A 144,179-nucleotide genomic window follows, 5' to 3' on the forward strand; every position below is an offset into this window, starting at 1 on the left:
CCACAGCATCACAGGCAATAGAGGCTGCTCCTTTGTACTGTCTCGAGACCACTGTCATGTGAATCCGTCACTGGCCACGATGTTATCTGTTGTGTGGCATAGACATGGCTGAGTCAAATTGTTCTCGGGAAGTTGGAAGAGAGAATAGTGTCACCTTTTGGGAGCCTGCCAAGTCTACCTGTGGGCTGATGCAGCCGACCCATAGAAGCCTTCAAGGGGGTCTGGAGATCTTCTAACATTAGCACAATGGAGAAGGTCACACTGCACATAGCCTGGACCGGTCTCTGGGACAGCCCTCCTCTTGGATTAAGCAGAGCAACTGATTGCTCAGACTAGGACCCTACAGGATGGTCACCCAAGCAACTGATTCAAGGTCAGTCCCCACAAGAAACGGGCAAGGTCACAATGGGAAAGCTCTTTCCAGACATAAGACCTTGCTGAAGCTCAAAGTAGCATGGCGCCAATGTTACTTTATTTTAAAAGCCAATTGTGTTATTGAAGAAGAGGCTGTGTTCTCTACCCATTTTGGCGATGGTTGGGGACTGCTTAGGGAACTGTCTTGAAGCTGTGTATGCTCCCGGGCCCGGTGTTTTCTGAAACAAGACAAAAAAGAGGGGAGGGGCTGGTGAGATCGGACAGTCTTAGCTCCTGTGTCCAGCTGCTGGATGAGCTGTGGCTGAATCATTCCCTGCAGGTGGAGATAAAGAGTGTGTCTTGAGACCTGGAGGGGCTTCTGTTGGATTTGCTGGGAGGCTGGGAGGTGCCAAGACAAAGGCAGGAAAGCCACGGACCACGGACACCTGCTGGGGGTGAGGGCAGGCTACCCTCTCCAGATACCTCCAAGTGTGATTTCTCCCAGTGGCACTGGCCCAGGCAGTTCCTGTCACAGAGGATGCCATCTTCCTCCTGACTACTGTCCCTGGTCTAGTGGCAAGTGGCTGGAGAGACTGGATTCTGCAACTACATGTTTAAGCCAAAAGCCCCAATTGGTTCTCGTGTTCCCATCACTGGCAGTATGACAGACTGAGGTGTATCTTAGCCCCATTTGTGGACTCCGTGACTCTCATTGTTTCTTTTAATTGTGTGTATGCTTGTGGGCATTTGCACATGGGCATGGTTGTGAGCCTCCTTCACGAGTCCTCTGCTAGGCTCTTAGCCTGAGTCATCTCTCCAGCCTGAGTGCTCAGTTTTAGACATCATGTGTTCATTTTGTTGACTTTTTTTTCTTATTTGCTTCTTCCTTTTCAGGACAAGGTTTCTCTGTGTAACATTCTTGGCTGTTCTGGAACTCACTTTGTAGACCAGCTGGCCTCGAACTCACAGAGATCCGCCTGCCTCTGCCTCCCAAGTGCTGGGATCAAAGGTGTGCGCCACCACCCCGCTTTCTTTGTTTTTTCAAGACAAAGTTTCTCTGTGTAGCCCTGGCTGTCCTAGATAGAACTTGCTCTGTAAACCTGACTGGCCTCAAACTCACAGAGATCTGCCTGCCTTTGCCTCCTGAGTGCTAGGATTAAAGGCGTGGATCACCACCAACTGGCTGTTGAAATTCTTAAACAAAACATTTTGCCAAAGTATTCAGTCAAAGTCTCTCTTTAGAGCAGAAATGAATGCCCTTTCCTCAGCCCGAGACCAGTTCTTGGTCACTGATGGCCATGTTGAAGATGTACACATTCTCGAAAGCCAAGTTGTCTTCATCTCAGGCCCCTTGGAAGAACACCAGTGTAGTGGTCAGGGGCAGGGTTTTCCAGGCATGGTGATTTGCACTTAGGTGGAGGCAGAAAGATCATGAGTTCAAGACCCAACTGGACTATACAGTAAGACTGTGTCTAAGAGAGAGAGAGAGAGGGACTTCAGAGGACTGAGTTGAGGCCCCAGCACCCAGAGAACAAGGCAAGCGTGATCTTGAATGTGCTGTGACCCCTGAGACAGAACAACTTCTGGGGCTTGCTGGCTGCCTTCTTAGCTGAAATATGTGCGTTCTGCATTCAGGGAGAGACTCTGCTTCAAAAGAATAAGGCAGGGGTGCCTCTTCTGGTCCACACACATGCTGTCTCTCTCTCTCTCTCTCTCTCTCTCTCTCTCTCTCTCTCTCTCTCACACACACACACACACACACACACACACACACACACACTTCACAGCCACATACACACACAAACAAAAAGGAGGAAAAGAACATCAATGATAAAGGCTTCCAAATCCAGCAAACCTGGGTTTGAGTCCTGGCGCCAGTACCCAGTATGGCCCCAAGCCACCAATTTGTACAGTGTTTTTGCCTGGCAGGGGGAAACAAGGCTCACTGGGGCCCTGCCAAATCAGACAGTGCTCTGCCCAGCCAGCCCCTGGCGTCTTGGCTCCATCACTGCCATCCAGCATTCTCACTCCTGGTCATGCCTGCCCTTCCTTGCTCAGTCTGTCTCTTTGAGAGGCAGCGGGTGGAAAGAGCATCACCCCTGAGCATGGAACCGAGCAGTCAGCCTGGCAGATGACATCAGCTGCCTACAAAAGCTGCCTTTTAAAGGCAGGATGTTTGCTTGGCCAAGAGCAAAGGAGCAGCCTGGAAATCTAATCAAGTCCTGGCCACACGTCAAGGGAAGCGGAAGCCTTTATTAGCGCTATTAATGGGGACGCAGCAGGAGCGTGCAGTACTGGAAGGCCGAAGGGGACGCGCGCACAAAGCCGCCCCCTCGGAAGGCTGCCGGCTGTGGCCCTGTCATCCTACTGTAGAACATCCAGTACAACTCTCCAGTCCTAATTTTCCTGTCACCAGGTGATCTTGAAGTTTTTTCTCTAAGAGAAAGGAACAACTCCAGACACCAGCCCCTACTTAGTGGACACTGTCCTTTCTAGCAATCTACTCGGTTTTCTCGGGAGTTTGGTTATCGTGAGGAAGGCCTGACCTATAGACCCAGTCGGATGTCTGTTTTGAATACTGCTGATGCCACCAAAGTATGGAAGTTCTCCAGCCACTTGTCCGTCTGTCTGTAATCACACTGACTCCGCGTCTGCATCACATCTCCAAACAATGGTCCCTACAGCCCAGCCACTCTACAGTGGACATTTTGAAGGCGCCAGCCCTTGTCTTAGGGTTACCTCCTCAGCCCAAATTTCACGTGTCCGTAACTGAGAGACAGGGCACAGCTTTGGGTGTGATTGCCCATCTCGAGGCCCCTATCCTCAGCCTGTAGGATACAGAAATAAATTAGGTGGGGTGGCAAAGGGCTAACCTGGGTACCTGTGGGCAGCTGCTGCCACTCAACTCCTAATCCTTGAGCCCAAAAGTCTACTCTTGGCTCTCCCTGTAAGGTCCATAAACCTTCGAAAAACAGTGGAAACCTCTGACTGGCTAGTAACAGACTTCTCATCTCCCAGGAGAGGAAGGGGAGCCTGCCCACTTTGGTGAGGAGTCCTCCTGGATAGGTATGCAGCTCATCCCAATCTCCCAGGAGAGGAAGGGGAGCCTGCCCACTTTGGTGAGGAGGTCCTCCTGGATAGGTATGCAGCTCATCCCAATCTCTCAGGAGAGGAAGGGGAGCCTCACTTTGGTGAGGAGTCCTCCTGGATAGGTATGCAGTTCATCCCAATCTCTCAGGAGAGGAAGGGGAGCCTCACTTTGGTGAGGAGTCCTCCTGGATAGGTATGCAGCTCATCCCAATTTCCCAGGAGAGGAAGGGGAGCCTGCCCACTTTGGTGAGGAGTCCTCCTGGATAGGTGTGCAGCTCATCCCAATCTCTCAGATCAACCACTGGCAATACTTGGTCCTCTACACAGAGGAAGATCTTGAAAAAGAGGGAATTCAGGATGCAGAATATGCAATAGTCATTGGCTTCAAGGTACCTGAATCAGGACCAATACCTAGAAACTAAAGGGCTCAGTTAGCAGAGCTGATGGTTCTCACTCGGGCTCTAGAATGGTCCCGAAGAAACAGAGTTAATATTTACACGGACTCCAAAGATGCTTTCCTTGTCCTCCATGCCTAAGACACCCTTTGGAAGCAAAGATGGCTTCCAAGAATGTCTGGGACCTGAACCCTGTGAAACATTCCCAAGAAATGCTCAAGCTTCTAAGAGTGGTCCCTTTACCCACCCAAGTGGCTGTGATCCACTGTCCTGAGCAGTCAGAAAGGGGACAACCCAATACCAGAGGAAATAGGATGACAGATTCTGAGGTCACAAGAGCTACATGGGACACCTAGAAAGCCCTGTCCTCCAGCGAGGGTTCCTGCTGCCTCTCGAGAGACCCGAGGATCCTTCAGAGGAAATGGCAGGGTGGCATTTAGTCCCTGCAGGGTGGCGGTGGTTAGTGTCGAGAGGACCAACTGTTGTTGCCAATGGCTCTGCAGTGGAAAGTCTTGGAGATCCTGCATCAACTCTGTCACCCAGGACAGGAAAACATACTTACTTTGAGGGGAAAAAAAAGCTGTTTCTAGGATGAGGTTTACATGAGGCAGTCCAGCACGTGAAATGTGTCTCCCTTGAACGACCACCTGCAGCCTCTGGTACCCAGGGACAGAGCATTCACCGTGGGAAAGGCTAGCAAGCAGACTCCTCCAAACATCTCCCAGCCTTGGCAGACACTTCTCAGGGAGGATGGAGGCTTCCGTGTAAAACAGAAAAGGCCTCTGAGATGATTACAATGTTATTTTCTGAAATCATTCCTGGACATGGCCTACCTTGGCCTTCAGTGGCCTGCCTTTAAGACAGAAGCAGCTCGGGGTCTAGCCAAAGTCTTGGGACTTCAATACAACCTCCATCGTGGTCGTGCGTGACAATCCCCATCTGAGCACGTGGAATCCTAAGACCCCCGCCCCCGCCCCCCTACACACACATAGGTATCTGGCTTAGCATACTTACTGAACTAACAGGCAAGAATCGGGGAACCTTGGATCGAAAACAAGAGGTGACGGAGCCTACTGGGGGTGCTTTCAAGTCGTATTCACCTGGTCCCGGACCTTCGTGCTGAAAAATATTTTTAAAAAGAGAGCAGGGTGGGGGGAGAAATTTCATTTTCACCAATGTTTGGTGTATTTTAAGGCACTGTTTGCCTTCTACAGATAAACACATAACCAATGCTGTGATAGAAAGTTCCCGGATGGGGCTTGCAGGGTCTTACATGGGTGTGATCTAAAGGCAGAAGGAACTGGAGTCGTCTGTGTGCTGTTTGCCTCAGCTGCCCCAGGTATAACCACGAGAGGAGGAGAGACTGGGTGGCCTAGGAGTATGTCTTAGGGTTTCTGTTGCTGCGGTGAAACACCGTGAGATAGAAAGGGTTTGTTTGGCTTACACTTCCATACCGCTGTTCTTTACTGACAGAAGTCAGGACAGGAGCTCGAGCAGGGCAGGACCCTGCAAGCAGGAGCTGATGCAGAGGCCATGGAGGGGAGCTGCTTGCTGGCTTGCTCTTCATGACTTGCTCAACCTGCTTTCTTTTATTTTAATTTTATTGATTTTTATTGAGCTCTACATTTTGCTCTGCTCCCCTCCCTGCCTCTCCCCTATCCTTCAGCCTTCTCCCACGATCCCCATGCTCCCAATTTATTTAGAAAATCTTGTCTTTTTCTACTTCCCATGTATATTAGATCTATGTATGTCCCTCTTAGGGTCCTCATTGTTGTCTAAGTTCTCTGGGATTGTGAATTGTAGGCTGGTTTTCTTTGCTTTATGCTTAAAAACCACTTATGAGTGAGTACATGTGATAATTGTCTTTCTGGGTCTGAGTTACCTTACTCAATATGATGTTTTCTAGCTCCACCCATTTGCCTGTAAATTTCAAGACGTCATATTTTTTTTCTGCTGTGTAGTACACCACTGTGTAAATATAACCACATTTTCCTTATCCATTCTTCAGTCAAGGGGCATTTAGGCTGTTTCCAGGTTCTGGCTATGACAAACAAAGTTGCTATGAACATAGTTGAGCACATGTCCTTGTAGCACAATTGAGCATCTTTTGGGTATATACCCAATAGTGGTATTACTGGGTCTTGAGGAAGGTTGTTTCCTAATTTTCTGAGAAATCGCCACAGTGACATCCAAAGGTCAGCCTGCTTTCTTCTAGAACACAGGACCACCAGCCCAGGGATGACACCACCCAATAGGCTGGGCCCTCCTCCATCAATCTTTAATTAAGAAAATGCACTATAGCCAGATTTTACGTTGGCATTTTCTCAACTGAGGCTCCCTCCTTTCAGATAACTCTAGTCGCTGTCAAGTTGACATAAACTAGTCAGCACAGGGTATGTCTTCTTGCCTCGCTCCTGCAGGCTCCTGTCCCATGTTCCGTACCCCGTTTGCATCCACACGTCTCCAGTCAGCCAGCCTGCTTGTTGATCTGAGCATGAGCTGTGAATTTGATCTGATATTGGTTTTAGAAAACACACTGACTTTGTATGAGAGCAATCATCTGTTATTTTTGGCTGAAAAGTTCTCCCAGCAATTTGCTGGAGCAAGCACGATGCTATTGGATAAACAGAAATGGCGATTTAAAAAACAGCACACAGGAAAATTAAGAAAAGATAATTCACAAAGACAGAAATGCAAATATTCAACGAGAAAACTTCATTCACAACCAGGTAACTTCCAACTAAAACTGCTAACAGTGGTATTCTTCCCAAATGAAAAAGAGGACTGTCAGTGGTTGTCTTAGTTAGGGCTCTGTTGCTGTGAAGAGACACCTTGACCACAGCAACTCTTCTAAAGGAAACATTTAATTGGGGTGGCTCACTTACAGTTTCAGAGGCTCAGTCCATTATGATCATGAAGGGAGGATGGAGGCATGCAGGCAGATGTGGTGTGGGAACTGAGAGTCCGTACATCTTGACTCAGAGGCAACAGGAAGTTGACTGACTGTCACACTTAGTGAAGCTTGAGAAACAAGACCTCAAAGTCCGCCCCACAGTGACACACTTCCTCCAACAAGGCCACACCTTTGAACAGCGCCACTCCCTTTGAGCACCATTTTCTTTCAAGGACAGAGAACACTTACATAGCTTGTGTTCCACAAAAAAGAATTGAAAAAGGAGAAAGGATGGGTGAGCCTGAGCAGAGGTGGTGCACATCTTTAATCCCAGGACTCAGGAGGCAGAGGCAGGTGGATCATTATGAGTCCAAAGCCAGCCTGCTCTACAGAGTTAGTTCCAGGACAGTCAAGGCTACACATAGTAACCCTGCCTAAAAAATCCAGATAGATAGATAGATAGATAGATAGATAGATAGATAGATAGATGATAGATAGACAGATATAGATAGATATAGATAGATAGATATAGATAGATAGATGATAGATAGATAGATAGATAGATAGATAGATAGATAGATAGATAGGTAGATAGATAGAGATAGATAGATGATAGATAGATAGATAGATAGATAGATAGATAGATAGATAGATAGATAGATAGATAGATACAGATAGATGATAGATAAAAAGAGAAGCAAGAAGCCGGGCGGTGGTGGCGCACGCCTTTAATCCCAGCACTCGGGAGGCAGAGGCAGGCGGATCTCTGTGAGTTCGAGACCAGCCTGGTCTACAAGAGCTAGTTCCAGGGCAGGCTCTAAAAACCACAGAGAAACCCTGTCTCAAAAAAAAAAAAAAAAAAAGAGAAGCAAGGAGGGAGAAAGAAAATGACCTGAAGATTAGCAAGCATGAACACTCCTCAGTATAATTTGATAAAACTTTCTGCAGTAGGCTGTCAAGATCTGAAATGACTTTAAAATGCACAGGCCAGTTCCGAGGTGGGGAGAAAGAGATCCAAAGAGGTATTTGGGTGGGACTGCAGGAATCTCTCTCCCATTTTCAAGTTGCCAGTGTTTGTTGCCTCAAGGGTGGAGTAGGTTAAAACCCAGAGAAGAGTCTTTCTGGCAGAATGTCTTGGCTGTACCCCTAAAACAAGTGGAGGAATGGGTTGAAAATGGGAGAGAAAGCAGGGAAATGTCCAGAAGCTAATCACTGCTGAGTAGGCAGAGGAGGATTCTCTGTAATAGTCTCCCTTGCATGTCCAGGTATGGATGCTGTTTTTGTTTTTTGTTTTTTGTTTTTTTTGTGGTGCTGGGGATCAAACCCAGGGCCTTGTGATGCTAGGTGAGCATCTGCCATAGACCTACATACCAAACCATAAGCCCTATGTTCACAGTATGAAATTAAAACCAGTACCAAGGGGCTGGAAGGATGGCTCAGTGTTTAAGGGTGGGTACTGTAAAGAGAAGAGGGAGGAGGAGGAAGGAAAAGGAAAAAAAATAAAACAACACTAAAAAAGAGAAGTTTCTATTGCTCTTGCAGAAGACTGAGGTTGGGTTCCCAGCATCTCCACAGAGGCTAAGAATGGCCTGTAATTCCAGTTCTAGAAGCTCTGACGCCCTCTTCTGGTCTCTGAGGGCACCTGCACTCACGAGTGCACACACACACACACACACACACACACACACACACACACATAACTTTTAAAAGATGAAAATATTTTTTTTAGAAAATGTGTACTCCTTTGACCTAACCATTCTACTCTTAGGCATTCATCCTAAGAAAGGACGTGAATGTGTGTATGTGAAGATGGAGCCACAGATGTCCACAGTGACGCTGCTTCCAAATGCAAAGAGTTGGAAATAAACTAAGTGACCGGTAATGTTTTCCTGATTGAATAATTTAACTCAGTGTTGTTATGACTATAAAATAACTTTGTATTTGTTGTGTTTTTCAAGACAGGATCTCAATATGTAGACCATACTTGCTTCGAACTCCCAGTCCTCGGCTGGCCTCTGAGTGCCGGACGTGGGCTACCAGGTCCAACATGTAAGTTTTCAAGCCCCAGGTAGGAGAGCACCACTCTCGGAATCACTGATAGGACAGCCAAACTGTGGAGTGGGCCAAACTGGCTTCTGTTACTTTCCCCAGATGTGTCAGATAGTAAGCTGATGTGAACAGATGTTAGACTTGATCTTAGCTGCAGGTTTTTCTTTTTTCTTTTTTGTTGTTTTTTCGAGTCTGGGTTTCTCTGTAGCTTTGGAGCCTATCCTGGAACTAGCTCTTGTAGACCAGGCTGGCCCCAAACTCACAGAGATCCTCCTGTCTCTGTCTTCCAAGTGCTGGGATTAAAGGTGCGCGCCACCATTACCCGGCTTAGCTACAAGGTTTTCCTAGACAGGATTTCACTGTGTAACCCTGGCTATTCTGGAACTCACTCTGTAGACATGGCTGGCCTCGAACTCAGAGAGATCCACCTGCCTCAGCCTCCTGAGTCCTTGGATTAAAGGTGTGCACCACCACCACCACCTGGCAATAATCTATATTTTCTAATTTCTCTACAATGAACAAACACTCTCAAAATATGAAAAAAAAAACATAACTAGAATATATATAAGTGAATATGGAAATTAGATAAAGGGAAGGAGGAACAGGAGAGCTAAGTCAGCACAAAGCCAGAACACAGATATGCCTGGGTAAGGACTCTGTCAAGTGGGCCCCAGGGACTTGGCAAAACAAGTGCCTGGACCACAGATCCTCAAGGAACTTCTGAGCAAGGCCCCTGTGCAGCTGGTGGGTGCAACAGCAGTGCAATTAGGGCTGCCACTCTCAATTATTCTGCCCTGAGAGCAAGCAGTCTGCCACTAATAGCCAGGGACAAGTGTGAGCACCGAGGGACTGGTGATGAAAGCGGTCATTTTAATAAATCACAGCCGAGGTGAAAGCCCTAATGTCTCAAACTGATGCACACAGGCCACAGAGGTCATCTTTAGGGAGAAGGTCTCTCATGGTGTCACCTCTACCTGAGCCTGCATTGAAGGACCAGGGACAAAGAAGTAACAGCCTTGAGAATTGGGCAGAGACCATTTCTTCGGTCTTTTCTTTTTCTAGCTGTGACCATTGAGACTTTCAAGCCGGGTGAGTGGCCGGCCAAAGATGATGCTGAGTGTGGCATCCTTTCTGCACCTGGGATAATGGAAGAGCTGCCTCCTGCCCTCTTTTCCCTAAGCCTAACTGCTTTTTTTTTTTAATCCCCTGGGAATCTGAGAGTCAACCCTGATGAAGCAATGACTTCATTGTTCCTGTTGCCACCCTGCAGCTGCCCTGAATGGGGGGTCATCTGAATCACAGGGGCTAAGGCAGGAAACAGGAAGAAATTAATGCCACATGTGACAGATGGAATCCTCCTGTGTAACATTAGGGAAGTGGATATAGTTCCCAAAGCATATTCCAAAGCCACGGGAATGCCATGGAAAGCCGGAACTGTACCAGGTGAGACTGGTCAGAAAGTGGCTCCAGCAGACCCCTGTCCAGCCCTCCCCAAGGACAGCAGGGGTGAGGAGTGCAGGAGGTATGCATTTCTCGACCCATTTCAAAGAGGCTTTTAAAGTAATCGTTTACAGTGTGTCCTACCTTTCTGAAGTTGACACCTCCTACACGGAGGGCCACCAGATCACTGCCTCCTAGAAGGTGACCTGGAACTTTGGCTTCCCTGGTGCGCCCTGTGGTCAAGAAGGCAAGTACGTGGCTGAGCCACAGCAGTCAGCCCCTCTCGAATAAGCAGAAGCAATGGTCCCTAAGCCTTGCTTTTGTTAGAGCCGTGTTTTGATATCTCTTGAGTTTCCCCGAAGCCGACCGTTGTAGAGATGCCATAGTCAGGGTCACTACTGCTGTGACAAATCACCATGACCAAAGCAAGTTGGGGAGGAAAGGGTTTATTTGGCTTATGCTTCCAGGTCACCGTTCATCATCAAAGGAAGTCAGGACAGGAACTCAAACAGGGCAGGAACCTGGAGTCAGGAGCTGATACAGAGGCCATGGAGGGGTGCTGCTTACTTACTGACTTGCTCCTCATAGCTTTCTTGACCTGCTTTTTTATAGAACCCAGGACCATCAGCCCAGGGATGGCACCACCCACAATGCTATGGGCCCTGCCCCATTAGTCACTAATTAAGAAAATGCCGTATAGCTGACTCTTACGGAGGCCTTTTCTCAGCTGAGGTTCCCTCCTTTCAGATAACTCTAGCTTCTGTCAAGTTGATATAAAACTAGCCAGCACAATAGACTATTGACACTTGGCCCCAGGGGAGGACAGAATTGCCACCTGGCTTGGCATCCTAGAACTTGGGGCCAGCAGAAAGCACAGGAAACTTTGTGATGCACTTCCCTCTGCTTGGGTGGGGGAGGCCTCCATCCCCTCCTGATGATAACAGTATCCACCCTCCCCTTTGCTTTCTAATGAGGGCAACTTTTGCCAGCTGCAGCTGTGGGAGTTACACAGATGAATGCAGTATGATCTGGACTGAGCTCAGAGGAACTTATACATGGGAGAAGGTCACAGACGGAACTGGGCACATCAGGAAAGAATGGATGAAGCTCCTGGCAGGGCTGGTGCTGAGGGAGGGCCCATCTAGGAGCTAGGCCCTGGTGGCCCTGGGCTGTGCTGTCAAGACGGCCATAATATAAAACCAAAGGCAGGAGCAAAAGACTCAGAATGCAGGGGCTCTATGGATTTTTTTTGGAGTGCTGACCCTGAAGCTTGGCTGACTGATTCTGGCTTGCAATGGCCGATGGCACTGTAGAAATGGTAGACCTTTAGTAACCCCTAGCCTCCCAGATAGTACTGTTCCTCTGGGCTAAGAGCATAGGACAGCTGTATCTGCCTGCAGAGGCCTCTCAGGGGCAGTAAGAGCAGCCATGTCCAGTGCCTGGAGCCTGTGCTGCGGCAGACCACACTGTCCCGACTTACACAGCCAGTGAATTCTTGCTGTGCTTGACTGTGCTGAATGGTGCATGCTGTCTCTACCTATACCTCGGGCATTTTTAAGTTCTATGAATTCTGAATTCTCAGGACCTCAGAATATGACTTTATTTGAACATAGGGTCTATGTCATTGAGATCTCATCCTCACGGGGAACACATGCCCAGTGTGACTGGTGGCCCTTTGTTAAAAATGGGACACTTGTTTGTATGTCTTTATTGCCAACTAGGACTCAGTTCTCAACAAGAACAGAGTGTTTTGGGTTTTTGTTTGTTTTTTGTTTGGGTTTTTTGTTTTTTTGCTTGTTTGTTTTCAAAACAGGATTTCTATGTGTGACCCTAGGTGTCCTAGAGACCAGGCTGGCTTTGAACTCAGACATACATTTCTTATTTTCATAGCTTATATTTTAGTGAGCAACATCCACCTCACTAGAAAAAAATGAATATTATATATAATGTGTATGTCACCCAAAGGGCTGGATGTGATGTAAGAAGGTGCACTGATTGGTCCCGGGGTCCCCAAGAAGCCCCTTGAAGAGCTATATCTGACCTGGGATGGACGGAAGAAGAGGAGGCGTTTGCAAGGCAACACAGCTGAAGGAAGGGTTGGCACAGGAAACCGCGGCCAGGAAGGTCAAGGCAGGGCAAAAGGGCAAATAGAGAGGGTGTACTGATCATTTCAACCCCAGTATAAGAGTGAACGGGAATAGAAACTGGTCTGTGCTACTCTAAGTCAGGTTAGCAGGCCTGGGAGAGCTCGCTCTGCGCACGTAAACAGAAGGGCTCTGTTTACCTTTCAGATTCATGTATCAGCCCCAGGAGTTGGAGCTGATGCGCCTATCAAATCTCCGCCAAACAAAGCTCACTGTAGCCTGCTGTGCACAAGGTATTATTACTGTGAGAGATTCTGGGAGCTATCGGAAACATTAGTGTATGAACACTGACCACAGGATGCTGCGATCTAAATGCAAGGAGACTGATTCCCTCTAAATAATAGAAGGAAGATTCAAGAGTAACAATAAAGCAAGCTGTGGTGGAAAAGGAATATGCGGACTAGCGAGCGGGCTCAGCAGTAAGGGGCAGAGTTCAGATTCCCAAATCCCGAATAAATGCTGGTGGCTGTGGCAGCCTGCCTGTCACTTCAGCTTTCAAGGACAGAGACAGGGGATCCCTAGCAGACACTGGCTGGTGAGACCAGCTGTACTGGAGAGCTCTGGGTTTGCTTGAGAGACCCTGCCTCAATAGATAAGATGGAAGAAAGATCAAGGGAGATTCTTGTCATCAATCCCAGACTTCCACACTTGCAGACACACCCAAAATGTGCACTCACACACATGCACACACACATACACACATGCACACTCACATACACACATGCACACACACATACACACATGCACACACATATACACACATGCACACACACATACACACATGCACACACATATACACACATGCACACTCACATACACACATGCACCCTCACATACACACATGCACACTCACATACACACATGCACACTCACATACACACATGCACACTCACACACATGCACACTCACATACACACATGCACACACACATACACACATGCACACACACATACACATATGCACACTCACATACACACATGCACACTCACATACACACATGCACACACACATACACACATGCACACTCGCATACACACATGCACACTCACATACACACATGCACACACATACACACATGCACACTCACACACATGCACACACACATACACACATGCACACTCACATACACACATGCACACTCACATACACACATGCACACACACATACACACATGCACACTCACATACACACATGCACACACACATACACACATGCACACTCACATACACACATGCACACTCACATACACACATGCACACACACATACACACATGCACACTCACATACACACATGCACACTCACATACACACATGCACACACATACACACATGCACACACATACACACATGCACACACATACACACATGCACACACATACACACATGCACACTCACACACATGCACACACACATACACACATGCACACTCACACACACACATGTCAAAACGGGGGGAGGGAGACATAATTTAGAAAAGAACTGAGAAGTGTGTAGGGAGAGGCCACTGAGATGGGTGGGGCCTGTGGCAAACTCAATGAGACAGGGCCCTGGGGCTGTGCTCTGAAGAAGCAGAATATAGACAGACAGGAGAGACAGCTACGAGTCAATCAAACAGGGGCGAGTGTTAGAGGCTGGACAGGGCACACCCATGCTAGCGTGCAAGAAGGGTTTGGAGTCGTTTTCTTCTCCTGAGAGCATCTGTCTCCACAGGCTGCCCATACCATAGAGTCAGCAAACGGAGCATCAAAAGGATTGCCCAAATGTGTCTGTGCTGAACACATAGGCTTTGTTCACTGTATCCTAGGCGACACGGCATCTTTGTGCGTCACTGTTTGGGTAGCGTTGCCACTGTATTAGCAGTCAAGAGAATCTGGAGATGATTCTCAGCACATGGGAGATTGTTTGCAGAGGGATGCAGACACTGCCATTTTACAGCAGGGCTTAGGCAGCCATGGAATTTCAAGTCTGAGGTGCTCCTGGAACTAGTGCCCAATGGACAGCAAGAAATAACTGTATTATAAATTACAAAATTCGGTATTTTACTTAAAATTTTAAGATAAATGAGAATATATAAGTACATAAGAAAAATAAGCAATATAACAAAGTACTTTTATTTTATTTTGTTTTTTTGTGACAGGTTTCTCTGTCTTCCTGTCCTGGAACTTGCTCTGTAGACCAGGCTGGTCTCGAACTTAGATATCTGCCTATTTCTGCCTCCTGAGTGCTGGGATTAAAAACTTGTGATATCACTGGCCAGCTACAAAACTTCTGATATGAGATAAATAGCTAAATCTTACGCTATAGTAATCAATCTGACTTTGCCAAGCCCCCTTTCATGACATCATCTTTTCCCAGAAAGTATACACATGTCACATCTCAGGTGAGAAGTCTCTACCACGACACAGAAGGTGCCCGTTAACAGACACTCGGCGAATGCTCCGGTCAGGAACGAGAGAGAGCAAGTAGGCAGCTCTCAGGAGTTGCTCTGCGTGCCTATGAACACTGAGAAAGGTATTCACCATTGGATGGCGATGTAAATACTTAGCTTAGCGTCACCGTGGATTGCCTGTCTCTGCCAGTCTGTCACTGCGAAGTCTTCTCTTCTGCAGGCAGCTGGGGTTTCTCTCCAGCCTGCTCAGCAGACCCCACTGCCCACCATAGGTGCCCCAGGAGTGCTGCCCCATCCCTGCTGCCATTCCTAGCTGGCAGAGTCTCCTCACATATCTGCCCCCATCTGACCCTCACAATAGCCCGGTGCAGGTGGTACTGTTCCCTCCACTGACCGTGAGAAAGAGAGGCTCGGAAAGGCTAGACTGAGTGACTCAGCACCCAGACATAGGAGCACAGCACTGGAAATACAAACGCTTAAATCTAAGCTCTTTCTCTCTAAAACGAAAAGAGCTCAGCAGCCGGGCAGTGCTGGCTCATGTCTTTAATCCCAGCACTCAGAGGCCGAGAGACAGGCGGATCTCTGAGTTTGAGGCCAGCCTGGTTTACAGAGAGTTCCAGGACAGCCAGGACTACACAGAGAAACCCTATCTCAAAAAAAAAAAAAAAAAAAAAAACCAAACCACCACCACCAAAAACCCAAATACATAAATAAAATAAAATAAAAAATAAGAAGAGCTCAAACCAAGCACGGTGGTGAGCGCCTGTAATCCCAGCACGCAGGAAGCTAACAGGATTTACCAAGCGTGAGGCCAGGATAGGCTACATACGTGATGCGTACCAGGTCTGCGAGAGTGGTGCGGGAGAAGAGTCTTCGTAAAAAGCCCACGGCTGTCCTAGTTAGCACTCACTATCACCTGACAGTCAGAAGTCTCAGTGAGTAACTGTCTCGATCTGGTTAGTCTGTGGACTTGTCTGTGAAGGACTGTCTTGTCTTCGTTGACATGGGCCAGCCCAGCAGGCAGTGCTGCTTCCTGGGCAGGTGGTCCTGGGTTATCTAAGAAAACTAGGTAGGCACGAGCCTGAGAGGGAGCCAGGGATAGAACGAGCCAGCAAGCAGGACCCTCGGTGGAAGTTGTCAACCAACAAATGCTTTTCTCACCAAAGTTGCTTCCGGTCTGCGTGTTTTATCATAGCAGAAAGGAATCGAACACGTATCGGTGCCCTGTCTTTTTCTGGGCACAACTTTCAGATGACCACACTGAAGTAAGAAAGGGTCAGAAATAGATATGTGGTCCCAATAAAATAAAGTGTCTATTTTAAAATCATACTTTATTCATTTAATGTGTGTGTGCACACACGTGCATGTCTGAGTCTGCCTGTCATCTGTGTGTCTAATGAGCACGGAAGCCAGAGGACACTTTGCAGGAGTTGGTTCTTTGGGGGATTGAACTCAGGCTCTCAGGGTTGGCAGTGGGTGCCTTTACCTGCTGAGCCATCTCCCGGCCCCTGCCCCAATATCAATTTATACATGCAGAAACCTAGTAAAAGCTGGAACTGTTACCTGGGATGTATGTCGGGCAGTGTGTGCCCTAAAAGGAACACTGTGTTCCCAGTGAAGAGACTCCTAGGTGGAGGCGGTATAGAAGGCTGGAGGCCTTGGTGAATTCAGGAGGCCTGTGACTGGCCTGATCCAAGTCGGGGGAAGTGATGGGATTCTATAAATTCTGGCTAGAGGAGGAGACATGCCTGCTGGTGTGGGGGGAGGTGTGGAGTGGGGGGGGGGACTGAAGCAAACCTGCCAGGGGCCAAACACATTTTTTAAAAATAGAATCTGACCACAGTTCTGAGGTCCACCTGGGTGATACTGCTTTCTGAACAAGACAGGAAGTGAGGAGGCCTGAGCTTCTGGTTAGGCAGGTAAGCTGGGCTATGCCAAGGGATCACACACCTGGGCAGGCTTACCAGAGACTGTGAGCTCCGGGCAGTCAGGGTACGTCCAGGAAACAGTCCATATGAAGAATACACATAAAAAAACAAAAAAGCAGGAGCTGTAGTGTCTGCAGAAGGGCAGCTTCTACTTCGTTCTCCGTTGCTATAGCTGAATAACACAGACAGGGTCATTTCAGGAAAGAGGTTTCTTCAGCACAGCCCTTCCTTGTTTCTAGGGGAACAGGATACCAGGAGGGGTCTCACTGGTACCTAGGATCTGAACTGGTACTTCTTCTGGTCTGGAACTTGGGCTGCTGGGGCTGGCTGCTGGCAGAAACCATCTCCCCTGCTTATACCATGATCACAGCCAAGACTAACTGCACGGGCTGGCTCCCCCATCAGCAGCAGTGGCATTGGGGGCCCACACGTCTCTCCCTGCTGCTGAACTAGAAAACGACTTCACCGAAGTAAAACGGAAAGGAGCCAAAGGCCCCAAAGGGGACGAAGCCTGGAAAACCCCCTCCCGGTTTTCCTGCTTCCGGCACATGTTGAGTCTTTTCTCTAAGACAGCAAAAGCTATCTGTGTTCTTTCAGCGGTGTGGCAGGAGGACCGGTGCCCGTGGCCCATTCTAAACACATTCCCATGTCTTGGGCAGATGAAGCCTCTCTCTCCAACCCCGATTCTGAGAGAGAACCCCCTGTTCCTTGTTGGTCATGGTAATTGGCCCTAGGGCAGTCACATGCTCTAATCTGACCAATCAGAAGAGCCTGCCTTTTCACACCCCCCTGGTGAGGAGGCAAAAAAAAAAAACACACAAACGTAGATGTCGGTCTCCTGTGGCTGTCTTAGCTCAGGAAGGAAAGAAGTCAGAAGGATGGGGAAGAAGTTAAAGCTGCACCCAGATACTCTTCCAGGTAAGTGCACCAATAAATGCCACCATGGTGCGTCTCCTTCTAAGTTCATGTCAGGATCTCATTACCACTGTGAGATATTAATCTATGATATCTGGGGCCTTTGGGGTGATTAGGGTTTAAATGAGGCCATAAGCATTGAGTCCTCATCCAATGTGACTTTCATTTCCTGAGTGAAAGAGGCCCCTTAGCAAGAATGTTCTTACCACATGATGCCTGAGCTACCTAATGACAGCAGAGCCCACGTCGGTGACAAGTGCCCCCCAGATCTGCCCCCCTGACCGTGAACCTCCAAGCCTAAAGAGCCACAATTGGAGGAGGGGACAACAACAATCAAACCTGCTGTGCTGGCTAGTTTCATGTCAACTTGACACAACAAAGTCATCTGAGAGGACGGAGCCTCAATGAAGCTGGTACGGGATAGTAAGGTGACAGATCTGACCATGTTTGGAGATTTGTGGAAGGACTTTGGAACGCTGAGCCAGAAGAGTCACTGAGCGTTGAGAGCTCAGTGGGCTTCTCCGTCAGAGCTTTGAGGGCAAGAATGTTTGGTGTGGGAGGTCCTTCTGTCTGTGTGTTGCTTTCATTGGTTAATGAATAAAGAACTGCTTTGAGCCTATGGCAGGGAAGAACAGAACTAGGCGGGGTAAACTAGGCTCTAAGCTGGGAGGAAGAAGGGTGGAGTCAGAGAGATGCCATGGATCCGCCAATGGAAATAGACGTGCTAAAACTTTGCTGGTAGGCCACAACCTCATGGTGATACACAGATTAATGGAGATGGGTTAAATTGAGATGTAAGAGTTAGCCAGTAAGAAGCTAGAGCTAATGGGCCAAGCAGTGATTTAATTAATACAGTTTCTATGTGATTATTTCAGGTCTAAGGTAGCCGGGTGGCCAGGAACCAAACAAACAACCTCCTTGCAACAAATGCTGAGAGCAGTGCCGATGATGGAGGCCTGGCTTGTAAAGTCTCAGAGGGACGCAAGGCCTCTGCTGGGTCATTTGTATGAAGAATCTGCGGTTCTGGACAGTTGGAATTGAAAAATCAACTGTGATTAACAAGAGACCAGACACACTAATGTAAAACCTTTATACACTGGGACAATTGAAACTGGTCGGCTGGAGCTGAGAAATTAGTGGTGATTAAGAAGGGACAAGCGTCACCGAATGAAATCTTCTGGGATGTTAGCACACAGAAGCCATGCTCCAGGGGTAGTCAAGGTTGTACTTCATACTGGTAGCCGAACTTGGTAGGGTAAGAGTCACCCAGGTGGAACTGGTCTTGAAAGCATGAAGGGGTCATGGAGAGCAGCTGAGGCTTGGCGCTGTGAGAGGCCAGGGGAGGCCATTGGTGAAGGTGCAGCCCCAATAGCAGTTGAAGGCCCAGGATTGAGGGGCCGTGCAGAGAAGTTGAGACTTGGCACCATGAAGAGAGCCCGGGGGGGGGGGGGGGAGCTATTGGCAGAAGTGCAGCCCAGTAGCAGCAGAAGACCCCAGTGTTTTGGAGATGCCGGTAACACGGGATAACCACCAAGAACAGCAGCTGCAGTGGGCAGAGCTGTGACCCAAGCCCTTGGAGGAGCCCAGAAGATGGTGAGTCCCAGATAATCAGACATTGAGCTGTTTATTCTGTTGGGAGTTTGGTTTTGCTTTGTTAGGATTGTGACTGTGCCCTGGTTGTTCCCGTTTGAAAAAAGTATTTGACTTAATTTTTGATTTTTACAAGAGCCCACAAAAAAAAAAAAAAAAGAGCCCACAGCTGAAAGGCTTTGAATTTTTAAGAGAGATTTTGGATTTTTAAAGAAATTGTATATCTTAGAGAGACTAAACCTTTCATGCATTTGAATTTGTAAAAACTTGGGACTTCTAAAATTATGTTTTTTAGAGTGAGATCTTGGGGATAAATGAGAAAGGAAAGGTTTTGGCTTAATGGTGATATGTTTATGTGTCAGTCAATTGTGCAGGATAGTTTTATAGCAACTTGACACAAGCTAAAGTCATCTAAGAGAAGGGAGCCTCAATTAAGAAGCTGGCCTGGGTCTGAAAAAGCCTGGGATAAAACCGGACTTGCTGAACATAGCGGACAATGAGGACTACTGAGAACTCAAGAACAATGGCAATGGGTTTTTGATCCTACTGCACGTACTGGCTTTGTGGGAGCCTAGGCAGTTTGGATGCTCACCTTACTAGACCTGAATGGAGGCGGGTGGTCCTTGGACTTCCCACAGGGCAGGGAACCCTGATTGCTCTTTGGGCTGACGAGGGAGGGGGACTTGGTTGGGGGAGGGGGAGGGAAATGGGAGGCGGTGGCGGGGAAGAGACAGAAATCTTTAATAAATAAATAGATAAATAAAAAAAAGAAAAGACCTCCACAACAAGAATGCCTCTAACCTGTGAGCCCCACTTTCCCAAGGAGAGATGCTTCCCAGAATGTAGGGGGGGGGCTGCTCACGTAAGACGACAAACTGAATGTTTTCACTTCTCTAGACAAGCTTGACTGACCCAGCTCACAGGCTGTGTGCTTGATCACACGGTAGGAAGTACTAAGCAGGAAGTACCTCAGGACGCATGCTTGCCCTGACTGAACGAAGGCAGGAAGTACATACCCTGTGCATCTTTATAAGTCCCTGACTAATGTAGTTCAGCACCAAAGTCTGGGAATTCTGGAGATGGACCTGGCTAATATCCAGGGTCCCGGCCAGTATTTAGTAAAGATTGCCTCAAGTTTGGCTACAAACAAACAAACAAACAATAAACAAACGCCTCTATACAATAGGAACCTGTAGGGCATTTCCTAGTGATTGATGGAGGAGGGCCCGGCCCACTGGGGGTGCCATCCCTGGGCTGGTGGTCCTGGGTTCTAAAAGAAAGCAGGCTGAGCAAACCAGTAAGCGGCATCCTCTATGGCCTCCGCATCAGCTCCTGTCTCCGCCTTCACTTCCCTGCCCTCGCTGCTTTCGATGATGAACTGTATACGGAACTGTGAATGAAATATGCTTTTGGTCATGTGTTTCGTCGCAGCAATAGTACGCTTAAGACCTGTTTCTACAAGACCAATCCTGGCTGTGGTGTTTAGCTGTAGCACTGGCAAACCGACCAAGACACCACTGACCTTTACATTTGATTTTATGTTTTGCTCAGGCTAACTTGGGATGGGTTTTTGTCACTCGCAACAGAAAAAGAAAGTCCTTTTTCATTCTCCATCTTTTCTCCCCTTTTCTGGCCAGGTGATATTATAAGAAAGTGGCTCTGGAACGGCTTCCCACTCCCCGCTAGACAGGAAACCACCCTGCTGAGGCTGGCACCACTGGAAGACTTGCACAGACCACGTTTCAAGAAGAAAAGAACCTGCCAGGATAGACATTTTATTTTTAAATCATAGTAGATCTGTGGCTATATTTGAAAAGTGTTTTTCAAAATCCGTTATCCACAGTGCAGCTCCTCCATGGAGCCTGAACTGGGAATCTGCCTCAATCACCCTAATTTCCAAGTTCCATCCAAGCAGAAATCAATTTTCTACTTTATTCAATCTGACCATGTTTATTAATTACCTTCTGTTCCCCGTGGAATCTCAAGCTGCCAGCTCAGTTTTTAATTGAACTCATTCCTTAAATCCAGGAACACCTGGGATGAGCCAGCTTCCTTTAATATGGAGGATGCCACACTCAGGTACTCACATCCAGGACATTTTCTCAACACATAAAACTATCACTTGTCTATGCTCTTCCCTGTTCTCCAATCCCTTCCTTTCTCCTCATGGGGCTGTCAAGTTAAAGAACTACAGGAAGGACTGGAAATATGATCAACATCAATAGAGAAATCATGGTCATTTGACATCAAATGTGTTTCCACTAACAAGATATTATTTATTTTCTGTCCTCAAAAATTGTATTTTTTAAAATCATAAGGTATTAGAAAAGAAATAACCACCTCCTTGAGTTACAGAATCACAATGGCAGCGAAATAATGGAAAACCTTACCAAGTCATAGACTTCCGCAATGCCAGCAAAATAACCAACCATTTTACCAAGTTATAGACTTTCCCAATGACGGAGAAAGCAATTTGGCTCATATTTCCTGGCTTTTCATATCTCTTCCACATTAATCCCATAATTTGTATATTATTTGTACGCTGCATTTTTCTTTTTAAAAAAGATTTACTTATATGTATGTATGTGTGCTTGAGGTATGTGTGTGCACCAGGTGCATGTGGTACTTGTGAAGGCCAGAAGAGGGGGCGCCAGAGCTTCTGGAACCAGAGTTGACAGACAGTTGTGGGTGCTGGGAATCAGTCTTTGGTTCTCTAGAAGATCAGCCACTGCTCTTAACTGCTAAGTCATTATTTCTCGAGGACTGTCCACTGCATTTATCTATCTATCTATCTATCTATCTATCTATCTATCTATCTATCTATTTATTTATAGGCAGAGTCACACTACAAAATCCTGGGTGCCTGGTACTCATGATGTAGACAAGGCTGGTCCTGAATTCACAGAGGTCTGTGTGCCTCTGACTCCTGAATGCTGGCGTTTTAAACTGTACGTTAATACATCAAAGTTTGGGATGCCATTTTATAATGTTCACAGTAATCACTAAAATGACTTCAAGCAATCATTTGGGGATACATAAAATTATTTAAAGATCGATTCCTTTCTTCTGGCAACTGACTTATTATTATAAACAATTCCTTGACGGTGTATTTGGGTTTTAGTTTCCTTTTCATTTTTGTTTTCTTTTAAGATAGGGTCTTGCCAGGCAGTGGTGCACACCTTTAATCCCAGCATTTGGGAGGCAGAGACAGGTGGATCTCTGTAATTTCAAGACCTACCTGGTCTACAGAGTGAGTTCTAGGACAGGCTCCAGAGCTACACAGAGAAACCCTGTCTTGGGGAGAAAAAAAAAAGATAGGGTCTTATTTAGCTTAGGATGGTCTGGGACTTTGATGTACCCAGTACTGGTATCTTATCTTATCTTATCTCTTGGTAGTCCTCCTTCCAACTCCCAGGTGCTGGGATTCCAGGCATGAGCCACCAGGCCCGGCTCCTTTGATAATATACTTGTATGATTGGCTATTTCTGTATCTGAGAGAAGGACTATCTAAGTGGGATTAGTGAGGTTGTTTTGGTACGGCTTTTGGTCCTGGGGATCAAACCTAAGCCCTCCCACATGCAATTGAGCTCAACTGGAGGTTCTCAACCTGTGGGAGACCCCTTTGGACTGTTAAATGACTCTTTCACAGGGGTTACAGATTACATATCCTACATAACAGATATTTACATTATGGTTCATAACAGTAGCAAAATTACAGTTGTGAAACAGTAATGAAATATTTCATGGTTGGGGTCACCACAACGTGAGGAACTGTAATAAAGGGTTGCAGCATTAGGAAGGTTGAGAACCACTGAACTAAACCCATGCTCTCACAGGTTGGTTGGTTTGTGTGTGGTTAGGTATGGGTGTCTGCACTTATGTACATGAACCACATGCATGCCTGGTGCCAGGGGGGGGGGGCTGGAAAACTGTGTAGACACCCTGGAACTGGATACAGTTCTGAGCCTCTGGGTGGGTGTTAGCACAGAACCTGTGTCCTTCTAACCACTGAGCTGTCTCTCTAGCGCTGGTCACAGTTTGCTGTTGCTTTTTGTTTGGTTGGTTGCTTGTTTTCAAGACAGGGTTTCTCTATATAGCCCTGGAACTTCCTCTGTAGACCAGGCTGGCCTCAAACTCACAGAAATGTGCCTACCTCTGCCTCCTGGGTGCTGGGATTAAAGGTGCATGCCACTACCACCGGCTCAGTCACTAAGTTTTACAAAGGGTTGCACTGATATTGCACCCTACAGTGGCAGACAAAAGAAACTCTGGGTTGCTGCAGCCTGTATGCCAAGCGGGCAGTAAGGATTTTTTTTTTTTTAAGAAAAATGGAAGTTTCCTTACCCCCAATTTCCCTAACAGGAATACTAAATAAAGCTATCAGCAGCTCCACACATCCAAAACAGTTGTCAGAATATCTGATATGTGTGCCCACATTCTGAAACAGTCAGGATGGGATATAATTATGAATATTTTTAGATCAATAGTTTTCTTTAGGTCATTTGTAAAGCCAATGAGATGGTTAAAGAGAAGACGCTCCCACGGAAACCAACAGTGGCCTCCTTCAGGTCCCTGACTGGGATGACATGGTCTCAGTGCTGTGTCTCTCTAGACATCTTGGTCTAAGGAACTGCTCCTCTAGTCCTGGGTGTGTAGTGCTTGGTCTTTATCACAGTGCCAACAGCAAAACACGATCATCTCTCCGAGGGTGAAAAAAGGCCCTTTGCTCATGTCCCCTGGCATCTACCCAAAAACATACTTCAAGACCCTCTTTACCTGGGGCAAAAGAACCACACCGATCTATTAGGGGTCATTATTTTAACAACTAAACCATCAATAGGTGCACAATCTTATATCTGTGATTTGAGGTTAAAAAACATTTTCCAACCAAACTCCCAAATACTACTTCTGAGCAACTCCCACACTTCGGGAATGAAATATAAGCATTTACTTATTGAATCCCCTGACACAGAATAAGAAACCTGCAACGTGTGTGTGTGTGTGCGTGTGTGCATGTGTGTGTGCATGTGTGCATGTGTGTGTGCATGCATGTGAGCACAGTGAGAATGACTTCTCCATGCTGGATGCCTTTGGTTTTCAAGTTCAAAGTCAATTTACTTTGTTTTCTTTTCAGTTTCTTCCCTCCCTCCCTCCCTCCCTTCCTCCCTCCCTCTCTTCCTTCCTCCCTCCTCCCTCTTGCTTCACTTCTTTCCTTGCTTCTACACTTTTTCTCTTCTGCTGCTAAAGATTGAACCCAGGGCCCCAACTCCACTGAACTACAAAACAAACCTCATTAACATGGTTTTTCTTATATAAAAAAAGACAAGTGGAAGGTGGGGCTAGTGGGTAGGGGAAGGCAGTCAGGAGGAGTTGGAGTGGACACAGAGGACAAGGGGACAAATGGATAAGAATGTCATCGTGAAATCCATTGTTATGTGTCATTAACATATGCTAATTAAACTTTCTTTTTCAGCGGCTGGAGGGATGGCTCCATAGTTAAGAGTACTGGCTGCTCTTTCAAAGGACCTGGGTTCAATTCCCAGCACCTACATGGACGCAAATCCAGTCCTACAATGATCCAGTGTCCTTCACAGGTATTGCACACACATGGAAAAGGACTTATGTTCAGGCAAAATATCAATACAGATCAAATTAAAAAATGAAAAAAAAGTAAAGCATTTAAAAATATTTTATCAAATGTAGGATTTTGGCTAGCCTTTGAAGGGCATAGGATGCCCACTGAAAGCATTCTCTGGTCCTGGTTTTGAGTTTAAAGCTGTGGACTCATATTCTTTACTGGCAGACAGCATTCTGAGCCTGTGACACGGGCTTCATGGCACCAAGGCACATGGTGTTTTAGTTTTCGCAAACCTTTTCCTAGCAATTGTACAACTTGACTTGAAAGTTGAGTTCCTGAATGGCCAGGGCTACACAGAGAAACCCTGTCTCAAAACAAACAAAAGAGGCGGGCAGTGCCACAGCAGCAAGGCCTGGCAGTGTGGGCAGGAAGAGAAAAAATCAGTAATCGGGATAAAACTTGTCTATCAATTTTACAGAAGCATAATCAAATATGCTGTGAATTCACGATGGTAACAGGATAAGTTCACCCATTATATATTTTAAAAAATAAAATCATGTAAAATAATCTACTCTGCTTTCCTGTGGCTCCAGTTAGCTTTACTAGGGGCTGAATATAATCCACAGTCAGTGAACAAGCCGCGTCGAGAGGAGAAACAGCCACGCAAGCGTATTTTACGCCTAACTTTGTTCTAAAAAGGAGAAGATGACCCGGCTGAGGTCTGCAGGTCGTATTTCTGGTGACTGCAGGCTTCACACACAAGGCGGTAACTTGTGCTGAGTCAACAGGGCTCAGGCGGCACTGTGACCTTACCATGTAACCAGACCCAAACACATCTGAGAAGAATTAGAGAGTTAAATGTTTTATTAACTGGGTGTGGAAGGACATGTCTTTAATCCCAGCACTCAGGGGGCAGAGGGATCACTGAGTTTGAGGCCAGCCTGGTCCACATAGAAAGTTCTGAGCCAACCCCAAGACTACATAAGATTCTGTCTTTTAAAAAAAAAAATTAAAATTTAGAAGGAAATTAAAAAACATTTAAATCAAAATTTAAATCTAAATCTGTAGTTTTAAAAAGGGAAAGGAATATAGATTTTATCCCTCTGTTTGATACATCTAAACACTGTCTGAAGAGTCAGGTGTGGGGAACAAAGCCAGTCCTCTTATTCCCTGAGGCCTCTGGGCCAGTAGGAGGTAACAGTAATTTGCTGACATAAAAATTTTGTGTTTTGATCTTTTGTACAAATAAACCTAAAGAGTAAAGCAAAATCCCCAAAACCTTCAGAAAATATACATGTTAATATCCTTTTGCCCTAGAGCTAATACAAATCAATGACAGCAAAAAAATACTAATAAAACTCACCTGGTGACTGATCATGGAAGGATGGTGGCATTAAAAAACAGTAAGAAATGTTCCCTGAAGTCTGCACATCCTAACATCCTTCCCAAAAGGAAACTGTGATGGTTTAAATAAGAATGGCTCCCAAAGGGTTGAACATTTGAATGCTAGATGCCAGGGAGCAGCCAATGCTACTTCAGAGGATTAAAAGGATTAGAAGATACAGCCTTACTGGAGGAAGTGTGTCACTGGGGGCGGGCTTTAAGTTTCAAAAGCCTATGCCTCAAGTCCTTCCTCCTGCCTCCCACCTCTCCTCTCCTCTCCTCTCCTCTCCTCTCCTCTCCTCTCCTCTCCTCTCCTCTCCTCTCCTCCCCTCCCCTCCTCTCTCCCCTCTCCCCTCTCCCCTCTCCCCTCTCCCCTCTCCCCTCTCCCCTCTCCCCTCTCCCCTCTCCCCTCTCCCCTCTCCCCTCTCCCCTCTCCCCTCTCCCCTCTCCCTCTCCCTCTCTCTCTCTCTCTCTCTCTCTCTCTCTCTCTCTCTCCCTACTCAGCTACTCCAGCACCTGCCATGATGATAATGAACTAAACCTCTGAAACTGTAGGCCAGTCCCAGTTAAATATTTTTCTTTATAAGAGCTGTCGTGGTCACGGTGTCTCTTCACAGTGATAGAACTAAGACAGAAGACAAGAGTGAAGAGCAGGGTGAGGCAGCACACAGGTGTAACCCATCCCTTGGGAGATGGAAGCAGGAGGTCAGGGATCATCATCAGCTACATCAAAGTTGGAGGCCAACCTGGGCGGCATGAAAATTTGTCTCAAAAATAAACATCTCCCCAGCACCCATGAGCTCGGGCAGGCTGGCATGTCAGTCAGCTTTTCTCCCTTGTGCTGGAAGGATCATCAAGCACTCACTGAAAACAAAATGCAAACCCACTTCGAAGTGAAACATGGCTTTCCCATGAAATACAGAACCCCTGAAGGGAGGCAATGGTGAAGCCCCAGATCGCAGGCGCGCAGGGAAAGCCTTTGGTGGACCCCTGAGAACTGGCAGACAGACTGGCCAACGAATGCTAAAGATGGGGAGAGACTAGATTACTGGCACTATTAGGATTTCAAAAAAGAAGGACTTGAACTGCCAGATTACTGAGAGAGCCTTTAGGAAAATGTAACTTCAAGTGGGTTTTTTATTGGGTGTTTTGTTTTTCCTAAGGTCAAATACAAAATGTGCGTGGGGAAGGAGGGACACAACACACACCTGTAATCCTGGAACCAGAACGCTCAGATAGGAGGATCAAGAGTTCAAGGCCAACCTGGGCTACAAAGTAAAACCCTTCTCAGAAATAAAATCGAATTACAAAACACAGAGACATGGGATGACTGGGGGAATGGGGTGGGGGGAGCACTCACCACATAATCCTGGAGAGCCGATTTAATCCCCGGGACCCATGAAGGCAAGAACTGATTCTCAGAACTTGTCCTCTGGCCCCCACAGGTGGCCCCCACAGGTGGCCCCCACAGGTGGCCCCCACAGGTGCGCCCAGACTCACACAAAGACATCATCATGCTATCACAAACATCAGAAAGGCTGGACGCCCACTCATTTCTCTTTGTTCTCACACCTTCACTAAGTTTTCAATTTGGGTCTGACCACATGACTTTGCGGGCAGGCGGGGGAGGACTTGCTACCATCCTGTCAATCTCAGTACAGTCCCCAGGGTCCTCATGGTGGAAGGAGAGAACCAATTCCTACAAATTGGGTCTGATCTCAGACCTTTAAACATGGATGCACAAGTGCACGTGCACACACACAAGTGAACGTAATTTTAAACATTTTTTTTGAGAATGTGAATTTAATAAAAACAGTTTGGAAAAAGTTTGGTAGCAAAAGCCTTATAATGAAAACCAAAAGTCTAGCCCAGTGCCTCTCCAATTTCATTGCCTGAGGCGTGTTTTTGTTTTTCTTTTCTAAGAGCATCTGACACGGAGCCCAGAAAGGTGAGTGCAGAATTTCATTGACGCCACACTTAGCCGCCCCATCTCATGACTAACTCTCAGAAACAGCTTCCCACGTGTCCTTTAAAGAACCTCAAACCAGCTTGCTTAGGTCTCAGCTGTCCTCCGGGCAGTGGTGCGGTTCTGCTGTTATTTCCTGACTTCTGTTGTAGAAGTTACCTACTGACTGCTTCTTGGAATGCATGGGAGTGTGGCTCTCACCCCTCCGCCCACGGAACACAGAAGTGGTCACCTGTTTACTAGATGCACGTTGCCCCTGGCAGGGCTAAGTAACACTGTGATTTCTCTCTCTTCTCTTTTTCTTCCCAGCCGTTTGTTTTACTTGGAGTTATTGGGGTCCTTGTTGTTTTGTTACTTGTTTTCTTCACTTGTGCAAGTTGCTGGGCATGTTTTCTTATCCCTCTCCAGCTCCCTTTTCCTTAGCAGCAGTCCCCTGGGTGTGCTCCGCGATGAGTCTCCATAGAAATTGTTCAGCTTGCTGCGGAGTGGTCCAGCTGCACATCTGCTCACTGTTCTTCTGGGTCCCACGCCTTCTTCCAGGATATGCCCCTTGTTTTGCTGATTTTACCACTTGGAGCATCTTTTTTAAAGGTGTTTGGGAGGTCTTGTGTTTTTTATGTTTGGAAGTGTTTTGTGGAGGTCAGAGGAAGCCTAGAGCACTGATCCTCACCTTCTTCTGTGCTGGACAGTATCATGTCAACTCGACACAAGTCAACGTCATCTGAGAGGGGGGAGCTTCAGTTAAGAAAATGCCTCCCCTCAAAGCCTGTAGGGCATTTTCTTAGTTAGTGATGTGCGAGAGCCCAGCCCACTGTGGGTGGTACCACTCTGGGGCTGGTGGTCCTGGGTTCTAAGAAAGCAGCTTGAGGAAGTCATGGGGAACAAGCTAGGAAGCAGCACCCCTCCCCGGCCTCTGCATTAGCTCCTGCCTCCAGGGTCCTGCCCTGACTTCCTTCCGTGATGAACAGTAACATGGAAATAGAAGTCAAACAAACCCTGTCCTCCTCAGGTTGCTTTGGTCATGGTGTTTCGTCACAGCGGCAGAAACCCGAACTAAGACATCTTTGCTGTTCACTGTTCCATATGCCAAACTGACTTACAGGTTTCTGTGGATTCTCGAGTCTCCATCCCAAACTCTGCCTTAGGAGCCCTGGGGTTGAAGACGTGCACTACTGTGCCCAGCTCTCCCTGGGTTCTGAGGACCCAAACTTGGGTCTTAAGTGTTTGCACGGCACGTGCGTGCGTCACTCACCACGTCTTCCCTTCAGCCCCACCATGTTTGGAGACAGTTTTATCTCATTCACACCTGCCTGCTATCTTGGTTGGACGTAGACTCCTGCACTGACAGCTAGCAATCTTTCTCATCTCACCGTGGATAGCAATTGTATTACTAAGAAAATCTTCCTCTGCTGTTCACAAAATTCTGTCTAAAGTTTCCACACTTATCTCATCTGCCTGAGAGAAACACGGACGCATGTCCGGGATACTGTGGTGGTTTAAATAGGAATGGCCCCTATAAACTCGTATGTTTGAATGCTTGGCCCATAGGGAGTGGCCCTCCTGGGAGGGGTGGCCTTGTTGAAGGATGTGTGTTATTGTGGAGGCGGGCTGTGAGGCTTCCTGTGCTCAAGCCATGCCCAGTGTGGACAGTCTCCTCCTGCTGCCTGGGACTCGAGATGCAGAACTCTCCTCTCCTTCTCCAGCGCCATGTCTGCCCGCATGCCGCCATGCTTCCCGCCATGACGATAATGGACTTTGAAAATGTAAGCTAGCCCCAACTAAATGTTTTCCTTTGTAAGAGTTGCTGTGGTCATGGGTGTCTCTTCATAGCAATAAAACCCTAAGACAGATTTACTGAGGTCAGCCCGTTCCTCAGCACTGCACTGCGCTTCCTGGGGTCAAGTGTGGTTGTTTTCCCTCTGCTTCTACTGAGATTGTTCCAGAGGATACACTCCATTACTATTTTAAATTCTTTCTTTTTTGTGGTTGGTGGGGTAGAAGGACACTGAGTATTGAATCCACGGTCCTTCACTTCACAAGCTAGGCAAATACCCTACCGTTCACCTATACATACGTCTCGCCCCGTATATCCTTTCTATATAACCCAGGCCAGTCTTGAACTCCTGGACTCAAGCAATTCTTTTGCTCCTGCCTCCCAAGTGGCTGGGACTCTAAGCATATGCCATTTCACTAATTTCACCAGTCTTTTGCCCAAGGGGAAAGGTTCAATGGCCAGCATTTTATATGAGGAGGGGGTAGGTTCCAGATCAAATTCCTCTGCACACAGTTCTAACTAACTCCACTCCTCCAAACACCTAGCTCCCACATAATGTTAGGGGACAGACAAACACATAGCAACCAATGGACTGTGGCCCGGATCAGCTTCTATGGCCTGAAGATCATGGTGATTCCCTCAGCCTTCAGCTCATGTTTTTGGGATCATTATGGGCTGGGTTTAAGTCTTAACTCTCTCTTTAGTAATCATGTGACTTTAGGCAAGAAATTTCCACAATTAATTCCTGCTTACCAGAGAGAGATAAGTAAATGCTACCTCCTTGCGTGGTGAGGAGTGAATGAGACAGGCTATGACCAATACAGAAGACCATGCTGGAGCCAGAAACCAAGGCAGTTAGCTTCTAAAGATACTTCCAGGTCTATGGCCAATACAGAAGACCATGCTGGAGCCAGAAACCAAGGCACAGTTAACTTCTGAAGATACTTCCAGGTCTGCGTCCCTAATAGTTCTATAACTTTCATGGTAATTTCTAGGAAAATTAAATTAAATGATAAAGTCAGCCACATGATTTTTTTTCAGATAAGAAACTGGATTATGATGGTCTAAGAAGAAGAGTTTATGACTTTATCCTGCATTTACTACCAGAAGGTTGATATTCAGTTCTCCTCACAAGCATCCTGTGCTTGCACGCTCACACCTCACAAGCATCCTTGCTTGCACGCTCACACCTCACAAGCATCTTGTGCTTGCACGCTCATACCTCACAAGCATCCTTGCTTGCACACTCACACCACAGGCCATTGTCTTCCATGACTGGGATCAAAAGACTTTGCTCTAGGCAACTTACAAGTTTATAGGTCTAAACCAAAGCCACAGCTGCTTTAGGAATGTGTGTTCAGGACAGACATGAATCACAGCCCCAGGCTAATTCTTTGCCTATGAACATTTTCCCTGAAAGTATTCTTTTCCCTTTTCAGAAGGTCGGGATGCTCCAAGTCCGCGAAATGATTTTATTCAGAAGATGGAATGGATAAAGTAGTGTCTGAGAAGAGACCAGGGCAAGGACCTCCACAAAAGCAACATTCCAGAATACTTGCAAAGAATGTTAGTCAAGTGTCTTGTGCTACTTCATGCCTTCATCTGGCTGTAGAATCACAGACACGGAGTCTCCACATCTCATGTTAGGAGACGTAAAGCCTCCAAAAAGGAGCCACCTTCAGGTCTAGAAGGAGGGGAACCAGTGTGTCCTATCAAGATATTGGCATGCCGCAAGACGTAGCCAAGGTGAGGATGAAGGAGTGTTCCAGGAAGAGCGCGCAGGAGGCTGAGAGGCGTTATTTACACTACAAGAGGACAACAGAGAATTGTGGGTGTGGCAGGGATGCCTCTGCAGAGGAGAGAAACAGAAAGCCACCGATGAATTGCTGCTGCCAGTGTTTTTAAGAAGTTCTTAGGGTTTTGGGTTTGGTTGGTTGGTTTTGTTTTGTGAAGCTGGAGTCCTTAACAAACTAAGCAAAATTAAAGCAGTTGTTGATGGCAAGAGAATGAAAAGTTCCAGAATATATTATTTGACAAGAAGCAAAATCAAAATGTATCAAATGTTATGTGTGTGTGTGGGGGGGGAGTTAATGATAGCTACAAGTCCACACTCCACACAGAGAGAACTGAGACATCATGCCTAAGGGTTTAAAAAGTAGTTGTATAAGAAATATGGATGAAGATACCAGAAGAAATAGCTAAGATAATTGATGATGATTAGCTTCAAGGAAGTGGAAATAGGAGGAAGAGATAGGGAAAGGCCCTGTCTTTTGTTATGATCTATGGCGTCAACTGACATTTAACATATGAGTATTATTTTCAGCAAGAATAAAAATACTTTAAGAAATCACATTTGACCATTTTCCCCAGTCTGATGACCACTCATACTCTGGCATTGCATAAGGAATAATGTTCTTTAGAAGATTGGTTTTTTACACTGATCCATGTAATATTGGCATTGTGTAATTGCGGCTCAGCTGGGAAGACCCATTACTGTGCTTCCAGAGGACCTGAGTTCCGTTTTCAGCTCCCATATCAGACGGCTCACAACCAGCTGGAACCCCGCTTCCAGAGACCTGACGCCTTCTCTGTATTCCATGGTCACTCCAACATATGTGAGTGTGTGTGCTCTCTCTCTCTCTCTCTCTCTCACACACACACACACACACACACACAGTGTAAATAAAAAATAACTATAAATAAATAAAATTTTGTTTAAAAAACAAGCTAATTAATAAATACATTACCTCTTAGCTATCATTTTGTATAAAAACAAAGTATTTTCTTGATAATTTTCAACAGTATAGTGCATTGTTATTAATTAAAGTCACGATATTGTACAGCGAATCAATATTTTTTTCTCTTTCTTCTTTCTGTCTTTCTTTCCTTTTTAGATACCGATGGTTTAGGCTAGGCCCTTTCATATGCCAGACAGGCACTGTACCATTGAGTTAAGTCCACAGTTCCAAATTACATTGTGTGTGTGTATTTAAGTGTATATATGTGTGTGTGTGTGTGTGTATGTGTGTGTCTAAAATATTTTTATAAAAAGTAAAAGAAAAATAGACAACAACCCCCCCCCCCCAGAAAATCAGCACCAAGAGCAATGGCTGAGGTAAACCAGGTCCTGCAGTCCTCGGCTTTGGGCTTGATTCTTAAAGACAATGTGGGAACTTGGAGAAGCTACAGATACCCTAGAATCTGTGCACAGAGCATGATGATCCATTCTGGTGAGAGCTGGAAACACTAGAAGGTGGCAGACATGCAGACAGTAGGCGGGTTCCAGAGGGAACAAGCGTCGGTCAGGAGTCCGATTATGGTCATTCTATTATGTTTTGGCAAAAGAAAAATTAATATTTTAAAAATTTATTGTGTTCTTCCAACGTCCTGAAAATTGAAGTGAGACCAGATGAAAAAAATGGACTGATCAATTAGGAAAAGGAAATTTCCAAACAATAGCCAGACTGCGGCACAATGGCTGCTGGCTGACTTTTGCTGCATTTACAATGAGAGCGTGCAAGGGGGTGAGCAGGAGGCTTCGGAAAATGTGTAGTTTGATGAAAAAGAAGTGTGGATACTGTTAAAGCTGTAGGCAAAGCAAGTGCTACAGACAAAGCAGAAGCAGTTAAAGATCGGAGACACAGGAGACATCACGTACTTCCCACTGGGACAATAGGAGAGATGCCCTGGGGACAAGACCCCAACTGTAGAAAGAGCCAGGAAGTAAAACTAAAAACACATTCAAAAGACTTCGCATTTAAAAAGACTCAGAGTGCCTTGCTGGAAATGGGGTACAAAGTTTATTTTTCATTTACTTTTTATAAAAATATTTGTAGACGTATTTAAGCGTATGAGTGCTTTGCCTACATGTGTGTGCATGCCTGTTACCCGCGGGTTTAGCACACAGGTACTCGGAGGCCAGACAGCAGCATCCCAGCTGGAGCTGCTAGAAAAGCTTGGCAGTATCCACGTGGCTCTGGTTTTGGGGGTATGCAGATGGCAAAAGGGATGATCAGCAAGGCTTGTACCAAGGTTCTAGAGAAAAGCCCGGGAGGCCAGGCAATGTGTAGCCAGGTTGTGTTTCCTGCAGGTAGCCCCTGACAGGACTGTGCAGAGAGTCGTGGAAGTGAAGCCTGAGCTGTAAAAGAGGCCCCGGGATGCTGGAGATGCCAAGAATACCGAGGGAAACTGCAGGCACCCAACGGGGCTGCACTAAGGTCGCACAGGCTGCAAATGTCAAGCTCTATAAATGGGGAACTCTAGGGCCATCAGAGCCAAGATGATTCCACTATGTGCCCAGTGTGTTTGTTCTGCCGGGCTTGGGTCTTGCTTTGGTCTGATTTTCCCCCGTGTCTCCACTCATCCCTTTGGAGTGGGATTCTTCCTTTGTCATTGAATGTTGAGAATACATAACTTGTATTTTTACCTTACTGGGGCTCACATCTAAGAGTTTGTCTTGAGCATCCAAAAAGACATTGAATATTTGAACAGTGTTGGAATTGCTGAGGCTATCAAAGTGGTCAGGACAGGCTGAAGTTAGACTAAATTAATTTTGCATTCTGAAACGGCCATGAGTCTTGAGGGTCCAGAACCGGAATATTATGGCTCGAAAGTCAATGGCCCCCACAGACTCGTGTATTAGATATCCAGTCCCCAACTTGTGCCATTATTTTGAAGGCTGTGGAGTCGTTAGGAGGTAAGTAAGGCCTGGCTGGGGGAAGCAGGTTCCTGGGCGCAAACCTTTGACGCCTGTCCCCACTTCTGGTTCTGGCCCGCTATTTCTGCACCCATGGTGTGAAATGACACCAGGGCTCACACTTGGCACTGTACATCCTGTGACTGTGACCGTGATGTGCCCAAGCCACTGTACATCCTGTGACTGTGACCGTGATGTGCCCGAGCCACTGTACATCCTGTGACTGTGACCGTGATGTGCCCGAGCCACTGTACATCCTGTGACTGTGACCGTGATGTGCCCGAGCCAGTGACTATGACCGTGATGTGCCCGAGCCAGTGTTGCATACTTCTTCACCGTAAACCCAGCCATGCCTTCCCCACCAGGATGCCTTCCTTCCCACCAGGATGCCTTCCTTCCCACCAGGATGCCTTCCTTCCCACCAGGATGCCTTCCTTCCCACCAGGATGCCTTCCTTCCCCACCAGGATGCCTTCCTTCCCCACCAGGATGCCTTCCTTCCCCACCAGGATGCCTTCCTTCCCACCAGGATGCCTTCCTTCCCACCAGGATGCCTTCCTTCCCACCAGGATGCCTTCCTTCCCCACCAGGATGCCTTCCTTCCCCACCAAGATGCCTTCCTTCCCCACCAGGATGCCTTCCTTCCCACCAGGATGCCTTCCTTCCCCACCAGGATGCCTTCCTTCCCACCAGGATGCCTTCCTTCCCACCAGGATGCCTTCCTTCCCCACCAGGATGCCTTCCTTCCCCACCAGGATGCCTTCCTTCCCACCAGGATGCCTTCCTTCCCCACCAGGATGCCTTCCTTCCCACCAGGATGCCTTCCTTCCCACCAGGATGCCTTCCTTCCCACCAGGATGCCTTCCTTCCCACCAGGATGCCTTCCTTCCCCACCAGGATGCCTTCCTTCCCCACCAGGATGCCTTCCTTCCCCACCAGGATGCCTTCCTTCCCACCAGGATGCCTTCCTTCCCACCAGGATGCCTTCCTTCCCACCAGGATGCCTTCCTTCCCCACCAGGATGCCTTCCTTCCCCACCAAGATGCCTTCCTTCCCACCAGGATGCCTTCCTTCCCCACCAGGATGCCTTCCTTCCCCACCAGGATGCCTTCCTTCCAACCAGGATGCCTTCCTTCCCACCAGGATGCCTTCCTTCCCCACCAGGATGCCTTCCTTCCCCACCAGGATGCCTTCCTTCCCACCAGGATGCCTTCCTTCCCACCAGGATGCCTTCCTTCCCACCAGGATGCCTTCCTTCCCCACCAGGATGCCTTCCTTCCCCACCAGGATGCCTTCCCCACCAAGATGCCTTCCTTCCCACCAGGATGCCTTCCTTCCCCACCAGGATGCCTTCCTTCCCACCAGGATGCCTTCCTTCCCACCAGGATGCCTTCCTTCCCCACCAGGATGCCTTCCTTCCCACCAGGATGCCTTCCTTCCCCACCAGGATGCCTTCCTTCCCCACCAGGATGCCTTCCTTCCCACCAGGATGCCTTCCTTCCCCACCAGGATGCCTTCCTTCCCACCAGGATGCCTTCCTTCCCACCAGGATGCCTTCCTTCCCCACCAGGATGCCTTCCTTCCCACCAGGATGCCTTCCTTCCCCACCAGGATGCCTTCCTTCCCCACCAAGATGCCTTCCTTCCCACCAGGATGCCTTCCTTCCCACCAGGATGCCTTCCTTCCCCACCAAGATGCCTTCCTTCCCCACCAGGATGCCTTCCTTCCCACCAGGATGCCTTCCTTCCCCACCAAGATGCCTTCCTTCCCCACCAGGATGCCTTCCTTCCCACCAAGATGCCTTCCTTCCCACCAGGATGCCTTCCTTCCCCACCAGGAAGCCTTCCCACCAGGATGCCTTCCTTCCCCACCAGGATGCCTTCCTTCCCCATCAGGATGCCTTCCTTCCCCACCAGGATGCCTTCCTTCCCCACCAGGATGCCTTCCTTCCCACCAAGATGCCTTCCTTCCCCACCAGGATGCCTTCCTTCCCCAACAGGATGCCTTCCTTCCCCACCAGGATGCCTTCCTTCCCACCAAGATGCCTTCCTTCCCCACCAGGATGCCTTCCTTCCCCACCAGGATGCCTTCCTTCCCCACCAGGATGCCTTCCTTCCCCACCAGGATGCCTTCCTTCCCCACCAGGATGCCTTCCTTCCCCACCAGGATGCCTTCCTTCCCCACCAGGATGCCTTCCTTCCCCACCAGGATGCCTTCCTTCCCACCAGGATGCCTTCCTTCCCCACCAGGATGCCTTCCTTCCCACCAGGATGCCTTCCTTCCCCACCAAGATGCCTTCCTTCCCCACCAGGATGCCTTCCTTCCCACCAGGATGCCTTCCTTCCCACCAGGATGCCTTCCTTCCCACCAGGATGCCTTCCTTCCCCACCAGGATGCCTTCCTTCCCACCAGGATGCCTTCCTTCCCACCAGGATGCCTTCCTTCCCCACCAAGATGCCTTCCTTCCCCACCAGGATGCCTTCCTTCCCCACCAGGATGCCTTCCTTCCCCACTAAGATGCCTTCCTTCCCACCAGGATGCCTTCCTTCCCACCAGGATGCCTTCCTTCCCCACCAAGATGCCTTCCTTCCCCACCAGGATGCCTTCCTTCCCCACCAGGATGCCTTCCTTCCCCACCAGGATGCCTTCCTTCCCACCAGGATGCCTTCCTTCCCCACCAGGATGCCTTCCTTCCCACCAGGATGCCTTCCTTCCCCACCAAGATGCCTTCCTTCCCCACCAGGATGCCTTCCTTCCCACCAAGATGCCTTCCTTCCCACCAGGATGCCTTCCTTCCCCACCAGGAAGCCTTCCCACCAGGAAGCCTTCCCACCCCACCAGGATGCCTTCCTTCCCCACCAGGATGCCTTCCTTCCCCACCAGGATGCCTTCCTTCCCCACCAGGATGCCTTCCTTCCCCACCAGGATGCCTTCCTTCCCCACCAGGATGCCTTCCTTCCCCACCAGGATGCCTTCCTTCCCCACCAGGATGCCTTCCTTCCCCACCAGGATGCCTTCCTTCCCCACCAGGATGCCTTCCTTCCCCACCAGGATGCCTTCCTTCCCCACCAGGATGCCTTCCTTCCCCACCAGGATGCCTTCCTTCCCCACCAGGATGCCTTCCTTCCCACCAGGATGCCTTCCTTCCCACCAGGATGCCTTCCTTCCCCACCAGGATGCCTTCCTTCCCACCAAGATGCCTTCCTTCCCACCAGGATGCCTTCCTTCCCACCAGGATGCCTTCCTTCCCCACCAGGATGCCTTCCTTCCCACCAGGATGCCTTCCTTCCCCACCAGGATGCCTTCCTTCCCCACCAGGATGCCTTCCTTCCCCACCAGGATGCCTTCCTTCCCCACCAGGATGCCTTCCTTCCCACCAGGATGCCTTCCTTCCCACCAGGATGCCTTCCTTCCCCACCAGGATGCCTTCCTTCCCCACCAGGATGCCTTCCTTCCCCACCAGGATGCCTTCCTTCCCCACCAGGATGCCTTCCTTCCCCACCAGGATGCCTTCCTTCCCCACCAGGATGCCTTCCTTCCCACCAGGATGCCTTCCTTCCCCACCAGGATGCCTTCCTTCCCCACCAGGATGCCTTCCTTCCCACCAGGATGCCTTCCTTCCCACCAGGATGCCTTCCTTCCCACCAGGATGCCTTCCTTCCCCACCAGGATGCCTTCCTTCCCACCAGGATGCCTTCCTTCCCACCAGGATGCCTTCCTTCCCCACCAAGATGCCTTCCTTCCCCACCAGGATGCCTTCCTTCCCCACCAGGATGCCTTCCTTCCCCACCAGGATGCCTTCCTTCCCCACCAGGATGCCTTCCTTCCCCACCAGGATGCCTTCCTTCCCCACCAGGATGCCTTCCTTCCCACCAGGATGCCTTCCTTCCCCACCAGGATGCCTTCCTTCCCCACCAGGATGCCTTCCTTCCCACCAGGATGCCTTCCTTCCCCACCAGGATGCCTTCCTTCCCCACCAGGATGCCTTCCTTCCCACCAGGATGCCTTCCTTCCCCACCAGGATGCCTTCCTTCCCCACCAGGATGCCTTCCTTCCCACCAAGATGCCTTCCTTCCCCACCAGGATGCCTTCCTTCCCCACCAGGATGCCTTCCTTCCCCACCAGGATGCCTTCCTTCCCACCAGGATGCCTTCCTTCCCACCAGGATGCCTTCCTTCCCCACCAGGATGCCTTCCTTCCCCACCAGGATGCCTTCCTTCCCCACCAGGATGCCTTCCTTCCCCACCAGGATGCCTTCCTTCCCACCAGGATGCCTTCCTTCCCCACCAGGATGCCTTCCTTCCCACCAGGATGCCTTCCTTCCCCACCAAGATGCCTTCCTTCCCCACCAGGATGCCTTCCTTCCCACCAAGATGCCTTCCTTCCCACCAGGATGCCTTCCTTCCCACCAGGATGCCTTCCTTCCCCACCAGGATGCCTTCCTTCCCACCAGGATGCCTTCCTTCCCACCAGGATGCCTTCCTTCCCCACCAAGATGCCTTCCTTCCCCACCAGGATGCCTTCCTTCCCCACCAGGATGCCTTCCTTCCCCACCAGGATGCCTTCCTTCCCCACCAGGATGCCTTCCTTCCCCACCAGGATGCCTTCCTTCCCACCAGGATGCCTTCCTTCCCCACCAGGATGCCTTCCTTCCCCACCAGGATGCCTTCCTTCCCACCAGGATGCCTTCCTTCCCCACCAGGATGCCTTCCTTCCCCACCAGGATGCCTTCCTTCCCACCAGGATGCCTTCCTTCCCCACCAGGATGCCTTCCTTCCCCACCAGGATGCCTTCCTTCCCCACCAGGATGCCTTCCTTCCCCACCAAGATGCCTTCCTTCCCCACCAGAATGCCTTCCTTCCCACCAGGATGCCTTCCTTCCCCACCAGGATGCCTTCCTTCCCCACCAAGATGCCTTCCTTCCCACCAGGATGCCTTCCTTCCCCACCAGGATGCCTTCCTTCCCCACCAGGATGCCTTCCTTCCCACCAGGATGCCTTCCTTCCCCACCAGGATGCCTTCCTTCCCCACCAGGATGCCTTCCTTCCCACCAGGATGCCTTCCTTCCCACCAGGATGCCTTCCTTCCCCACCAGGATGCCTTCCTTCCCACCAGGATGCCTTCCTTCCCACCAGGATGCCTTCCTTCCCACCAGGATGCCTTCCTTCCCACCAGGATGCCTTCCTTCCCACCAGGATGCCTTCCTTCCCCACCAGGATGCCTTCCTTCCCCACCAGGATGCCTTCCTTCCCACCAAGATGCCTTCCTTCCCACCAGGATGCCTTCCTTCCCCACCAAGATGCCTTCCTTCCCACCAGGATGCCTTCCTTCCCCACCAGAATGCCCTCCTTCCCCACCAGGAAGCCTTCCCACCAGGATGCCTCTGAAACTGGACCAAAATGAAGTCCTTCCACCCACCTAAGTTATTTTGGGCAGGTATTTTGTTACAGATATGTAGAATGTAGCTAACATGTATAACTTGTATCAACTGCCTTATTCATTCATTCATAGCTTACTATTATGTGAACTAAATGATAATACATTAGGAGCAAGCAATAAATCCATTTTGCGTGCACGCTCTACGCTTTACTTACAGGTGTGAAATAGTTTGGTGGGAATCTTTGAACTGCTGAACGAAATACGAAACTCCTATATGTAAAAAAAAAAGAAAATTAAAAATATGGTTTTCTAAATCTGGTTTCTTAAAGTGAAGATCTTTGCTAATTCATTTCTCATCTCTCATTAACTTCTTTAAAACACTAATCTGGACATGAGGTGCATGGTGAAGTTCAAAAGGCACCAGTACTGGTCCATAATCACACATGCATGCGACCACATATGTACAGAATCACATATGTACATAATCACACTTGTACATAATCACACAGGTACATAACACACATGTACATGATCACACTTGTACATAATCACACAGGTACGTAACACACATGTACATGGTCACACTTGTACATAATCACACAGGTACGTAACACACATGTACATGATCACACTTGTACATAATCACACAGGTACGTAACACACATGTACATGATCACACTTGTACATAATCACACAGGTACATAACACACATGTACATGATCACACTTGTACATAATCACACAGGTACGTAACACACATGTACATGGTCACACTTGTACATAATCACACAGGTACGTAACACACATGTACATAATCACACATGTACATAATCACACTTGTACATAATCACACTTGTATGCGACCACACATGTACATAATCACACTTGTACATAATCACACTTGTACATAATCACACTTGTATGCGACCACACATGTACATAATCACACTTGTACATAATCACACAGGTACGTAACACACATGTACATAATCACACTTGTACATAATCACACATGTACATGATCACACATGTACATAATCACATATGTACATATCACATATGTAAATTGAGGTCTGTGTGAACTCCACAGTCGCTCCGTGGGCTTACCTGGAAGAACTCTTGGGAACAGGCGCGGGGAGTAACTCATACTGTCCTGGGCAAAGCTGAAGCGACTGCACAGAAGGACAGACACGACAAATTAATACAGCTCACTAGTGTGCCTGCCACGTTCTCCTCATCCACAGCCTTTGACAGTACAGCCACACGGCATTTCCTCCATGGTTTCCCTACTCCTGGGAAAGGTGCACTTTCAAAAGCGGAGCTTCCAGACAGTCAGCATAGATTTGTTTTTCACATATACGTATACGTATGTCATTTGTTTGTCTGTTTGTTTGTTTGACACAGGCTCGCACTGTGCAACTTCGGCTGTGTGGGGACTCGATGTATAGACCAGGCTGGCCTTAAAGTCATAGAAATCCGCTTGCCTCTGCCACACTCACCTCACTGTGCTGAGATTAAGAGCGTGTAGTACTATGCCTGCCCCCCAGCTACATACGTTTAAAACCTTGTTAATAGAATTTTTTGGTCCACAATAGAATTGAGCAGGCACAATGCTCCCCACAGCTCCCTTGCCGCACAAATGCGCAGGGTTCCCATCAGCAGCACCCCCACCAGAGCAATATACTTGCTTAGGCTGCTGAACCCACGTCACACATGGTTTGCCCCAGAGGTTCATCGTGACACAAGGGTTCAATCTTGGCATTGAACATTCTGTGAATTTAGACAAACGTACAAGAGTTGACACACTCACCGACACCATTATAGATGACACAGAGAATTTCTCCTGCCTTGAGATCTGTGCTCTGCCTGGTCGCGCTCTTCTCCTCCTGGTGCTTGGCAGCCACAGCTATTACCGCCTGCACAGTTTGCTTCCCCCGACCCACGTCATAGTGAGACAGAGCAGAATGGTACTACCACTCTTGCTGAGATTTGTCTCTAGGATGTAAGCTGTCTTAGAGAGGTGAGTGACCACATACGGGAGCCGCTGCCCCTCCTCCACACTTTCTTGCAATAATTGGCATAGGCAACTTGTCTTGACCACTATGTTATGATCTTTCTGAGGTAACAGTTGTGAGAATTTCTACCATCCTTTGTGGTGAGCTAGACACAGATCAAAACAATGCATACGCCCAGACTGTCATGTCAAGGACAAGATCAACAATAGCCTAGGCTGAAGTATAGACAAGTTGTGTGAAGAATCCTGCAGTCCTGTGCGATGCCTTCTTGTCTGTAAAGATTTGCTCCTGGCATCCTTAATAACCGGCTGGAGAATTCTACGCTTGTATCAATCATGCATGAGCACGGCCCCAGAAAAGCCTCATTTGCATGGGGTTCTTGTCTTTCCTGGTTTCTGTCCTGAGTTAAGCAAAAGAACCCAAGGCTGAGATAGAAACACTCAGAGCCAGCAAAATAATATCTAATAAGGCTTGTGGCTCAGGAGGTTGAGGGCTTGCTGAGCACGCAGAAAGCCTTGGGTTCGATCCCTGGCACAGCACAAATCCCATGAGGTTACACCTGTCACTCCACCACTCAGGAGGTGGGGATAACTTAAAGGTCAGGCCAGTGTGGGCTATACAAGACTGTCTGAAAATAATAAATAGTGGAATAAAATCTACTGACATCAAGCTGATGATAATTCGAATCACACAGGATGCCATCTTCTCAGATCATCTTCTTTTACTTAATATAGATTTAGGTTTTCTGTATGTCTTTCTATGACTTGAAAACTCACTTCATTTTAGAGCTGAATGCTATTCTGTTGTCCGGATGTAGCACAGTACACCTTTGTCACGTACTGAAGAGCATCCTGCTGCTTCTCAGTCTTGACAAGAATGAGTAAAGCTTCTGTGAACAGCAGATGAGTTGTGTGTGTGTGCGTGTGTGTGCGTGTGCGTGTGTGTGTGCGTGTGTGTACGTGTGTGTGTGTGCGTGTGTGTGTGTGCGTGTGTGTACGTGCGTGTGTGTGCGTGTGTGCGTGTGTGTGCGTGTGTGTGCGTGTGTGTGTGCGTGTGTATGTGTGTGCGTGTGTGTACGTGTGTGTGCGTGTGTGTACGTGTGTGTGCGTGTGTGTGCGCGTGTGCGCGTGCGCGTGTGTGTACGTGTGTGTGCGTGTGTGTGTGTGTGTGCGTGTGTGTGTGCGTGTGTGTGTGCGCGTGTGTGTGTGTGTGCGTGTGTGTGCGTGTGTGTGTGTGTGTGTACGTGTGTGTGCGTGAGTGTGTGTGTGCGTGTGTGTGTGTGCGTGTGTGTACGTGTGTGTGCGTGTGTGTGTGCATGTGTGTGCGTGTGTGTACGTGTGTGTGTGCGTGTGTGTATGCATGTGTGTGTGTGTGCGTGTGTGTGCGTGTGATTTCAAATCCTACAGGACATAAGGCATGGAATGGCTGAATCTCATGGTAGGGTAATGTAAGACAGCGGGAAAACTCTTCTAACATGGCTTCACCACCGTCAGTTCCCGCTTGCGACGGACCAGAGTAGTTCTTGCTGTTGGTACTTGGTGGTGTCTGTGTTCTGGCTTGGGGAACAGTGGGACCACACTGCAAGGTTAACATTTTGACTGTCATTTTCCTGATGGCATACAAACGTATTTGCCACCTGCATATTGTCTTTAATGTCTGCTAAGGTATTTGGCCCACTTTTTTTTTTTTTTGATCGAGTGGTTTCTCTTTACCTTCACGAGCAGCTGTGTGCCACCACACGAGTGCAGAGGTCAGAGGACACCATCCACGAGTCAGGGTGGCAAGTACCTCTACCCACTGAGCCATCTCACCAGCCTTGAGCTACTTTCTTACTGATGTGTTTTAGGAGTTTTTCGCGTATTATTTTATTTTAGTTATTAGATTTTTTTATGTGTATGAGTATTTTACATGCATGTGTGTCTGTGTACCATATACATACATGGCACCAAGAGAGGCGAGAAGAGGGCACCACATCCCTTAGAATTGGAGTTACAGACAGTTGTGTGCCACCATGTGGGTGCTGGGAATTGAACCTGTGTCCTCTAGAAGAGCAGCCAGTGCTCTTAATCTCTGAGGCACCTCCCTAGCGCCTACTTACAGTGAGGTTTTTTTTTTGTTGTTGCTTTGTTTTGTTTTTTTTTTTTTTATCATAAATGGGGTTTAATTTTGGAAAATACCTTCTCTTTTTCTAATTTTCCATTTTCTTCTCCCCTCTAAGTTCTGAGCATTTTCTACTCTCCTGTTTTCCCCCCTTCCTTAGCATAACACCTTTAGTCTTGTTCTTTAACTTTGGCTAGTGGTTGCCTTTGACCTCTGCAAAGCACATTCATGAGGAATCCCGGCACACTCTCAGATAACACTATGCTATCTTGTAGACAGGAGGACCAATAAATCAAAGCCAGCAATATAATGAAATATAGCAAGTAAGTAAGTAAGTAAATAAATAAATAAATAAGCTGGGTATGGTGGCACACACTTTTAATCTCAGTACATAGGAGGCAGAGCCAGGCGGATCTCTATGAGCTTGAGCCAGCCTGGTCTACGGTAAGTTCTAGGACAGCCCAAGCTACATGGAGAGAGCCTGTCTAAGTTAAAACAACTTCCTCCCTCCTGTACCTCATAGATAAGCACACCATGCATACGGTGTTTATATGTATTATACATATGAGTGACCAGATACAGAGGCGAGCAAGCTCCAGAACAGCCAGGGCCACACAGAGAAATTCTGTCTCAAAGTATCAAAAAGGAATAAAAAATCAATTAGACAACTGCCTGTTGTGATAGCACACACTTGTAACCCCAGCCCTCGGGAGGAAAATGCAGGAGATCATGAGTTCAAGGTCAGCCTGGACTACACACAGCAAGACTCTACCCCAATAAACAAAAGCTAGTCAATAGACAAAAAAACTAAACAAACAATATGTTTAAGACTTTGATCTTGACATAGTCCTTCTTTAAAGGCTCTTTGTTTCTTAATGTAGACTCAAGTTCTGACCTGCATCATTGTGGGATTGTTTTTCAACAAACTTCTTTTAAAATGTGATTGTGTGTGTGGAATGTTTATGTGGGGGGAAGACGGGGGACAGGAAAAGAGGGAGGGAGGGAGGGAGGGAGGGAGAGAGAGAGAGAGGGAGAGGGAGAGGGAGAGGGAGAGGGAGAGAGAGAGAGAGAGAGAGAGAGAGAGAGAGAGAGAGAGAGAGAATACCAGAGGTCAATACACGTGATTCCTCAGTGGCTCTCCACTTATTTTTCTGAGACAGGGTCTCCCTCTGACTCTAGAGCACACTGATTGGCTGGCAGGCTAGCCAGTGAACTGCAAGAATGCTCCTTGTGTCTGCCTTCCAGAACTGGGATATAGACGTGAAGTTTGTACCCTCACAGCTCCTAACCATGTGCCTGAGGTGGGGGTGTCCTCCTGCTTGAATAGAAGCACATTAAACCATCACCCCTGCCCCCAACACTTTTTCTAAATGTTTCTTGCAGAGTCTACTGGTGATACATGTCCTCAGTTCTTGTTGGTCTGAGTTTTTATTTCTCCATCCCTTTTGAAAGGCAGTTTCCTGGAGCCCAGAAGTCTAGGTTGGTGGTTTTGTTCTGTTTTCTCTGTCCCAGTCTCTCCTTGCTGGCAGGGTCTGTAGAAGAGGACGGTGGAGGACCTGACTTGGCTCCTCCGTGGATGTTTTCTTCACCTTCAGCTTCTTTCAGAGTTTTGCTTGATACCAAATACTGTGAGAAAAATTTTTTTAATAGTTCTTCCCTTCCTTCCACTTCCCCTCAGATTCATCCAACACATTTCTTGGTGCTTGGATACTCTGGAGTTTTTCTATCTTTGTTCTCTTTTCTCCTCAGCTTTGGAGGGTATTGCTGAAACAGCCCCAGGCTCAGAGTCTTCCTGCAGCAAGTCCACTCCAGCAGTAAATCCCTGACAGGCAGCCTTTGTCTACTTTACATTTTCTTTCTCTCTTTTTTTTTTGTTTATTTAATTTGTTTATTACTTAAAAAAAATACCAATCCAAATTCCGACTCCCTCGCCTGCTCCCAGTGCATGTGTGCATTGCGCACGTGTGGTGTGTGTGTACAGCATGTGTGTGCACGCATGTGTGTGGTGTGTGCATGTGTGCATTGCACACGTGTGTGGTGGGTGGGTATGAGTGTGTGTGTCTGTGTGTGAGAGTGTGGTGTGCACATACCAAGTGGCATGCGTGGAGAGGCAGAGGGCAACTGTAGGCGTCAGTTCTCTTCCCAGCGATGGAATCCGGATCCGACTCAAGCTGTTACCACTTGGGCTCTTGTGGTGGAGGGACCCCCTCCTAACCAGGTTCCATCGACTTGGTCAGGAAAGGGTTCTGGCCTGGCTGCCTCCTTCTGCAGTATCACCAATTCATGTCCTGGTCGTTACCTGAGTTTCTCACAGGCAACACAAACACTGATCAAGACAGATGCTTCAGGCCATTTTCAACTTCATTTGTTTAATTGTTATTTTCATGGACATATCCCCGAGCCAGGAAGTGAAATCAAGAATCTTTGACCTAGAGACAGGAAGAGTGAGAGCGCTGTGGAGGAAAGCAGGGGGTTTTGGTTTGTTTCTGTTTGTTTGTTTTACAAATGAGTACAATTGAGAACGTGCAGGACTCACGTTCTAGAAAGAACCCAAGCCCTTCAGAAAGACGAAGAGGGTGTCTCTTTGTGCCCTTTAGCCCCACTCCCCAGTGGGAGTCACCGCTGGTGAAACAGGAGAGATAAACCTCACCGATCATCTGCAGATGGATTAGGCTGTAAATGTTTTATATGCCTTTCTCCACTTAATGATAACTCGGGGCGCGTTCATGTCAGCGCCTCGTTGTTTGGAGTAGGGTGCCTAGCAGTGTGCTGCCCCATGGATACATGGGCGTCTGGTGTCTATGTCAGTCTTCTTGTCACATGAAATGCAGACGGTGCTGCCGTGTTACATAACTACTCGATGGTCTAGTGAGCTGTAGATCTCACGAACCGAGCATGCTCCCTAGACCACCTAACTTGGTGCCGCCACGGTTCAGGCTACTTGTATTTTAACTGTTTCTAGGTGGCTGCTCTTTGCCCCATCCACAGCGAGAATGAAGACCATTCAGCTGTCAGACGGTCAACATTCCAGAAAAATGTCAGCATCGCTTGCTCTGAAGGGACACACAGTCGTTGTGAAGGGTCCCAAGGAACCCTGCAGAGGAACTTCCATCAACCAGTGTAGTGCTCAGTCTCCCGTGGGGTAACAGAAGGGAACTGGTCACTGTCTGAACTGTCTGCAGTCACGTTCAGAACATGATCAAAGATGCTATGCCGGGCTTCCGTTTCAGCATGCCGTCTGAGTATGCTTGCTTCTCGACCGATGTCGTTATTTAGGAGAATGGGTCTTTGGTTGAAATCTGAATTTTGGGGGGTGAAAAAATACATCCGCAAGGTTCAGATGAGGTCGGGCATTGCTTGTTCTGTCTCTCAAGCCCAGAGGGATGAATTAACCCTTGAAGGAAATGATATTGAACTTGATTCAAATTCAGCAGCTTTGACTCAGCAAGCCTCAACAATTAAAAACAAGGCCATCAGAAAGTTTTGGGTGGCATCTGTGTGTCTGAAAAGGGACCAGCGTAACAGGCAGGTGAGTAAGACCAGAGTTACCCCACTCCAGAATCAAGATCCTGGATTATAAGTACGATCCAGGGTGTCTTTGTGAACAATAAAAGACTTGTATTAAAAAATATTTCTAGGTTGCCAAATTGCCTTACAAAACACGTTACCAACTGCTGTTCACATTAGCAATGGCAATGATTTCTCTTTCTCGTCTATGCCTTTGTGAAGAATTACTTGTTGAAGCCAAGCCTCATTTTTTTCTTTCAGTCATCTTGCCATGAGCCGTTAGCTGCTGTCCACTGCCCATTTGAAAACCAGAATGTGTGCAATGGCAGCACACACCTTTAATCCCAGCACTCGGGACACAGAGGCAGGTGGATCTCTGTGAGTTGGAGGCCAGCCTCGTCTACAGAGTGAGTTTCAGGACAGCCAAGGCTACATAGGGAAACCTTGTCTCAAAAAAAAAAATTGAAATGTTCGTTAATAAGATGAACACAGCTCCTAGACACACAGATAGGCTTAACCAAGGTGTGGCTTTGCCAGACCAGTGAGGGATGACCACAGTGAACATGGGGAGAGGGCACCGCGACTATGATATCTGAGCCTGTGAAACCATGGGAGGAAGGAAAGCTGTGTAAAAGGGGAAGAATCAGCGTGTTCAAGAGGAACGGGCACGGGTAGGGCTGCTAAATTGCAGTCAGAGAAGACTCATGGAGGGTTGAAACAATGAGTCTTAAGGAAGAAAAACCAAGTGAGTTACTGAGAGAAGAGAGATGAAGAAACCAAGAGGCTAGGCTGCTGGCAAGTCATCTCTGTGGGAGTGGCAGGGATGGACCGTGAGCAAAGGAAGCCAAGTTCTTCCAGAAATAATGTGGCTAGCTGCAACATGGGAAGGCAGGCTGGGGGAATAGAGACCACACTTTTATGTCTCAGAGTACCAAAAATGAGAACAAAAAAACCACCGATATGGATGAACGATACGCTATTAAAACTGAGAATGCCCTACTAGTTTAACAAATGGCATGGATGTATATATATATACTGTGCCTGCCCCGATCCAAGTTATTCCATCGAGGTCGGCTACTGAAACGTCAGAATTTGAGTTGTTCAGGTGAGCAGACAGCACTTCTTCTGGACAAATTCTCAGATACCTTCACATAGGAAAACACTCAACTCCCAGCTCCTGGAACTTAATCCTTTGTGGGCCACGGGGAGGGGAGGAGAAAAGACAATAAACAATCAGGAAGACTGTGCTTGCAGAATGCTCGTCCAGCCCTCTGGGTAAGCTAAACCTGTGGGTCTTTTAATTAAGGCTTCTAGTTGTGCCCGGCACAACCTTCTGTGTGATATTTCCAAGGTAAGCCTTTGGCTGGCCCGTAGCGTGGATACCTGATAACAAGCCGTAAAGCCAAGAATAACCCAGGGTTTGTATTTGTTCACTGAAGCAGACAAGAGTCGGGTTTACCCAAGAAACCTTCCAGTCTGTTCTGTTCGCCGCTTGGATGAGTGAAGCATTAGCAACAACTCCATTGTGCGTGTGTCCATTTCTGGGGGAAAGTTTGGAGTTCACTTGGCAATCACAACTCTTTCTTGTTTAGTTTTGCTTTTGAAGACAAGGGAGTTTTTGTCTGTTTTGTCCTGTTTTGGGACAGGATCTCTCTACGTAGACCAGGCTGACCTCCAACAGAGATCAGCCTCCTCTGCCTAGTATGGCGCCTGGCTGAAGACAGAGTATCTAGCCCAAGCTATCACGGAACTTGAGATCCTCCTGCCTCAATCTCAGTCTGGAATTACAGGCATATACCACTGTACCCAGCTCCAGCCTCTTGTGCTCAGCCAGAGGCCATGTGCCTTGAGGACCAATGGTAACTTCTCTTCATTAAGACATAGAGAACTGAAAATGGACAAAGAGTCAAAGCTCCTTTAAGAGACCCATTTAGTACACATTCCTTCAAAAAAGGCCATGCAAGGACCTGGAAGTGCACCCTTTGGGTTCCAGCTATCTAAACCCTGCCTGCCCCATCATTGTGGGTAGAGTCCACGATAGATGGGCAAGAGGGCTGCATTTATGGTCAAAACCCTCGGTTAAAAGTGCTGCCTTGAACAGGGCCTGGAGGCATACACCTTTAGTTCCGGCACCCAAGAGGTAGAGCCAGGTGGATCTCTGAGTTTGAGGCTAGCCTGGTCTACAGAGCTAATTTCAGGACAGGGCTATACAGAGAAACCCTGTTTCCAAACAAAAAGAAGGAGGAGCTCCCTTTTCTATTTTACTGTGTGTCCTGGATGAGTTACTCAGTTCTTCTTTACCGCTATTTTCTTGCAGGCGAAATGGAAACAACATCTCTTCAACCTTCTTCGGGGCTCTTAGCTTAAGGGAATCTGAGGACACCTGTAGTAAGCATTGAGTCACAAGAGGGGGTTGACGAGACAGCTCAGTCGTTAAGGGCACTTGAAGAGGACCTGAGCTCAGTTCCCAGCCCCCATGCCAGTCAGCTCACACCCGCCTGTAGCTCCAGGGAGCTCTACACACCTCTCATCCCCGCACACAGACACACATCATAAATATTCTTTTCAAAAATAAGAGTCATGTCAGGTGGTGGTGACACACACCTTTAATCCCAGTACTTGGGAGGCAGAGGCAGGCAAATCTCTATGAGTTCAAAGGCCAGTCTGGTCCACAGAGTGAGTTCCAGGATAGCCAGGGCTACAAAGGGAAACCTTGTCCCAAAACAATAACAACAACAAAAAGTCACATAGAAGAAAATGTTTATCAATCAAGGGTCGCTAAACCCTGCTTAACTGGACAGTTTCCATCCAGCCTGCACTGAGCTCTCCCCGCTGCACTCTTGATATGCTGTGTCTTGTCTCCTTACTGGAGTATTCTAGACCAGAAGCACTTTCCCTCGGCTCAGCTTAGTCCCTAAGCACAGTATTGCTCCATTGTCAGGGCCGTCAGTGAACTGGTGGGGCTGAGAATGGAGCTGAACCCTTCTGTGATTACAGACTCACTTCTGTCTGGTTTTGGTGCTAAGGGTCAAGCTATTCCAGGGTTTTGAGAGAGTGGAATGTGGGCTCCACCCCTGAGTTCCACCCCAGCTGAGAGAGGGGAAGAGAGTTTAAAAGCTTCGCTTAGGCACTAAGAAGGCTGATCAGAGAGAGGGAGAGAGAGAGAGAAAGAGAGAGAGAGAGAGAGAGAGAGAGAGAGAGAGAGAGAGAGAGAGAGAGAGAGAGAGAGGGTTTTAAAAGTCTTTAGGAGGAGCCAGTGTATCTACAACTTCCAGAGACCAGTGTGTGGCACATGGCCAGATCCAGAGGTCCCCCAGGGGAGGGGACCTGCCCCCATGTGCCTCTGAGCCCTCTCCTGGGTTAAGACGTCACAGGAAAGATCTCTCTGGACACATTTGCAAGTCCCAGAGCCCTTGTTCCATCTCTACATTTCTTTGATTTTATTTTTTAAGGTGTGTGTGTGCGTGTGTGCACATGGGTATGCAGATGTGACTGCAGATGCCCAAGGAGGCCCGAGGCACTGGATTCCCTGGAGCTGGAGTTATGGACTGCTGCGAGCTGCTTGACATGGGCTCAGGGAACCGAACTCAGGTCCTCTGGAAGTACAGCAAGTGTTCAGATCGCTGAGCCATCTTCTGCCTTGTTCGATTTCTGTAGGGAATGAGCTATCCCAGGGTTATCCTTGAAGATGGGGTTTATACTCTGCATCTAAAGCACCTTTCTGATGTGGGAGTGATTTCTTATTAATAAAGAAACTGCCTAGACCCATTTGATAGACCAACCCTTAGGTAGGCGGAGTAAACAGAACAGAATGCTGGGAGAAAGAAGCTGAGTCAAGGAGTCGCCATGATTCTCCCACTCCAGGCAGACGCAGGTTAAGATCATTCCTGGTAAGCCAGCTCGTGAGCTACACGGATATTAGAAATGGGCTAGTCCAGGTGCGAGAGTTAGCCGAGAAAAGGCTAGATATAATGGGCCAAGCGGTGTTTAAAAGAATACAGTTTCCGTGTAATTATTTCGGGGCATAAGTTGGGCGGCCGGGTGCCAGGGACGCAGCCCCGCCGCTCCTATTACAACACCTTTCTCCCAGTGTACCCTTGGCACCTTGTCTCACAGAACACTATCTGATAGTAGCGCCTTACCTCGTCTTTGTCAACTAGTGTGGTGGGGTTTGGCCGAGGCTGGTCTTTGAATGAATAGGAGGCCATCTGCTTCTTCAACAGCTCCAGGAAGTCGGGAGGCTTGTACTGCGGGAGGTCGGTGGGGACTGGATCGTTTCTCTGCACAAGCGGTATCCTTTTCCTCCCTTCGTTTTTAAAGTTGTAGGTTGCTTTCACTGGATTTAATAGGGACTCTTCAATAAAAGTCTTTATGTGATAAGTGCCAGGTATTGGAGTATTCTGTGGGAAATGGACATGGGTTGTAAGACCACACATAAGACCCTGACATCCCCGAAAGCACCGGCTACGTGCCAGTTTTTGTCTCTAAATTTAAGAAAAATTTTTATCAATTTGAACAAATATTCTGAGTTTATTTATGTGAATCAGTGTTTTGTTTGTTTTAATTTCATTTTTGAGACAGGATCTCATTCTGTAGTCCTGGCTGGCCTTGAATTCACAGAAGTCTGACTGCCTCTGCCTCCCAAGAGCTAGATGGAAGGTGTGTATTGGCATTTTACTCGCATGGATGTCTGTGCACCACAGGTGTGTCTGGTGCCCACAGGAGTTAGAAGAGGATGTTGGATCCCCTGGAACTGAAGTTATAAACAATGGAGAGCTACTGTGAAGATGCTGGGAACTGGATCCAGATCCTCTTCAAAAGCAGCAAGTGATCTTAACTGCTGGGCCATCTCTCCAGCCCCTAACAGACTTTTTTTTTTAAGATTTAATTTTATTTTATGCATAAGGGTATTTTGCCACATTTGTGCAGTGCATACAGAAGCTAGCATGGGGTGTTAAATCCCTGAAACTGGAGTTAATGGTGAGCTGCCATGTGGGTGCTGGGAATTGAACCCGGGTCCTCTGGAAGAGCAGCCTGTGCTCTTAACTGCTGAGCCAGGTCTCCAGCCTCACCCCACCCCCAAACAGTCTTGATAGAAAAATATTTCATAAAATTTGTGTTAGTTTCCTTTCTGAAGCAACTGCTGAACGCTGTACAAGGGTAACAGCTAAAAGCTACCTTTAAACTTCATTACAGATGACTTTTTAATCTCAGAACTCTGCAAGTTCAAGGCCAGCCTGGTCTACATAAAGAATTCCAGACCAGTCGAGGCTATAGAATGAGATCCTATCTAAGAAAAAAATAGGTCTACATAAAGAATTCCAGACCAGTCGAGGCTATAGAATGAGATCCTATCTAAGAAAAAAATAATCTCCTTTTAGATATTTATTTTGTGTATGTGGAGTTAGGGCTGACATGTACCACAGTGTACATGTAGCGGTCAGGGGACAAAAGTCCTTTCACCGCATGGGGACTGGGGATGGAACCTTCTCGCTAGCCCAAAGTTAATTAGCTGAAGAGTGGCAAGGATATAGTTGTCATTCTTTGACCATAGGTTGCAGGCCAGTGAGTACCAAGCAGATTCGTAGATAGTTAAAGGCTCCCCTAAAAGCAGGTATGCCTTTTTTTTTTTTAGATTTAGTTATTTTTATTTTATGTACATTGGTGTCTTGCCTGCATGTATGTCTGTGTGAGGGTGTCGGATCCCTTGGAACTGGAGTTACAGACAGTCATGAACTGCCATGAGGTTGCTGGGAAGTAAGTCAGGTCCTCTGGAAGAGCGGTCAGTATTCTTAGCCACTAAGCCTTCTCTCTAGCCCCTTTTAACTACTTTTTTTTTTTAAGATTTTGGTATGATTTTTTTTTATGGCTTTTTGAGAGTAAGGCAAAATTTACCACCAGCCTCGGGATGAGGGTGAACTCGCACAGGACAGGGTCTATAGGCCAAGAAGAGATTTGGTACTTCAAACCATGACCACAGTGTGGCTGAGTGGCTGGATCTGAAGTTTCAGTTCCTGCTCTCCTATGGCTATCTTTCCAGCTCATCCCAATTCTTCTCTTAAAATTAATTCAGTTGGAATTTACCTCTATTGTTGAAGCATTTTGATAGAAAACACCCTCAATACAGAAACTGCCCCTCGAGAAAGCTGAACTGGCCATTCTTTCACACGCTGCCAGCTTGTTTTTATGCCCTTTACACCCTGAGCACCTGTGCTGGCTAGCCTTCAATCAGCTTGACACAAGCTAGAAAGGAAGGTGCCTCAGTTGAGAAAATGCCTCCGTAAGATTGGGCTGGAGATCAGTGTGCAGGGCATTTTCTTAATTAGTGATTGATGGGGAAAGACGCAGCCCATTATCGGTGGTGCCATCCCTGGGCTGGTGGTCCTGGGTTCTATAAGAAAGCAGGCTGAGCAAGTCAGTAAGCGGCATCCTCCATGGCCTCCGCATCAGTTCCTGCTCCAAGTTCCTGCCCTGTTTGAATTCTTGCCTTGACTTACTTCCATGAGGACGGTTACCTAGAAGCGTAAGCCGAATTAACCCCTTCTTTCCCAAGTAGTTTTGGCCCTGGTGTTTCATCATAGTAATGGGAACCCTAACTAAGAACACAATGTTAACAAACTGGCTTCTCTGTCATAAGTGATACAATCGGAAGCCAAATCCCTCACACTGGATGTGAAGAGACCATAAGATCATGGTTGGCCTTACCTGGAGACCCAGTAAAGGACCAGGAACCCTGACTTCTAAACTCTCACTTGGTCCAACACTTAAAGCTAATTTCTCATAATGTGCTAATCCTAAAATTAGAAGTAGGAAAGGTAAGCTGTGTAGGTCTGGACAGACGGCGTTCTCAGTGTTGGGCGCTGCTGACTTAAAAAGGAAGACCAAGTAAAACCTTAACAGAAGCAGAAAGAGTTTAAAGAGGAAGGAGTGGAAATATACACACCGTTAATGTTACCCTCCACCATCCTTCTCTAGCAAGAGATGGACTCTTCCGGATCTGTTTCTATGAGCAAACACAAAATCTGCTTATTTCTCTAGAAGGTGATCTCTTGACATTACATATGACAGATAAAGTATTTCCTTGAAGAAACTAAATTACCTCTACCGAGCTAATGAAAATCAGAGATACACGATGATACATTTCACCCATACTATTTCCTTAAAGTGTTAAGCTATTAAGTGATTCTAAGTATCTAAAATCTCTTTGGTGAAATTAAAATGAGCATCCCTATCTCATGGAGATGTTCTAAGAACAATAGATATTTTTAAAAAATTGATATTAGGCCCCCGTTCCTTTGCCCAGTGGCTAAAGGGCACATGGGAAAAGCCGCTCAACCAATCTTCATGTATTGTGCTTTCTCACAGAAATATAAAAATACGCACTAGCTGGATGTGGAGGGGTAGTGGTGCACACCTTTAATCAGTGAGACAGAGGCAGGTGGATCCCTGTGAGTTCTAGGCCAGCCTGGTCAGCATAGTGGCCTGGAGGCCAGCCAGGGGGCTACATAGTGAGACCCTGTCTCGAGATGGGGTAGGGACAGGAGAGAAAGACACACACCCACAACCACACTTACCAAATCACTGCTTGAGAAATGGTTGGTTTTATTTTTAACACCTCATCTGCCTTGGTGGTTTCTGCAGCAAACACTCTATACGGACTTATGAAGAGTCCACATTTGCTAAATTCAGCCCCACTGTGCCCAGAACCCAGCTCTTTAGTTTTTCTTTTTTGTGATATTACAAATCACTGAAACATCAAACTTTACTTTCGGTTTATAATATTCGCTATGAAGTAAGGGTTATCTCATGCAAGAATGGACCAAAATGAACAACTGGTAAACAGGATAGATGGAATTCACGTTCTTCTAATTGAAATAGCTTCCCAAGTTCTATAGTGCTGGTATGAAACGTGCGTTTCTCTAAAGGACAAGAGGATTTCCAAGGTGTCATATACCACGCTATACATCTGAATCCCCACAGTTGATATGCCACGCTCTATACAACTGAGCCAACCTCTTCCCACCCAGCATGCTCTTTTATTAAATCCCTGCTGGTTTTCAGTTGCTCGTTTTGCGGTCAGAGAATGCTCTCAGGCAGGTCTAAACAGGTTTCTCCCATCTTCCTCCGAAGCAGAGAAGTGAGCCGGTGTGGTGTGGCGAGGTGCGGAAACAGGACCAGCCCAGGAGAAAGGCGCTGTCCCTCTGGCTCAGGCAAGTGATCTATAATCCCACCACGGATCGTTTTAAGTTCACTTTAAAGGAGAAAATAAATGATACGCTAAACACCCTCACCCAAATTTACTTTTTAAAGTATTCAGGTAGGAGGCAGGGTGGACCACGTCTGGTATATGGTAGAACTGCCAAAGAGTTCATCCTTTAACAGATGAGAAAGGGCAGGAAATCTAATTGCTCTACTGAAGCAACTGGTTGTGGGGAAAATAAATAAATATAAATAGATAGATAGATAAATAAATAAATAAAAGGGAGGTGGAGAAAGAGGAAGATGGAGGAAGAAGGTAAGGGAGGCGGCAGGAAAAAAAAATCAAATCACAATCAAATAAAAAGAAGAAAATCAGGTGCAGGCCGGGTAAGAACTAAGCAGCAAACAGGCCGGGGAGTAGGGATGCGGAAAAGGCCCCGGGTGCGGTGAGACCAGGCTGTGGGGGCCGCAACGGGCGGGCGGACTATCCTACCGAGGCCTCGAGGAGTGGCTCTCCGTGTCCCAGGTCTTCTCTTGGTACTTCGGAGGGGTTGATGGCAGCGGTGGCTGGCTCATCCATTGCGACCTCCTCTCTCCCCAGGCCCGGGCTGGCAGCCGGTTGCTAGGAGCCCCTGCTACCCGCCGATTCTGAGTCTGCGCGTGTGAAAGACCGGTGCAGAGTCCTGCAGGTCCACCTCCACTGTTGGGGACAGGGAAGTGATGCACTGGGTTGGCTCAGTGGGCATCTTAGAGACAGTCACGTGTGTGTCATAAAGTGTCGGGGACTATGAAGTTGCTCTGACTCGTGGGTATGTGTGTATAGGCCGGCTTACCCGTACCTGATGGTACCCACAGTTTCTACCATTCCCTCACAAATTACCCTAATCCCACATCCTAGAAAGGGAAACTGGTAGGCGTGTTTAGTTTTGAGATGAGCATTCTTCCTTAACATCCACTTCCGGGGTGGGTGGGGCCATCCTGAACACCAGCTGTGAGAGCAGATCACCCTTCTCTTTCTTAGGCCTTTTGTTCTCGGGGCCTCTCTTGGCTGTAGCTTCTTAACCTAGAAAGATTTTAATTTTTCGAGACAGGGTTTCTCAGAAAGATTAGTTTTTAAAACGACTTTTCAACTTTAATTCCTTTTATGGAGGACCTACTGTGTTCCAAGGACTTCACATCTGTTACATTTCAGGTAACCCTCGCAATGCTGCCAAGCAGGTGTTGATTAGTTCCATCTGGAGACCGAGGACACGGCCACACTGACTGCAAAGAATTCAAATCCCTCAACAGCTCGAGGTTTCTGTTTCCCGTCACCAACTTTCAGGAGCGAGGGGATTCCATTGTTTCCTAAAAACCACTTCAGTGTAGGCTTGGAGAAACGGCTCCACAGCTAAGACAACTTAGCTGCTTTTCCAGAGAACCCAAGATGGGTTCCCAATACTCATGCTAGCTCACAACCATCCTGGTAACTCCCGTTCCCTCTGAACCCTGCAGGAACCAAGCACACACGTGGTACACATACATACATGCAGACAAAACACTCATACATATAGACTGATCTAAAGTAATATTCCCAGGGCCAGAAGAGCGCTGAGGGGGGAGAAATGTACTTGAGGCTGCCAAGCCTGCTGATCTGAGTTTCCTATCCCTGAAACCACATGATGGGCAGAGACCTGTCCCAAAAGTTGTCCTGGGACCTCTACTTAAATGTTGGCTACACACGCACACACATAAAAACAGTATCATCAAAACAGAATCAGAACACAAGAGGATCCTAAGTATTTATAAGAGTAGTTATATCTCAGTACCAACCTAACAGTGGGTCCTTTCAAATTTGATGTTCATGGCTGGAGAGATGATTCAGTGGTTAAGAGCACCGGCTGCTCTTCCAGAGAAACTGGGTTCAGTTCCCAGCACCCACAAGGAGGCTCACTTCTGTTTGTAGCTCTAGTTCTAGGGGAAATGGTCTCCCGGAGCACCAGGTATACACGTAGTACACAGACATACATGGAAGAAAAACACCCATCAAAGAAATTTTTTAAAAAATGATGTTCCTGAAACATCTTGTGATTTTAAAATGAAAATTGATTTCAATCCAAGGACAGGAACTAAGAAAAACTTGGCCTGTTTTAAGATTTGCTTTTCTGTGTGTGCGCGCGTGTGACATTGTGTCCACAGCACGTGTGGAGACATCTTTGTGATATCCAGTCTCTCCTTTCATTGACCTGTGGGTTCTGGGATCTAGCTCCCAGGCTCCTGTGGCCGGAGCAGTTTACCTGTTGCACAGCGGCCAGCCCCAGCTCCTCAGCAACTCTGCTGGCAACCTGGAGAAACTAGTTTAATTTAATTTCTCCCAAATGCTGGATTCTTGTCAGTCTCCTGCAGCCCAGGCCTCCACGCCTCCAAGTGCCAAGGTTACAGACATTTGCACCACACTTGGCCTCTCAATTTACTATTCTTTAAAAGAACCAGAAACCAAGTTTAAAATGAATGGGAATTACATGGCTAAGATGGAAATAAACGTAACAGGTTAATCAAGTCCACCCCGTGTTCATTTCACTTTCTTATTTCGGCTGAGCCTGTAAAACTGGCTCAGTAGACTAGGGACTGAGACCCTAGAGACTAAAGAATATGAGGTACAGAGAAGTCTGGAAACACACACGAGGTGTTTAGGTGAAGAGAACACTCAGATGAAAAGAGCAGTTTGCCTCAAAAATAGAAACACCACGGGTCAATGATTTCAAGGACTTTCACTGTAAAACAACCTAGCTAAGAAAAAAATCGCCGGGGGGGGGGGGGGGGACTTCACTTGGAGAGGACTTGGTAGCATGCACCAGCCCTGCGGTTACCTCCAGCACCACATAGCCAGGATATGGGGAGTGCCTGGGAGGCAGAGACAGAGACTGAGAACTTGGAGGTGGAGGAGCAGGAGTCTGAAAAGGGGAAACAAACCAACTGCCATTGTATATATAGGACCACGAGTTCTTTCCTGGTTAACAATAGGTATTAATACAGAAACACATTGTTCAGTGCTCAACAATGCCTGTTAGCTATCAGACTACCAAAATACATTACTTCCCAAAGATAATCTTCAACTCTGAAGGTTAACAAAGTTTGACTTCAAGTTAAGCCAAATACCTCAGAATGTTTTGAAAGTAACTTTAAAAAACCTAAGACATATATACACAATTTAAAATATATCTCAGCACTCAGGACGCAGAGGAGGAGGCAGGCGGATCTCTGAGTTTAAGGTCAGCCTAGTTTACAGAGTGAGTTCCAGGACAGGCTCTAAAGATACATAGAGAAACCCTGTCTGGAAAAACAAACAACACACACACAATAAAGTTTAGGGTTTTTTTTTTTTTAGTTGATTTTATTGAACTATACACTTTGCTCTCCTCCCTTTCTCTCCTCCCCTTCAACCCTCTCCCATGATCCCCATTTACTCAGATCTTTTTCTACTTCCCATGTAGATTAGATCCATGTATGTCTCTCTTAGGGTCCTCATTGTTGTCTATGTTCTCTGGGATTGTGAATTGTAGGCTGATTTCTTTGCTTTATGTTTAAAAAACCACTTATGAGTGAGTACATATGATAATTGTCTTTCTGGTAGGGTTGTTATTCTAAGCCACAAAATCCAATATAACCAGTTTTCTTTTTTTCAGTTAGACCAACCCAAATTTAAACTAGCTTCCCATGGCTGCTTTTAAAAATGCAACTACTAAAAACTGCCATTCAATGAATTTAAGAATGTCAAATTGAAAAAACACTACTATAAATGGTTAAACAAAACATCCTGACACAGAAGTGATTTCCCAAATCTCAGAGTCCGCTCACTATTAAAAGCACTTGTTGCTTTTGCAGATGGCCCACGTTTGGTTCCCAGCACCCACGGTGCAGAAACTGTTAACTTCAGCTCCAGGGCACCTGACATCTTCTGGCCTCCACAGGTACTGCATGCAAGAGAGGCAGACACGCCTGCCATTCCTTTTTTAAAGTGCTTTACTGGAAGAAATCTGAGAGCAAACATATGGGGAGGCAGAGGTAGGCGGATCTCTGTGAGTTCGAGACCAGCCTGGTCTACAGAGCTAGTTCCAGGACAGGCTCCAAAGCCACAGAGAAACCCTGTCTCAAAAAACCAAAAAAAAAAAAAAAAAAACAAAGAATTAACTACTATCATAATCCTGCTAAACTAAAACTAGTAGCATGGTAGAGACTTGGAGAGAGTTTAAAATCATAGCCCTGGGTTCAAATATGATTGCTTACAAAGTAGTTCCGGAGATTTGAACAGCCGAGATCACAGAAACAATCTGTTCTATACATCAATATCCTTCGACAAAATCAGAATACCTCTTTTCTGTCTTCTGCAGTCTGTAACACAAATCTACTAAAAACTAGGGCACAGGTGGGCTGGGGTTGTAGCTCCATAGCACTGATTCCCAGCACTGGGGAAAGGAACACCAGAAGTGGTGGCACATACCTGCCTGTAATTTCAACCCTGAGACTGCAAAGGCTAAGTCTCAGTCCAGCTAGTGTGAGTGTGCGCATGCTCTCCCTCCTTCCCCCCCAACCCCCACGGTATTCTCCCTTTAACCTTATTCTTGGTTATCTGTATCTTGGTATTAATTTGACCTTCCAGATTGTTACCTGGAGAAATCCCATTAATTTCAGGTTCTCCTTTTCCAGCAGCACCTGCTACCACTGGCTGAGCACTTTAGCCAAAAGACCAGACACTATGCTCAAAGAGTGTTGGCCATTTTCCAAAGGTTAGATGCCGCAATGGCATCTCACAGGTCAGTTAACTAGAACTCAGATAACAGACCTGAAAATCAGTGGTATCAACACCCTTTTAACACCTAAGAAAGTATGTTCCAGGCAGAAATACTGCTAGAGGCTAGACTCTACCACCCAGTGAAAACTCACAAGTGAATACCTATTTCAACAAAGCTCTCACACCTGACAATAGGACCAGCAGTCAGCAGGGTCTAACTTCCCTCCCTCCCTCTAGAGCATGAGGCAGTGACTCCACTGTGTAAAAAGATGCCCCACCCTCTGGGGCAGTCCCAAAACCTGGGGGCCACAATAAGCAGGTACCAGCTACACTCAGTGTTTCAATCTTTGCTCTGGTTTGCTATGGAATTAGGTATTTTAAAGGCACTTAGACAAGAAAAACCTTGATAAACCACATTTTGAGCTTAATTACAGAGAAAGCAACGGGAGAAGCAAGCAAAATCTAAAGCACAGTTTAGTTAGCTGCTTATCTTAGACCCTTTTGGTAGACCACGTTGCGGGCAGATAAGCAATCACAGCTGAGACTTCCCTGGTTAGAGCTTACTGACAAACTAAGAAACAAAGGTCATCAATGTCCTCCCACTAGTTACAGTGGGAGGCAGAAGCAAGGCAAAATAGTTAGCTGGTTCAGCAGTTAAGAGCACTTGCTGCTCTGGCAGAGGACCCAGATTTGGTTCCCATCACCCACATGGTGGTGCACAGCCATCTGTGACTCTACTTCTGGGGGTCTGGTGCTCTCTTCTCACCATTGAGGGCAGCAGGCACACATGGTGCATATAACCGCAAAAACACTCACACAAATCCAAAACTTTTAAATTAAAAAAGATGGTAAACACTAAATATGTGCATATGCCAATTCCTTACAAAAGGAATTTTTTCTTTTTTCTTCTCGGAAACAAGTCTCGCTGTGGAGACCAGGCTGGCTCCTGAATTCTTAGATCCACCTGCCTCTGCCTCCCAAGTGCTGGAATTAAAGGAGGTGCCACTACGCCAAGCCATAATCTTTCTAAGAGCAAGGCAGAGAAGCATTTTCTAGCAAGAATCCATCTCAAAAGACAGATGAATTACACAAGGAGAAAGCAATTCCACAGTTGTCCCAGAATTATTACACCAACAGGCATTAAATCACTCAGATTCAGAGCAACAATTGGGTAAATTGTCATTTTTTTTATTGGAAAACAAATATACAACTTGGAATGGATTTGAGGCAAATTGTGCCATAAGCAGATTTTTAAGTGGCTAAACAAAGTTTAAAAAGCAAGTAACAATAAAAGAAAATGTTTCTGGTACAATACCAGCAGTACAAAAAAATAGTGTACGAGTACCTGGATAAAACACCCGTTTTGCAATAGTGCAACTTTGAAGAACATATGGTTGACTGTCCACAGTCCACGCAGAGTTACAACTCCACACTTCAACAATAACATGCTGACAGTTCCTAAAAACTACTTTAAAAAGGCATAACCCAGATGTTCCCTCATTTGACCAACTCCATCTAAGTTTAGATGTGCAGAAGGGCTTGGATATATCCAGAGTAAGCCACATGCAACATGTTACTTGATCAATTTTCTAAAATAAGGTTTAAGGACAATGACAGAAGATAAGGGAAGAAAACATGGAGGAATGAAATCCTAATTACTATACATGCATATTTTTTGACAGTAGGGGGAAACCTTTTACAGATAAGTTACAAACAAAGAAAAGGCAAATAAACAATTTTGTACAAGAAATTTAACACATTCTGTACAATGTCTTCACTTTGCTGTCATCATTTGTACAAACTCTGAAAAAATAAGAAACACAAAATTATGAGTCAAAGACAAAGGACATAAGCAATCATAACTACTAAACTCTGCGTTTTCTACTCCTTTTCTGGAAACACAGAAACAAGAAAGGCAGTTTGTGGCCAAAGCTGGAACTTCATAAATCACTGTATTTGGGATCCTTAAACATGAGACCATTGCCATTAGGCCTATGGACAGAGCTCACTGGTGGAATGCTTGCCCAGAATATACTTGATGGGAGAACCTTGGCTTGGTTTAGACTTGAATTCTGTATCTGCTGGGTCAGCAGTCAATATTGTAACTATTTTATAAAAATCAATTCCCTAGAGTCCATGTCTAAAGCTGCACTCCCTAAAATGGGCGTCCTCAAGTTCCAAGTGGCCTTAGATACTTTTGACTTCAGACACTTTCAGACAGGAGTCAGAAAGAAAAAAAAGAATCTAGTCAGATACAAAGTCTATTAATTTTATTTTAGGGAATCCACAGTAAAATTATCCCTCTACCTTCTAAAGAAACTGTACAGTTCCGGTCAATTTCCTAGGTGCAGGTGTAGAATTGACACTCTGAGTTCGTAGGTGAGTGATGTAGTCTTGTTGGCAAGTATTTTAAATGATAAAATTTAGTGAAAACTATTTTAGCACCCAAATTTTGGGAGGTGAAGATTACTGATTTTTAGCTATGTAACACCTCCAGCAATCTGAAGTATGGAGCAATTGTGACTCACCTTCATAGTTTACCTGCCCGTCACCATCAATATCTGCTTCCCTGATCATTTCATCAACCTCTTCATCTGTCAGCTTCTCTCCAAGGTTTGTCATCACGTGACGAAGCTCTGCTGCACTGATATAGCCATTGCCATCCTACAAAAACGTAGGAATAAATGTCTGAGTGATATTTGAATTGCAGTATTAACCAATGATTTCATTTTTGAAAAATCACATAAATTGGGGGTGGTAGTGGTGCATGCCTTTAATCCCAGCATTTAGGAGGCAAAGGCTGGTGGATCTTTGTGAGTTCAAGGCCAGCCTGATCTACAAAGCGAGTTAGTTCTAGGACAGTCGGGACTACAGAGAAACCCTATTTGAGGGTGGGGGAAGGTAGACTATTCACATAAAGTGAAGAGAATCCATGCTTAGTTGGTCTATAAATGTCATTAAGAAGGATGTCCCTATAATCCAAAGGCACATAATGTATCCTTTGCAAGGAGAGTCATGACTTGGAAACCCAAATTCACACTCAATTCTTAAGAGCCTGACACTTCTGTTGGCTGAAGTCATCAGAAAAGCCATCTTCAAAGAATACATGTAGGTCCCATTAGCTCCATTTCATTCTCTCCATTCATTCCTTGAACTTTACCTTATCAAACACGCGGAATGCTTCTCTAATTTCCTCTTCACTGTCTGTATCTTTCATTTTTCTTGCCATCATTGTCAAAAATTCAGGGAAGTCAATTGTGCCATTACCTGAAAATCATTTGTACAAACATGAACTAGAATGTCAACACCTCTGCAACGCACCTTCCACACCCCCTAAATTGAAGACTTACCATCTGCATCTACTTCATTAATCATGTCCTGTAGCTCTGCTTCTGTGGGGTTCTGCCCAAGAGACCTCATCACAGTCCCCAGCTCCTTTGTTGTTATAGTCCCATCACCGTCCTTGTCAAATAGTGAAAAGGCTTCTTTGAATTCTGTCAGGAAGACCAAAAAATCCAAACGTGCAGATTAAAAAAAAACACTTCCCCATAAGATGTACTAACTCATCAGGTGGTGGTGGCTGCAGCGCACGCCTTTAATCCCAGCACTGGGGAGGCAGAAGCAGGAGGATCTGAGTTTGAGGTCAGCCTGGACTACAAATCAAGTTCCAGGACAGCCAAGGCTACACAGAGAAACCCTGTCTCAAAAAAGTACTAACTCTTCAGAAAAGAAAAAATATACAGCATTTCAAATGAAGCTTTGATTCCTAACAAGTCAGGTGGAAATACCTTGTGATAGTCTGTCAAAAATCTTTGGTCAAACAGACCACTGTGTTCACGTTGAGCTACCAGAGATTTAAAAATCTCAGGAAATACAATATACAGACATGTGTTTAGAGGTCACTTCAAAGGTTAAAGCTATGTCTAAAATCAATGGAAGTGTTTAAAAAAATGGTATCAATGCTTGTCTATCTCTGCCCCGATTTATACTTTCTAATTTCATCTCTAGACACACCTACATGTCCACTATATGTCCACTGACATACATGTTCATAAATATAAAATTTCAAATTTTATAATCATTTTCTCTTTAAATTCAAAGCAAGAACATCTAAAACAATGAACTGGGTCAGTTTTCTAGCAGCAAGAAAGGCCTACCATCCAACAATGTTAGTAATGAGTCGAATGGGGCTGGAGAGATGGCTCAGCGGGTAAGAGCCCTACCTGCTTTTCCAGGACCCAGTTCAATTCCCAGCACCCACATGGCAACTCACAACTGTCTGTAACTCCAGTTCCAGAGAACCTGACACCCTTATAGACAATAAAGGTAGGCCAAACGCCAATGCACACAAAATAAAAATAAATTATAAAAAAAATGAGCCAATCAAGCTATTAAAGTCCACTTCAATCTAAGTGGAGTACTATGGAGAACAGAGGCAATTTTGAATAGAAAACTTCAAGCTTATAAAAGTGAAATTCTTCATTCAAAGACTTTAAGGTCATGAAGTTGTAATTATGTTCCTTCTAAATCAAACATTTCAGGAAAGATGTTGAACAGCAATTTTATCTTCTGGTGGGAAATTAATAAATTTAAATATAGTACTCCCAAGGTCATACCAATGGATACTAAAAAAAGCCACTCCTCTACAAGTCAGGTATTTTCTAAGTACATTAAACTCTGCTCCATGAAGATGTTTAAGAGATGGCACAGTGCAATGCTTGTCTATTTCTGTCCCAGTTTGTACTTTCCAATTCTAGTTCGCACATCTCCAGACACACCTCTATCTCCACTGACTGTCCACGGACACACATGGTCACTTTAAGCTGGAGCAGCACTACTCACACCCACGCTCTCAATCAGCCCCTTACTGACAGTACTTGCAACACAAATGCACCAACTGAACTTCAACCAGCTTAACATCCATCCAAATGAGAGGTCAAAGTTCAAAACTCTCTTGGCTTCCAGAAGAGCATTTTGATTTTTTTCCCACCCTACATTAACAAGGCTCAGGTTTTTGTCTCATTTTATGGTCAAATGCTACCAGCCTTATCCTTTTACTCCCTGGTCATTTCATCTATGCCCACTTACAGCAAAGACCTGCATCTAACTCACCTTTCTGACTGCCCAATAAAACAGCTTCCCCTTGGCTAACAAGATATGTAATAAATAAATCCTATCTATAATCCTCAGCAACTCCAGGGAAGTCGCTTCAATTGAAGCCTATAAATAAGTTGTATTAAATGCTACTCATTCTTTTTTCCTCTTCTGTAACTAGTATTTTGGTTTAAAGTTCCACTCATCTTTTGCTTATAATATTAAAATGCTTAATTGGGTTCTTTTCTGAAAATTACCCACAATTACCAGATACTATAACCTTTTTGGAAAGGCAAGTTACTTTCTTCAGCATAGAACAATTGTTCAGCTTCTTATTTAGATTAGGCATCGCTGACTTCTTTGTACTCTAGTGAGTCTCTCCAAGCACAGACACTTCTAGTTCATTTAAATATTACTATTTCCTGAGGAACCCATCTACTATCAATCAGGGCTTAGGAACTGACTGCAATAATTGAGTAATTGTACACAGCACCAACCTAGATCAACCTAATTAATTACTAAACAAATCAAGGTGTTCCCTACCTACAAACAGGATTTGGTAAAGACTAATTCACTAAATTTACATACTTTTTAAAGTTCTAAGTGCCTTTTCACAAATAATCAGTGTAGGCACAAACTACCACCTACTTAATTATTAAAGAGTTCAATATTTAGAATTATGTATTTATTTATACTACATTTTCTACATACATCTGGCTATGAAAATCAGTAAGTGCATAAATTCCCAGTGTTTAAGATGGAACAACCAAGCTATTGTTATATGGTTTAACTAAGCTAAATTGTAGGAAACAGCTTAAGTTTAGGTATTCTAAATCTCAAAGGTTTAAAACATTCATAAAACACCCCACAGTGGTTGTGTACCTATAATCCCAGCACTGGGGAGGCAGGAGAATCATGCACTAGAGACCAGCCTGGGCCCTTTCTCAAACAAAATTGATTATCCATGCTATACCTACTATTTACAAATACAATAAAAGAACTAAGGACATTATTTAAAGGCCAAATTTATAGTCATACATTAAAGGCTCTCCATTCTTTTTTTCAATAGGGTTTTTGTGTAGCTTTGGCTGTCCTAGAACTCCCCTAGAATAACAGCAGGCTAACTCACTAGCGATCCTCCTGAGCGTTGTGATTAAAGGGGTGCACTGCCGTCACCACCTTTTGTTGTTAATACTTGAAAGCTTTTTAAAAAAAAATTTCTGTGCATTGTTTTTTTTCCTGCAATCATATCTGTGTGAGGTGTTGGATTCCCTGGAACTGTGGTTAGAGACAGTTGTTGCAATGTGAGTGCTAGGAATTAAACCCAGGTCCTCTGTGGAAGAGCAGCCAGTGCCCTTAATCACTGAGCCTTCTCTCTCCAGCCCCAAGACTCTTATTTTTATGCTAGACTCAGAGATATGAACAACTCCTTTAAGATATATCTCAAAATATATATTTTATATCCCATCTGCTTTTACAGTTCACTTGATCTTCAAAACTAGCACAATCTGTACACTCATAGATGCATTTTAGTATAAGTATTAATTCCCATTAATGATAATAAATACAAATCCAGGAGCTAAAATGTGAGCATGCAGTAAAAATACTGTCATAGCTATCTTCTATAGCACATCTTTATCATTATGTTAATTACTACTATAAATTGGATAAGAAAGTTATTTTAATCAAATCTGGACCTTGAAAGTCTAAGATTGAGGTAGATTTCATTTTTTAAAAAAGTACCTTTTCCTACCAGTCTTTCGAATGTAGAACAATGAAGTACAGACAGAGCTGTAACAAAATTAACTGGTTATTGATGTCATACTATGACGGGGTATTCTTTAATAAAGCAATATACACTGACTTGGGTAACTATTTCACCTGAACAAGTAGTTTTTTCTCTAGACCAAGTTATTTACTGTTAGAATTTCTAACCAAATCTGTAGTATTGACTATTACAGTATGAGGATTAAAATAACTTCATTTGTTCATACAATGTTTCCTTATATGTCCCCATCTGGTCAACATTTCTTTCTGAAAAGACAAGTGACTTAAGACTCCAAAATATTATTGTCCACCAGTAATCTACCAGTTATGAGGGGAAAAACAACAACTGTGCCTCTAAAGCAGACGGTGAACTTGAGGAGGAAGGGCCTCACTGGGATTGTAGGCAGTGTTCTGATTCCTTTTGGTGTCACAGCTTGGAGAATACAATTTATCCTTTCAAAAGCCATTTATTTAGTACTTAGCATATGGTAGGCACTGGGCTGTAAAAACCAGCCAGTTAGTCCACCTGCTCCTGGATTTATCTTTATAAAATTTTAGTTCCTCAATAAAACCAACTCAAAAGAATAAACTTAGAACATTCAAGAGGGGAAGGTAAAGGGTCATAGGATGCTAAAGACCAATCTGAATGATACAGTTAAACTGTCTCAAAAATCCAAGTGCTAGGGATGTAACTCAGTGCCAGAGCGCGTCACAGGTAGGCAGAAGGCCCTAGGCCCAATCCCCAGCACCAGAAGGAGAAAGCAAACTGCTGCTGAATTATTGGGAACACGGAAACAGTTAAATTAGATACAAATCTTATGAGGCCAAGCACAGTGGTGATGCCGATAATCCCTGCATTCAAGAGGCAGAATTAAATGAGTTCAAGTCCAGCCAATTCTTCCTGACAGGACCGACCTTGTTTTCAGAAACAGAAAGAACACAACTGGCAAACTTCCACAACATTTCAGAATTAGCCAGTCATCTCAAAATATCAGAATAAAACCAGTTAAATAATACAGCATAAAGACAATGGGTTGTATGCATTAAATTCATTTACTCCTTTCAAAAGGTTCATCTCAATAGCTGTCAGGCTTTTAAAGCCAAAATTCAAATTACTACAGTGGCATTTGTAAAAGCTAAGAGTTAGAAAATGTGAAAAGGAACCAGAATACTAGTGATATTTGTTAAGTGTTTCTCTAGGGAAAAGGTTACTCACCAATCTATTATACAGACTGAATATTGTGTATCTGAAATGCTTGGGACCAGAAATGTTTCCAATTGCAAAGTATTTCCTGTGTCATATACACCTTTATACACACTAGAAGTCCCTTTTTATATAGTGTCTTGTCATTCTGACCACAACCCATCTGTGGATGAGGTAGAATACACAATCATGGCATGTTAGCACTCAAGTTTTGGATTCTGGAGAACCAGTCTTGTAGACATAAGGGGCTGCTTAATCTGTATTTAACCCAAATGAAAAAAACACCAACTAATTTAAAGTCCGTGTAAATTCAATGTTCATTTTTTCTGACTATATTTCAATGTAATTTAGTTACTGTACATACACCGCTCCCCCCTTATATGGTAACCGACTTGAAGTTTCATGCCTGTTGGGTGATAGTAAACAACAACACAAAAAATAAGAAAACCCACCACCAGCAGCTGGTATCTATTCTCTCTCTCTCTCTCTCTCCCTCCTTCCCTCCATACACACACACACAGTCACACCTAACAAAGCAGGACTAATTATTGTATTTATAATACATTCAATTTATTACCATTCATGACATATATCAAAGTCAATTATTTCATCTAAGTATCTTGAGTTTTGCTATTCAATTTATAATAAACCCCAAAGGATATAATTCACCAGGGTATTTCTTACCTGCAATCTGCTCTTCAGTCAGTTGGTCAGCCTACCAAGAGATCAGAAAGGTGGGTTAATGACTTACAAGTATGTAAATTAGCAACTACAGCAACAAGTTTTAAATCTTTCAAGGTTCATTCAGTTCAATGATCCCTAGAACACAATGGGTAGGCACAATGTGTACACATTGGTTTTATATTCATAGCTAAACAAGTCTGACTCCAAGATTACGCCAGATATCTCAGAATGATTTGAAACTTAAAAATTTAAACACAAAAATAAAACCAGTTTCCTTTTTCAATTAGACTACCCTTTGGGCAGGAGGGGAAAGACAGGGTTTCTTATGTATCCCTGGGTGTCCTGGAACTAGCTCAGTAGACCAGGCTGGCCTCGAACTTAAGAAATTCACTGGTCTCTGCCTCCAGGGTCCTGGGATTAAAGGCATGTGCCACCACCTAGCATAGACTACCCAAATTTAAACTAACCTCCCATGCCAGCTTTTAAAAATCAAATTATTAAAAACTGCCATTCAATGACTTAAGAATGTCAAACTGGAAAGTCACTACCATAAATGGTTAAACACAACCCCGACACAAAAGTGATTTCCCAAACCTAATGGAGCAAAGGGGTGAGAAGCACCACCACCACTTTTACTACTCCCCTGACTGGCAGGCAAGTGCAAAGATTCTAAACAAAATACACAGGTTTCTTGTTACAGCCTCCACCTGTAAATACACATCTGTGCACACATCTAACACCTAGTATGTGGTCTTCTGCTAATTTAAAATCCCACACCAAGAAGCCAGGCAATGGTGCACATGACTCTGACTGCTTGAGATGCTTGTACTCTATCTCTTGAGTCCAGGCCAGCCTGGTCTACATAGAAAGTTCCAGGACAGCAAGAGCAGCGGGGTGGGGGGTGGATCGGTATCAAAAATAAAATCCCTACCAACATGGGGTTAAATGTACCATGATTACTCCATTATCTTGTTAAGGGAAGAAAAACAGCCTGCTCCCTCATGTTTTAAGTGAACAGATCCCTGGGGAAGGGTTGAACCTTTATATGGAATGACCTCACATATTTCTCTAGTGAACAGCATAAGGATTTGAAAGGGAATCCAAAAGATAATTTTCTTTCTCAACAATTTTGATTCATGGCACCATGGTCATTAGTTGAAGGCCAGTCCAGGCTACTCAGCAAGATCTTAATTTAAAAAGCAACATTCAATTTAAGCACAATATAAATGGAATTAATTTATTTCTCTTTGAAAAAAATAAAACAAAAAAGGGCTAGGGATGTAGGCTCATCACTACAGTGTTTGCCAAACATGTTAGGTCCTGGGTTCAATTCCTAGTATTAAGGAGAGAAAAAAAAGGGGGGGTCAAGGAGTTGGGTGACTTAAAATTGAAATGTCATCAATTATGTTATGCTCAAGTGTACAAGATCCTAAGATAAAAAATGTATTTTCCCTAAGTACCAATCCTCGAGCACCCCGTTACTTGAAGCAAAGAAAATCTACTTGCACAAACTAAAACCAAAAGGCACAAGTAGCACCCTACAAACAAAACGAGGCTAGTGAAATCAACTGAAATTATTTTAAGCCTAAAAATGTTAAGCTTAACTGTGTAGCAGGCACCGTAGTGTGTGGAAATTGGAAGGAATGTATGCTATGAATTAGTGCAGGAAAGCAGCCAGTGACAACGTGGATTTCACTTGCAATAGGTTGGGTCAAAAGACACTAACAGTAAGTCAATCTTCTAAGAGTCTGAAGTTGGCTTACAAACTCAAAATTTAATGCCCCCAAACAGTCCAGTTCGGTTCTCCCTGTCTCCTAGCAAACAATCTTAGGACCTGGCACAAATACCACCTTCATGGAATGAATCAGGCACACAGAAACTAAGTTTTTCAGACAACTTGAAAACCTCTCAATTTTGCTTCCAAGGTTTCATGAAAAGTCTTTCTTGAGTTTAAGGTTTTAACATAAACTTCACCAGTAAGTTCTAGAATTTTTATTCCTTTTAAATTTTATTCCTAAAATCAAGAGCTTAGAACTATCTGGCACTCAATTTTTCCAACTTCTCTTCCGTCTATGGAGAGTGCCATTTTCTTAGAACCAAAATTAGACTTTTGGGAAAATACCAGCTCATTAGCATGTGTTTATCTCAATAAGGTGAAGACTATTCACCAGAGAGATGACTCTCTGGTCCTAACTCTCTTACTTCTGCAACCACTGATGTAATCCCTCCTGCTGTTCTTGTAGTCGTTCCAGAGATTTCCAATAGACTTTCAGGTCCCACCCCAACCTACTGAACTAGATCCTGCATTTTGGGTCACCAGTGTAGATCTTTATCAGGAAATCCATCTGCATTTTAAAGTCACCTGAACTCAATGCATTGGTACACGTTCTAAATAGCACTCAAAAAGGCTGAAGTGATTTGAAATTTTTTAAAAAACATCTGGCATAATTATCTGAATAAATTTATGATTCCATGGACTTTAAAGTGAACACAAATGCTGCATCTTCATTCTGTTCATTTCCTCAAATTCTACTTATGTACACAACAAATGCTTCATATATTTTCTTCAGTTATAGGAATTATTCATTACCTGATATCAAAACCAGTCTAAGTTATTTCTGTAGGAAAAAAAGGTCTTTATTCTGACAGATGGCACTAAGAGAAACCAATGGAACCAACTTCACAAAAACTAGGATCTTTACTGAAATCCTAAATTCTAGCTGAAGCTAGACATTTCTATATTATAATGGAGCCAAAACAAATTCTACTATTTTCGGCTTAGTGGAACAACTTAAATACACTCAAAATATTTTCTACCTCGTCACATCTTTTATCACCCTGACCTCAATAAAACATATTCCTTCCAATAAAAAAAATTTCAATAAAAATACATTACGTGTAACTCAAGAGCTTTGTAACCAATTCTATATTCACTGTCCCAATAGTATAATTTTTCTCTTTATCAGAGTCCTCAATCTATGTCTTATAAATTATGAAGTAGCCAGAACAATTGTTAATTTAACAGAAACCCTCAATGCATCAATGATGCATTTAACTATTAAAAACTTACTGAGGAAAAGGACCAGTGTAAGATATAAATTATAGTTTTCCAATAAAATTTTAAATTATATCTTGCTAACTTAAAATCAACAATTCGCAGTGTTGTTACATGCCTATAATTCACATCCTATTTCGCCTTACAGAGAACAAACTCAGCCAGCATATAAAATTCATAAGTTATATATCAAAACACAAAGAATTCACCAAACTTAAATGAATGCTAGCTCTCTCCAAGGTGAACTCTCCCCACACCCAAACAGGTTTCAGTTGGCAGGAATCCCCAACTAGTGTTTAAGATGTCACCTTGCCTCCTGGACACACCCATTGCTGTAACCACTTGGCAGAGGGAGTAAAATAAGTATTGCAAATTATCGCCTTCGTTAATTTTTATTTTACAGGAAACAGGAGGTTCCAGCATTATTTTTTTTAAATCCTTTCTAAAATCGGCTGCTTTCCTGTATACTCTTTTACTGTATTACCGTAGAAAAGAACTAAGACCGGACGTCAACTTCGACACCGAACAGCAGTCGTTTTCAAGGAACGCCGCGTGTGGTCGAGGTGAACCGGAGTGCACCTGAGCACTCAAGAATTTAGCGACTCGCCCCTTAAATTGCTACTTTAACACTTTCACCAGCTTGCTTCGGCTGTAGGTGGAAAACGCCTTGGAGACCCTAACTGAAGTTGGTTGCTTTTGCTTTACGAGCTGTGTTATTTGGAGAGGGCGCCCGACTTTCGGGCGAAAAGCTGGCTTTCTTCGTCGATAAACTAAAAAATAGTAAAATACTAAATAAACAATTAAAAAAAAAACATCGTCTGGTGCTGGAAGACAGCACCAGATGGAGAACAAGCAGCACTGCGGGCGGGGGGAGGGGGAAAGCTGCAGGGCCCCCCTCCCCCGTCCATCCCCGCAGCGCCGCGGGCCGCCCAGACCTCCGCAGTCCTGCAGGTGCCAGCGCAGCAGCTGGGGCGCGAGCCGAGCCGGGCGGCGGCTCCCGGCTCCGCGCGCCCGCCCTCCCCCCCGGCTCCCCAAGGCTGCTCCCCGCACCGGCTCGACCCACACAGCTCGCCCCCGGCCCGGCTCGCTTCTCCTCGCGGGGATGCGGGCTAACGGCGCCCGCTCGCCCCGGGGCCCCGCGCTCCCCTCCCGCCCTCCCCCCACCCTCGACGCATGGCGGCCGGGCGGACAAAGGCGCTTCCTGGCGCCCGCGCTCGGTGGTGGCCGTTGGCGGTTTGAATCCGGGCCCCCGGGGCTGACCTTTCGAGCAGTTAGCAGCTACGCGCCCGCACGGTCTCCCCGCGGACCACACCGCCACGCACTCCCCTTCCCCCCCGATCGAGCCTCCCCAGTCAAGCTCCGCAGCGGTCCCCCGACTCAGGAAACCCGGGAGACCCCGAGCGGGGGACACCTGCGACATAACCGCCGCAGGGCCCCCCTGGCCTCTTTTGCGCCATCCGTCTGGCGAAGTCGGCTCCTCGAGGGTGTCAGGAAGGGAAGGTCCCCTCTCTAGTCAATCGACTTCAGCATCTTTTCCCCACCGGCAGCTCGGCTACGCACTCACCATGCTGCAAGGGCTACGGGTTTCCGAGACGCGACCACACAACCACTCAGCTCGCACGCTCCGCTCGGACTAATTCTCCGCCTCTGCCCCCAGCTCCTCATAAACACCTCCCTCCGCCAGATCCCTCCGCCTCACGCCAGATAACGGAACATAGCGAACGAGTCCCGGCTAGCCCCCTCCCCCGCCCCCCCTCCCGGACTCTCCGGGAGACCCCCTTTCACCACAGTCACTTGGCAGACCAGGCAAGATTATAAAGGGGAGCAGGGGAACGGATGACGTAAGTGGGCTTCTTTGCCAGGCAAGCCGTTAGAAGGCCGGGGGAATGGCGCCTGGGAGGCGCTACTTTGCGGCGCGGAGGAGCACCGCGGAGGGAAGGGGCACGCCGATAGTCGTTGAGCTAGCTTCTGATTGGCTGGTTTGTACCTGCAATGCGTCACTTGCTCTCGCAGCCGGTGCTGCTTCTGCTGTTGCTGCTCGGGCCGCGCTGTCCTGGCAACTGCGCCAGGCGGCAGCGTGGCTCGCTCTGCGCTTGGCTGAAGGACCTTCCTCCACTCGGTCCTCCCAGCCACAGGCACATACACACCTTCCCGCCCCGCATGGAGGTGTCGACGAAACCAAGCTAAGCCAATAAATAAATAAAGCTGAGGGACCCCCCCCCGCCCCGTAAACGCCCACCAGGCGCCCAACTTCTCAGTGTTGCTGCCTCGTGAAAGCCGCTCATTTTCCGTTTCATGGTGGTGCAGATCCATGCAGCTCAGCTGACAGACTAATCCGAGAGGGGCTTCCGTTTATGCTTCCCCTTTGCTTTCCTTGCCCTGCGGTAATTTATTAGAAAGCCACTGAGACCCAGAGTATCTGAGAGCTTGTGCTGCGGGTCTCCCCAAGTAGCCCCTTTGAAATCAGAAGCCCAAAGTAGACAGTCCGGGAAAGGATGCAGGAAGTTGAAGTGGAAATAAGGGTCTAACACTCAAAATACAGTGCCCAGAGGAGATTGATAGCTCAACCACGGCCCCAAAAGAATTCCGAAGATGGCGAAGTCAGAAAGAACTTCCCCCCAAAAAAACAAAAGCCCCACACATCCACGCAGACCCTCGAAACCTAAAGAACACATATTTTTAAGAAGTCAAGCCACAACGAAAGCTGACCCACTGAACAGAAACCTGCCTTTGCAATCGTTTCCTATTCGGCAAGAACATTTCCATGCTAGCAGATACCTGCACTCACTTTGAGAGCTTGAGCTGACTTTAACCTCCGTCACCCAAACTAAGTGTTCCCTCACACCTTTAAACATATTTTTAACCGAAGCCAGAGTTGGGCCCTCTTTCGATCACACAAATCAGACAGTAAGTGGCCTTCTAATGAGCTTTGACAAACTTGAGACCCTTTCAAAGGAATGCCCACTCAATGGAGGAAAGAAAACAACTCAGCTGTTTCTGTTGTCCTTGCTAATGATATTGGAAGGAAGGAGAACTAATTAACCTTATCCTAAATGGAATAAAGTTCATTAAGTGAGACTATTACTTTAAAATGGGAACCTCTACTTAAGAACACTGCATTCTGGTAACTTCTAGGTTTTTCCAAGGTATGCCTCAGAAATTTGTCCCTGACTCCCCCTCAGATCTTCAGATAGAAGACCTACTAATGATTTTTTTCCCTTCAGCTGACTCACTAAAAATATTCTCTCTTTACACAGCGCCCCATTAGCATGCAGTGATTTTACATAGGAAATTTTTAGTGGTGGAAAATTGAATGACAAAATGAATAATCGCCTTCTCTAGGGAAGAGATTTTTAAGAGGATTGGTGCATATTGTATAAGTCTAGTATACAGAAGTGTGCATAGAGAGGCATGGGGGTGCCCAGATGCTTGGTAGCAAGTATATAGGAATAATTAAAAAAAAAAGAATAAAGGAGTCAATGATGGTGGCACACATTTTTAATCCCAGCACTCAGGAGGCAGAGGTAGGTGGATCTCTGTGAGTTCAAGGTCAGCCTGGTCTACAGAGAGAGTTCCAGGACAGCAGAAACCCTGTGTCAAATAATAGTAATAATGATAAATAATAGTAATAAAAATAATAATAGAAGATATAGGAGAGTTCTTTTAGGTTTTTAGGTAGATTTTGGTAAAACCTCTCCTGCATAACCTTTCTTGCCTCAAGAAGAGAAAGAAAATAAAAGGCAAGGGTTACATTTAAAGCCATTGCGGTTTATGTGTATCTGAGACTGTTCCAAGTTGATTTATTTATAGAGCACTTGTCTTCCGAAACATGACATAGAGCACTGCCTAACTCTGGCAGTAGCCGGCTGAGCAGTGAAGTCAGCGATGACCACCCTGTCAGCCTTGGCAGTATATTTTTTCTGTCCGGTTCCCATGGTGAGAACTTAAGAGTCCTCTACCATCGTTCATCTTGGGAAAAAAGAGAATGTGCTTCCTCCCTCCACCTCTTCTTCCTCATTTGCAGAACTGAGATAACACAAGTCTTATCTTTGGACAGCTTCCTTCCCGTGGCTTCTCTCTTTTAGCCAACTTTGCTAGTGAACAAGAGCAGAGGGACGGTCACAATGACATTCTTGAGTATAGGGTCTATGAGTTTCTCAACAAATGGAAAAATTTAAGTCCTAAATTTTCCAGGGCATTGATCATATGCAACGACTCAACTTCTCTTCTTTGCATCTAGACTGTGTACTAGGTATGTAACCTTGGAATAATTGGGAAGATAGGACACAAGTTATTTTCTTCTGCAGTTCAGAGACTAGGCGCCCTGGTTGGGAAAGTTAAGCTGATTTTTCTTTAACGAAGCAGGGTTGAGATGATGTATTTGCTAGCTTCCCGTCACTGTGTCAGAATCCCTCTCCAAAGGGAGAGAGAGCCACAGCTTCTGCTCTGAGGCTTCACAGTCACCTGGCTCTGTTGTTTCTGGGCCTCTGGTGCAGAGAAAATATCCTGGAAGCAGCAGGAGCCAGAGCAAAGCTACCCTTGGCAGCCAAGAAGCAAAGAGAATTTGCTTTTATGATCAAGCCACTCCCCCAAAACCCATTAATCCATGAAGCCATGAATGAATTAATCTATTCCTGAGGTCAGAGCCCTTGTGGTACAGTCGCCGCCAAAAGGTCCCAACTCTGAGCAATGTTGCCTGTATACCAAGCCCTCCACATGTGAGTTGTTATAGAATATTTATGGTCCAATCCAGAGCTGGAGAGATGGCTCAGCAGTTAAGTATTTTAGCTGCTCTTTCAGAGGACAAGGGTTCAGTTCCCAGCCACCTACATTGGGCAGCTCACAACTGCCTGCAATTCCTACTTCAGAGAACCCTTTTCTGGCCATCACAGGCACAGACATCCATATTCATGCAAGAATACACACACACACACACACACACACTAAAAAGCCTAAATGCTAACAGAGAGGAATCCAGCCAGATCATATTTTGCTACTGCCTTCTCAGCTCAATGAGAGTTAAAGAGTATATGGAAGGAACTGACCCATCACATCACCCTGTAGGGTTCATGCTTGCACACATAGGAAAGACTGAGGCCTTCATTGTTGACATTGGCATACTGTTATTATTGCTCATCAAAAAAAAGTCTTTGAAATATTAGTTTAGGGTGCCCTTCCAATAGGGTTGCTTAGAACTGATGGTTTTCTGGTAATGTTGAATATTCAGTGCTAAATCCAGACACTTTCAGGAAAACTGGGGTGTTTACTCATTTAAAAACGTTGACCACTATTCAATAAATACCAATAGCCTATTAGACACTCTAATGCATTGTGATGAAAGTGGACGTGGGAAGCCACGCAGGATAAATTAACAGGCACGGGAGATACTTTCTAGACAGTGTCACCCTTAGTACCTTCGTGCACTTTCTGTTGATGCAACAGATATTTCAGATTAAGACAAGGAATGAAAATGCATCTCTCAGTTCTGGAGGCTGGGAGTCCACGAGCATGGTTTCAGGACTCTGCATGGTCTAAGTACCTTCTTGCTACATCATAGCATGGTGGAGGGCTTCCCCTCGTGAGACAGACCGAGCAAGCTAGTTTGTGTCTGTCTGTCTTCCACAGCCACTGAAGGCCTCCCGGTCTTATCTAATACTGATGACTTCCCAAAGACCACACCTCAAATTTCCAGGGACATGAATTTGGGGTTTAAATTTTCCCATGTGAGTTTTTAGAGGGCACATTCATATCGTCACATGCAGGAATCTGGGTGGAAGTGGAAAAGGAGAGAAGAAGGGGTGCTTTAGGTCCCTCATAAAAAGACAAAGGAATGGGAGATGTGACCATTGTCATTTCCATCACTACGTTACCTTCAGAGAACGAATGTGTATCCCTAGGAGGGTAGACTGAGGAAGGAGCCTACCATTTGGCCGTTTGAGTAGGGAATTCTCTGGTCCTGGGGAAACGGAGTAGCCTCAAAGGTGTATATGGTAGGATGTGATCTGGATAGCAAGAGCCCCTCAGTGCTGTGGGGAGGTGTGGCTAGAGGGAGACCAGATTGGAACCCTCAAAAGGGAGGCCCTGTCTAGAAATCCTGAAAATGCTGCTGGGCATCTGCTGTGGGGTAGGGGGAGGAGGAGAGATGCCCTAAAACAACCGTATCCCAAAGAGAACCCATGATGTTCCACTCTGACCTGTCTTTTCCAGTGTCATTGAAAGAAGCCTCTCACCTCACCCTGTCACTCATTCTAAAGTGTCTGCTTCCTGCTTCCTTCCTAGTGGTCATTGGCTCATGTCATTGGCTTATACCCCTATCCGGATCCACTATTTCTTCCTAACTCCACCATCCCTGCCCTGTGAGTCCAAAGAGAAATAGTCATTTTCTCAAAGTGTCTTTTAAGTGTAGATGAATACAGAAGGGCTCTTAAGATGGGGACAGAGGAAGGGAGGGAAAAAGAGAAGATAATGAAATTCTTGTAGGCACTACTCGGGGAAGATGGGGACCAGAAGAAGGGGGCAGGAGACATGGAAGGCAGCGAAGGACCACGAGTGAGATAAACCCGTTATGACATGTTGATGAAAATGCCAAGAGGAGATCTGTCATTTGGGTTGGCGCAGACTCAGTGACTAAGGCTGCCTGCTTCACAAGCACAAGGGCCTCATTTGACTCCCTGGGACCCACATAAAAGCAAGACATGGTCATGATGCCCCCAGCATTTGGGAGAAGAGATAAGCAGGTCCTAGGTGCTTAACTGAAACATGAGCTTCAGGTTCAGTGAGAGACCTATCTCCAAGGGAGTAAGGCAGAATGACAGAGAAGGACGTCCAACATCTTCCTCCAGGTTCTAGGTACACACACACACACACACACACACACACACACACACACACACACACGAAAACCACCACTGTTTCAAACAAAACAAGTGTGCTAGACATGGTTGTGCACAGCTTTTCTTTTTCTTTCTCTTTCTTTCTTTTTTTGAGACAGAGTCTTGCTATGTAGCTCTTCTGTCCTAGAACTCACTATGTAGACCAGACTCAAACTCAGAAACCCACCTGTCTCTGCCTCCCAAGTACTGGAAGCGCTGGGATCAAAGATGTGCACCACCACACCCCGCCTTTCATAGGGTTTTTTTTTAGTCATTGTGTAATGTTGTTTATGATATTTCTAAAGTGGGGTTTTAATTGTTTTTGCCTCTCGTCTTATTTACAGAATATATTAGCATCATGAAATTAAGCATTAAAGCAACTAACCATCAGATAATTAAGCTTAACTAAATTGTGCTTTTATTCTCACAATGTTTGCGCAGCACAGAATTGATTTTGTTGCATCATTAGCAACACAGAAGACTTCATGGAGACGTGAAGTTTCTGCAAATGGACCTCAAATTTTTACTTCTCTTTCTTTGGATTGGCCTGGTTTTTGAATACTTTAAGACTGACAGGTAAAACTTGGGCAGCTGGTCCTCAGGACTTAAAGATTGGCATTATTGGAGACTGTTCTCCTCTCTCTCATCCTTTCCATTCTCATTGAATACCCAGCCGATCTTTCTAGGCTCCCCTTATAGAACTTGGGAGAGATGGCTGTCTGCTCTGAAAAGCTTTAAATGTTCTAACTAAACTGCTTTACACAGAGGAAAGGTGTGCTTTGATTCCAGGGTTTATTCCACAGCCACTTGACCCCATTGCTTTTGGAATATTTCATGACCCTGAGAGTTCATGGCCAAGGATATCTGTTGACTTCAGGCTGGCCAGGGCACAGAGACACAGAGAGGAAGGGCCTGGGTCCCAGTGTCCCCTTCTGAATTGGACATTTTGTGTTTTCTATTTATAATATTGATATTTCTGCCTTCATCTATGCTAGGCAAATACTTTACCAACTGAGCCATACCCCTAACCCCCAACAGTGATATTTCTGAAATATTCAATTCAGTTTACCTATAAAATATCTGTATTCTAGGCTTGTCTGTTCATTTCCTTATAGCATCATTTGAGTTTGTTCTATTTCTTGTATTTTTTTTAACTTTAACTTTATTTCATGTACATTGGTATAACAATGTCAGATTCTCTGGAACTGGGGTTACAGCTGCAAGCTGCCATGTGGATGCTGGGAATTGAACCCCAGTTCTCTGGAGGAGCAGTCAGTGCTCTTAACCACTGAACCATCTCACCAGCCCCTATTTCTTGAATTTCTTTTTTTTTTAAAGATTTTTATTTATTATGTATACAGTGTTCTGTCTGCATATATGCCTACTCTCCAGAGAGGGCACCAGATCTCATTACAGATGGTTGTGAGCCACCATGTGGTTGCTGGGAATTGAACTCAGGACCTCAGGAAGAGCAGTCAGTGCTCTTAACCTCTGAGCCATCTCTCCAGCCCCCTATTTCTTGAATTTCTGATAACCTAGAATATAGTTCAAAAGTTTGACAAGCTTCAAGTTGAAGACTCTGGGAAAAATATTTCACAGGTATATTTATATGCTTCACATGGTGTAATCTGAAGAGTCCATGAGAGCGTTCTTCTACTAGCCACGATGGTAGATCAGATCACCTCATCATGGCAGACCTCATCACTGGATATACGTTCCACTTTCAATTACTAAGCAATTTGTGGGAAAACACTCTGTCCCTGTATAAATATCTGGTGTTCTTATAACTCTTCACCTATGGATTTTAATTTCCAGTAATGGCTCTTGTCTAAACCAATAATTACACTTGGGATTGCAAAATTAAGTTTTCTATTGTTGAATCAGTCTATATGTATTACCTCAAATTTCTGTAAAGAAATATTCTCCTTAACCCTTCTCTTCTTATGTGAACATTATTACTGAATGATACTGTTTTGGTGCGCTCTCTCGCTCTCTTTCTCTTTTTCTCCGCTCTCTGTCTCTGTCAGTGTCTTAGTTTTTTAATGTTTATTTATTTTATGTGTATGAGTAACCTGTCTTGTCTTCATGCACACCAGAAGAGGGAATCGGATCCCATTACAGATGATTGTGAGCCACCATGTGGGTGCTGGGAATTGAACTCCAGACCTCTGGAAGAGCAGCCAGTCCTCTTACCTACTGAGCCATCTCTCCAGCTCCAGTGTCTTAGCTTTTGATGCTCAAGTCATACCAGATTTGGCCAGTATGAGCAGTTCGGATCAACTCCTATGTCCTTTCGCCATGACTCTTATCAATCTTGGAGTTCCGTTTGGCTTTCTGGTACCAAATGTCCCCAGTGTAACTTGTATTTTCTCCAACCACACCTGTAAGCAACCATCTTACTCAAGGATCCTCTGGAACTTTAACTGCATCTTCCACCCCGCTCATTTTAAACACATTGAAAGTCATCATTATGTGTTTATTTTCAGCCTGCTCATAAATGCCGGACTGGCTTTCCACCAGTCCTCAGAAATTCTCCTTCACACAGCCTTCCTCCTGGTGCCTTGTTCTCTAGGCTATCTCTGTGTAGCCCTGAGCATTTTTTCCAGTCCTTGCCCATGCTGTCTCATTTGAGAACCCTGGACCGAACTGGAAAACAAAACCCACGGGAAACTGGTAGAAGTAGACTTCCAGGGGCAGGGCTTTGAGGGGAAACAGGCGTGGCCCTCCATGCGCAGGTGCATCGGAACGGCCTCTGCTCTCACCACACTCACAGCACTGATGCTTTCTGCTCTTCCTATTGAGCAGAAGGGGCTGGGGGGAGAGCAGGGGCCCTGTTTTACTTTGGAGTTCAAGAAATCTTTTTTTTGAAAATAGAAGAAAAGAAAACAGAAGTGGAAGCTCCTATTCTAAATGTAAATGCAAAAGTCTCTACCAATATGAAACTGGAGTATAAGTCAAGGTAACATGTATGATTTTGGAATTCAGAGCATAAAAATCCACATGTATGTGTGTGTGTGTGTGTGTGTGTGTGTGTGTGTTGGTAGACTAAGAACTTTGAAGGGCAAGATTTAAATTCAGATTTTTTTGTTTGTTTGTTTTATTTTGTTTTGGTGTTGGTTGGTGGTGGGAGAGTTGGCCCAGCGGCTAAGAGCATTTGCTGCTCTTGCAGAGGACCCAGGTTTGGTTCTTAACATTCACATGACAGTTTACAACTATCTATAACTCCAGTCCCTGGAGATCCAACATCTTTTGGTCTCTGTGAGTACTCCATATACATAGATACATTACATTCAGGTAAGATACTCATAAATACACAATTAAATTTAAAAAAATCCATACTTTTTAGGATAGGATGGAATTTTGAGACAAATAATGAAGAGAAATAATCTCTTGTCAGGTAGAAAGTAGAAGTTAGGTTTAAAAAGTAGTTTTACTGCTGAGAGTCAAACTGAAATCCTAAGTTCATGCAAAATTTGCACATCCCACTAAAATAAGCTATTATAGGGCCGGGCGATGGTGGTGCACACCTTTAATCCCAGCATGCGGGAGGCAGAGGCATGCGGATCTCTGTGAGTTAGAGACCAGCCTGGTCTACAGAGCTAGTTCCAGGACAGGCTCCAAAGCCACAGAGAAACCCTGTCTTGAAAAACCAAAAAAAAAAAAAGCTATTATAGATTATGTCATATTTATATATGTATTAATAATCTATCAGTGAATATAAAAGCTGAGTATTTTTATATATGCCACATGCTAAATATAGGAGTGGACACTTACAAATATAAAGACAAAGATGAAAACCAGGACCTTCCATCCTGACAGAGGTAAAGCCAGGCTTTATTAAAGATCATGCATGCAAGCAGGGGAAAGTAGCACATACCTAAATTCCTCGCAGAGGCAGGAGAATCAAGACTTCAAGGCTAGCCTGGGCTATGCAGTGAGTTTGAGTCCAGTCAGGGACCCTGTCTCCAAAAGAAAAAGAATGAAGATTACAAATCCAAATGAGCTGTAAATGTTCTTCTATAGAGAGAGTCCCTGAGTTGCTTCCTTGAATAAAACATGCCAGCGTATTGGTATTGGGAGGTTGCACTGTCCTCCTGCATCCACGGAACAGGTCCAGTGTTACCACTACCTGGCTGTAGATGTGATCAGAAGGATGGTTATCTGAACCATCTTGGAAGGAAGAGAATTATTTTCCATGGAAGGGAGAAATGATAACTTGAATTCCTTTGGGGGTTTAAGAAAAGAGGAGGAGTTCGGGGTTTGAAGAGAAGACTTAAACGTATGCCAGACATTCTCCAGGCCTCCCTCACCCTCTGCGTCAAGAGGTCAGCCCCCTTAAGACCTTAGCTTGACTTGATGTCTCGGACTAGTCTAGGCTGACTCATTCCTGAGCCAGAACATATTCAAGAGCACATACTTTAACTATGTGTATTTTACTACAGGATTATTGAAGCAGCTTAAACCCTGATGACAGTTAACTTCAAAGGCTGGGCTGTGGCCTGGTTTAATTTGGGCCCTGAGATATTTGTTAGAGACTGCTTTAAAGGTCTTTAACTAGCTGGGGGGGGGGGGGGGGCACACTGGCAATCCCAGCTCTCCAGGAGACTGAGAATGGCTAAAAACCTGAAAGTTGAGGCCAGTCTGGTCTACATAGCCAGTTCTAAGTCAGTCAGAGATCCTTTGGTGGGAGAAAAAAAAATTGAAAAAATAAAAATGAACCTTAAAATTTGAAAGTTGTTACATTATAGGCTAGATACAATATTGTCACTAGCAGAAGGGACTCATTGCTTCTGAAACTGACATCCGTTGGTGGCCCCCAGCCCCTAGAACTCAGCCCTTTCACTCTGGAGTCCATGGTACAATAAAGTAGCAACCCAAGGAACTTTCTGAGGAAGTAGGATCTCTTCAGAGTTCACTTTTCTAGCCCTTCAGACAACAGCTTTAATACATTAACAGACAACAGCTTGAGGGGGTTGGAAAAAAATGGTCTTCCCCAGATCCCCCTAGCCCCAGCACTCTGGAATACTCCACCCAGAGACTGATTCCCTTTGCAATATTTGTATTTGTGCCGTGCAGCGCTCCAGGAAGTACCGGGCGCACTGCTCTCCTGCAGGCTGCTTCTCCTCAAGGGTCTGCTCTAGGGAATTTTCTAAATTGAAAATGCAAAGTCCTCCCCTCAACCCCCAGCTCAGGGCAGCATTTGGTAGTTGAGCGGTATGCAATGATCTAACACCCTGTCAGTCCGTTACTATGTGACGAAAGCAGAGGTCAATTATGATTCCCCCCGCAGTGACCCACAGCATCTTCCCAGCCTTCCACCGCAGTCTGTTTTGAAGAGCAGACACTTACGCATTTCTAAAAGGAACCAGAATTATCACGCCAATGATAAACTGCCATACAGACAGGCATTCTTTTATGATTCACTGGAGTGCAGGTCCTAAGAGGTTATGCATTTGAGCTCAGTGTTTATTAAAGAGAGTGAAGACAGATAGATCAGAGAGCAAATCCAACATTCCACATCACAGATGCCAAGCACAACAGAATAATCTTCCAATATTAATATACAGGCTCCATAACCCACAGGGCAAAAGCATGTTTTATTCAAGAAAACAACAAATCAAGGAATCTCTCTATAGAAAGCCATTTACAGCTCATTTGAAAATTGGATTCATAATCTTTAATAAAGATTGTTTATCCCCATGATGGAGTTTCGAATAAATAAAACTGAAAGCAATGATAAATTAACCTTTCAGCCTGTGTGTGTTTATTATACTGTAATCATTCAAACCCACTAAAGACAATTTTGTTTTACCCGTTTCCTAAATTCAATCCAATGAGCTCCCGGTTCTTACATAAAACCAATTCATATTGTCAAATGACAGCAAGGAAAATTAATATTATGCTGGTTCTTCTTATCCAAGGGGACTTTACCAAATGTAAGTAGTAATACACGCTGTTTCCATCCAGAAATCTATTATCTAGATGTAAATTCTAAACACATGCTCAGATACTCTTAAAATGGCAATAAAATAGAAAGTTGACCCCGGGGGAACGTGTCATACCCAACCAACATGCTAAAAAAAAGGGAGGGGGCTTGGTTAAAAAACAAAGAGCCGTGCAAGAATTTTATAGAGAAGCCCTCCATTTAACAGTCATGGCTCATCAACATCATGGAGTCAGTGGCTGGAAGGGGTGGAGGTCTTGAACTCTGTACTTGGCACCCTCAGCTGCCAACCAACCAGAACACAGCTTAACCAAGTCCCATGGCCCCCTCCCCCAGCCTCAGCAGAGGCCCCAGCTGGGCTGAACATCCTTGCTCCCTGCTCCAGAACTTCCTACTTACTGATCCACTCTCAATCCCGCATGGCACCTTCCCCGGGAAATCCAAAATACCTTCCACTTAGAACTGTATACCGACCCCCACCCCGCCCCATTTTCCTCAGGGTGGGGCTGGGAGACTCCCGGGACACCCATTCCTGTTATGCCCACTTGACTAAATGATGTGAAAGTGTTTTTCTTCCTTAGAATCCTTGCTGCTAGGAAGGCTATCTGAGGCCACATGGGACAGATCTGAGACAGGCTTTGTATATGCCAGGCACTTTGCTTCATTCCACCGTGCCTTGCTTTCAGTTTAGCAGACTGAAGGGAAGGAAGGAGGGTGGGGAGATGATTCCTCAGGGGGGGAATGTGGGAGGAAAGGTAAACAGTGCCTGGGAACTGCCAAGAGCTGCCCAGGACCAAGAAAGGAGCATTCTCTCTGTCTCAGTCACGGGGCAAATATTTACCAAGCTGGGACTCTATGCACAGCACTGTACGCAGCTGGAGATGGCTTTCCAGGACCTAGAATTAGCTCTACCGAGGCTTCCCCTTTTGCCTAGTTGAGTTGGTGTAGGGAAGGAGAAAAGGATTTTAGAGGCTAGCAGTCTTGGTTGGTGTAGATCCCTTGGTCTCTGAAGTTAGGTTTCCTCATCTGCAGAGAAGGATAATAATGTTTATCTTGGAGTGTTACTAAGAGAATGAGGGTTAGCGCACGTGGCTTGGCACCAAGTCCCCCTCCACCGGGACCTCACAGTCCCAGACCTTAGACAGGATGGGATATTTGTCATCCATCCAGCCCTCTCCTTTTTCCGGGTAGACCCGTTTCCACGTCAGCATTGTGAGGCCCAGGAGAGCAGGAGATACACCTTACCAAGCTGCTGGCTCTATGTTTCCCTGGGAGCGACCAGCAGCAAGTCTCTCCGCCTCCAGGAGCTTTCTGAAATAGAAGAGAAGCAAGGCTCTGGCTAGCTCTCTCTCCTCTCCGCTGCGTTCTCTGGGGCATTCAGGCTTGCAGCCAGAAAAAGCCTACAATCTCCCCTTCTCAGTGTTTCTTATACCTTCACACCCCTCAGCCGTATGGAAGGTAAAAAATCAAGGCTGTGACAACAGAATCTTCTGTAGCCCCAGCACCCCTACAGCACCCCTACCCGTTCAGACCTTAGCCTAGTTGAGAGGAAGGGGACAGGCCTTCGGCCCAGAGTTTCTGGTCCCTCTGCAGTGCGCCCCCTCCCCCAGCATTAACAATGCAGTGTTCTGGAGTTTATGGCATTTCACAAGTACCATGCAAAAGCATTTATAGAACTGAACCAGCCTGGTCCTCCAAATCTGGACACAGGCTACATCCTATTAGTCCTAGCTTTCAAATATGGAAACTGAGGCTGGGGTGGTTAAGATGCTCCTTCAAGACACAGCCAGGCCGGGCAATGGTGGCAGACGCCTTTAATCCCAGCACTCAGGAGGCAGAGGCAGGCGGATCTCTGTGAGTTCGAGGCCAGCCTGGTCTACAAGAGCTAGTTCCAGGACAGGAACCGAAAAAAGCTACGGAGAAACCCTGTCTCGAAAAATCCAAAAAAAAAAAAAAAAAAAAAAAAGACACAGCCAGAAGCCAGGCAGTGGTGGTGCATACCTTTAATCCCAGCAGAAGCGAATCGAGGCCAGCCTGGTCTACAAGAGCTAGCTCCAGGACATGCTTCAAAACTACAGAGAAACACTGTCTCAAAAAACAACAACAACAAAAACAAACAAACAAAAACGAAACAAAAAAAAAATCACAGGCAGAACTCACTTAGGCTGAGAGTCAAGGGCCCCAGGCTGTCTGACCCCAGGCCCACCCTGTGGGCTTCAGCAGGCAGCCTCTTTAGCAGGTGGCAGGGAGGGAGCTGCCTCATGGCTTTCCATTCATTCGGTTCTGTTTTCTGCATCCGCATTGCTCCAGCCTAATGAGCAAGGATGACGTTATGCACTCTTCACTTTGCAGACATATCTACACGAGACTGGTGCAAACCTGCGGACCCGAAGAGTCACGACGTTGCAGTGGCAGATTAACAGCCTGGCCAGGGGGCGAGTTAAAAATAGAATCAAAAATGATCTAAATCAGAGATCCTTAAGCGAGGGTTCAAGAGAGGGGACTTCTGGGGAGACGGCTGAGCCCTGAGTTGTAAGCACATGTGATCTTCTTAGGGCAAGGGTCCAGAAGTTTCACCAGATTCTCAAAGAGGCTTTGAACCCCAAAGGGTTAAGAACTGGACATGGGCTGGCCTGATGCAGCCCTCTTATTGCCAGGCTCACTCCTGGCTGTCCCGTGAGGCAGCGCAATCTGTGGTAGAAACAACCCAGAGCTAAACGCTGGGAGCAGGATCCGAGCTCTGGACCTGGAGAATGTTTTAAAGACTCGGGAATTATTAAAACGGCCAATGAAGTCAACCCTCACCAGAGAATATCTGCTCTTCCCTCATCGTTGAGCTCACAGTTGACACTCGAGTTCTTTCCGCCCTGCCCAAAGTACAAGGCCACTTGTCTCCTTCTCTGCTGACCTGAGGAGGATTGTGTGCGGACTGTGGTGTTTATACCTACCTGCTGTGTGCCTCAGTATACATACCCTAGAGACTCTGGCCCATTTTCTCTTCTCTACCCGCCATGATTCAGACAGTCCTCCAAGAAGCCTGAAGGCCACTAATCCCACACCACTTATTCTGTTGGGCCAGGTCCTCGCTGGTCTTTGTTAGCTGTGATTGTCCCTACATCTTCCTCTCTTTGGTCCTCACTGGTCTGTGTTTAGCTGTGAGTGTCCCTACATCTTCCTCTCTTCTGTCCTCGCTGGTCTGTGTTAGCCGTGAGTGTCCCTACCTACATCTTCTTCTCTTGCCAAAATCATCCCCCTCTAACCCCCCCCTACACACACAGGACACTGTGGAACAATGGCCTGGAGCCAAAAGTATTCTGCGTTCATCAAGTCAGCCTATGCTAGAAGGCCAAGGGCCGTCCCCTTGCTGTGATGAGGACCTTTGGAAGCACATTGATCAGGACTTTTGCCTTTCCTCCCACTCTCATTCTGCAGTTCCACTTCATTTGGGGAAACCTCATTGTTTGTGCCAAGCTAGATAGGTTTTCTTTGGCACAAATAGTCTTTATTGGGCTCACACAAGGAGTCCTTTGGTCTTGTGGACCTCTGTGAACTTGCAGATTTTCTTCTCCACATTCTTTTCTGCCTGTTTCTGTAGCCTCAAGAGCTGCTTCTTCTTCCGACAATACATCTTGGCCTTTTCCTTCCGTTTCTCCTCCAGAGTGGCTGTTACTGCCTGGTACTTCCACCCGACCTCATGAGCCAGATGTCCCATGTAAGCAAACTTCCTGATAGGCTTCAGCCGCACAACCTTGAGGGTGGCAGAGACCACCATCCGCTTTTTCTTGTCACAGGGTGGAGAGATCCCATCCAACACCTTGAGGCATTCCAGGGCAGCTTGGCCTCGCTTGGTCTTGTGGGGAAGCATACCTCGCACAGGGCACCAAAAAATGCGGCTCGGGGCTCGGAAATCGTAGGGGCCTCCGGAGGGGTTGGTGTTCATCCGCTTTTGGAGAAAGGCCAGATACTTCAACTTGTTTCTGTAGAAATTTCCAGAAATGTTGATGCCCTCACAGCGAACAACCACCACCTTTTGGCCCAGCAGTACCTGCTTGGCCACAATGGCCGCCAGGCGACCCAGAAGATGGCCTCTGCTGTCCAACACCAGAACCTGCCCCTCCGCCATCTTTGACAGCTGCCTGGGAAAGGCTAGATACGTTTAAAAACTGGATTAAACAGGAAATCTCCTTTCCCCTACTCCCCATCCCTAGTCTTTAAAGTTGACCACTGTTCAAGAAGCTCTGTTGCAGAATGATGGTGTAGAGCCCAGGTCCAGAATGAGAATTACTCAGCCACCTCATTCCCAGAGTCCCTCTGCCCCAGGCTAGCTCACAAGCAACTCTGTACTTGGGTAAGGCATAGCCTCATCACCAGCCGAATGTGCGGTGGCATTGCCACCACAGGACAGGGACTGCTGCCCACTTGTTCTAATCTTGGATGACATGGGGAACGCATCCAATCCCATATGTCCCTGTGCTGTGCCCAGAACACAGACCCCGCTGCTACGCCCCTGCCACCACCGCTGATAAAGAACGTGGCCCTCAAAGGGAGTGGCACTCTTAGAAGGTGTGGTCTTGTTGGAGTAAGTGTGTCCCTGTGGACGTGGACTCTGAGATCTCTTTTCTCAAGCTTCAATCAGCATGACTGTCAGCTGACTTCCTGCTGCCTTCTGGTCAAGATTTAGTCAGCACCACACCTGCCCGCACACTGCCATGTTCCCCGTCATGAACCGCTGAGACTGTGAGCCGTCACCTCAAGCAAATGTTTTCTTTGTAAGAGTTACCATGTTCATGGCGTCCCTTCCCAGCAACAAAAAAACCCTAAGAAACCATCTCACGTGGAGGGTGACAGCAGTCACAGCCTAGCAGGAAGGAAGGAGACCTGGCAGAGCCCGGATGTCAGAGGAGAGGGAATAGAGAGTCCGAGTTTATCCTGGAGAACTGAGACGAGACCACAAGGAAGTCAGGATTCCATTGTCCCATTAGACTTCATTTACAGAACACAGATGCAAAGATAATAACAAGAGTTTCCTGCTGGCAGTCAGGTGTGGCTGGGGCACACACTTAGAATCGCAGGCTTAGGAGACTGAGGCAGGGAGACTGGAAATGCAGTGCCGCATTCCTGCTGCATGGTGACTTTGTGGTCGAGCCGGACCACATGAAACTCTGTACCACAGCAACAGCAGCAGAGAATCCAAGGATAGAACTCTAAAGTCCAGCGCTACACTGACAACGCTTGTCGCCTGTTCTCAGACATTTTGGGCATATCTCTAACCTGCAAAAATTTTGAAGAATTTATAGAATCAGAAAGTAATCCAGTGGTTCTGGCTACCACCCTTTACCACCTCCACAGCCCCTCCACATACACAGATTTCATGACTTAGGGACGATTAGCCACAGAGTTGAGGAGAAAGACCACCGACCCAAATCATCATGGCCAAACTAAATAATGCAAACTTTTTTAAATTTGTGTACACAGGATGTCTCTCCCTAAAGGTGGGATTTAAGACAACAGCACTGGGCTTGGGTAAGCAAAGGGTTTTATAGCTCAGGAGTAAAAGGTTTCCAAAGGGGGGATTTGGTGGGCAAATAGGAGGGGTTACAGAAGCAGATCATAAGCATAACAAGTTAGTCATAACAACCTCCTGAAACAAAGGCATGGTTGCAAGGTGGTCATAAAAACTTCTTGAAATAAAGGCATGGTTGTCATTTCCTGGAACAGGTAGTACAGAACCATTTGTAGTTAAGGTTACAGGTGGGATATAGCCTAGTCCTTGAGAAACAGAGGTTTAATCATAAACAGGAATGAGCCTAGCTTGTCTTTACTATAAGATAGTTTTCAAGCCTAAGATGGAGACAGGGGTAGGTCATCAGAGACTTGGAAGTATATCTGTAGGCAGATTAGTAAAACCTTCCACTAAGTCACTTCTTAGACATAATCAGATATAGTATCAGAAAATAGAAAATTCTGGATTTTTGTTATTGTTCTTTTTAACTGTGATTTAGCTATAACTTGCCTCCCCTGTCCCAATGAAGTAATTTCCCTCTTTATTTGTCATTAAAAAAAAAATCAAGTTGTTTTTTTTTTTAAACTTTTGTAAGAACAATCAAAGTTAAAACAAATTTTACACCATCCTAACATTGGGACCTGTGATCTATTTTTCTCTCCCTCATATCTTTAGTTCATGGCTATAGCTGAATATTTATTCTAAAAAGACTTTTAGGGGGTTGATTGATCTGATGGGCACTGGCCTGGATCAGATCTCATAATGGATAACGCTGTTTGTTTTTGTTTTAACATGGGCAGAGCAGTCCTTTCTGTTGCTAGAATGAAACCACTTCTCAAGCTGGGTTTCTGAGCTTGCCTGGGCAGAGCCTGTGGCCTGTTTGCACAGATAACACCCGACCAAGAGTACTAGGAACTTGTTGGTTCTGAATTTCTCTTTTGAGTACCATCTACATTTGGGGGCACCAATATGACTCAGAGGTAAGGGGTTTACCAACACACCTGGTGCCCTGAGCTCAATTCCTTTTTTCTCTAAAAAAGAATTTCGGTTGTTTCTTTAAACAGATGAAGAAGTAAGTTATAACCCGAACCTCCACTGAGCCAACATTTGTTTCTCTTCTTTTGTGGATGGCAGAAATGAACCTTGCCTTGGAGGGCGTCTTCCTTCAGTCCCTAGTCTACTAAAATCAAGGTTATTCCTGAAATTACATTACATCATTGGAGTCCCCATCATTTTTAAAAGTTTTAGCTTCTCGTTGGCCTTTCTTAAGAAGCAGAAGCAGAATCTCTCTCTCTCTCTCTCTCTCTCTCTCTCTCTCTCTCTCTCTTTCTCCCCATCCCACCTCTTTCTTCTTCTAAGGGACATGAAGCAAAATCACAAAGGCGTGGAATAGAAATGACAGAAAAACGTGGAGTCATGGTGTGTGGACGAGCTGTGTAGCCTCGGGTCTCTTGGAGCCTCAGTTTCTATAGGGCGAAAAGAATCCTGCACATCCTTTTTAGGCACCTCAGAGGAACTTTTTTCTCTGTGTCTTCATCTTCTCTATTTCTTTTTGAGTAGACTAGAACTAGATGAGCTCGCATCATGAGTTCGGGATTTCTTTCTAAGCCACAGGACTCATTATTTCTGGAAATCACTGTCTTTTCCTTCCAAAGCCCCAGCAGCTTCAGCCGCGTGGGGCACCTCCATCACTGTGTTTGGTATCTGTGAAATAGGAGACTTTTAGAGGGGACAGTGACTGAGCAAGATCAGGGCAAAGGTGCCTGAACAGGTATCTGCGCTTTCTTCCCAGGATATCACAATGGCTCCTTTCCCATCACCTCCTTATGTCCAGAACCCTTCCTGGGAACTGAAGAAACAAAATGCTATTGGTCAATCAACCCATCAATCATGATGTTTCTAGTGAGAACAAATGTATAAAACTGTACCCCCATACTTATAATTCTAATAATCTTATAGATCTTTGTTTTCAAAATCAGAATAAGAAATCCATGTTACCTGGATTTATTTGTTTGTGCTTTTTCTGGTGTGTGTGTGGGGGACATTGGTATGGGGTCTGAGGACAATTTTCATAAGCTAATTCTCTCCCTCCACTGTTGATTTTGAAATCAAGTTCAGGTCATACAAGCAAAGCTGTCACAGTGGCCTATATTATTATTATTATTATTATTACTACTACTACTACTACTACTACTATTACTATTACTGCTACTACCACTTGAGACAGGGTCTATGTTTAGACCCTAGCTGTCCTGGAACTCACTATGGAGACCAGACTGGCCTTTACCTTGTGAGTAAATCATCCTGCCTCTGCTGGGATTACAGGTTGCACCACAACATCTAGCTGTTACTAGGGTTTAAAACCAATGGTTTCTCAAGAAAAGGTCACCTCAGAAAGCTGTGACGATAAATACCACAAACTTTGTGGTCATCACGTCAGGTTTGCACCGGAACCTCCATTCACTAGCCGTGCAAGCCTTTCGGTACCTCTGACCGCACTGTCTCAAAGGTGAAATGAATAAATAAGACCTACCCCCCATGGAGCAGGGCAAGGAGTAGCCGAAATGAATTATGGAAACGGCTTGGCATAGTGTCTGCCACACAGTAAATGCTCAGTAGGTTCAGTCATTATTAATGGTGATGCAGCATTAATAATACACAAGAAAAATGACCCCTGGATCCCAGCAGAGCAACTGTTGCCCCGGCTGGATTTCTACCTGCGCAAAGGTAAAGTGGGAAGGAGCTCTTAGTACTGGGTATGGACAACACACTTCTTTGAAACATCTCAGATAATATTTTTGAAAATTTGATATCTTCAGAGAGAGAAAGAAACAGAGAAAAGAACTTAAACAACTTAAGGAAGTAAGACTCTCTTAGAGAATGAGAGTGACTTAGGCCATTATTGATGTTAGGAGTTAGCCTGGACGCCTCCTCTCAGTTGGGATTGATGCTGTGGCTGAGCCAATGGAAGGGGGAGAGATTGACAAGCAGAGGAGAGGCAGTGAAGGTTGTCATAGGCACCGTATGGCCTGGAAAAGCCCAGGACTCTATAATGCTCGTTGGACTGAAAGTATTTATTCTTTTGTTGTACCCACTCCTGTTCCTGTCCCTAGAGAAGACCAGGGCAGATGACAGTGATTCACCCTGAATGGGGACGATATCCCTGGTGAAACCGCAGTCCTTTTTTTACTTCAGGCATTGACACTTCTTACAGCTTTGAAGCTATGGACATATTCTCTTAGGACAGTGGGTCGCCTTAATGACCCAAGGGAATGCATGTTCAAGTTCAGATCACCTTGGCTCTCAAAGATGGCCCATACACTGTCAGCTAGACCAGTGGAAGATCCCTGAGAGGGTCTGCTTCTATTCCTCAATAACAGCAGAGCCCCTACTCAGGCAGGAATAGCTAAACCAAAAATGCAAAATTGCTTTGTCAGGCTGGCCAGGATCTGAATGGCAAGATATCTGAAACTGTGATGAAGTCTGAACCGCTCTAGTAGCGACTGGGTGACAGGATCCAGATGTTGCCAATGAAGAAGAGAAAATAGCAGGAAGTCAAACACCTGTGTGGCCTGTCAGGTGCAGGGAAAGAGGGAAGGAGGAAGGGAGAGAGAGAGAGATAGAGAGAGACCCTGACCCAGCTGGCTAGAGGGAACACCCACCAGAACAGGAAACAGGAATGCAGATCTGTGAAGACTCCATTAATGGTTTCCCCTCACTTAGATTTCAATTACCCTAATGGAGACCAGGGCCATCACAGCAGGAATAAAGGGTTTCAGGCTAACCTCCTGTTGTTTCTCACCACATTTTACAAGGGAAGTGGTGCAAGGGCAAACCCAGATGAGAATTAACCTAAAAATAAGTAGAGTCAAATTTTGTTCTAAAATGAGCCTTAAAGGTAATTATTCCCAAACTTGTACATTTGAAGCTTTTAGGGGGTGTTTTTAAAACTTTAAAAGTCCAACCGACAAATCAGACCAAGCGTGTCACCATCTCTAGAAGTGATTCGTGGACATGAGAATTTTTCAAAGCCTCTGTTGGTTGCCATGTGCAATACATTTGGAAACCATTGTCAGTGGTCAACATGCATAGCAGAGACATTTTAGAAACCAGGGGGTGGGGTTTTACTCTAAAGAATAATAAATATGATCATTAAGAAATTGCAAGAGGTAGCTGGAGAGATGCTTCAGTCAACAAAGTGCTTGCCTTGTGGACCTGAGGACAGAAACTCATGGCAGTCATTGCTAATCCTAGCACTTGGGGGGCAGAGACAAAGAATGCTCCAGGCAAGCTGGCTAACTAGACTAGCTGGAATATGTGACCTCCAGGGTTCAATGAGAGACCCTGTCTCAATAAAAAAAATGAAGAGGGACCCTGGAAGACACCCTAAACCAATTTTGGGCCTCCGTCTGCACATACAGACACACGAAAGTGCACACACACATGTAAGCCGACACACAAGTGATGTGGGATTCTCCTCTGCATGCTGTGAACATGTTTTATTACCATTGGTTAATAAAGAAGCTGCTTTGACCTATGGCAGGGCAGAATATAGCTGGGCTGAAAGATATAGAGAGTAGGCAGAGTCAATGAGAGGCCATGTAACTGCCAAAGAAGAGAGATGACAGAACCTTAACAGTAGGCCACAGCCTCGTAATGATACATGGATTAATGGAAATGGGTTAATTCAAGATGTAAGAGCTAGTTAGAAATGCGCTTGAGTCATTGGTCAAAGAGTGTTATAATTAATATGGTTTCTGTGTAATTATTTGAATCTAGGGGGCCAGGAAACTAAAATGCAGTCTCCATTTACACATGGGAAAACAAATACATACATACATGCATACTACACACACACACACACATAGGACAAAAGGAAATACAACATCATGCCTGTCCAAGGATGCTGCACACCTGTAGCATCAGTACTCAGGATGCTGAGGAATCAAGACCAGGATTTGAGACTAGAGCTCAAATTTTTAGTAATATTTTAGTAATAAGAGTTAAATTCTAGGAATTATTGAGCAAGTACTTTGAACTTGGTGTCTGGAAGCAGGCTAGACATCAAGGGAACCTACTGTTTTGCTTTTGTGGATACAGCAATTTATATATATACATATATATTTTTTGCTTAATGGATTGTTCATATCCATGACCCAATTTTAACTTGAATCTCTGTGCAGGCAAAGAAAGTATGATTTTTTTTCTCCTATTTCCACAGATGGGAAAATAGCTAGTCTCATGACACGCTCAGCATTGCAGAGTGAAGCCAGTGGCAGGAACAAGAGCAGAATGTGGTGCTTTAGAAATCCCAGTTGTATGTTCTTCCTCCACACTGCATAGCCTGGATGCCCTCCCCTGCCCTCTCCCAAGAGCTCTGGTGGCGGGGGTGGGGGACGTCACCAGCGACGCCAAAACAACACATGACACCTGCAGGCTGACCAAAAAAGTTCTGCTATTAGGGAGGAAAAAGAATCTAGAACAGATGCCAAGAATCACAAGAAGGTGGGAGCTGAGGGCTGCTTGCTCTGTCCTTGAGGATTCGGCATGAATACTGGATGACCTTGACTTAAAATTTGCCTCCAAATTCCACTGCGGAGGATGGGGAGACAAGGTCATTAAAATCCCACAAAAGGATTTTTAGGTGAAGAGAGCTTTTGTGCTTTGCTCATAGTCTGAAGTCCCTCTTAAGCGGGTTGTGAGGGTGACAGAGTAGGTCTGTTGTCCTGGGTTCTACTTACTTGCAAAAAAATTCCATGAAATGGCTTAACCATAGTAGATTAAAAGGACAAGTTATAGACCCCGAGACAGGAGTGCCGTTCATTCCAAGCAAAGACTAAAGCTAGGAACTTACCAATTGTTGGGAACTAAGAGGGACCACAGCACAGTGTAACCACACATGTGTATGAAACGTCAGAGTGAACTTCTTTCTCGGCATGCTAACCAAAGTGAACTTAAAAAGAAAAGCTGGGCATGATAGCACATACCTTTAATCCTAACACTTAAGAGGCAGAGGCAGCCAGACCTCTGTGAGTTCCACGCCAGTCGGAGCTACATACTGAATTCAAGAGCTATATAGTGAGACCAAATCAAGACATTTACAACTGCAAAATTCACGTTTTAGTCATAGGAACAACACCCACCTTCTCCTACTTCTCAATCACGTGATCTGGGTATACCTACTGTCCTCTAATATAGACTCCACAATGCAACCTTGATCCAACCAGCTATGCTGAGGGGTAGAGCGAGCTGCTTCAAGTAGCTCCAGAGAACCACCTTTGGAGGAGGCAGTGAGACACCTATTGATAGGGATCATTTAAGCTAAGTGGATACCTCAAAACACATCTACTACTGCTCACGCCTCCTAGCAGGGCTCTATTCAGAATGAAAATAAAATGGAGAGTGAGAAATGCTGGCAATGAAATGGAGAAATGGAAACCCCCATGTCATGGAAATGGTGGTATAAATAGAGAGTTAATACAACACAGTCACCATGCAGACTCGCCACAAACCCTGACAACTCTACTGCTGGGTGTATATCTAAAAGAGCTGGGAACGGTTATTTAAACAAAACCTTGTGTATAAACATTGATGGCTACGTTATTCACCATAGACAAAAAGTACAAACAACCTAAATGCCCATCAATGAACTAATGGACAAAGAGTGATAATAGCTATTCGGTGGGGTATTATTTAATCATAAAAAGAAGTACTAGTGGATGCTAAGCATAGATGAACCATAAAAACACCATGTTAAGTCGAAGAGATTAGACCCCCCCACACACACACACCAAGGTCCCCATATTATACAACTTCATCTTATGAAATATTGTAATGGGCAGATCCATAGAAACAGAAAGCCAGAGGGCGAGGGAACAAAGGAATTGAGGATGACAATGTGTCGTTAGTGGGGTTGAAAGAATGGCTCAGCAGAAAGAGCGTGGACTGCTCTTTCAGAGAACCCGGGTTTGGGTCCCAGCATCCATGCCAGGAGGCTCACATCTGTCTGGAACTTCAGAACCAAGGGATTCAATACCTTTTTCTGGCTTCTGAATACGCCAGCATTCACATGACGCTCATACATACAGACAGATACACATACACACTAAATAAGTAAGTCTTGGCCAATAGAAATCTCTATAGGGAGCCTGACATAAGACAAGTTTAAGGCCAGCCTGGAGTACAAGATCCTGTTTCAAAATAACCAATCAGTCATCAATCAATCAATTAATCAATTTCTGGACCCAGAAAGCAGTGATAGCTGCGTAACATTTAAAACATAGCAACTGACTGTGGGCTGCACATCTTAAATTGGCTGAAATGATAAGTGTGGGTTTCATCATAATTTAAAGGGGAAAATGGCCAGAGAAGATGACTCCATGGGTAAAAGAGTTGGCTGTCAAAGATGATCACTTGAGTTCCATTCCTGGGGAAAGAGAACAGACTCTTGTAAGTTGTCCTCTGACCTTGACATCACACACACACACACACACACACACAATATAAATAAATAACTATGTGTACAAAAAAGATTATTTACATTTACTGCCCTAGAGTAGACTGGTTGGGGATCTGGGGTAATACCAACCTATTTACTCAGCAAACATGAATGGAGGGTTTGTGTACCAAGCTGGGCAGCATCAAGCTCATGGAGAATTAAATGCCCACTTCCTGGCCTGAAAGAGCTAATAGATTAGTGGAATAGACACAAAATGCATGTTTTTTTATTTTTTTATTTTTAGAACAGGTTCTACTATCTATCCCAGACTAGTTTTGAACTTATGATCTTCCTGCTTCAGCCTCGGCAGTATGAGGATTACAAGATTACAGGCATACACAATCGGGTCCAGAATAATAGGTGATTTCAATACCGGGTGTTAAGTGAGAAGATGCAGACATGCTCAGGGTGTTTGATTTGGAATACCCCTGGAGAATGAGGCAACACCTGAGCGCATTCCTAAGCCGTGAGTAGGAGTTTCCCTGCAAGGTGGAAGGAACACAAGAGTCCTCCAGACCGAGCAAAGCAATGCACAGACACCGTGTGGCTAAGCCAGCCTTCCTCAGAGAACAGAGCGTTCCACCGAAGTCCAGAAAAGAAGAAAATTCAAGAGAAGAAAAGTGGTCACTGGGGTCATAGCTTCAGCAAAAGCAAGTAAGACGGAGGTCGGAAGTGGCCAGAAGTGGCCATGGACTGGACAGTGAGAGCCACTCTCAGCTCTGCTCAGGTTTTTTGTTTGTTTGCTTTTGTTTTGTTTTGTTGTTTTGTTTTATGGTCATGCTGGGCTTTTAGAGCGGAGCAGGGCTAGGAACCAAAACACGGCTCTGGAGGGACAGGGCACTCATGTACCCAAGAGAAAGACAGCAGAGATGAATGGAGATACCGAACAGACAGAAGGGATCCGGCAGAGGTGCCAAGGCTGTAGAGCCCTCAGTGTGCCCTGGTACGTGAGAAGGCACCAGCTTCTCCCAGATCCAGCGCAGGGGTTACGAAACAGGAAGATACATTCCCTGCTGGACCAGAGAAGCCAGTGTTCCCACCTGCCCCCACCCCCATCCCCACCCCTCGTTTTCCCAGTGAGATTCAAGGGTAGGAAATGCTCAGAAAAGCCAATGTGGGAAAGGGTGAACTTGCTGCCAGGGAGTCCGACAAAGCTGTCCAGGCTGCTCAGCAGCCCGCTGAGGTTGCAGTTGACTGTAGGCGCGCCAATCTGCGTGGGCTGTGATCTTTCTCCAGCAGAGCTCCAGAGCCTGGGAGTCCAGATGTCAGGGTGGAGAGCTGGGGTATGGAAAGCTAGGGTGCAGCCGTGCAGGGGAGGGGCTGAGGCAGAGGGACCGAGTAGGGAGAGATGGTTTGGGAATTGGGGTGGGAGGCTGAGGGGCTGGTGAACCCTAGGCTAACAGGGAAGGAAGTGAAGTGTGTGGGGAGGAGGGAGGGTGTTGACAGCGCATGGCAGGAGCGAGAGAGAAGCTGGGATTTGAGGAGGTGGAAAGCTGAGCACATTGGGAGTTGCGAGTGGGAGGGCTGGGAGGAGGAGGCCCTGATCACAGTGGGCTGGGGAACAATTGCAGGCAATATGTAATCAAGCGCTAGCGAGGATGGTTTGAAACCTAAGTGGGCCTGGGGAGGAGGCTAGAAATGAGCACGGATTGAGGGCAAATCCTGGGCAAGGCAGACAGCCAGTGAGGAATTCAGGGTGATGACGTGACCAACGATGTCTTGATGCCTAGAAATCCCTGGGTATCGAACCCCGCAGAGGAATGGCCTCTTTAGTCTCAGTGAGGGAGGAGAGAGAACAGTGGGAGAGACTGAGGCTTCTGGGGTCTTGCCTGTGCAGAGCTGGGCATTCTGGGTAGCATTCCTGCCCTTGCTCCTGCCTCACTTGGCTCTTCGCTCTGCTTCAAGCCCTTCTTTGGCACTATCCCCACAGCCCCTTCAGCTAGTCTCAACCTTTCAAAGAGCCGCACAAACATTCCCACGGGTCAAGGCCCTGTTTTTGAGGGAGGCAGAGAAATCATCCAGGCGATCCTTGGGCAAAACACAATCTACAGCGTTTGTTTTTGACCAAATGAACCTGCTGAGATCAGAGAGGTTAAGCTAAGGGGTAGTGTGTGTGTGTGTGTGTGTGTGTGTGTGTGTGTGTGTGTGCGCGCGCGCGTGCCCGCGTGTTTGTGGGTTGAGGGGGCCTCAGCCTGGTTTTCCTGGCCAACTTTCCTGCCTTCTTCCTGGTAAGCCAAAACCTGCTCCTGCTCTTTGTTTTACTTCCTACACTCGGGGCTGGAGTTGAGAGGAATCACTTCTGGGGTTCTCCTGTCTAATGCTTATTTGCCCCCTCTCTCTAATCCCAGCACTTTGGCCCAGGTGAAGCGCCCCTCAGTCTTCTGGTTCCGAGCACTGATACCAGACTCCCAAAGTAGGTCACTGCTCTCTCAGTGAGGTTTCCTTCCAGAGGTGAGACCTGCAGCTGTTGTCTCAGGGATGGGCATTTACCTGAAAGCCCCAGGCACATTCTTTCAGAATCTGCTTCTAAAAGTTGTTCCTTCAAGACTGTGAGGTGCTGCATAACCTCCCAGAAGAACTCAGAAGAACCCTTTGTGATCTTGTAGGAGCTGAGCTTTATACTTGATGTCAAAATAGCTGGAGATTCTGTATTGACTAGGTGGGGTGGGAGACCAACAGCCCATCTGAGGACACAGGCGGTGCTCCCTTGTCTGTCATCGAATCTTACTAGCACTGCAGAACTCATATAGCACTCCTAATCACTTGGCATCACACACACACACAGCCACACACACACACAGCTAGAAATGTACCTTCATAGTAAAGCACTGGTCCACCATGTGTGGGGCCTTGGATTCAATCCTCAGTACTGGGGAGTGTGTATGTATGTATGTATGTATGTATGTATGTATGTATGTACATGTGGTGATTTGAAAAAAATGGCCCCCAAAGGGAGTGGCACTATTAGGAGGTGTGGCCTTGTTGGAGGAAGTGTGTCACTGTGGGAGCAGGCTTTGAGGTCCATTTTTCAAGCCTCACTCTGTGTGACTGTCAGTTGACTTCTTGTTGCTTGAGAGACGTGGCCCTCTCAGCTCCAGCACCATGTCCGCCTGCACACTGCCCTGCTCCCTGCCATGATGGTAACGGACTACACCTCCAAATCTGAAAATGTAAGCAAACCACCTCAATTAAATGTTTTCCTTTGTAAGAGTTGCTGTGGTCATGGCGTCTCTTCACAGCAACAGAAACCCTAACTAAGACAGTATGTATGTACAGTGTGTGTGTGAGTATGTGTCAGGTGTCAGATCTCTGGAGCTATAGTTCCCAATGGTCGTGAGCCACCTGACGTGAGTGTGAGGAACTGAACTTGAGTCCTCTGTAAGAGTAGCAGAGAAGCTTCACCACTGTGCCATCTTTCCAGCCCCACCCCCACGTGCAGACACAAAAAGCTTTAATTTAAAAAGTCAGTCATACACAATGCCTAAACATATGAATATAAATGTTGCCAAGGTAATGTAACCCTAAAAGCAGTAGTTTATTTATAATTTTTGTTTGTTGTTGTTTGTTTGTTTGTATTTGTGTGTGTGCGTGCGTGCATGTGTGTGTGTGTATGTGTGAGGCTCCAGGTTCACAAGGAAGTGGCCTTAGCAAGGAAGGGTTTGCTTTGTTTGTTTGGGTTAGAAGTAAGAACCCTGGAGATTTGTTACACAGATTCCTGGGACCTTTTCTCAGAAATGTCTGACTTGCCTCAGTACTTACCGCCTTGCTTAGAGAGCTCCATTAGTTTTGCTATTTTTTGCCCTTGAAGGTGTTTGCTTCCTGGAAGAAGCACACTATAAGTTACAAAAACAGAAAACCAGGATATTTTTATAAGAAGCTCAGTTTAGTTTGGGGCCTGAGGCAAGCGTTGAAGGACAGGCTGTCCCAGCTGCAAACTCATCTGAGGGTGTCAGGTCCCTAGACCGTACAGTACTGTAGGACCAGAGAGTCCCCAATTCAGTGACCCCACGGTTGAAGGATAGGAGCTGAAGTAGCCAGAGAATGTCCAGAGACAGGTCACTGTCACAGCCCTTGCGCAGAGTCACCCTAACCCCAGCCCTCCCAGGCCCAGAGACTTTCCTCTCCCTGGCCTCAGGTGCTCCTTGAAATTTTCCTGGCTCTTCTTGATCTTACCTTTCACCCCCATTCAATCAGCTCTAAAAGAACAAATGTACATAAAGTCCCCAGTTGACCCATGAAGCCCCACTGGGTACCTCTCTACCTCCAAAATATTACGACACCAAATACCATTTGCTCAGCATCTACTGTCTACCTTACCTTGAACTAGGTTCTTTGCACAATTTAAAGAAGGAGCTCAGGTTCAAATGAGTCAACTCATGTAAAGTACTTAGCACTGTATCTGGCACATAATACTCAATTGAAGCTGGATATGCTGACCCAAACCTTATTTTTTCAATACTCAAGAGGCTGAGGCAGGAAGGTTGAGAGTTCGAGACTAGCCTAAGCTACATAGCAAGTTCCAAACCAATCTAAGTTACATAATGAAAACCCAAACATCAAACAAACAAACAAACAATTTCTGTTTAAGTTAACTGCTAGGTGGGGGAGGTGGGGCGTGCCTGTATATACTCATGAGGCCCAGGCAACAGCATCGTTTGAACTCATTATTTAGAACTAGTGTGGGCAGCATAGTAACACACAGTGTCTTATAAAAAATGAAATAAAAGTAGTTGTTACCTTTAAAGATAATAATCTCCATAATATCCCAATGAGACAGATATTTCATCATTTTATACAGAAATTTTAAAAAGAAAGAAACAAACTGCCGGGCTTTGGTGGCGCACACCTTTAATCCTAGCACTCAGGAGGCAGAGACAGGTGAATCTCTTGAGTTCCAGGCCAGCCAGGGCTATACAAAGGATCTCTGTGAGGGGGTGGGGAAGTGGGTTTGGGGTGCAGGAGAGGAGGTGTTTATAAACAAACACTTAAGTAATTCTTCAAGCCAGGTGTGGTGTTTAGTCCCAGCACTTAGGTGGCAGAGAGACAGAGGCAGGTAGATCTCTGTGAGTTTGAGGGCAGCCTGGTCTACAGAGTGAGCTCCAGGATAGCCAGGACTATGTAGAGAGACATTGTCTCAAAAAAAAAAAATGTAATTCTTCAAACTCTCTCAAATACAAGGATCAGGCTAAGATTTTCATCTAGATATATCTGTCTTCGAAGAATAGCTTTTCTCATAGCAACATTTGATTTTTTGGTTTGGTTTGATTTTTTTCAAGACAGGGTTCACTCTTTAGCTCTGGCTATCCTGGAACTCATTTTGTAGACCAGGTTGGCCTCTAACTTACAGAGATCCACCTGCCTCTGTCTCTGTACTGGGGTTAAAGGCTTGGTGGCGCGACATTGATTTTCAAACACAAAACCTCTTTTTAATCTGACTTTAGCCTGAGACTTGAGCACACAGAAAAGTTGTCTTAACATTATCTGCGCCTCTCATGATGAGCATACCTTGAATTCCCCCAGCACTTGGAAGGCAGAGGCAGAAGGATCTCTGAGTTTGAAGCCAACTGTCAATAGGGGCAGGCAGGGCTACAACAGAGAAACCCCCAAAAACCAAAATCAGCAAAACAAAACCATTGTCTGTGTCTGTGTCTGTGTCTGCATACACACGCAAGTGCATACACATGGGGAAGCCAGGGGTTGGTGTCAATTTGACCAGACTGGTTGTTGGGCAAGCCCTAGGAATCCTTCTACTCCCAGGGACACACCCTACCATGCCTGACTTTTACTAGGAATTGTGCTGGCTAAACTATCAGTGTTTAGTCACAAGCCCCTTGGGGTCACATATCACATTACGATTCATAACAGTAGCAAAATTACAGTTATGAAACAGCAACGAAAATAATGTTATGGTTGGGGTCTCCACAACGCGAGGAACTGTGTTAAAGTGTGGCAGCCTTAGGAAGACTGAGAAGCACTGGTAAACCATCTTCTTGGCCTAAGTTCTTTGTTTTTGTGACTGGGGGTGGTGGTGTACCCTCCAGTCCCTATATTTGTGGGGATCTATCCTGTTAGAGTCTATCCTGGGCTACACAGCAAGACTAAAAACATGTTTATTTTGAATAAGAATTCTTCAACATGAGCAGCCTATCCATCACAGTTTTCTCCCTCATTACCTCCCAGAGCAATGGAGGTTGTTTCTCCTAGCTGCTGCTTACAGCATCTTGTTGTCAGGGAAGTGACAGCCTGTAAAGAGAAGAGAGTCCCTGGAGCCCTAAGATGTCAGAGGCAAGCTCCTGCATAAGCCTCTTTGATTTATTCCTGTGCCCGAGAGTGAGCCCGGGAAAGAAAACGACACTCAGTCTGTGTTCTTCTAGACCATGACCCATGGCTGAGTGTCTGCTTAGTAATGGTGTTGCTCAGCCGTGTCCCACCCACCCCTTGCGTTTCCTCGCCCATCAGATCCAGATACTCCGTCGTTCGTCACAGCCTTCAAGAGGAGTAGGCCATGCATTTCCTCCAAAGTGGGTGTTTGACTTCCTCCAAGAATGATGGGAAAGTTGGTAAGAAGTTAGTGCTAATGAGGTCACCTCTAATGACCCAGGTAAGACAATCCCAAAACAGTTCCCTGATCCCATGCCTGTGTACCTGTTCACTGGGTCTGCTGGCCTGAAAAGGCATAAACTGACTTATGGCTGGTGGCTAGAAAAATGGTCCGGACCCCAATGCCAAAGCGAAGACTGAGAGTCTGTTTATCCACTCCGATAGGTATAGAGGGATAGCAACACACCCGGGCAATTCAGGGCTACTTGCCCACTTCCAGATGGGTAGAGGAGTCTAAATAACACAAGGAAGTCACTCCTGGGCTAATGCGAGGCTGTCTTTGTCATTTGCAGTGGGTGATTAACTAGAGAAGACCCTGTTTGGTTCTTTTGCCTCTTTAAATCTCACAGCATACGTGACCTTCATAGCGCTACCCCTGAATAGTCACGTTTTAAAGGCTTTCCCCTCCATGTGGAAGAATACTAGCCCACAAGGCTGGGCTGGGTTTTTGTTCTGCTTTATCATCCATCAATATTATTTTTCTGCCAAATCTCATTTCTAGATCTAATGAAGTTCACAACTGGGCTACCAGTGAGGTGAAGGTTGGGTCTGTGGTCTCCAGCGTCAGGGTTTTCTGGATGAGGAGCTGGAAAAACCTGCTATGCTGGAGTTGAGCAGGACCATATGTCTCTCTCTGTCTCCAGGGCTTTGATGGCATGAGGCTGCTGGCTGCAGTGTGACTCAGGTGCTGGGCACAGAGCCCAGGCTAGAGCAAGGCTGAATGCAGCCTATGGGATAGATGGGGCGCTCAGTAAAATCTGGAATACAAGCCGGCCGTGATAACGTGCATCTGTTATCCCAGCACTTAGGAAAAGTAGGAGCAGGAGGATGGAGAGTTTAAGGCCAGTCTGGACCACATAGTGAGTTCTAGGCCAGTGTGTGCTATATGGGGAGACCCTGTCTCAAATAAGCCAAAACCAAACACGCTAACTCTGGGAATCTGTCAGCCAGTAGGGAGGGTAAGTCGGGAACTAGGTTCATAGAGTGACGGGAAGGGAGTCTGTCTAGGAAGACAATATATGGAAATCATGGAGCTGAAAGCAAACTTTGAAAATAGGCAAAAACTCCAGCCGATGAATATTTGCTCACGTTATCACTGCAAGATAGTAGGGAAAAAGTACTCTTTTTTCCCCCCAGTGGGTTTCTCAGTATAGTCTTGGCTGTCCTGGAACTGGCTCTTTAGACCAGGCTGGTATCAAACTCACACAGATCTATCTGCCTCTCCTGAGTTCTTGGATTAAAGGTGCGTGCCACCACCACCTGGCAGAAAGAGTACTCTTGTCAACAAACGATGTAGGAGTGAGTGTTTAAACATATGTAACATGAACCTCAACCAGTCTTCATCCTAAACAGAACAATTAATTTGAAATTGATCTATAAGCATTGAAACTCTGAAGAGAGCATAAGAGAAAAACCTTAGCCTCCTTGAGTTTGAGGGAAAAAACTCTTGGTGTAATAATGTGACCATACTTCATGCCGCTAAACTGTATACTTAAGATGATTAAAACAGTAAAATTTATGTTATCTATATTTACCCTCTGCCCCCCACACACCAGAATATCTTTTATTCTGGTATTTGCCAGGAGGGGGAAGGCATGAACATGAACCCCCCCCGTCAGCATATTGGGTGCTATGTTATCTATATTTACCCTCTGCCCCCCCACACCAGAATATCTTTTATTCTGGTATTTGCCAGGAGGGGAAAGGCATGAACATGAACCCCACCCCGTCAGCATATTAGGTGCTATTGAAATTACACTTCTTCCGGGTGTGCTTGCTTGTGATTGTAAGCATCAGGAGTGGGCGGCAGGTTCTTTGCAAGTCTTAGGCCATTCTGGTCTGTATAGACACTTCTGTGACAGTTAGGGCTTTGTAGGAAAGCCAAAACCAAAACCAAAACCAAAACGGAGAAGAAAAAGAAAGAAAAGAAAGGCCTTGGTTCATGAAAAGATACAAAAATGAAAGAGGCAAGAAAACTTAGAAAGCTGACAAAGGCCAGGCGTGGTAGCACACACCATTTTTCCTAGCACTGTGGAGGCAGAGGCAGTTGGATCTCTGTGAGTTTGAGGCCAGCCTGATTCACAAATAGAGTTCCAGGAAAAGCCAGGGCTGTTACACAGAGAAACCCATCTCGAAAAACAAAAACAAACAAAAAAGTGAATGGATAAGCATATGTATTTCATATTGCCATACAATGGAATATTATTCAGCAACAGAAAGGAATGAGCTATTGTTACATGTTATGTTATCAAAACAGGGATGAATCTCAAAATAATTGTGCTGACTTAAAGAAAAGGAAAAAGAATGCATGCTGTCCATTTCCATATATAAAACTCTAAAATGCAAATTAATCTATAGTGTGAGAAAGCAGAAATTGCTTGCCTAGGATCAGGGTGAGGCTGAGAGTGAAGGGTGGCTTTCCAAGGACATAAAGAAGTTTGGGGGATGATGGACACTGTCTTAGTCAGGATTTCTATTGCTGTGAAGACACCAGGACTGTGGCAACTCTTATAAAGAAAACACTTAATTGGGGTGACTTGCTTACAGTTTTAGAGGTTCAGTCCTTTATGACGACAAAGAGTACGGTGGTGTGCAGGCAGATGTGGTGCTGTTGCTGAGTGTGCTACATCTCACAGGCAACAGGAAGTCAACTGAGAGTCCCACTGAAGGAAGCTTGAGCAGAAGAGACCACAAAGCCCGCCCCCACAGTGACACACTTCCTCCAACAAGTCCATGCCTCCTAGTTTTGTCACTCCCTTTAGGGTCATTTTCTTTCAAAACTCCACAAATACATAAATGATATTAATTGTAGAAATGGCTACATGGGTGATTTATATGCCTGAACCCATTAAATTGTGTTCTTAAATATATGTAGTTCATTATATGCTCATAATGATTTAATAAAGCCTTTTCAAAAAAAAAAAGAAGAAAGAAAATTCACTCTCTCCCATCCATGAACAACGGATCATGGCTAGATTTATTTATTCATGTATTTTATGTATATAAATGCTCTATTTGCATGTATGCCTGCATTACAGAAGAAGGAATCAGAGAAAAAGGGGTCAAATCCCATTATAGATGGTCATGAGCCATGATGTGGTTGCTGGGAATTGAACTCAGGACCTCTGGAAGAGCAGCCATCTTAAATGCTGAGGCATCCTTTCAGTCTCTGGGGTCATTTTTATTCAAACCACCATACCTACTTGTGATTATGATTTAGTTGTGTTACCTGATTAAATCATGCAATCTCTCTAAGACTTGCTCTTTGCATTTGTTAGAGAAGAATAATAGTGTTAAGACAAAATATCTAGTGTTTGTAAGGTACTTGGAAGAGCTAAAGATTGGTACGTGTTGGTCATCACAACCACCATCACCACCGCAATAACCATTGCCACGACATCTACCATCACCAGCATCAAAGCTGCCAAAAGGAACCCCGGTCAGATGAAAACAGAGTAGTGGTCAACACTGAGGTGAGCAGAGGCAGAGGGCCCGGTGAGAAGTTGAAAAGTAAGTCTGGCCTGCTGTGTGTCACATATCAGTCAGCCTGCAGGAGGCCCAAGCAGAGCTATATTACATGGTAAGACCCTGTCTCGGAAGTAGAAAACAAGTGTTGGGGGTAATGGAGGAAAGTGACTGACCGGAAGAGAACAGAGCTGGCTCCAGAAGCCACTGTGGGAGCAAAGAAGCCCACACTGAAAGTGTAGGCCTGGGTAATCCTAGTCTCTGGGGGATGTTCTCATAGAAGTACAGATAAGAAAAGAAGCAGAGAGGGGATTGTTCACATCAAACTGATACTCGGGAGAGCCAGGTGAATGCCTCTGTCTCTGAGAAGGTGCTGCCGGGTGGGACAGGCCTCAGCTTGAAAGAACTTCAGCTAAGCGCACCTATTCCTAGCAGCTCCCCTGGGCTGTTGGTTACACATTTGAGCCCTGCCCCCACCCACCCCCTTGCTCTTTGCCTGGGGCCCTGATTGCTACAGACCTCACCTGGGATTTCCCTAGCCTTCTGGACGAGTGATGATGGGTTTGGAAGGGTAGGAGAAAAGGGGAGGGCATTTCTTCTTCCTTTCCTTTTTTCTTTGGAAACTGGTCCCGGACGTGGCCGCATCTCTCAGACATTAGCACCACCACTGCACTTCCAGTTTTCTGCCTCAGATCTAGTCAAAGTCTTCCCAGTCCTTGACCTGTTACAGGAAGGTGAGGGTTCCCTGCTGTTCTAGTCCTGAGAGCTGTGGTTGGCTCCCTTAACTCTGCCCTTGCCCTGTGAGAGTCACAATCTCGATCATACTCTGCCCTGGGACCCGCCTGATAGGTCCATACAACAACTGGTCAGTCACTCCAGCAGGGGCAGGCAGCCTCAAGGTCAGTCTCCAGCTCTGCTTCCTCTCATTTTTAGTCAAGATGCCGGACATGACCACACAGTCCACTGCTGCCATTATCCCAAGTGATGCCAGAGTTGAGGGCCCTCAGAAACATGGCTTCCTAATCTCTCCCCACAGCACCCCTGAGCCCTTCCTCCACTTAGGTAAACACTGTGCACTCACACTGACAAGAAAGAAGCAGGTCCCTCCTGCCTGACACAGGCCAGGGAAGGCAAAGGGCATTCTGCCAACCCAGATCATCAGCCGTCCCCGGCAAAGGTCAGGCTGCCCGTAATAAGGATGTGCTCACAGCCAAGAAAGGTAAACCCAAACCAAAAATGCTGAGCAGCATGTCACTCAACACTGACCGCAGAGTCCTTGGACAGCACTGTTGGTGGGGCATTGAAATGACTCCAGGTGGAAACTCATGAAGTCTCCTTGAGGGGTTTACGGCAGACTCTGCCGGAGTGGGCTCTCGGAGGGCTGAAGGGTGAGGGAAAATTAGACAGGTGCTCCTGGAAAGACTCTAGGCTCAGACAAGGCTGGCAGGTTTGTGTTCCCAGAGTGTTGTGAGAACTCAGTTATTCCTGCAGGGTAGTTAAGAGCAGGGAAAGCTTGCTGATCAACAGCGTGGTAAGGAGTCCTGAATTTGAATTCTGCCGCTGACATCTATCTGTTACCCGATGTTGGCAAATAAGCAACTGAGTCTCTGGGTCTCAGTTCTGCCACCAGTGAAGTGGAGATAAAAAAGAATAACAAAGCTGGATATGGTGGTATGCCTGCAAAGATTGAGGAGAGATGATCTCGTGCTCCAGACCTGGCTGGGCTACCTAATGAGACCCTGTCTCAGAAAGAAAACAGCAGTTTTGCTAATTTGATTTTTTTTTTCCGAGACAGGGTTTCTCCGTAGCTTTTGGTTTATGTCCTGGAACTAGCTCTTCTAGACCAGGCTGGCCTCGAACTCACAGAGATCCGCCTGCCTCTGCCTCCCGAGTGCTGGGATTAAAGGCGTGCGCCAATCTAAAGGATAGCAGGACTGTTTCATAGTATACATAACTATCTTTATGATTTAACAATGAGCAAGTTCCTGATAAAATTTATTAAGTTGGAAACTGGGAAGATGGCTCAATGGTTAAGAGCATTTGAGCGCAAATTCCCAGAACCCATGTAAAAATTCAGGCTTCTCTGTAAATACCCATCATCAAGCATTGAGGGACAGGGACAGACAGATCACAGGAGCTCATTGGCCAGTCAGTGTAGTGAGTTTTTCTCTGTCCCACCAGTCAGCTCTCAAATAACCATGGAAACTTATTATTAATTGTGAAAGGTAGGCCAATAGCTTAGGCTTGCTTCTAACTAGCTCTTATAACTTAAATGAACCTATTTCTATTAATTTATGTGCAGGATGGGTTCATGGCTGTTACCTCATCTTCTACAAGTCATGCTTCCCCTGCATCTCCTCAAAACTCTGCCCTTTTTCTTCCCAGCATTCTCTCTGGCCCGAAATCCTGCCTAGCTATTGGCTGTTTAGCTTTTTATTAAACCAGTCACAGTGACATATCTTCACACATTGTAAAGGAACATTCCACAACATTTCCCCCTTTTTTCTAAATAAAAAAGAAAGGCTTTCACTCTAACATATTAAAACTATAAACATAAGATTATCAGGTAAGAATTACATTTATAGTGTCCAGTCCATCTGCATTTGACATGTTTGGGGAAAATACTCCATGATTTATTCTATCTTGGTGAGTCCAAAGCTCTGTGCCTAATTTACCTTTTATCATAACTAAGGAAAAACGCAACTATAACTTCTTATCTTCAGCTCCATCAGAGACCCCAGAAGGATACATTACCTTAGTAAACAGGAAGTACAGTGTAAGCCACTTCCAAACCTATAGAAATGACAGGCATTTGCCTGCCTGGACAGTCACCCAAGGCTCCCCTGAAACATTGGGGCATCTAATCTTCAGCCTACAGGCCTAGACTATCTGGAAGACTTGTCAGTGAAGCAGGAATTTTGAAGGACTGTTCTGCCTAGTCTTGGCAAAGTTCAGCAATTTCCTGTGTGTCCTGTAGAATGGATGGCAGACTTTTCTATGAAGCAGGAATTTTGAAGGGCCATGGCCCTGTTCCTATCCCTCTGCCGAGAGAAGGCAGAGCTGGTGGGCTGACCAAATCAACTGCTACCCAGGTCCAGATCCAGGACTTTAAGTTGGCATCCCAACATCTTCCCCATCTATGAGCTGTTGGAGTGGGTGAAGGGTCCAGTCCTCAGGAGCCATAGCTGCATCTCCACAACTCAAGGCAACAGCAGGGTATCTGAGAGTCTCTGTGAGGTTCTAGTATTGATGGTGGAGCAGAAACCAAAGGCCTTGAACTAGACTAATAACTCACTGCAATGAAGATTTGCAAAAGGGTTTACCATGTGACACACCGCAGCTCCCAAGGCCACTAAAATAAAGACGTGATGGAGAGTCAGGAAAGCTGGAGGATGCGGAGAAGTCTGTGGTTAGAGAGAAGTAGGTGTTGCCCAGAGGAGTCAGCTAGATGGTTTTTCATTTGTTGTTTGTTTGTTTGACTAGTTGGGTTTTTTTCTTTTCTTTTTTAATTTTAATTTTTATTTTTTATCTTCTTTTGAGGAGGAGGTTACAAGGGTGGAGAGTAGATACGTAAAAACTGGGAAATGAGTGTAGTATTGAGGTGATGATATGACTCTCCCAAAGATTCAATTTAAAAATATGTTAAAAAAAACAACAAATAACTCTAAATCAGAGTATACTCTAGTACAACAGTTCTCAATCTCTGGGTCAAACCCTTTGGGGGTCAAACAACCTTTTCTCAGGGGTTGCCTAAGACCATTAAAAAACACAGATATTTACATTACAATTTGTAACAGTAACAAAATTACAATTTTGAAGTAGTGCAAAATAAATTTATAGTTGGGGTCACCACCCTTGAAGAATTGAATTAAAGGGTCGCAGCATTAGGAAGGTTGAGAACCACTGCTCAAGAGCGATGGCATCCAGAAGAATCCAAATTAGGGATCCTCTGCTAAGCTGATGCCCTCGCCACGCTGGGCATCAAACCCAGGGTCTCATGCACACTAGGCAAATACTCTGATACTAAACAGTGGTCCCAGCCTTCAGAAAGTTCTCACACAAGATTCTAAAGGAAAGAAGGAATCTGTGTGACCAAGAGAACTGGAGAGGGACTTCCAGAATTAAAAGGTTCTTCTGGAACGATTTATAGCCCATAGTGAACTGGGCACATGTGGATTGACATATTGTCTGTCAGGTAAGAGGAAGTGGCAGGGGGAGACAAAGTAGGGAACTGAGGGTTGAGGGGAGGGACTTCTCTGTTGACTTTAAACATGGGAAGTGTTCATTTCTGATAAGTTGTCCACCTTCAGTTTGCTTTAGTCCATTTGTGCTCTTACTTTAAAAATTCATGTCATTGGGTACTTTGTAAGCAATAGAAATTTATTTATTTACTTCTCCCAGTTCTGGAGGCTGGGAACTCCACAACCAAGGCAGGATGTTTGATATCTGCTTCCAAGAGAACACCTTGTTCTGGAATTCTCATGTGGCAAGAGCAGAGGAGACAAATCCACCCGCACACATCCAAGGCATTTCACAGTTCACAGGCAGCACCCTTGTGACCCACTCACTTCCTAAATCACCTCTTATTCCCACCGCAATGGGAATTAAATTTTGAGGACCCAGTGAGACCTTGGCATAGCCCATAGCAGGACCCAGCCATAAGGGGAAGTGGTCTCAGGAAGAGATACAATCATGAGGGGAAGCAGCCTCAGGAGGATGAAGAGGACATGACCCTGTCTTGGAAAACAAAATTGCAGATGATGGGAGGAGGGAAATATTCCATTGCATTCTCTTTTGGCCTTGCGAAATTGAGTCTCCATTTTATTACCAAGAGAAGGAAGCTAAAATTTCTCTAGAATCACGGAAACAGAGCCCAGGCATTTATCAGCATGCAGTAAAAAAATGGCACTGACCTCAGGGACAGATAAATTAAAGCCTGTGCAGCCCAGAGTCTTGCTTCTTGTCCTTGCTAGGTTACTCACTAAAGGACTTGCTCAGTCAGTGTCTTTAACCCATCATTCCCATGTCTCCTGCTGCTGGCCTTCTAGTGGTTAGCACTTACCCTACTACAGGTATACAGATCACGGTCAAAGGTAGAAACTGGCTTAGAAAGGATCCATGAAGATTAAACATGGGCTAGGAAGACTGCTTAGCAGGTAAAGTGCTTGACAAGTAAGCTCAAGGCTCTCAGCTCAATTCCTAGAAACACTGAAAATAAAATAAAATCCAGGTGTGGTAGGTACAGCCATCCTTGTTTAACTATGAGCTCAAGACCAAGATGTTTTCCTAAAAACCCAGTGGTTAACCCCGAGAACACCTCCCAAGTGTCCTCTGCTTGCCACACATGCACTGTGGTAGTTTTTACTCTTTTGGCTCTTTGGGGGGGGGACACCACCCTGTTCCCAAATAAATCACATGGAAGCTTATTAATACTTACGAATGCCTGGCCCTATCTTGACTTACTTCTTACTTCTCGTCAGCTTTCCTTCACTTACATTATTCCGTCTATCTTTGCCTCTGGGCTATTTTTCTATTTTTGCAAACCTTTCCCTTTCCTTCTTTCCTCCGGGACTGGCTGGATAGCGAAGCAGCTGGCCCCCAGCATCCTCCTCTCCTTTTCTCACTCCTCAATCTCCCTTTTCCCAGATTTCTCCTTCTATTTATTTTCTCTGCCTGCCAGCCCCACCTATCCTTTCTCCTCTCTTGCTATTGGCTGTTCAGCTCCTTATTAGACCACCAAGAATTTTAGACAAAGAATCACTGCTTCACAGAGTTAAACAAATGCAACATAAGAGAATGCGGCACACCTTTGTATCATTAAACAAACGTTCCACAGTATCAACAAGTGTAACACATCTTAAAATAATATTCCACAACACATGTATACACACGCATGCAAGACATCTGCACAGCCACATGAACACACATGTACACATACAGTCACAAAAAAGATTTAGTATGCTTTAGGCATGCTTAGTATTCAGGGCTGAGAAGAAGGCTAGGCACTGAGGACCCCAGAGGGCTCAGAGGACGGGGAGGCCACAACTGACTGTGTGAGCATCTTCCACACTCTTTGGAGCCTCAGTTTTCCCATCTGTAAATGTGGGAAATGTCACATCAGCATACAGAGCTTCTCCCTAGAGATAAAGTTCCATGCCAAGATGTTTAACTTCACTCCCTAACTTCTTGCTGAGACGGTCCATAGACAGATTGAAGTAACAGATCCCCGGGGGGAGTTGGACGCACAATGCAGTACTCTTTCTCGGGACTTCAGGGTCTCCTGAGAGAGGTGAGAAGTCCCTCTGACTCATATGGGACAGTGGCCAGTGAGAGGCTGGCGAAAGAGGCAGAATGAACTGTAGAGGCAACAAACCCTGCAGTTAATAAAGAAGGGTGTGGGAACGGGGTGAGTTCAACACAGGCGTGGAAGGATGAATAAAATTTAGTTAGACAGAGAGGGCTCATACACATTTAATGAAAAACAAACTCCATAGTGGACAGTTTGGCATTACGTAACTATTAGCATATCTAAAAGCCACAGAGTATTTTAACCTGGAACCACTCTGATAGATAATACTACTCATCCAAAACTATGTGCTACTACACTGTTATGGTTTGTGTCTGAAATGCTTCCCTTTGGGCTCCTGTGTTAAGGGTTGACTGCCAGCTGGTGGGACTACTTGGGGAGGATATAACAACTTTGGGGGGGATTCTCCAGAACAAGTGTGTCACTGGGGATGGACTTCACACAGGCCGGCCTTGCCTGTCTATGCTTCCTGCTCAGCGTGATGTGAATGGCCAACCTCCCTCTCTGCACCCTTCTACAACAGTTTGGGCTCACAAACAGACCCAAAGTCACAGAGCAAGCCTACCAAGCACTGAAACCCTGGAGACCGTGAGCCGTAATGAACTTTCTTCCTGTTGTTTCTCTTCCGTGTTTGTCACAAAAACAGAAAGCCCAGCTACCACAGACTTGCATACAGCCTGTCTTCACTGAGTGTACCACCCACCAGCTCTGCTCTGAGTCAACTGTGTGACTTATTTCCCAAGAGATACAGAGAGCATCCCATCCAAGAGCTGTGAGAGTCACTGAGGAGGGTCCTCTGCATTCTTTCCCGTCTTCGCAGGGAGATTTGTCCCCAGAAAATTCATGCTTCATCCGCCTGAATTAGAGGGGACATCGTGCAGTGCTGGATAAAGGACATGTAATATGAGTGGGAAGTAATTCTTTGTGCTTGAGATTGTTACACGGCATAACTTTGTCCAAACTGACTGATACAAACCTCGTGCAGAGAATCTGAAGTGACCAAGTTACACGTGGAATCCACCTGCGCAAAGCCTCATGAAGGGAGCTGGGAGCGCCTGTACTTTTGTTTTGTGGGGTTTTGTTGTTGTTGTTTTGGCTTGGTTTAAGTAATGAGGGGCTGTTGAGATGACTCAGTAGTAAAAGGTGCTTGCTGCCAATTCTGATAACCTGAGTTCAACTGCAGGACCTGCAAGTTGTCCTCTGATCCCTACCTGTGTAACATGTCACCATACATTATCTTAGCCTGTCCTGTGAGGCAGTCAGACATCAAAGTTTAAAGAGGTTCAAGGCCCACCCCTAGTTCAAACAGCACGCATGTCTAGATCTCCCAACTCAACACTTTACATGGTAATGCGACCCAGCATCTGCCCTGATTGATGGGATTGCTGATGGCTTTCCTGGCTCTCCCAGGCAGTTCAGGCCCCACTAGTCTACCAAAGAGAGCGTCAAGTTTGTTTCTTAGGATGGAACTTTGTCTATCTGTCTATCTTTAGGGGCTCTAGAGCTTTCCAAACAACTATTGGTCTGCAGGTTTCTTTCTCTAATTTAGGCTGCTTGACTCACGTTGGTAGGGTTAAATCACTTCTGGGGTGTACTGGTGGAGAGGTCTCCTTCAATGCCCCAACCCTCTGTCTAGTTTTATTTCCTATGGTAAATTGTGCGATTGAGACATGGGTGAGGGACTGAAAAACACTAGAGAAAGAGAAAAATGTGAGGAAGGAATAGCACAAGGGGGTTGGAGAGATGGCTCAGCAGTTAAGGGTGTCTCCTAACCTCTTAATCTCTTTTGGAACCTGCGTTTAAATCCCAGCAACCACATGGTGGCTCACAACAGTCTGTAGTGAGATCCCATGCTTCCTCTGTTGAGCAGAGGGCTATGCAGACGGGGCGCTCATATACATAAATAGAAATAAATATTTTAAAGGAATGGTGCAAGAAATAAAGGGGTAAATGAAGGAAAACAGCTCTCTACATAGAGCCCACGAAGGTCCCAGGGCTCTGAAGAAACAGAGCCCCGAGTCCTCCACACAACAAAAGCACCCTAGCCCTGAACCTAGAAAGGAAGCTGCAGTTCTCAGCTGCTCACCGAGGCGCAGCTCAAGCAGGGCAGTTCATAGAACTTGGAACTGAGTTCTCCTGGTCTCGGGGTGGAGTGGTCATTATGTTTTGATCTGGGAAAATGACTCAGGATCTTGTTGCTTCTTCTCTCCCAGTAGCTGAGATCACTGCTTGTTGACATGCTAGGGACCAGGGTCCTTTCCTTGACAGTATCCCTCTGTAACCTTACCCACTTTGAATCTTAGCTTCCTTTTGGGTTTTATTTTTATTTTGTTTGTTTTGGCTGTTGTTTTCTTTTGTTTTGATGTTTTTGTTTTGTTTTGTTTTTGAGACAGGGTTTCCATGTAGCCCAGGCTAACCTGAAACTTACTATGTAGACCAGGCTAGTCTTGAACTCACAAAGATCTGCCTCCCTCTGTTTCTTGAGAACTAAAATTAAAGTGTGCACCAGCATGCCCAGCTGCATCTTCCTTTGTTCACATTTTGAGGCTTTCAAAAAACCCCAGGCTCCCTTTGGAGCAAACATTTATCAAGTACTGCCCACTATATACTAAGGTCTTAACTCAAGCCTGTAGCCTGCTATTGTTATGTCCATAGCTGGAATTCTGGTGCAGTTTTGATTTACAATGAAATGATCCCAAGAGCTATCCTGAGAACTGCTGGAGGAATGGAGAAAGGAGGAAGCCGAACAAATGCTTGGTCTCAAGATACAAGACAAGCTGGCAAGATGGACCAGCCAACCGCCTTGATATGCTGATTGTTGGCGTGAGGGTTAGGGAGTGTGGGACCTAAAATGTAAACTGTTTCCTAATTAATTGAGTGACTTTGAACAAATTACCTCTCTGGGCCTAGATTTCCTCCCCACTGGCAGCTGGGGCTGACCTGGGACCTTTAAGCAGTCTGCCACATGTCCCATCTAAAGCCAAATGCTTCGGTTAGGTCTTGCTTTTTCCATCTCGGCCACACCTGTCACTTTCAAGGATGGCACTTTGGCTCTATCTCATTGCAGAGAATAATTGCAGCAGACTTTTTCTGTTTCCTCTTCTGCAGGGGTGAGAGTAATAACTTAATGGCTCTGAGCTCTGTGGGGAGGCAGGCAGATGTTCCTGAGACCTGAGCTGAGGGTTGAAAACTGACTCTTTGCTGAGCAGCTAGCTTGGCAAGCAGGGAGACGGGACAACGTTTCAAACTCTGACAAACAGCAGTGGCCAACACTCCACGTAGGTACACTTTTCCGGCACCAGCCTCTCCTCCTAAGCCAGTGGTTCTCAGCCTGTGGGTTGCGAACCCTTCTGGGTGGAGCGACCCTTTCACAGGGGTCACATATCCTGTATATCAGATAATTACATTATGATTCATAACAGTATCAAAATTACAGTCGTCAAGTAGTAACTAAATAATCTTGGTTGAAGGTTGCCAAAACATGAGAAACTGTATTAAAGGAAGGTTGAGAGCCACTCTAAGCTCTCTCTCTTTCTCTCTCTCTCTCCCTGTCTCATTTCTCATTTTACCCCTGTACCTGTGCCCCTGACCTGGGTTATGCTTCACTCGAGCCTCCCCCCCTTTTTTGTTTTGTTTTGTTTGGCTTGGTTTTGGTTTTGGTTTTTCGAGACATGGTTTCTCTGTGCAACAGCCCTGGCTGTCCTAGAACTTGCTTTTGTAGACCTGACTGGCCTTGAACTCACAGAGATCTGCCGGCTTCTGCCTCCCTAGTACTGGGATTAAAGTGCCTCTACCACCCAGCTTGGAGCCTCCTCCTCTTCCCAGCTAATGTGTGGCCTTTCACACAGGCCCTAGGACCACCATGCTTCCCTGAACAAACTTTAAAGAAGGGAGCTGCAGGACAGATCATACCCTTGTTCCCTCTCCCTCTTCCCAGGCACACTACAGGGTCTTCTACCTTTTTTTAAGGGTAATATTCAAGGTTGAAGGCTTAGCGTAGGCAAAGGAGAAAATAACTTCCTATACACTTCCATGGAGTCCTCCCTTCCAACTGCAGACCCAGCTCAACTCCCAGATCAGAGGACCCTTGACCCGAAACTAACATCCATATCTGGAGTCCAGGATCCCACGATCTATGCTTGGAGGCGAGGAGAAGAAAGGATCTTTTCTACCAGGAACCGGGTGGCCTCTTTAAAAAGTCTATTACTGATGCCTCTCTCTCAGTCTCTGTCTGTCTGTCTGTCTGCCTGTCTGTCTCTGTGTGTTCACTTGTGGACATGTGCTACACTGTCTATGTGAATTACAGAGGACAATTTTGTGGAACCAGTTTTTACTTCCACCTTTACGTGGGTCTTGGGGCTTGAACTCAGATCTTCAGGCTTGTGATGAGCACCTTTCCCATCAGAGATATTTCAATCACATGACCTTTTACATTAGCAGACGTGGCCACTGGTTTCCTCTTGTCTCAAACTGCCCCATTTTGGAGTTGTCTCAAGCATTCCACATAACCAAAGGCCAAATGTTTTTTCCCAAAACAAAATCATTGTTTCTCCCTTAGAGCGACTATCCGTCTCCTGTGCTGAGCTGGAAGCAGTTGAAGATTTGGACTTACTCTCTGCGCTGCTTCTGGCTTGCAAGCTCCTAGCAGTATCAAGGTCAAGTGTGAGAGAGTACCCCACCACAGGAGTAAGGATCAAATGTGGACAGCCAGTCTGAGCCAGCCACAAACGGAGGCAGATACACAGGTCAACCTTCAGAAGGAGTCCCTCCTATCAATCAAGGTTTTAAACCAAGTATACAATTAGCATGGCCTTCAAGGCTGTAGCAAACCAATTACACCTGTGTTTATTTTTTAGAAGTCAATGACCGCTGAATAAGCAGCTCTTGACACTGAAGATTGAAGTTAAGTACCCAGCTCTCTGCCCGACTACGACAGGCTTTAATGGTCTTCCACACTGTCACCCAGAATGAGGAGACAGCAAACCATGCTGTGGAAGGAAGAAATGTGCTCTGTAATTATTTTAGCCGCTTCAACTGCCAGCCAGCGAGATCACTTATGAAAAGAGATGCCATTGCTCCTTATTAAAAATACATGAATATGCAGTCTCTTGATTGTGGAAATAATCAGCAGACAGTCTAATGTAACAAGACTCAGCCACAGAAAGAATTAATTAGGGTGAAATTGATTAAGGAGAAAGGGATAAAAAAAATCTATCTATGATGATTCGGCTCCAACTCAACGCAAGCATTAATTCCCACATTCTTTTCAGATTAAGAGCCTCGTCTAAATGCTCCATATTAATAGTCCTTTGCAGCCCGTTCCCTTTTAACTAGAGAGAAATGCAGGTGTTTCCAGTAAAAGCTAAATAGACCGCTCTTGCAGACTTGAAAGAGGATTTGGGGGAGGTTGGAGGTTTTATGACTATTTTAAATAAAAGATGAGGGGGGAGAGACAAGGTCAGTAGTGAAATCATCAAGGATGTTGCTTGGTCTGAATCGCTAGACACTTTTGCTGTTTTTCTCTAATGGTGAAGGAAGCATACATCCACAATAATTACAAGACAACCTCCTGACTTGTGTGGTGGAAACCTGCTCCAGGGCAGATAGGAGGATCTTGGAGGGACCACATATTTCATTGCTTGCCTTGAAATGGAGCCCAGTCAAACCAGAGACCCGTACATAACTATCAACCACCTTCTAAAGGGCTTCTGGAGATAGGAACTCCACCCCTCTCTTGGTAATGATTGTAATCCAGCCTCAGACCTCCTTCTTTGGAGTCCCCACACCGGTACCCGTTGAACCTTATCCCCCTCCCCAGGAAAGGTCAAGACCACTCTCATAGGCTATTCAAATTGCCCTCCAGAAAATAAACCCGTGGTCTTCCCTCTTCCTCTCCGGTCGCTTTAGTGGCTTTCGGGTTCCCCTTGCAAAGGCAGCTAATTAAACCTGGATATCTTTTAATTTGGTCTGATTGGGATTATTCGCATCAGCAGAGAGACTTATGTTAGGCAATATTCCTAACGGTGAGGACGGGGGTCACCAACAAGCAGCTAATATATTCCAAGCTGCAAACTCCCATTCCAGCCCGTGCAGCTGTTCAAAGACTGGAGAAGGTGGTCACACCATTGATTTTCCTCTTTCCATTTGCCTCCATTAGTAACTAACTCTGGGTTCCTCGCTCTCTGTTCTTGGCTGTGCTTATGACGTCACAGGTCACTGGCCTTTTCTCGCTCCTCTGCCGACTGCTGCCTTTGCAGGGTTCCTGTCTCCAGCCTCCGTCCTGTGGCCAATGAGGCTCCAGCCTCACTCCGTCCTGTGGCCAATGAAGCTGAGGCTCCAGCCTCACTAGGTCCTGTGGCCAATGAGGCGGGTACATCCTTTGTCCGCTCTAGGACAGGCAGCTCAAAGCGGAGAGGAGCCTGGGGGACTCTGAGCCTCCTCCAGCACTTACCACCTGGACCACGCTGGTTCCATTCCACCTGGTGGGAGGCTCCAAGTCACCAGCCTCATTGGCAGGGTGACACAGACAGAAGAGACAACTTCAAGTTCTGAATTTTTACCTGAATATGATCTTGTGTTCTCTTGGCTCCCATTTTACCTGGATATCCAGCCTTTGGGTAGGCAGAACAGTATCATGAAAACAGGAAACAGAATCTAAGTCTGTCTTGGCATGGTGCCAAGGGATGAGGAGCAGCGAAGAAGCCTGACCTCCAGAGGACACTGTGTTAGAGGATCCATGAAGGGTGTGCAAGAAAGATTGTCTCTTTCTGAGCCTACAAGGAAGGTCCCGTTTAGGGACCTATCCAAGATAGCCACGCTCCCACACAGTCAGACTGCCAGTCTCAATGACTTCAAATACAACCAGACGGGGGACCCAGGAGGGTACCGGGTAGGTGGACTACCATGAGGTAGGGACCGTTACTCAGAGCCTGGGAAGAAATCCAGACCTCCTCTTTAAACTGCGTCCTCCAGGGATAGAGCCCACGTTATCCTGTCTGGCTGCGCTTCCCACACCACCTCCAGAGTCACAATACAGGACTTTGAATGACAAAGGAGGAATTCGGAGAAGTGGCAGGCAGCCCTTCTCCCGGGAGTTAACTTCATGTAAATTTAGGATGCAAATGGTTCTGTGGGGGCAGGGACAGCTGGAAGCCACCAGCCCCCGAATGCAAAGATCTCTGAGGCAGCCTAGAATCCAGGCTCAGCTGCAATTCCTTGCCCCGTAGACACAGCCACCGCCAGTCCTCCCTTCTCTCCCCTTAGCGCCGAGGAGGGTGCACGGGAGATGTGACGGCTGCTGTTGACAGTGGCACACATTATTATTTAAAAAAAAACTAAAATAAAAAGCCGAAGGTTGTCGTCTTATGACATCGACGTAACTGAAGCAAATGAAAAGCCATAGGGCAATGTGGCGTTCAGCCTTACACTGAGAACTTTGGGAAGCAGAGTGGTGGTCAGGGAGGCCCGGAGCACGGGATTTGAATGGAGTCTTGCTGCGGAGGGGCAGTGAAGGAGAGAGAGGCTGAGGCACACTAGGGAGCCTGGCAGCCTGGCTGTTGAGGAAGGGAAACCAAGCTTCGCAAGGCCAAGTTCAGAATTAGGACTTGAAACTAGATCCCAAATTTCAGGGTGCCGCTGTGTTACCTGGGGAGCTGGTTATGATGAAGGTCCCAGCTGGCATGGTGCCTCATACCTGTAATGCTAGCTAGCACTCAGGGGGGAAGGGAAGGGAGTGAAGAGGTCATGATGAGTTCAAAGCCAACCTGAGTTACATGATCCCCTGTATAAAAATTTGAACCGTAGAATACAGTCGGGCAGGGTTGGCATATGCCTTTAATCCCAGCACTTGGAAGGCAGAGACAGGCAGATATCTGAGTTCCAAGCCAGCCTGGTCTACAGAGTGGATTCCGGACAGTCAGAGCTACAAACTGTCTCAAAAAAAAAAAAAAAAAAAAAAAAAAGAGAAAGTTCTAGCCAGGTGTGAGTGTATGTGTCTGTAATTCCAGCAATTGAGAAACTGAGGAAAGGGGTTGCCTTAAACTCAAGTCTAGCCTGGGCTACACGATAGTATGTTCTAGGTCAATCTGCAGTTCACAGTAAGAATGTATCTCAAACAACAACAAAGGCTCCCAGGACCCAAGCTTGGTTTGTGTGATAGCACAGGGTCCATAAAACAAGGGGTCTGGTGGAGGCCCCTAAAGACATTAGCTGAAGGTTCTTCCCTAGCCCTCTTGGAGCCTCCTGGGCGGCAGGTGTGGCCTGTGGGCGGGACTAAAGCGTTGCTTAGATTATGGAAATCCCAGTACCTTGGGGGATTTCCCAGCCTCCACAGGATGCTTAGCTTTGTCTCCTAGGAGCCTGGAGTCCAGAGCCAGCAATTATTTTGACTACACCGTAGCCTACTAAACCGCCTTACTCTCAGGGACCGCTGGTCCTCTCTTGTTCTCCTGCTTGCTAAAAGTGTAGAGAACAGAACTTCGATGGCTTTTGTTTAAGTTTTGGAAGTGTTCACCTGTGGATTCTTTGCATCCTGGACCCATCCATCAATGATTCCTTTCTAGGGTAGGTTACTTGCTTGTTCTATTAAATGTTGTTCAACATTTTCATTTTTCCTGGGAAAACTTCAAACATGGGGGGGGGAGTTGAAAGGATGGTACAGGAAGGGTTAGAAATCCATTATCTTTGGGGCTGGAGAAGTGGCTCAGCGGGTGAGGGCACTGGCTGCTCTTCCAGAAGACCCGGGTTCTACTCCCAGCACCCATATGGTAGCTCACAACTGTCTGTAACTCCAGTTCTGGGGCATCCACCCCCACATAGACACACATGCTGGTAAAACAACAATACACATAAAAACAAATAAGTCATTTCTTAAAAAGAAGAAAAAGAAAAGAAAAAGAAATCTTTCATCTAGATTCACTTTCTATCATTCACATCTTTTGTATGCATAAGTGCTCTTTCAATATATGCACACTTATGCATGTGATAGTTATGTATTTGTTGATATATATGGTGAGAGGTTATTTTGCTTAACCGCTTTGAAAGTCACAGATTTGGTGATGCTTAGATACTTAAGAATGGAAACACACATCTTATAATTCCTGTTACACCTTAATGTCAGTATCACATACAATAAATTGCACATTGATGCAGTATTATTAGCTAATCTAGAAGATGTACTTCAATTTCCACGAGTCTCCAAAAACTATCCTTCATAGTGTTCTGAAAGGCAGAACACAATTGGGATTTATACAGCGTCTGTAACTGTCATGTCTCTTGGTTTTATCTAGAGCAGTGTTCTTGTCATTGTGTTATGTTTGCTTTCATAACACTGACATGTTTTAAAGTTTTCTCATAAAATGTCTCATCATCAGGGTTTATACTGTTTTGTTCAGATTAAATATGGTTGGTTGGCCAAGAATATACAGTAAGAGCTACAGCACCCTCCCCACAGTGTGCCCTGTGTCCAGAGTCACATTTTAGGTGCATTTTTGTGCCGCCAGTGGTGATGCTGAGCTGGGTCTCTTGGCTAAGGTGCACACTGTATGTTCCCACGGTTGGTCATACTGACCTAATCACTGTGTAACACTTACTGATGAAGCTGATAAACTTCAGACATCTTTGGGGGCAAGAATGGAGTCTTCTCCTCTGGAAAAGACTGCAGCACAGTTTGCAAGACTCTTCTCAGCAGATTACCCTCGTTTGCTCATCGAACTCCCAGGGGGAAGATGGTTTTTTTTTTTTGTTTCCACCGATATAAATGTAGAGTCTCACTGTGCCTAGGAAATCTGAGGTTGGACTCCCAATCTCCCTTTAGTAATTTAGTAAACATTTAGTAAATGTTTTATAGCAAATTACTTAACTTCTCTATTACGCCTGTTTACTCAACTATAAAATGGAATAATAGCATCTTTTTCCTAGAGTAGTTATGGGACTAAATAAAAGCATTAGAAAGAAAATGCTTGGGTCCTGGGGGTATAACTCAATGACCCTGGGTAAGAGAGGAAGAAGGAGGGAAGGAAGGAAGGAAGGAAGGAAGGAAGGAAGGAAGGAAGGAAGGAAAGAAGAAAGGAAGGAGAAAGGGAAGGAAAGAAGAGAAAGAGGAAAAGCTTGGCATTGTGATAGTGTGGAGCTAAACACAGACATGGACATGTGTACACACACATAGTCAACAATCATGTACCAATGCAAATGTTCGGGAAGGTTGGGGTGTGGCCTGTGGTTATTCACCTGAATTCACAATGGAGTTCAGATCCAAAGTCCCATCTGCTGAACCCCAAATCTAAATCATCTGCCCATGGTCTACACAACACTCTCAGGTGACACCCCAGGGCTACACAACACTCTCAGGTCAACACCCCAGGTCTATACAACACTCTCAGGTGACACCCCAGGGCTACACAACACTCTCAGGTCAACACCCCAGGTCTATACAACACTCTCAGGTGACACCCCAGGGCTACACAATACTCTCAGGTTGATACTGTCAGGCAGTATCACTGTGTATGAATCACTTGATCACAATCATCTGAATAGTATGCACAGACATTGGGTTTTATTTTACTTATCCCTAATTTCAAGATGTATAAAGCAAGACTCTACCACAGTCACAGCACAGGGTTGGCCCCGGGCCCTCACACAGACCTTTCTTTCAGAGCCGGCAGCTCACTGTCGTCCCTTGGGAATTAGCACCGTAAGGAGCATCAGTTACTGTACTTCCGTCACACATGCTGGCTAGGCAATGCTGCGTATTTGACCTCAAATATTCCTGCTCCACTATTCCGTGCCCATGTTCTAGACTAGAGATAAGACTGGAGAATGGTTTTTGGTTCAAATGGAAAGACTTTAGAGTTCAGGATGTGCAGGAGTCTCTGAAAACACCCTTGTTGGTTCTTTTCTTCCCTCGCCCTCTCTTTCTTTCCTTCTTTCTTTCTTGGAATTGAACGTCAGGCCTCAGGATGCTTGGCAGGCACTCTGCTACAAGCTATATTTCCAGCCTCCTTTCTACTTTTTATTTTTGAGATAGGGTCTAGCCAGGTTTTTCATGTAGCTCAGGTTAGCTGAAGTTGACAAAAACTTACCTCAAAGGAAGTAGGAGAGAGTTCATTTTGAACCAAATGTTGGTCACCATGTGTTAATCCCACAGATTCGAGGAGAAAGACCACAGTCCAAACCATTATGGCCAAATTAATTAAAAAAAAGCTTTTTTATTTGGGCACATGGACTGCCTCCCCCTAAAGTGGGGTTTGAGAGTTCAGCATTGGACATGAGATAGACAGGTTTATATAGCTCAGGGGTAGGGGGCTTTCAAACTGGGGATGTGGCAAGCAAAATAGGTGGGGTTATATGAGCAGAACATAAGCTTAGTAAGTTAGTCATTAACAACTTCCTGAAACAAAGATATGGCTTCAAGGCAGTCATAGCAAGGTAGTCATAATAACAAGCAGTCATAATAACCTTGAGAAACAAAGGTAGGGTCTCAAGATGGTCATTACAACTTTTAAAACAAAGACACAATTGCCATTCTTAACAATTTGTAGTTAAGGTTACAAATGGGGCATAGCCCAGTCCTTGAGAAACAGGTTAATCATAAATAGGAATGAACCTAATTTGTCTTTACTATAAGATGGCTTTTAAGTCTAGGATGAAGGCAAACTTGTTCACCACATGGTCCAGGAACCCAGGATCCAAACTGTTCTGAATAACATGTATCAACGTAGAAGCAGTTACATGAACTTTTATAGTTACAGAACAAATGAAAATTATAAATCAAAGTGTTTTCTAAAGATATGCCTATGTCAGATAGGCAGGTTATAGCATAGCAAAGGGGAAATTCTGCTATAGATTTTAGACATTATGTATCTATTTCTTTGTTTTGGGGTTCGTAGAAGCTAGTGGTCAGTCACAGAGACGAGTGGCTCTGGATCTGCAGTATTCCAGCTCTCCATAATCAATAATCAATCAACCAACCTTGTAGAATTTTTGACCTTTTGCGTGTATACATGTGTGGTTTGTTTGCTTGTTTGTTTGTTTTCTGGAACCTTCAGTTAGCTCCTGGAACTAGAGATCCTTAGCCTCCTATATGCTGAGATTACAGAGCCACCAGGCACACTCACTTCCCATGGGTTTTCATTGGAAATCCCAATTTCTACTTTCCACTAAGGACCCCAGCCACAACTCTAGTTGTCATGGGATACCAACATCTTCAGCAAGCCCCTGCTTCACATCAAAGCTCTTCATCCCATGTGATTAAGGCTGGGTCTGTCGAGAACTAGCTCCCCTTGCTGCAACAGTCAAGTGTGCATGTGCTATGCAGGTAATACTGGGGCCCCAGAGTGGGGGTATCTAGCAGGGAGAAGGGGAGTGATGTTCCTGACTTGGAGGGTGGGGGACACATTGTGCGGTGAAGTAGGACAGCAGAAGACCCAGCCAAGGACTGATGGGTGGTTTGAGCTGGGATGATCATGATCAAGAGGATTCACTCCCTCCCCCTCCTTTGCAGACAGAGCTGATGGAGCTACGGAGCCACTGAATATTTCATTGATGGAAAATTGGATCTGGAGGGGGTGCTTGGGATGTGGGTTCTGGTTTCACAGCCACCCTCCCCAGATGGTTGATCTGTCTCTGTCCCCACCTGGTTTCTTGGCCACAGAAGGGAGCAGGTGAGGACCATCTTTTTCTAGTGAGGTCAGCCTGTCTCTGTGCCCTGGACCTGAGAAGAACAACCCTTCCCCTGCAACCCAGCCAGACCCATTGTCTCATAGGTGTCGAACCATCTCCATTCCAGTTACTCAGCAGACATGCTGCTCAGACCTATTAATTGGCAACCTTAAGTGCAATGTTAAGTACAAAGCAACCGCGGTTGTTTCTGAACTGGGAGACACCTTGGGAAAACAGGCTTATTAAGGTGTCTCCAACTGCGAGACCTCAGAGCACCTTAGTGGAGACTAGGGGTTGATCAAGCTTCCTGGGCCTGAGCTTCATGTCACCCCAGCCGCTGGTATTCATATATCCAAAAAGTCTGGAATGTTTGGGTGGAAACATTACCCCAGCTCCTGGCATCCATATATCCAAAGAGTCTGCAATGTTCAGGTGGAAGTTCTATCCCAAATCCCCTCCCCTGGGAGTTGCCTCAGTTCAGACTCCACCTCCAAGAAAGCCCCCCCAGCCAAACAATAAATGACCCCCTCCTCAGAGATGCTCAAGACCACTCCCACAGGGTATTTAAATTGTATCTCAGAGAACAAACTCATGCTTTTCTGGTCTCCTCTTTGGTGGGGGGGGGGGGGCTGGAAGGCCATCCAGGAGTATTGGTATCCATTAAAAGTGGGCTTTTTAAAATTTGGTATGATTTGGTCTGATTCAAATTTTTGCATTTGCAAAGAGGTTTATCGGGGCCCAGAAACTTTCCATCACCCTGTGCTGATGAAGTCCCAGACATAGAGGAAAGGGAGGTTGCTGCCAGACAGCTTCTGGCAGGGTCTGTGAGCTCATTCTATCTCACACCAAGGAAGTGGCAGTTCCTAATTGCATAGACAAAGGCTTTCCAGGGGAAAATAAGCACAAAAGGATACATGCCCAAGAACTCAGTTCCTGGAAAATATTCAGCCCCGGGACAGTGAGGGCACAAAGGGAGCCGGGCAGGTGGACTTGGGGCCTTGCATGCTGCAATAACAGAGACAGGTTTTTATCCACTTAGCTTTGGAAAGTTTCTAAATAGTAGAGAAAGGGCGATATCCAGTGATCTCTGTCTTTCCACCTCCTGACCTCTCTGGTCGCGGCTTCCTCTGCATACCCTAATCCCAGGGCAACACAGCAACCACTGCTGATGGTACATCCCTCCTGTGAGCCAGCCACCTCCACGAGCCTTGAGGAGATTTCTTCCGAGCAGCCTTGGGCTGCATAATCAGGAATTCAGAGCTTGCCTCCCCTCCCCCTCCTTTCTCCACACACACCTTCCCCGACACCCACTGATGAACTTTCTTGTTCTGCCTCTGCCTCTTCCTCCGTCTCCTCTCCCACCTCTCCTTTCAGCCAGAGCATATGGGGACAGAAAATCAAGTGCAGGAGCCTCCAGGCGCGGTTTCTCAGAACGAGGAGTTAGAAAGACCTGACCGGCAAAGTTCTCAAGCTCCGAACCTATTTCTCTGCCTTTTCATTTAACCGGAGAAGTGATGCGGTGTGTCTAGGGGCCTCCACCCAGACGGTCTTAGATCCCGGAGGAACTGGTGTCGCTCTGTGTGGCAGGGGCTGTGGCAGGGTCACTTCCCAGGGAGCAGCTGTGCATTTTGCCTGAAGATGAGAAACCGTTTCCTTTGTCTGGTTACCACGGAGTCGGAGACCCTTGAGATGTTTATTAAGTTGGGGGAGTAAACAAAATGAGAAACCGGGATGTATTTCCTCTTTCTTCTGCTCCTCAATATGCTTGCATTTTATGTAATTCTCATGTAAGTGGGAAGCCTGAGTTGGTGGAAATCTGGGTTGAGCACCTAGAATATGCAGTTCCCTGGATAGCTACCAAGAGAGGACCGAAGCAGAAGACATGATGTCACCTTCAGGGAGGAGACTCTTCAGCTGTCTGGAGCGGAGCGAGGACACGTGAGAAACACTGGCCTCAAACCCCAAGGAGAGGCCAGAACACCTTTCTGGGCCTCAGTCCAGCCTCTGCCTTGAAGATGCAGCTCCAAATGAGATGGTGTGCAGATTTCAGACTTCCAATCTTAGTGGTCCTGAAGAAGAACAAGCTTCAAGCAGCCGGGTGGTCTCAGAGCATCGATGCCCCGCCCACAGAGACCAGGAGCCCAAGGCTATGGCCACTGCAGAATCAGACCTTAGATAGCTCCAAGCTCATCAAATCTGGTCTTTCAGGGTCTTTCACCACAGAGGGGGAGGAGGGAGATAGGGTCGAGAATAGGGACCTCCACTCACCCATCCACCCACCCACCAGCTCCTGAGTCCCTGCAGTCCTCGGCATGGTCATTAGTGGCCAGGAAGCTCATCAGCCTCAGCAAGCTAATGTGGCAGGAGCTCCCTCCTGACAGCAGAGCTAATAAGAAATTTGCTAATGCAATTTATCACTTTAAAAAGCCAAATGTCGGAGGCTATGAGCTCTTCTCTGCAGCAGCCAGGGTAATTGTCGGAGCAGAGCAGCCAGCAGCTCTCAGAAGGGGGTGCGATGATGTCTTTACTAAATCACCGGTGCAATGCAGCAGGCGGGGGAGGGGTGCCGGAGGAGGGGCGACGGTAGTCCCCTGCAAGCCCCCAGCTCTCCCACTTCCCAGAAGAAATCCGGAGCTGCCTGAGGACCCATTAAGAGCCAGATGGGCTCTAAGCTCCAGCCCCTGCCTCCTTGGAATTGCAAGAGCCTGCATTTCACTTCCCGCTGCAGAATTAAAATCAGTGGTTTATCTGCGGCAATGACTGATCTGTCTCAATCCAGTGCCAACACTCCAGATCCCACCCCACCGAATGTATGTGTTTGCTTTTGTTTTTGTTTTGCTGGGTTTTTTTTTTCTCTCCTCAATCTAAGACAAGGACTGCCACCCCAAAGGCAGAGGCAGGGAAAGATTAAAAACCCACCTCAAGTCCAACAGGCTCCCAACTGAGAAAAAAGGTACTTGCTTTACGTACCCAGTATGTGGTAAAACAGAGAGAAGCCTCTGCAAGGGAAGAGAGAAAACACTGTGGTGCGGTTTTGCCTCCAACATTCCATTTTCCCATAAAGCAAATTCACAGAGACACAGGAAGCCCACTGTGGGAATGGAGCCCAGGGCGGAGGAAGGCAGTGGCAGAGATAAAAGGTCCACGTGGCTGGACTCTCTATTGTTTTCTGGACGGGGTCTCACTCTCCACCCGTGGGAATAATAAGGCTTGGAGAGACGGGAAAGGAGGTCACGTCACCAACACCCCAAGAAGCCAGTTTCTACCATTGGAACCCCCCCCCCATAGGATCTCATGTATCCCAGAAGCTTCACCTCCTGCCTTCACCTCTCATGTGCCAGTCTGTGCCATCATGCTGTTTAAAAGGCGCTGGGGATCAAACCCAGGGCTCCATCAACTAGCTACACTTCTAGCCCCTTAAGCAAATGTTGATTCTAATTGTTTCTTGTTCCATAAATCCATGGTTTGAGATAGAAGATGCCCAAGCAAGACAAACACAGAGGACCGGCATATTAACTAATAGAACAATAATAAATGCCGTGATAAGATGTGGACCATGGGGAGGATCTACATCTGTACTGCCTCTGAGGAATGGGCAGGGGTGGGGAGAATTCAGCCAGAGGGCTTCACACAGCGTGACGGAAGTGAAGCCCCCTCCCCCACACCAAACTGACACACCTGTGTGTCATCCAGAAAGTTCCAAAGACTCTTTCATACATTTTAGAATGCATTTTAGTATTTAAGATTGCAACCTCATTTTATTATTTTTTAAGAATTATTTTCGAGTGTGTATGCATATCTGTGTGTGTGTGTGCAGATACATATGTGCGCGTGCACACACACGCATGCGCACACACACACGCAAACAAGGAAGTTAGAGGATAACCTTGGCTGTTCGTCCTTGTAAGCTGTCCATCTTTGTGTTCTGAGACAGTTCTCTCCCTGGCCTGGCACTCACCACGTTGCCTACATTGGCTGACAAGTTAGCCCTAGTGATCTGCCTGTCTCTGTCTCCCCAACTTTGGGATTGCAAACACACATGCCATTACACCTGGCTTTTTCAAAGTTCTAGGTATTGAACTCCGTCTGGACTTTACCAACCCATCCCTCTAAAATATTCTTGAGATGACCATGGCGGCCCACACCTGCTGTGGGATGTCTGTCTGTACGCTGTGAACATGTGTTGCTCTCATTGGTTGATAAATAAAGCTGATTTGGCCCATGGCAAGGCAGGATGGAGCCAGGCAGGAAATCCAAGTAGAGATGCAGGAAAAGAAGGGCAGAGACTGAGAGACGCCAGCAGCTGCCAAGGAAGAAAGAATGAGGTAACGCCATAGCCATGTGGCAATATATAGATTAATAGAAATGGATTAATTTAAATGTAAGAACTAGCTAGTAATAAGCCTGAACTATGGGCCAAACATTTATAATTAGTATTAAGCCTCTGAATTTGGGAACTGGAAAGTGGAAGAGAAACCTCCAATTACACAGGACTTTAAACCCAGCACTCCAGAAGCCGAGGCTGGAGGATCTCTGTGAGTTGGAGGCTAGCCTGGTCCATGACAATCAGTGCTACATGGAGACACCCTGCCTAAAAACAAATAGATAAATAAAAAAAAAAATACATTTGATTTTAAATGTTTTTCTTTCTCTTCCTCTGCTTATATTTCAGAGCCAATTCTTTGGTTATTTCGCTATTTGCATTTGTTTTGTTTTCTGAAATAAGGTCTTCACAACGTAGCCCAGGCTGGAGTCAAATTCACCATTCTCCTGCTTCCTTCTTCAGCCTCCCACTTTGGGATTACAGACTTGGGACACCAAGCCCAGTCCTTCAAATCCATTTTATTACTATTTCTGCCAAGTTCAAAACAAAGATAGCCCTGCTGCTGTTTGGCTGGGACTGCACTCAATTAATAGATTAGTACAAGGAACTTTCACTCTGGCGAGGACATGGAATTGTCCCTTCTAACCCTGCAGGGACTGTAGCTGAGCCTGAGAATTCAATGACCTAAGAGGAAGCACAGCAAACGACGTTGTTTAACATGGCTGACGTGACTGAGGAGCCCTCAGAAGGAAATGAGAAAGCAAAAGAAGCAGTGGAGAGAGATTAGACGGAGCTTCACAGAACAAATTCTGGAATTGTGACAAGGCCAGGGAAGGGGACCAGGGAGCCGGTTGTGGAAATGAGAGTTGTTTTCCAGGCTGTTTTCTGTGCAGGTGTCTCCCAGCCTGGATTCATGTCCTGTGAGCATGTCCTCCCAGCCCCAGCACAGTAGAGAAGGTCTCTACAATGAGAGCATTATCTCTTCCTTTTAGGTAGAGAAGCTAACATTAGAACTCTGCTTACTTCCACTTAGGTTTCTGCTTGTGATTCAAAATTATTTCTCCACCAAAATGGTATATGTGAGATACTATCTTCTAACCTTCAATCTTTATAATATTGAGTCTTCATACTCCACTGAGACAGTCTTACATAGCTCAGGCTGGCTTTGTCCATATTGGTCCTCTTTTTTTTTAAAGTGGTTTTTTATTTTTATTTTTTTTAAGATTTATTTATTTATTAAGTATACAGGCCAGAAGAGGGCACCAGATCTCATTACAGGTGGTTGTGAGCCACCATGTGGTTGCTGGGAATTGAACTCAGGACCTTTGGAAGAGCAGGCAGTGCTCTTAACCACTGAGCCATCTCTCCAGCCCCTAAAGTGGTTTTTTAAAGGAGAGTTTCTCTATATAGCCCTCAGACTCAGAGATCTGCCTGCCTCTGCCTCCTGAGTGCTGGGATTAAGGGTATACACAGTGACACCAGGCTCCAAATTGGTTCTTAATTTCTTCCCTTGTAGGTTTATTTGAAGAAAAAAAAACTATAAAGTTTTACTGTATTTGGTGATGGCACATGCCTGGCATCCTAGAATTCTGAATACAGAGGACCAGAAGTTCAAGGACAGCCTCAAGCAAGCACACCCTCCCTGCGGTGGTGGTTGGTGTGTTTCCTCTTCTTGATTATTGACATTCTGACAGGGTGCTTCCTGACACCTTAACTCAAAAGCAATAACATAATGGCTACCTTGATCCATCTCAACATACATTCCAGGTCCTAGGGTCTTCATGCATGGGAAGGCAATCTCTATTTGAGACCAGCTAAACCAGAACTCTCCCAGTTTTCTCCAGTCAGCAGTGAGATACCAAAGGAGAGTGGAGTAAGGAAAAAACCTGCAAGGCATAGAGGATGATAACAATGTGGCAATGGTGTGAGGGGGTAGCCGCTCTGACCTGTCTCCTCTCCTCCTGGAAAGAATGACCCACCCAGGAGGGCCTTGGACCTTCCCCAAAGCTATGTGCCTTACCCTCTCTGAGGAATGGATGGAGATGGGGGTTAGGAAGAGATGGAGGGGGATGAGAGGAGGGGAGGGAGTAGGAACTGGAATTGGTACCTAAAATGAAAAAAGATAGTTTGTTTTCTTTTTTAAAAAAATAAAATTAAAAAAAAAAGAAAAAAGTATAAAGACCCCTTGCCCATGACAGGTGTCTAGCCCTATGCTCAGAGAAAAGGAGTCAAGATTCAGAAATGCAAAGAATCTGAACAAACGGGCCCTGCTGAGCTCTTCCCAGATGCTGGTCATTAAAGCAGATTCCTCTTGTCCACTCTTCTACCTACACAAGAAAGTCGTTTTCCTGGGTCTTCGACTCTTCTTGGTTTAGGTTTATTTCAGGATCTTATTTTATCATCCAAGTCAGCTTTGAAAACACAATCCTTCTCCTTTGACTCTTGAGTGCTGGGATTACAGGAGTGTGCCACCATGACTCGGGTGTTTCATTTTTAAAATCTGTACTACATTTATGCGCGTGCGCGCTCGTGCGTGCGTGCGTGCGTGCGTGCGTGTGTGTGTGTGTGCGCGCGCGCATGTAGTGCTGTGTTGTACACGTGGGGCTCAGAGCACAGTCTTCAGGAGCTGGCTCTCTCCTTCCACGTGTTGAGGCGCGGTTCTCTAACTGTTGCTGCTGCTGCATGTGTTGCTGGGGGATCCTCCTGTCTCTTCCCCATGTCCCCGGGTGAGTGCTGGGATTACAGATGTGTGCCAGCAGATCCAGCTCTTGTACTCTGTAAGTTCATCGGTGTTGCGGAACAAGTGTTTTTACGCATTGCACTGTCTCCCCAGCCCCGGCTCCAGTGTCACACAAGACTTTGGCTAGGTCAGTCGTCCTGTTTTTCTCTTAGTAATCTGTCTTTTGTTACAGAAGTGTCAACTGTAACCTTTGGGGTGGATGAATAGTGTTTTGTCCCCTACAGAGAAAAAGTCAGGAATATAGATGCATTTGAGGAAAACACTGTCCTTCCCCTTCCCCTGACTGCCGCTCCTGTGCAATCACATGGGTTCTTGACTTTAGATGGGTCTTATGCTTGGTTTGGCGCTGTGATGCCGACACACTGGAATCCCTAACCAGTTTTGAAAAAGAGATCCCACTGTTTTGTTTTGCCTATGTCTCTAAGTTATATAGATACTCCCTCCCTCCTGTGACACTTTGAGCTTCAGAGCCAATAAGGAGTCGCCTAAATCACTCTTGGGGCTGACTAAGGGGTCAGTATTCAAGCCCAAGCAAGGCTGCATGCAGCCGGGCTCTTTGGCACCTGCAAGGGGTACCTCCTCCTCAAATCCAGCAACAGGCCAGGCCTCACTTCTACCTGCAAACAGTCCTAGATGGTTGGTTTTTAAGGGGAATGCCTCACAGAGGACTCATTTGCTCCTTCATCAGCTCTTCCTCCAGGGCCTGACTCCCAGGGCCTGGCTATAACACAGTCCACTTAACAAACCCTCCACCTACCTGCTGCCTGTTGTCTGGACTGCCTCAGATGCAGGCCTGCTCAGTGTTTCCTAAGTTTAGATCCCAGAAGTGAGCAAGCAGCCTGCATTCTCTCTCTAGACATCTGCCTCTCTCAAGGCTTCCACAGTGTCTGGAACTATGATCTATAAGAGTTACTTAGACAGAAGGAGCAGGCCCAAAGCAGCAGCCTCCACAGGAACAAGTACAAGGGAGTGACCCCTTCAGGGAGCAGGCCCGAGCCAGAGATCTCTGCAGGACTGGGACCAAGCCAGGGACCTCCATGGGAGCAGGCCCAAGCCAGGGACATCTACGGAAAGAGGTCTGAGCCAACGACCTCCACCAGACCAGGCCTTAGCCAGCAACCTCTACAGGACCCGGTACAAGGGAGCAACCGCTAAGGGAGCAGGGCCAAACCAGGGACACCTGCAGAAACAGGCATGAGGCAGCAACCTCCACAGGAGTAATCCTGAGCCAGTGGCCACAGCTGGAGCAGGCCCAAGCCAGAGAACACTGCAGGACCTGATGCGAGTCAGGGACCTCCAAGGGAGCAGGCCCTAACCAGTGACCTCCACCAGAGCAGGCCCAAGGCAGAGATCTCAGCAGAAACAGCCCCAAGAAAGCAACCTACTTAGGAGCAGGCCCAAATGACTTCTGACACCCAGGAGCTCTGAGCGACCTCTGTGAACACCAAGTGACTTCCAGGTGACTGGAAACATGGCCCTGACTGTGCCACGAGAAACAACCATCTGAGCCTTGGATCCTCTGGCATCTGGAAGACTGATTACCAAAGACACAGCCCCAACTATACCAATCAGAGAAAAAGATGGGTAGACAAGATAAGAACACACTCAACACCACAAAGAATAACATAATACTGACAGAAACTAGTGGCCCTAAAACAGCAAGACTTGAACACCCAAATATAGATGAAGCAGAAGAAAACCACCTAAAAAATAACTTTAAGAGAATGTTTGAGACCCTTAAAGAGGAAACAAAAAAAAAAATCCCTCAAAGAAATGGAAGAAAAGGCAAACAAAAATTGGGAGAAATCAAAAAAATCCCTTAAAGAAAAAGCAATCAAACAGATGAAAGAAATGATTCAAGACTTGAAAGCCGAAATAGAGACAATAAAGGAAAGACAAACAGAGGGAATTCTGGAAACAGAAACTATGAGGAAATGATCAGGAACCACATGCAAGCATAAACAGCAGAGTATAAGAGATGGAGGAGAGAATCTCAAGAGCCGGGCAGTGGTGGCGCACACCTCTAATCCCAGCACTCGGGAGTCCAGCCTGGTCTACAAGAGCTAGTTCCAGGACAGGTTCCAAAGCTACAGAGAAACCCTGTCTCAAAAAAAAAAAAAAAAAAACAACCAAAAAAAGAAAAGAAAAAAAAAAGAAATAATCAAATTGAGTGCTGAAATCAACAAAATAGAAACAAAACAATACAAAGAATCAATGAAACAAAGAGCAGGTTCTTCAAGAAAATCAACAAAATAGATAAACGTTTATCCAAACTAACCAAAAGGCAGAGAGAGAATATCCAAATTAACAAAATCAGAAGTGAAAAGGGGGACATAGCAACAGACACATAGGGAATCCAGAGAATCATTAGGTCATATTTCAAAAACCTATACTCCACAAAACTGGAAAACTTAAAGAAAATGGAGAATTTTCTGGATAAATATCAATTATCAAAATTAAATCAAGACCAGACAAGCAAGTTAATTAGACCTATAACTGCTAAAGTAATAGAAACAGTCATCAAAAGTCTCCCAACCGCCCCCCCACCCAAAAAAAATCCAGGGCCAGATGGTTTCAGCACAGAATTCTACAGGATTTTCAAAGAAGAACTAAACCAATACTCCTCAAATTGTTCCACACAATAGAAACAGAAGGAGCATTGCCAAACTCTTTTTATGAAGCTACACTTACCCTGATACCCAAACTACACAAAGACGTTACTAAGAAAGAGCATTACAGACCAATCTCACTCATGAACATTGATGCAAAAATACTCGTTAAAATACTGGCAAACCCAATCCAAGAACACATCAGAACTGTCATCCACCATGATCAAGTAGGCTTCATCCCAGAGATGCAGGGATGGGTCAACATATGAAAATCTGTCAATGTAATCCACCATATAAACAAACTGAAAAATAAAAACCACATGATCATCTCATTAGATGCTGAAAAAGCCTTTGACAAAGTACAACATCCCTTCATGATAAAGGTCTTGGAGAGACAGGGATACAAGGACACATACCTAAACATAATAAAGGCAATATACAGCAAACCAACAGCCAACATCAAACTAAAGGAGAGAAACACAAAGTGATCCCACTGAAATTAGGAACAAGACAAGGTTGCCCACTCTCCATATCTATTCATATTCATATTCTATTCTTGAGGTTTTAGCTAGAGCAATAAGACACCAAAAGGAGATCAAAGGATACAAATTGGTAAAGAAAAAGTCAAACTCTCACTAATTCCTGATGATATGATAGTTTACATAAGTGATCCCAAAAATTCTACCAAGGAACTTCTATAACTCATAAACACCTTCAGTAATGTAGCAGGATACAAGATTAACTCAAAAAAATCAGTAGCTCTCCTTTACACAGATGATAAATAGGCTGAGAAAGAAATCAAAGAAGCATCAACCTTCACAATAGCCACAAATAACATAAAATATCTCAGAGTAACTCTAACCAAACAAGTGGGAGACCTGTATGACAAGAACTTTAAATCTTTGAGGTAGGAAATTGAAGAAGACACCAGAAAATGGAAATATCTCCCATGCTCTTGGGTAGGTAGAATTAACATAGTAAAAATTAAAATCTTAACCAGAAGCAATCTACAGATTCAATGCAATGCCCTCAAAATCCCAACAAAATTCTTTATAGACCATGCAAGAACAATACTCAACTTCATATGGGAAAGAAAAAAACCCCAGGATAGCCAAAGCAATCCTGTACAATAAAGGAACTTCTGGAGGCATTACAATTCCTGACTTCAAACTCTACTACAGAACTACAGTACTGTAAACAGCCTGGTATTGGCATAAAAACAGACAGGAGAACCAGTGGAACTGAATTGAAAACCCAGATATCTATCCACACACTTACGAACATCTGATTTTTTACAAAGAAGCAAATAATATAAAATAGAAAAAAGAAAGCATATTCAACAAATGGTCCTGGCATAACTGGATATCAACATGCAGAAAAATGAAAATAGATCCATATTTATTGTCATGCACAAAACTCAAATCCAAATGAATCAAAGACCTCAACATAAAACCAAGCACACTGAACCTCATAGAAGAGAAAGTGGGAAGTACATTTGAACGCAGTGGCACAGGAGACCACTTCCTTAATATAACCCTCACTAGCACAGACACTGAGAGAAGCAATTAATAAATGGGACATTCTGAAACCAGGAAGCTTCTGTGAAGCAAAGGACATCGTCAGCAAGACAAAATGGCAGCCTACAGAATAGAAAAAATCTTTACCAACCTCACATCAGACTGAGGATTGATTCCCAAAATATACAAAAAAAACTGAAGAAATTGTTTATCAAAAGAACAAATAATCCAATAAAAAAGGGGGTTACAGACCTAAACAGAGAACTCTCAACAGAGAAATCTAAAAGGACTAAAAGACACTTAAGGAAATGCTCAACATCCTTAGTCATCAGAGAAATGTAAATCAAAACAACTCTGAGATTCCATCTTACACCTGTAAGAATGACCAAGATCAAAAACACAGATGACAACTTATGCTGGAGAGGATGTGGGGTAAAGGGAACACTCATGCATTGTTGGTGGGAGTGAAAACTGGTACAGCCTCTTTGGATATCAGTTTGGCGATTACTCAGAAAATTAGGAAACAACCTGTCTCAAGACTCAGAGATACCACTTTTAGGTATATACCCAACTGATGTCCAATTGTACCACAAGGACATGTGCTCAACTATGTTCATGGCAGCATTGTTTGTCATAGCCAGAACCTGGAAACAACCTAAATGCCCCTCTACCAAAGAATAGATAAGGAAAATGTAGTACATTTACACAATAGAGTACTACACAGCAGAAAAAAAAATTAATGACACCTTAAAATTTGCAGGCAAATGGATGGATCTAGAAAACATCATATTGAGTGAGGTGACCCAGTTCCTGAAAGACATTTATAATATGTACTCACTCATAAGTGGCTTTTAGACATAAAGCAAAATAAAACCAGCCTCAGAGAACCTAGACAACGATGAGGACTCTAAGAGAGGCATACATAGGTCTGGTCTACATGGGAAGTAGAAAAAGACAAGATCTCCTGAGTAAATTGGGAGCATGGGGATCATGGGAGAGGGTTGAAGGGGAGGGGATAAAAAGGGAGGGGAGCGGAGAAAAATGTATAACTCAATAAAAATAATTTTTAAGAAAAGAAAGAAAAGAGTTACTTAGAGGACAACTTTGCAGATCTAGCATGGAGATGCTCCCTCCAGAAAGCCCAGCCAGGCAGTCCTGGAGCCCCTTAGTCCCTATCACTCCCCACATTGCCTGGAGGCTAGAATTAGCTTTAGCAATAAAGGTTCCCTCCTGAGAGGCCCTGCGCTAGAATGCCTGCCTCCTCCAGGCCTGCTAGCAAGGATTGGGGCAACAAGAGAAGGTTCCTTTGCTGTTTCTCAGTAGGAGTAGGAACAATCTGTTTGGCTGTGTATTTAACTCCATCCATTTACATGTTTATCCCTTTGTTATTTCCCCACTTACCTAGTGTCTATTCAGGGCCCTGCTGTGCCCCCTGTTGTGATGACTGCTGAGAATGTAAGAGCTGCTGGCCTCTAGCAGTGAAGATCCAGGCGAACTGAGGGAAAGAGAATCGCTTTTCTTCCCTAAGAAAGCAAGATGCTTGCCTAAGGGACAAAGGTGGGGGTCAAGTAGAGAGAAGTTGATGGGAAAGCCTTGCCCTTCCCAGGTTCTCCTGTTCTAGTAGACAGTTGAGTGCTCGCTAGCACACACTCACACACACTCAATCACACACACACACACACACACACACACACACACACACACACACACAGAGTCTCACATACTCACACATACACACAGAAAGAGAGGTCGAATCTAGTAACATTAGACTATAATATGACTGTAATATGACTATAATATAATATAACACTGATTATATGGATTGACAGGAAGTGCTGAAGAGCTGTATAACAAATGCTTCCTGAGGGATGCTATTTCAAGAGGTACAAGGATTTTTGTTTTTTAATGAAAATAATTAAGTAACCCACGGTCCCCACACTGGAAACACCCATTTCTAGCTGGTCAGTCACAGGAAGGGTGTGGTAGCCACGCGGAGGAAAGTCACTGAGCCCGATCCAGGCTATGCCACCTGGATTGAGTCAGAATAGTCATTCCAAAAGAGCCTGGAAGGTGACGTAGGCAAGAGGACAGTATGGGAAGATCCGATGGTCTCGTGTGGCTAAGAAGAATAACAAGAAGTTCTCAGAGGGAGGAAATAAGGCTGGCGAGGTGGCTGGACAGATGCTCAAGGCCATCGAAATGGTCCACTAGGTAACTCCTCAGGCCTGCAAGTAGCAGGAAGATCAGTTAAGAGACAACAGGAATTGTCCACACCAGAAGTCGTGGGCCTGAGTTAAGCTGTGGCAGTTGTAGAATATTCCTTTACACTATGTGAAGATATGTCCTTGTAACTGGTTTAATAAAAAAGTTGAACAGTCAATAGCTAGGCAGGATTTTGGAGGCAGAGAAACCGCTGGGAAGAAAAAGAAGGCAGAGTCACCAGGCAGACAGAGGAAAAAGAACAGGCAGTAAGAGACTAAAGGCTATCAACTCACATAAAAGAATGTAAATTAAAAGATATGGGTTAATTTACATTATAAGAGCTAGTTAGAAACAAGCCTAAGCTATCAGCCAAGCATTCATAATTAATAATAAGTCTCGGTGTTATTTTTTTGTGAGCTGGTGGCCCATAAAGAAAAGTTCATCTAAAAGGATCAGTTGGGAGGGAGACAAGCGCACTGTCTATATCAGGGGGTGTGCATGGTGTGTGTGTGTGTGTGTGTGTGTGTGTGTGTGTGTGTGTGTGTGTGCGTGCGGTGTGTGTGGTATGCAGGGTATGTGTGGTGTGTGTGGTGTGTGTGGTGTGCGTGGTATGTGTGTGGTGTTCAAGGTGTGTGTGTGTGATGTGCGCGGTGTGCATGGTATATGTGGTCTGCGTGGTATGTGTGTGGTGTGCGTGGTGTGCGGGGTGTGCGGGGTGTGCATGGTATGTGTGGTGTGCGTGGTGTGCATAGTATGTGTGGTGTGCGTGGTGTGCATGGTGTGTGTGGTGTGCGTGGTGTGCATGGTGTGTGTGGTGTGTGGTGTGTGGTGTGCGTGGTGTGTGTGGTGTGCGTGGTGTGCATGGTATATGTGGTCTGCGTGGTATGTGTGTGGTGTGCGTGGTGTGCATGGTATGCATGGTGTGTGTGGTATGCAAGGTGTGTGTGGTGTGTGTGGTGTGCGTGGTGTGCGTGGTGTGCGTGGTGTGCGTGGTGTGTGTGTGTGTGGTGTGCGTGGTGTGCGTGGTGTGCGTGGTGTGTGTGTGTGTGGTGTGCGTGGTGTGCGTGGTGTGCGTGGTGTGTGTGGTGTGTGTGGTGTGTGTGTGTGTGGTGTGTGTGGTGTGCGTGGTGTGCGTGGTGTGTGTGGTGTGTGTGGTGTGTGTGGTGTGTGTGTGCGTGGTGTGCGTGGTGTGTGTGGTGTGTGTGGTGTGTGTGTGTGTGGTGTGTGTGGTGTGCGTGGTGTGCGTGGTGTGTGTGGTGTGTGTGTGTGTGGTGTGTGTGGTGTGCGTGGTGTGCGTGGTGTGTGTGGTGTGTGTGGTGTGTGTGTGTGTGGTGTGTGTGGTGTGCGTGGTGTGCGTGGTGTGTGTGGTGTGTGTGGTGTGTGTGTGTGTGGTGTGTGTGGTGTGCGTGGTGTGTGTGGTGTGTGTGGTGTGTGTGTGTGTGGTGTGTGTGGTGTGTGTGGTGTGCGTGGTGTGCGTGGTGTGTGTGGTGTGTGTGGTGTGTGTGTGCGTGGTGTGCGTGGTATGTGTGGTGTGCGTGGTGTGTGTGGTGTGTGTGGTGTGCGTGGTGTGCGTGGTGTGCGTGGTGTGCGTGGTGTGTGTGGTGTGTGTGTGGTGTGTGGTGTGTGTGGTGTGCGTGGTGTGTGTGGTATGCATGGTGTGTGTGGTGTGTGGTGTGTGCATAGTATGTGTGGTGTGCATGGTATGAATGGTGTGTGTGGTGTGCGTGGTCTACGCTTTCACCCAGTTCGTTCCCCCATCCTTCAGATCCCGTCTCTGGGTCACTTCACCTGATCTGCAGGCGAGGGCAGATCTTTTCCTGTGTCCTGGCACAGAGTTGGGTACCTCCATTCCTACTCTTCCCAGTCATCATCGAGATTTATTCCAGAGCTTATCTGATTCACAGCTGAGTTCCTCATTCACACCACAGGCTGTTGTGAGGCTGGGAACCGCGCCTACCTCGCTCACTGCTTGCGCTTTGTCTTAGCACGGGATAGGACTCCATCAATATCCCTGATTTGATTGCTGTTTGGAAGCCCCGGGAAGATTTAGAGAGCATCCTGTGAGTTGGGAGAGCTGGATATAAACACATTACTAGGAAAATAACATCACTGGACAGTACAATAGAGATAAAAGGCACAGTGTTGTGAACTCAAGGTCGGAGTAGATAGTGTGTGTTAAGAAAGGAACTTAGCAGCTGGGATGTTTTTGTTAGCAAGTAGCAAACCAGGGAACTCAAATCAGAATCAGCAGCAGAGGAGTTGATTATCTCTTAGCAGAGGTTCAAGGGAAGGGCAGGATTGGAGTGAGGAGGTCAGCACCTCAAGTTTTCTCTCCTCCTCTGCCATCCTCCAGTGGGCTTTGTCTACAGTCCAGGTGGCAGGATGCCTGCAGCATTTCTAGTCAGGGAACTATCCTGTTGAAGAAGGAGAGAACCCTCCAAAGTATCTCTCCCAGTGTTGAGTCAACACGGCCATTTCCAGGCAAACTGCTGCTAAGGAAGGTAAGATTCAAGGACTAAGAAAATTGGACTGACCAGACCTAATGGTACATGTCTGTAATCCCAGCATTCAGTAGGAGGATTGCCAATATGAGAACAGACTGGACTATATCTCAAGACGTTGTCTCAAAAAATAAAATAAAACAAAACAAGCAAGCAAACAACAACAACAACAACAAAAACAATGCTTTGTCCCGAGAGGTGGTGCACACCTTTGATCCCAGCAGTGAGATATAGGAGGGGGCGGACCTCTGTGAGTTCCTGGCACTTCAGGGTAGAGAGTATGACTCTATCTCAAATAGACAAAGCAAACAAAGAGAGAGGGAGAGATCCTTGCCTTGTATGTCTCCAGTCTTCTGACATGGCTGGGCTGATAGCCCCAGTGCTAATTGATTCAATTAATAATACTGCTCTAAAAATTTCAGCAGCCAAGAGCAAGTGCAAGGCACGATGACATAATGCATTAATAATGCAGGCTGGGAGATGGAGTTGGGGAGCTCCATTAAGGAATGCTGCAGTGGCAGTCTTCCTGGCTGCTAATGCTTGCAGAGGGGCAATGGGTGTCCTTGACGTGTGCAGCCCACGCTGTGGAACTTTGGGACCAATGCTCAGAGAGGCTTGAATTTCTATACCCTAGAAAGCATAGGTCCCATTCCCTGTAGGAACAATTGCTGTCTTATATAATAAGCACTGTGCAGTGCCTGCCCCCCTATATCCCTTCAGTACCCCCCCATCAGATTAGCATCTCTCCCTCTCCCCTGCCAGTGGCTGAATCTCTTGATGGTTTTCAAATCCCTGTTCGAGCCTCTCTCCTTGTGTGTTTGTCCTCTCTAGGTTCTTTAAAGAGGCGATCTCTTTCAGAACAATGATCCTGTACCCACAACATGTGGAGCAGCTTCCTTCCAAGTCTCCGTCACCATCATGCCTGCCTAAGCATCTACATACACTCAGTCTGTGCCCTGAACAGCTCAGACCTCTGAGACAACAGCAGCAGAAACAGTCATCAGCCCCCATCCTGAAGTTGCAGGTCACTGGCCTGCAGAAGCCAGGCCAGAACCCACCAAAACAAGTCCCCTAGAGTAGACC

At 45.9% G+C, this 144,179-nt stretch overlaps 2 protein-coding genes and 1 pseudogene across 3 annotated transcripts; all 3 read right to left on the bottom strand.

The window, feature by feature from the left end:
* Window positions 1-476: 476 nt before the first annotated feature.
* Window positions 477-56,362, bottom strand: Stpg4 (sperm-tail PG-rich repeat containing 4). Its single transcript, XM_075955663.1, has 7 exons — window positions 56,276-56,362; window positions 54,527-54,586; window positions 51,726-51,983; window positions 41,069-41,133; window positions 40,178-40,232; window positions 4,854-4,958; window positions 477-593 (listed from the first exon to the last, which is right to left on the bottom strand). The coding sequence occupies exons 1-7, from the start codon at window positions 56,360-56,362 to the stop codon at window positions 477-479; spliced, it is 747 nt and encodes a 248-aa protein (XP_075811778.1).
* Window positions 56,363-61,707: 5,345 nt separating this feature from the next.
* Calm2 (calmodulin 2) lies at window positions 61,708-74,308 on the bottom strand. Of its 2 annotated transcripts, none has more exons than XM_075954977.1 (6): window positions 73,922-74,308; window positions 69,303-69,333; window positions 63,904-64,047; window positions 63,714-63,820; window positions 63,082-63,217; window positions 61,708-62,356 (listed from the first exon to the last, which is right to left on the bottom strand). In XM_075954977.1, exons 1-6 carry the CDS (start codon window positions 73,922-73,924, stop codon window positions 62,328-62,330), a joined length of 450 nt encoding a protein of 149 aa, XP_075811092.1. In that variant the 5' UTR covers window positions 73,925-74,308; the 3' UTR covers window positions 61,708-62,327. The 2 variants fall into 2 exon arrangements, with proteins under 2 accessions (XP_075811092.1, XP_075811091.1); XM_075954976.1 differs by lacking the exon at window positions 73,922-74,308 and adding an exon at window positions 73,769-73,792.
* Window positions 74,309-88,684: 14,376 nt separating this feature from the next.
* LOC142839199 (large ribosomal subunit protein uL13 pseudogene) lies at window positions 88,685-89,296 on the bottom strand (annotated as a pseudogene).
* Between the last annotated feature and the right edge of the window lie 54,883 nt (window positions 89,297-144,179).

Source organism: Microtus pennsylvanicus, chromosome 21 (assembly GCF_037038515.1).
Source record: "Microtus pennsylvanicus isolate mMicPen1 chromosome 21, mMicPen1.hap1, whole genome shotgun sequence".
Lineage (NCBI taxonomy): Eukaryota > Metazoa > Chordata > Mammalia > Rodentia > Cricetidae > Microtus > Microtus pennsylvanicus.

Coding starts and splice junctions, on each gene's coding strand:
- Stpg4 (XM_075955663.1), bottom strand. CDS start 56,362: ATGGATGAGCCAGCCACCGCTGCCATCAACCCCTCCGAAGTACCAAGA. Junction 40,233..41,068: donor GTTCCCAAGAGTTCTTCCAG/GTAAGCCCACGG, acceptor TTTTACATATAG/GAGTTTCGTATTTCGTTCAG. Junction 594..4,853: donor GATTCTTGCCTGTTAGTTCA/GTAAGTATGCTA, acceptor GTCTTGTTTCAG/AAAACACCGGGCCCGGGAGC.
- Calm2 (XM_075954976.1), bottom strand. Junction 63,218..63,713: donor CATTCCGCGTGTTTGATAAG/GTAAAGTTCAAG, acceptor ACGTTTTTGTAG/GATGGCAATGGCTATATCAG. Junction 62,357..63,081: donor CGGGCAGGTAAACTATGAAG/GTGAGTCACAAT, acceptor TTATTTTTTCAG/AGTTTGTACAAATGATGACA.